This window comes from Ahaetulla prasina, chromosome 1, assembly GCF_028640845.1.
Source record: "Ahaetulla prasina isolate Xishuangbanna chromosome 1, ASM2864084v1, whole genome shotgun sequence".
Taxonomy (NCBI): domain Eukaryota; kingdom Metazoa; phylum Chordata; class Lepidosauria; order Squamata; family Colubridae; genus Ahaetulla; species Ahaetulla prasina.
The window spans coordinates 153,633,048-153,777,226 of record NC_080539.1 but is presented as its reverse complement, the minus strand read 5'-3'; the positions used below and the strand labels follow the sequence as shown (position 1 = coordinate 153,777,226).

General features: G+C 38.4%; 1 protein-coding gene and 1 long non-coding RNA gene across 7 annotated transcripts; one reads left to right on the top strand and one right to left on the bottom strand.

Annotated features, from left to right (window-relative positions):
- Nucleotides 1-23,444: 23,444 nt before the first annotated feature.
- Nucleotides 23,445-126,950, bottom strand: HPCAL1 (hippocalcin like 1). 4 transcript variants are annotated; one of them, XM_058178505.1, is made up of 5 exons: nt 126,220-126,349; nt 125,635-125,847; nt 29,949-30,352; nt 27,899-28,004; nt 23,445-24,678 (listed from the first exon to the last, which is right to left on the bottom strand). In XM_058178505.1, exons 3-5 carry the CDS (start codon nt 30,324-30,326, stop codon nt 24,581-24,583), a joined length of 582 nt encoding a protein of 193 aa, XP_058034488.1. In that variant the 5' UTR covers nt 30,327-30,352; nt 125,635-125,847; nt 126,220-126,349; the 3' UTR covers nt 23,445-24,580. The 4 variants fall into 4 exon arrangements, with proteins under 4 accessions (XP_058034488.1, XP_058034501.1, XP_058034495.1 ...); XM_058178518.1 differs by lacking the exons at nt 125,635-125,847; nt 126,220-126,349 and adding an exon at nt 126,726-126,950; XM_058178512.1 differs by lacking the exon at nt 125,635-125,847 and having other exon boundaries at nt 126,220-126,329.
- Nucleotides 126,469-137,313, top strand: LOC131196104 (uncharacterized). Of its 3 annotated transcripts, none has more exons than XR_009154630.1 (3): nt 126,469-126,729; nt 131,038-131,102; nt 132,365-137,313. It is a non-coding gene; the product is annotated as an uncharacterized LOC131196104 (long non-coding RNA). The 3 variants fall into 3 exon arrangements; XR_009154633.1 differs by having other exon boundaries at nt 131,038-131,214; XR_009154631.1 differs by having other exon boundaries at nt 131,033-131,214.
- The last annotated feature ends 6,866 nt before the right edge of the window (nt 137,314-144,179 follow it).

The window sequence follows — 144,179 nt, the reverse complement described above, 5'->3', positions numbered from 1 at the left end:
GTGTGGTCCGTACTCGACTCGGACAGAGGTGGTCCCTCGAACAGGGATGCGATTCCCTTGGTAGTCGTGGACCCGTAGCCGTTGTGCTTGCAGGTGGCGTTTTGCGACTGATGGCAAAGCTTTCGCAAGAGTGTCCCAGGACATGATTGTGATCGCTGACCCGGTGTCCACTTCTAGTCGGCACGGCACTCCTTCTATTTTGGGTTTGGTGAAGATTTTCTTCTCCACCCGGGTTGTGGCGCGGCCTATTATCACGGTCGTTTGATTTGAGTTCGCCTTTGGTGTGAGTGGCTTTTGCAGGGTCTCCGCCGCTTGGGTGGACATTTCATGCGCTCTGGCCGTCCAGGCGTTTGCCAGCGTTAGATTGCTTTTGATAGCAGCCGCCCGCAAACGCATGTCTCTGACCCCACGGATGAGTTGCTCCAGCAGCGCCTCGTCCAGGTCTCGGTACCCACAGTCTTTGGAGGCTTTCCGCAGGGCGGCCATGTAGTCGCCGATGGATTCGCCTCAGCTGTCTCGCTCTCCAAATTCAAAGCGCCGCGTATTTGGGCGGCGTTGGCGCGAAATGGTTTTTAGCAGGGTTTGCAGAGTTTGCCACGATACCGATTGTACGGCGTTGGCTCTGCCAGGGCTTCCGCGATGTCGATGACCTCGGACCGCAGTGGCTCAAGAAGTATGCCCTTTGCGGTTGTCTGGAACTCCTTGCAGTTCGTTTGCTTCTAGGAAGCTTTGAAGCGGGTCATGTCGTTCCCATTTCTCTCTGGCTGGGTCAAGCGGCGGGCGGAGTGTAACTGGCCATCTCCGCATTTCTGCCCTGGGTTTGCTGGGTTCGGTTCTTCCGTGCTTCAGCTCGGTTCTGGTGCTCCTTAGCCTCGAGATCCCACCTTCGTCGCCAGTGTTAAGTTCGGGAAGTAACGAGGCTGGAGACCAGGGTAGTGACAACAGCTCTTTAATATAGGGTGAACCCAGCAACCTGGCTGGGGAAAAACCTCTCCTTATATACTGTCTAACCGGCGGCTTCAACCAATCAGCAACGTGCTTGTTTCCCGCCAAAACATTTAAAGATACATAACATAACTGCTGTGTGAACATCCAGTGCTCATGGATGCAAAACCTCAGATAATAACTAATACATTTATTAACATTGAATGAGTAATATTAATGAATCTAGTGCTCTCTAGAACTATTGGGTTTGCCATACAAAAATTTAAATGACCACTGGGTGGCAGTGGAAAAGCACTTTGTGTGTCTAGTGGTTATTGGGAGGTTGGCAGCCCAGATCCATGGACATTCCATCCACTTCATCAGTTTCTAAAAAAAGAGGGATGGAGTTCCAATCCAATAATTATGCACAGATGACTAATTGACATCTCAACATTATTTCAGTGGTTGCTCCTGGCAAGCATCACTAACGACCCTATATTTCTTAAGCACAACTTGCTTTGACCACAGGGACAGGCCTTAAGTTCTAATTTATAGGTGCTCCAATTCAGAGGGTGCGTCTCTAAATTGTTGCTGTTACAAAATGCTGTTGCCAATTCTTTAGTTGGCATGTATTTTAAAAGCCACAGTGTGCATCAATTGCATTGAATTTAACTTTTTCCTGGGCCTAAACTAAAGTGCTAAGGTCCTCATGAGAAATATATGATGCTGGAAATGGTAGAAGGAGATGAGGACAACTAGCTGTAAGGAAGGTGGGCTCAGTTGCAGTGTTGATGGGTGCACCAGTGGAAGCTCTTGAAGGACCAGACTGGGGAACAGATCCTCCTGGGGAATATGTATGTGGTTGCTAAGAGTCCACAACAACTTCATGACACATAATGTCAATCTAATCAAAGCCCTTAAGATTTAGAGCTGGCCTAGCCTCAGACAGCTCAAGAGGAATCAAGAAAATTAAAGATGAAAGCCAAGCTCAGGTAAAGAGATCTGATATATAAGAAGAGATCAGGAGAAAAGAGGATTCAAAAGAGATAACATGAAGCAAAAGAAAAGAAAAACGGAGATAGCTGGAAGCAGAATGTTAAAATGTGCCATGAATATCATCATAAAGTGTTTCTTCACAAAATGGCTGCCATGGTATGTATGGCCAGTCAAAATTACTACAGGCCAAACTGGCCAATGCTCCTGCATGAAGATAATTTATACCGAAGGGACATAATAATAATAGAACAGGTAGAATTAGGGGGACATAATATTAGAGTCAGTAAAATTGGTTTGACTTGCTGTTTTGCTTCTGTAAGAATTGCTTTGCTAAGAATTAGAACTGCCTCTGCCATTTGTTTCTACCAGTGATCTCTACCAGTCTCTACCAAATCTCTGCCATTTGTTTCTACCAGTGACTTCTGTGTTACGTTTTTCTGTATCACTCCATACCTGATTGATATCTCAAGAAGCGGGGTTGCTAAGCACCCCCTCCCCTCCTTGCTCCACTGCCAAAGGAAGGGATGAGTCATGGGGCCAGAATTGGGTACTAAGCTGATGTCTCTGAGGGTATAAAAAGGACATCATATCTTCCTCAAGGTGTGGCTATCTCCTCACATGCATTGTATCCGGTGATGGGATTCAGCCAGTTCGCACCATTTCAGGAGAACTGGTTGTTAACTTTCTGAGCAGTTTAGCAAACTGGTTGTTGGAAGGAATCATTAGGGCAGAGAACCAGTTGTTAAATTACTTGAATCCCACCACTGATTGTATGTTCTGGATATAGTCCCACCCAGTATTTTGTTTTTGGCCATAAATAAAATCTGCTTCTTTTTGCAAGCCTTGTCTTGAGTCTCTCTTTTTGGCATTCTGGTGACTCAAGTACATTTTGGGACCTTACAATATTTTTGACACAGCAATTTTCTGATTCATCCTATGTCCCTTTTTCAGCAAAATGCCCTGACTGTGCCAAGGCCTAGGTATATCTTGGCATCAAGAAAGAGATAGATTCTAAAACTCTCTATATAAACTCTCTTCTTTGACCTTTAGTTTTGGTTTCATGCAGAATCATCTTTTCTTTTCCAAACCATCCTTATGCAAGATCCACCCACTCCAATTATTCCTCACCAGCTTACAAAATTATATCCAACTGAAAATGTCATATAAAAACAAGAACCACACTGCTGGCAATTGTTTTGTCTTCCCCTTATACTACTCCCTTCTCTCTCTCTCTCTGGCTGTCATAAAGCGTCCTTAGTTTGACCCAATGTTGTTTGTACTTCTGTTAAATCCAGTTTCCCAAATTGTTATTTTTCCTATTGGATGTTCCCTAGCCCTGACATTCTCATGGTTCCTTTCACTTTATGAACAGTTTTCTCATTCAAATAGCTCATTAAATGGCTACATAAACTGAACATACCTTAGCATAACATTGTACAAACGCCATCCATTTACTCATTTATTGTTTGTTTATCCTGTGACACCAGTAGTGGGATTCAAATCCCGGCGCTACCAGTTCGCTATCGGTAGCGCATGGACACGCTTGCTTGCTTCGTGAGCACGTGGTGCTTCTGTGCATGCACAGAGTGTTTTTGATAATGTCTGAGTGGGTGGGGGAAGCCTACCACCGCTGCCACTAACGGGTTGCCCGAACCTGGGGCGAACCGGGAGCAACCCACCATTGTGTGACACCCATTGGCTTAATTAAGAAATGGTTAATATGATTAAAATAAGTGATCCACTATTCTGATTCCACCTTGGGATAAACTTTTCCTGGAGGAATTGGAAATAAGCAAGGTAATAGGAGGATCAGCTATTTGGGATGAATGTCTCAGTAACCTTAAAGAACTCTAGGAGGCTGTCACTTCATCTTGCCTTTTTAAAAAAATCATTTGAAAACAATAACAATAAACTGTAGTAGCCCAATTGAAGTTGTTAGCCTGTTTCATCCCACAATATACCAACAGGGATGAGTGAGAAATGAAAGAAAGGAGACACTCTATTTTTGGAAAGCCAGTCTAGGAATTCATCTTTGTATGACTGTAAGGTAAAGGTAAAGGTAAAGGTTCCCCTCACACATACGTGCTAGTCATTGCCGACTCTGGGGGGGGGGCGATGCTCATCTCCGTTTCAAAGCCGAAGAGCCAGCGCTGTCCGAAAATGTCTCCGTGGTCATGTGGCCGGCATGACTCAATGCCAAAGGCGCACGGAACGCTGTTCCCTTCCCACCAAAGGTGGTCCCTATTTTTTCTACTTGCATTTTTTACGTGCTTTCAAAACTGCTAGGTTGGCAGAAGGTGGGACAAGTAATGGGAGCTCACCCGGTTACACGGCAGCACTAGGGATTCGAACTGCTGAGCTGCCGACCTTTCGATTGACAAGCTCAACGTCCTAGCCCCTGAGCCAGGAGGAGACAATTGTAGCACCCACCCCCATTTCCCCATTGCCAGAAGACCCCTCCTACTAGGCATTGTTAGCAGAGTGTCTTTTGTTCTCCATTTTGAGGGTGCCCAAGAAGATTACATAGAGGAGAGCTGACCTCCAGCTGTCTACCTTTCTTACTTCCAAAGGAGGTATCCAGATCCAAATGACAGGAAGCACTTTCATATTTGAAAAACAAATCACAGGGCAATGAATAACTCGGCAGAACATTTCATAGGGATGGAGAGAAAGAAGCCTCTAAAACAGGGCTGTCAAACTTGCAGCCCACAGGCCGGATGCATCACACGCTGGCCACACACCCCCCCCGGTTTAGCGAAGGGGGAGGAAAGTCCCAATAGTCACGTGATGCCGTCATGACATCCCTGTTCTAAAAGAAGATGATGAAGGGAAGGAAAAGTAGGACAAGTTACCTGGCCATAGCAAAGTCTGAGTGACTGCTCTGTTTACTCTAGCCTTTGTTTCAAGAATTCTGAATGCTGAATTATTTAAAAGCTCAGTAGGCCGGAGGTAGCTTTGTTCTGCAACTGTTATGTCTGAGTAATGATAGAAGGGACCCAGGTTGCTCGGAAACTGGTGAGTTTCCAAGGGCATTTAAATACCCCATTCACTTAAAATTTGCCTGTATAATATAAAAAGCAGCTTACAAAGAAGAAATGCCACAAAATGCATGTGTGTGTGTGTGTGTGTGTGTGTGCGCGAGCACGCGCGCATGTGCATCTATATCTATCTATATGTGTGTGTATATACGTAATATACTTATATGCATAGACATAAGTGGTGGGTTTCAAATTTTTTTACTACTGGTTCTGTGGATGTGGTTTGGTGGGTGTGGTATGGCTTGGTGGGCATGGCTTGGTGGGCGTGGAAGGGGCAGGATACTGTAAAATCTCCACCCCACCCCGCAATCCAGGGGAAGGATACTGCAAAATCCCCATTTCCTCCCGATCAGCTGTGACTCAGGAGACAGAGAATAGATGGGAGTGGGGCCAGTCAGAATTTTTACTACCGGTTCTCCGAACTGCTCAAAATTTCTGCTTACCAGTTCTCCAGAACTGGTCAGAACCTGCTGAGTTTATATATATATCAAGAGAGTAAAAGAATGGAAATGGAAAAGGGCTGGTCACATAACAAGAAGAACTGATGGCAGGTGGACCAAGGCAGTCATAGAATGAATTCCAGTTAATAAAAAGCAACCACGAAAGAGACCTAAAATAAGATGGATCGACATCATCAGCAAGTATTGGGGGCCCAACTGGCAAAAAAAAAAGCTCAGGACTGTATTGGTTGGATACATGCTGATTAGGCCTTCATTTTGCACTGGATAGACAATGGTTAGGATGATGATGATGATGATGATGATGATGATATGGTAATATACACAGAATACACATATAGATACACGTAGACAGATTTAAAATATATGCATGAGACTTAAAATTATCATTTCATCCAGCACTGAAAAGAAGGGAATAAATACTGTAAAACTGCAAAGTCATAGCACAGCAGCCACTTTTTTTTCCTTCTAGAAGAAAAAAATGGTTGTTGAACTATGCCTTTGCAGTTAGTTGTACAGTATTCATTCTAGAGGGAAAAAAATCTTTTCTAAGATCTCAAAAGGTATAACGGGAAGACCAAAACTGTTTATTGAAGAAGGGGAAGGGATACTGAAAAGGGAATGCTATTCCAGGGAAGGCATGTTTTCCACGACTGCCCAGACCACAGTTTTCAGTTCAACTTAGAATCGCCTCGGAACTGAGCATCTTAAAGCAGAAATCTCCAACCTTGGCAACTTTAAGGACTTCAACTCCCAAAGTTCCTCAGCCAGCAAAGCTGGGAGTTGAAGTCCCCAAGTCTTAAAGCTGCCAAGGTTGGAGACCCCTGTCTTAAAGAACATGGACCAATTTTTACAGAGCAGCCATTTCTGGGATATCTTAGTCTTGAAACTGTATAAGGTTGGAAAAAGAAACATGGCCCAGTCCCTCAGATTGTCTTTGGAAATACAAGGGAAACCAATGCTGCTAAAATGTATCCCTCCCTCTTTCTCTTCGTGTATAAACTTCCCTCGGAATTTCAATTTGGAAAATATTGGAAAGTACGGTTCTATTTTTTCAGAAAATAATAACAGTATTAGGTTCAGGTTAGTCCTTAATTTTATCAGAGGCTCAACATTAACCACTCCTTATATGTTACACTTCTCAGGGTCTGTGAAGAAAACTTGTTAAGTCAACTTAATATGATTTTAGAACAGAAAAAAAAAATATGTAAAAGGAAAAAACCCCAGAAAGGTAGCTACGCTGTGTTTAGTTTATCTGTCACTAGATGGTAGTATTTCCTTGTGATATTATTTTGTGACTGTTAGTAATGAGTACTGTAAGAGTTTTGGTATCGAAGTGTAGTATGATTGTTTTCGGTTTCTTGTATGGTAAATTAAAACGGTCTTCTCTAAACAGATTCTTTCCAGATTGAATAATTATTCTTATAATTCTTACCAACATGGCTAAAGGTGGGGAAATAGTTGAGTTCATCAAAACTTTAATAAAGGATGGGAAGACAAAAGGTTCCCAGTATATGCTCAAACAAAACAAAAGTAATAGTTAAAGGAAAGGACAAATGCAAATATAGATGATCCTCAAGTTATTACTGTAATCAACCTATCAATTACGGTCATCATTTGGGATGGTTATAAAGTAGGTCACTACATCATTAAGCGAAGGAATGCAGCGGTTGTTAAGTATATGCCACAGACATTAAGCAAATACTTCGCTTACAACAGAATTTTTAGCTAGAAATTAGAAGTAAACAGTGGTCTCTGGCAAAACAGTTGTAAATCCTGGTCACTTGACCATGGGGCACCACAAATAGCCATAAATGCAGGCTGGTTCCCAAGTACCCAAAATGCGGTCATGTGACCATTGGGGTGTGTGTGTGTGTGTATGAACATCAGAACTTCAAAACAGGATTGTAGGTAGTTTTTTGTTGGCCCATTGTAACTTTGATTGGTCACCAAGCCACCAGTCATAAATGGAGAACTACCTGTGCACAAAACAATTACAAAGACTAGCAATCTAGGAACTTTCTTACAACGCAGCAGCTCTCTAACTAAACTAGCTCACTATTATACTATTCAATCAAGCCTCCTAGAGACTTGACTTTCAGGAGTACAAACATACCACCTGTCTGTAGTTCCTTGTTGGCAACCACATCTGTTTTTCCATCTCTTTCCCAGTTAACAGGGAAGCATAAACTATACGGGTGTAATTCATGCCCTGTGCCAATTCAGGAAGCTCACTGATTGCAAGGGGATGTGTTTCCGCCTTACCCTCTCACGCTGGACTCTTTAACGCCATCTGGAGCAGAGGTCTCCTACCTTGGCAACTTTAAGCAACGCTGGCTGGGGGATTCTGGGAGTTGAAGTCCGCCAGGCTTAAAGTTGCCAAGGTTGGAAATCTCTGGTCTGGAGCCTTGCTCAATGCTGAATTGTGGGACATCATGGAGCAGCCGCCATTGCTAGTTTCCAGCAACCTAGACTGCGAAACCAGATATTAGCAACCGAAGGAGTATTGGGATTACTGTAATATTTACTTCACTCCTGACTAGGCTGCCCTTAAGGGCTGTTTGTGAAGCCCTTAGCGCTCTCTGAGCTTGGCTGGTTGTTTGACGTTGTTTTATTACTCAGTTAGGCAAAATTACTTGTTTCAACAGGGATGCAAATTTGTGAGGTGAAAGTAGGACGTCTTGGCAGGAAGAGATGAAGCCTGGTCTCTGTGGATGATGATGATCACCACATTAACATCAGGATCAACAACACATTCTGCTCAGCCAGAGTCTTCTTCTGCTTCAGTAAACAGATTATTTAGAAGATCTCTGATCCCCCCACAAAGCAGATGCTGCCTTATGGGGCTCTGGAAAGGTACAGCAACAGAAGATAGGCTCAGAAGCTCACTTGAAAACGAAAGATTGCAAGGAGCAAAGAGAAGGCCAATCATGTGGTCTCACTGATCCTGTGACAATCATGCCAGATTATCTGGATCCTGAAACAATATTTGAGAGAATAAACTTAGAAGCAACTTAGAGCTAAGGAGAAATTTCCTGAGAGTCAGAACAATTAATCAGTGGAAAAACTTACCTGCAGAAGTTGTGAATGCTCCAACACTGGAAATTTTTAAGAAAATGTTGGATAACCATTTGTCTGAAATGGTGCAGGGTTTCCTGCCTGGGCAGGGGGTTGGACTAGAAGACCTCCAAGGTCCCTTCCAACTCTGTTGTTGTTGTTGTTGTTATTTATTATTATTTTTATCCTGCCTTTATTACTTTATAAGTAACTTTAGATGGCAAACATACATGATACTCCTTCCTGTTCCTATTTTCTCTGCAACATCAACAACTAACCCTGTGAGGTGAGTTAGGATGAGAGAGAGGGAGAGAGAGAGAGAGCATGTGTGTATAAGGAATAGGACATCCATAGATTCCCATTAGCATAGGTGAATTCTGATGTTAAACGGCATTCCTTTTCAGCCATAGGTTTCCAATATTCTTACCACTGGTTCACATGCGCCTTCCGCGCATGCGCCCAGCCTTTCGCCCGTGCGCTTTGCTCGCTCGCACGCCTTTTGCGCATGCAGCCGGCCTCGAAAACATGCCTAAATAGGATGGCATAGAGATGGGGAAGGTGGGCGGCCACCCATGATCTCCGCTACCGATTCGCCTGAACCGGTACAAACTGGCTGAGGACCACCTCTGTTCCTTTTCTTTCACACAAGCAATGTACTTCCTCCTGAAACTCATAGGGACCTAATGACTGAAACTCAATGTTCAGTTCATTGTATGTGATGCGGTAAATAGTAGCAGAACACTTGTACATAAAAGGCAAATGTGAGTTTCTAGATCTCAGTCTAGACCCAGGCCTACTCCATAGTGAGGGCCATAGAAATATTTTAAAAGTACTGAGAAACAAATCTAAACATTTTATCTGAATGATAATGCTGTTTGCCTACTGCCCACTTAAGAGTGGTTTTAATCATCTATAAAAATTAATTCTGTAGGATTTTTTTTTTAATAGCGTGGTTTTTTTTTTCTTGGTTCAATCTTGTCTGATTCTGGGAGACTGCCTGGACAAGTCCCTGCAGTTTCCTTGGCAAGGTTTTTCAGAAGTGGTTTGCCATTGCTTCCTTCCTAGGGCTGAAACAAGAAGGATCGGCCCAAGGTCATCCAGTCAGTTTTGGACCCCAGGCAGGACTAGAACTCATGGTCTCCCAGTTTATAGCCTGTTGCCTTAACTACCACACCAAACCGGCTGTTGGTGAAGAAATTACATTCTTGCAAAAAGACAGTTGATGTAATACGCTTGTGCAGAAATCCAGTAGATAAACAACATACCATCCTATATTTGGTGAAAGATAAAAGCTGTCTGCTTGAGTTCTTAATGTTAAAAATGCAAACAAAACCAACAACGAAAAAAAAATAAAAAATAAAAATAAAAACTGTCAACTTCTTCCAGAAATGCCCCTAGCCTCACGAGACGGCTCGTGAGAGCATTGAGAAAACATTGAGGAGAGCATATTTTGTTTTGTCTACATCACATTCAATGGATCATTCTCAGAGATGTATATTTAGCTTGTTATTATTATTACAGCTTTTAAAGATGTACATCAATCACTCTGCAAGATGGATAAACCAGCCCAAGTTATTGACTTGTTCCTATTTTTATTTGGAGAATGGAAGTCAAGTAGTTCAAATATAACCAAAACATTTGAGGAAGTGGGCCTGAAATAGATAAAGAGGAAGATGGGCTATCAGGTTATGGCTGAAAAATCCAGATGGCAGCAAAGAGATACGGAATTTTTTAAAAGATTATTTGTCCACCTTTATTATTTTTATAACTAACTCAAGATAATAAACGTACCTAATCCTCCTTCCTTCCTGCTATTTTCCTCACCACAACCACCTTGTGAGGTGGGTTGGACTGAGAGATAGTGACTGACTTAAGGTGACCCAACCAGCTTTCATGTCTATGGTGGGAGTAGAATTCACACCCTCCTGGTTTCTACCCGGTGCCTTAAGCTCTTCTAAAACATTATTCACATCTACTTTATTGACTTTCTTTCTGCAGCCCACAGCTAGGATAACATAGCATCATACATACAGACAGGGATAGGATTTCCTTTCCCCTTACCCAGTATTTTATCTGAGGGGAATGTGCTTGCTTCTTTCTAACTATGTAAATCCGGTGTAGTATTTACCTTACAGTTCCACTCAACATGGTGGAAAACCATACTGTTGGTTTTCAGTCATCCGGGTTGCAAGTCACCTGCCAGCATTCCTTCCCTCCCATCCCAGGAAAGAAGGAGTCACTGTTTCGGGTCCCTTTCTGCATTTTGGGAAGGGCTAAAGGACAAAAAGAATATCTTATACCTTGCAGTGTTTACCAAACATAAACCTGATATGGCCTTCAGGATGATGGGAATTATGTACCCTCTAAGGAGGGGTGGGGAGCCATGGCCCTTGCTGGCTTAGGAATTCTGTGAGTTGAAGTCCACAAGTCATAAAAGGGCCATGGTTTCCCATCCCTGTTCTAGGGCATCGTTTCTCAGCATCAGCAATTTTAAGATCTGTGGGTTTCAACTCCCAGAATTCCCTTGGGTGTTGGTCCACATAGCTTAAAGTTGCTAATGCTGAGAAATGCTGCTCTAATGAATTCATTTCTTTCTTCTGATTTCCTCTGTGTCTCCTGTCAGCCCCTTTCTGAAACATGGTCTCTGCAGCTTCAGTGATATTGTCAAGAACCGATTAAAGCTAAAAAAAACATTTGCTAGACCAATTCTAGAATACAGCTCACCTGTTTGGAACCCTCACCACATCTCTGACATCAATACAATTGAACGTGTCCAGAAATATTTTACAAGAAGAGTTCTCCATTCCTCTGAAAACAACAAAATACCTTATCCCACCAGACTTGAAATCCTAGGCTTAGAAAACTTGGAACTCCGTCGCCTTCGACAAGACCTAAGTTTAGCTCACAGAATCATCTATTGTAATGTCCTTCCTGTCAAAGACTACTTCAGCTTTAATTGCAATAATACAAGGGCAACCAATAGATTTAAACTTAATGTAAACCGCTTTAATCTAGATTGCAGAAAATACGACTTCTGCAACAGAATCATCAGTGCTTGGAATACTTTACCTGACTCTGTGGTCTCTTCCCATAATCCTAACAGCTTTAACCAAAAACTTTCTACTATTGACCTCACCCCATTCCTAAGAGGACCATAAGGGGCGTGCATAAGCGCACAAACGTGCCTACCGTTCCTGTCCTATTGTTTTTCTTTTCTTCTTCCTATATATGTTTATATGTGTATATACTATATAATCTTTTTGTATGATGTTGTGACAAAATAAATAAATAAAAATAAAAAAAATATCACAAATGAGACTTGCTCAATAACTGCTTTCAAAGCTGGAATTGTTGGTCCAGAATGAGCGCTAGACGAAGGCATCCACTTTTAGCAATGGAACTGTGGAAGTATGCAAGCATAGGCTGGATATTGGGAAACTCAAATTACGTCATTGATGATATGATATCACTTCATAAGACACCCAGAAGATAAACCCATGTCTCTTATAGATAGATGATGGATAGCAATAGCACTTAGACTTATATACCACTTCACAGTCCTTTACAGCCCTCTCTAAGCAGTTTACAGAGTCAGCCTATTGCCCCCAACAATCTGGGTCCTCATTTTACCAACCTCAGAAGGATGGAAGACTGAGGCAACCTTGAATTGGACAGGACTGAATTGCTGATAGTGAGCAGAATCAGCCTGCAATACTGCATTCTAACCACTGCACCACCACGGCTTTAGATGATGTGTGATCCGCGTGATTTATCTATTACTTATCTCACTCTATCTCATCCATCCATCCATCCATCCATCCATCCATCCATCCATCCATCCATCCATCTCATGTTCTGATTATGCTGTATATTTATCCAACAGTAGTTATGCTTGCACCTGTGATTAACGTAAGCATAATTCCGAATTTCCTGGTATTTTATGACATGGTATTTCCAGACTACAAATCTCTGGTAGATCACCAAATTTCAGCTAGTAGGTGTAGAAAAGTCTATTACTATTTATTAATATTGGGATGTTTACATTCCTGATTATGATATGTGTAGGAGATGACCAGGCTGAGCCTAAGGGAGGGGACAAAAACCTCATCAGTCATGAGCCCCAAGATTCACAAGATCTAAGTCCAGCTGACTGTGAATTCCTTATTTACCCTCAAATTGCTTTAACCATTAGTAGTTAAGATTCTTGTAGAGAGTTTAAGTTTGCATTAGATCTTTTTACTCATTTGAACTGCCTGAATCTCCTGATTTCCCTGATGCTTGACATTGCATAATTATACACAACTCAAATTGTGTATATAAATGAGCCACAGAATCTGAGTTTACACAAGGCAATACACTAACTTGTGATTGACTAACTGTGGCTCAGTCTGTCCTGCCAACATTGCAACTGGCTTAGAAAACATACTGTATGGTTTAACTGGGGCCTGCTTCATCACTACTGAAACAAAAGCTGGGTCCTCTACTTACCTTTGTTACAATCTGAGCAAATTTCAGCATCTGCATTTCTAATGAAGGCAGCATGTTTTCTCTCTTGTTAGATTCAACCTCATAAATATTAACTTAGAAGAGCTGCTGTAGCATAATCAGCCAAAAGAGTTGAATAAGCTTCTGACTGGAGGAACACTGAAAAAAATAATATAAATGATACACTAGATACTTTAAAGAGAGGTAATAAAATTTACAATCCATGTTCTCCAGCCATAAAAGAGATTGAAGGAAGGAGGGGCAGGGAGGATAAGAAATTATCATTGACATACTCATTTTGCCAATCCCAAATATCTTTAAAGATTCCTTTCTGCAGATGCAGCAAGAGACTACAGAGCTCTTTTTATATCAACCAGGTCCATTACATTATTACTGCATCATCTAACAGATTAACGGAGTTGGAAGGGACCTTGGAGGTCTTCTAGTCCAGGAGTCTGCAACCTTAAACACTCAGAGCCATTTGGACCCGTTTCCCACAGAAAAGAAAACACCACAAAACCTTTCCTGTGCCTGACTATTTCTTGAGCAGCCACAAAACTAGCACGTGTAGTTGCATTAAATGGTCTGTTTTCTTCTGAAACTTTTCTTTTCTTGGATTTATCCATGGTTGGCCGACCAGGGGTTGAAATGCTCAATAAATCGCGTGCCAGTGGGTGTCACACATTGGTGGTTGGTGATGCATATTTTGAGTGACAGGGAGCCACTTCAGAGGGGTGAAAGAGCCACATGCGGCTCCAGAGCTGCAGGTTGCTGACCCCTGTTCTAGTCCAATCCCCTGTTCAAGCAGGAGACCTTATACCAGGGGTCTCCAACTGGGCCTTGAGCTTTTCAGAACCAGGCCGTGGAAATGGCAGGCAAGCATGGGCATATGCATGCACATCCCCACTCATCCTCTGGAACGAACTCCCCCCAGGACTTCGTCAACTTCCGGACCTCCGAACTTCCGGACCTCCGAACCTTCCGCCGCAAGCTTAAAACACATCTATTCGTCTGCGCAGGGCTGGACTAGGTTTTTTAAATTTAGATTTTAAATGGGTTTTATTATATATATTGTTTTAATTATCGGGCTATATTTAATAAGTTTTTTAACGGACATTTTATCTTGTATTTATATGTATTTTATTTGCGTGTGAACCGCCCTGAGTCCCTAGGGAGATAGGGCGGTATATAAATCTGAATAAACATAAACATAAACAAACATAAACATGTGAGCAGTGGGGGCGTGTGTGCACACTCCATCTAGAGGCAAGTTGTTCCACTGATTAATCGTTTTAACTGTTAGGAAATTTCTCCATAGTTTTAGGTTGCTTCTCTCCTTGATTAGTTTCCACCCATGGCTCCTTGTCCTTCTTGTCAGGTGCTTTGGAAAATAGGTTGAGCCTGCATCTGTATACAATAAAATATGTCTGTTTAGTAGCTTATGAGAATGGCTTTTTTTTTTTTTTGCTTTGTTTGAATGGGAGCTGGCTGCTGCGATGTGTCAGCTTCTAGTTTTGCTATGATTTCCAAGAATGCCTCTTTGGCCTCTAAGTAAAACAAGGCCTGGATATGATTGATCCTAGTCATGAGACCTTTGTGCCTAGACTTGGCAATAAGTTTGGTGAAACAGGCGCATTTCTCTTATTTGGCAACTACTTGGAATCACAGTGATTCTGCTTGGGAGAAGCATTAAAGTCATGGGAGGCTGTGACACTTTTGTTACCTTTGTCCTGAGTTTTATTTTGTCAAGTTTATACTTGCCACCATTGTCAGGTTCTAGCTATCTACTGAAGGTGGGGATCAGAAGGATCCTATTATGGAATTTGCAATAGGTGGTGGAATCTGCACCTAGTGTGTGACTGGCTAGTTTGAAATCCATGCAGGGGAGGAAACAGCAGAGACCTGACCACTCCTTAAGTCCCTGGCGCCCCTTATCTGGTTGCTCCTAAGATAATGCAGTCAGTCTGACGAGATTCTTGTAAATAGGCGAGTAGCAACAAAGAAACTGATCAGCTCACTGTGTTGTTCTGGTTCCTTGCACCTGGACAGCTCCTACCTTGTTGGGCAATTCCAGTTGATGGGGATGCAAGAAACAGTGGAGCTGGTATGTGTTCTAGCATGTGATGTCTTGAGGCTTGGCTCTCTTAATTCTTTTTAACATCAATATGAACTCACTGTCAGGATTCCAAGTAACATATCCACAGCAAAGAAAACTCTGAGGCAGGCAGTTTCCTCAAAGAATAGGTTTAATGGACAGGTCATATTGGCACAGGCTGGTGAAAACTGGCTCTGAATATTCCTGTGGTTTTCACCTAACAAAAAGTGAAAGTTTATCACTTTCTCAAAACAATCAGTCACATGGTCCAATCAGGATACTGCCCAGTTGCTAGGTGACTCCAGTCCCCTCCTTCTGAGCACTTGCAGGAATGTCCTTGGTTCCCAAGAGAAAGTATTTTGTTTTGACTACAACATCCCAACTACCTCTATTCCCTCCCCTTATCCTTCTTCTCCAGTGTGTCAGCACTGAAGTCTCAAAATGGCCTCAGTCAGGCCAGCTTCAATGTTGACACTCACCACAAGAAGGGTTCAGGTGTTCATTTGACGTGAGATATCATTAGTAAGCTGATGGTATTCAATTGTATATCATACAGGCCTAGCTGGATGTCTGGAGGCGCTGAAGTTCTGGAACATTCCAGAGGCCCCTGGGTTCCATGACAGTTCCATTGCGTCAAACTTGGGAGGTAAACCAGGTGAAGAACACCACCGGGATGTTACTTTATTGTGTAGGGCCGGGATGGCGAACCTATGGCACGTGTGTCAGAGGTGGCATGCAGTGCCTTTTCTGTGAGCACACAAACTGTCACTCCAGTTCAGTTTCACTGTGCATGCATGCGCGTCCCCTGCCGGCCAGCTGGTCTCCAGGTCTCTGGTGTGCATGCGCGGGGGGCAGGGTGCGTGGAGGAGGCACCGCGCACATGTGTGTGGGGTGGGGCACATGCATGGGGCATGTGCGCATGCGCAGGGGATGGGGCACATGTGGGGGCTGCATGTGGGACACATTCAGGAGCCCGTGCATGCATTGCATTTTGGGGGTTCGGGCATGCGCTCTGGGCACCTGGTCCAGAAAAGGTTAGCAATCACTGGTGTAGGGTATATTAACGGAATCTTGAAAGCTTAAAAAGTTCCCTTTTAATTGGCAAGAAAGGAAAGGTAGAGCTTTTCTTTTTCATGCTTACATATTTCCCAAGTGTGAGTCACAATTTTACTTTTCCTGCTTCCTTCTCAAGGTAAGAGCTAAATTTCTCTGCATATTGTGGGTTCTGGATGGGTTCTTCTTTCCATAAAGAATTTGGTGGCTCTCCTGAATTTGTATCCTTTCTAGACAAGGAAGCCTTGGCATCAGTGCCTCATGCCCTTATCACTACATGCCAGCATTATAGTAACTCTCTTTAAAAGGAATTTGAAAATGATTCAGAATTTTCAGTGGGTGTAAAATGGGTATTTTGTGAAATTATCTATGACATCTTCTCCCAATCTGAAAGGCATCTGTTAGCTTAAAGAGAGTGGCTTCCTCTATTTTAAAGAGTTTCCCAGGCAGTAAAAATCCCTAATTCCAAGAAACATACATTCTAAAATAGTGGGAAATTCTTAAAAAAAAAAAAAAGAAAGGAAGAAGGGAGGGGGAGAAGACTATGAAGGGAAGGATATGACCAGAGGTGAAATGCTACCGGTTTGCACTGGTTCAGGTGAACTGGTAGTGATAAAAGCTACCAGTTCACATGAACCAATAGTAAAAAAAAGCTAAAATCCCCCCCCCCTGTATTTCCGACAATCAGCTGTGCCATGCAATTTATATTCCTAGAAAGCAGGAAATCTTGCTTTCTAGTGAATCTAAATCACACGGCACAGCTGTTCCCCACCTCACTGTTCTACTTACCTTGTTGGGCCTCCTTTTTCTGCGAAAAGCATGCATTTGGTGCACACTTTGCATGAGTGAGTGCGCGCAGCGTGCATTTGGTGTGCACTGTACACGGACGTGCAGCAAATCGGTGGCAATCCACAAAGGATTTCACCACTGGATATGACCAAATGTAAATAAAGCTGAAAAGCTCAGTTACAATTATTATGAGTTGAAAGGAATAAACCCAAACTATCAAAATATTAATATTTGAAGAGACAAATTGAAAGAGACAAAACCATGCACGTACACTATTCAGAGAAGTGGTTTCAACTATGGTGTTTCACGTAACTCTCTTGTAAAGCTGAGGGTTGTGAGTTTTTTAATTTTAAATCCATCTGGATTTAAGATATGCAGTCAGTAATTTTACACTCCGGTCAGTGATTTTATTCACTATGTACCTAGCTCCCACTTTGGATGGCCATCAGGTTCCCACTTAAGATCAGCCAACCATAATGTCTTAATGATTCTTCTAGAGTTTTTCATGACTGAGATTGGGTGTCTGTCTTAGCCACAGAGTACATCTTATTATGGCCAACAAACTGCCCTGAATGAATTAATGTTGGTGTGAACACATTAAGTAAAGGAGAACAAGTTTGTGGCCTTGAGTTACTACATGGAAACACTATTTCGAAGGATGTTTGGTCAATTTCAACAATACTGCCCTTTTTATTGGAACCAATTATTAAATCATATCATTTGCTGCGCTAACGTATGTGTATGGTTTTAGTGTTTTAAATAATCTCATCGTTTTATCAAAATATTACTATTGATTTAGAAATATAATGTGTTAAAATTGTACATTTATAAGAAGCCCTCTCTTTGTACAAACAATTCAAATTACATTAGAAGTTTGGTTGTTTCCAAATACACTGGGCCTTCCGGATTAGTCTGTGTCAGGATGACCTTTCTAGCTACGACTGTAGGCTGTCTCACCCTTGATGATTTGCAACTGAATGTGTGATTTACCTCAATTGCAAGGCAGAGGTTTTTTCCTGGTGTGTTTTTTAGGATGGCTCATACATAATGCAAGTTCCTCATATCATAATCACGGATTATGAGTATGCAAGAGTGCATTAGTCTATAGCGGTTTGTTTGGCTGTAGTGTATGCACTGACGTCTTTCATTACTGAAGTATTTTGCAAACATAGTGCCTACATAGTTTGAAAGCTGGGAAAAATGCAAGGCATGAAGAAAAGGATTCCAATCCACTGACTTTCTGTCTTCAATTTTTTTTCCACCAAATACGTTCTTAACAGATAAGAATTTAATAATCCACAATGTCCAGGGAATTAAATAGAAAAGAGCAGTGATGAAATCCAATTTTTTTTTACTACCGGTTCTGTAGGTGTGGCTTGGTGGGCGTGGTAGGGAAAGGATACTGCAAAATCTCCATTCCCTCCCGACTCCTGGGGGAAGGATATTGCAAAATCTCCATTCCCACCCCACTCTGGGGCCAGCCAGAGGTGGTATTAGCCCGTTCTTGAACTACTCAAAATTTCTGCTACTGATTCTCCAGAACCTGTCAGATACCTACTGGATTTCACCCCTGGAAAAGAGGTGGATGAGGGAAAGGGTGGTTACAAAGTCTTAAAGGTCTATTGAGACACTAGTGGTAGTGGCTTTGATGTGAGATCTTAAAGCTGAGCAGTTTAATTTTCCATGCACTTATTAGCTTTCCATGAAAAGATACTCGGCTGTTTCTTGGCTAAGCCATCACTATCAGTACATAGTTGGGAGAATTATTTTACCAGTCAAACTTTGAGCTTAGTTCCAGTCTCAAAACAGTTAACAGGCAGATTAACTGTTTTTAAACATCCAGGGTGGCAAAATACCAGGTACGTGCCATTCCAGCTGGCTCGATACCCAATGAGTGCATAGACAAAGGCACACAATCTTGACCTGTGATAACAGAGGGTATGATAGCATATGATTTCAAATATATGAACACCTTTAGAAGGGTATCAGATGCAAGGTGCAAGAATCCAGGTGACCATTAGATGGCAGGAAATAGTTTGTCTTCTACTTCTACCTCTCTTGATAAATGTATTTTTATGTACACTGAGAGCTTATGCACCGAAGACAAATTCCTTGTATGTGCAATCACACTTGGCCAAAAAAGAATTCTGTTCTGTTCTGTTCTGTTCTGCCATCTAATGATCATCTAGATTTTCTGCATTCCAGACCTGGAGACTCCATCTTTGGGATCTGAACTGATGTGAAATTTCACAGCAGAAACTTTTTCATTTTCCAGGTGACAAAAGAGATAAATTCACAACTGAAAATGTTTGGGTTGCTATAATCCTGGTGGATCAAAGGGAGATTAGTGTGCATCAGATTTCCTCCTCTGAAGGTATAAACCAGGCTTCAGCCTCAGGAGAGATCAAATTCTATTTTTTAACTCCCAATGCTTCTTTTCTGAGTTCAGATACCTATTATATTAGAAAAGCCCAAATCAAGGCCATACATCCAACAGGTCTGAAGAAGTTTGCATCCAAACTCTCCAAAGAGTTTTCTCTTTGAGTTTTCTCTTTTTTCTCAATCTTTATATCAGATTCAGAAATATCTCCATCTAAACTTCCAGCTTATCATTCATTTTGGCAAAGTATTAAAGTATATCATAAAACTTAGTTTGCAGGATAGATATATTACAACTTGCTTCAGACCGAGTTTGGGTTCAGCTTTGGCTATTCTAATTTAATCCTGAATTATTATTGGTGTGACAAGGAGGAAACAGCCTTGCTACATGATCTGGATCTCTTAGCATTTTTTAATGTGATGACCCATAATCTCTGAATTACATTGCCACCGTGAGGGTTGTGGTGGTATCATTTTGAGGTGGTACTTGCTGAAGGCTGCTAGTTCTCTGAAAATGTTATTGGGAGGCTATTGCTTCAATTTGTGATCTTCATATTATGTGGTATTTTGTGTATGAGAGAGAGCAAGAGTGGGAGAGCAGTAGAGGGATGGGGAGGGGGAGGGAGAGAAAGAGTGAGAGAGATTATGCTTTCAACATCTATATAAGCATACAGTATTGAGTGAAATCAGAGGCAGGTTTTAAGCTGATTTAATGCCCAAATTCTCTTTGTTCCATCAAAGACAGTGGATTAAAATCTAAAAATCAGATAAGCAGATTCTTAATCTGGATAATATAAATGTTTGGGAATATGTTTGTTTCTAGAATAGTTACATGGGCTGTTGTGGTAGCACTGTAGTCTTCTCGTTGGTGCTCAGGTGGCACTTAAGGGCTTTTTATCAGCTACTTTTCCCATATCCCAGAGAAAAGCATTGTGTTCTGGGTAGCATTGTCTGTATTAAAGTACTCCAATGGTGCTCTAATTGAAGATGCCTTTGAAATATGTGGAGAATCTAAGATTGGTTCCCATAGTATCACCAGAACATTTACTACTATTGATTGTAAACAACATAAAATACCGTTTTTTCCATTTTAAATGGCTTTCTGGATCCAGTTCAAAATGATAGCGGTATCAGTACATTATTAAAGCTTTAGCTGATTTTTCTTGTTCATTCAATTTTACTGATGGCTGTGTTGTACCTTATGAAATTTTTGTTAGCTATTTGCTTGATCTGTGGATTGAAAAAAGAACACTGCTATAATGGAGATATTTGTCTGCTTTACACTTCATCATCATCATCATCATCATCTTCTCATTTATTCTCTATTCTCCAGACTAGCATCACCAGTCAGAATTGCAATGAATCCAGCTCTAGTTCCATTTATCTGGAACACATACCATGGTTGAGTTTTACTGTCTGTAAACAATAAATAATGAAGAAACTGTGTATACTTTGCAAACATGGGTCCTTTAATTCTTCCATAGGTATTTTTTATGTGTTGCAAAGCACCTTTCTTATGCTTTGTAGATCCTTGTATCTTTTACATTTTGAGACATTATATACTTAGGTTGTTTTTCTCCCTCAGGGACTAGAATTGGGCAGGGCTTTTATTGCTTAGAGCCCTCGGGAGGGGTTTCCAAAATCCAGGTCTGCTAGAATGAAAATCCATTGTTCACAGAACAACAGGATGAGGTTGCTCTTTGCCACGTGCATAGTTAACTATCATTACATACCTCATCAAATTTCTTAATTAACTGGATTTCAGGCAATGTTTTGCACTTTTACAAATATGCCATATTTTTTTCTAGGAATCAAACATATTTGCTATTGGCAATTGCCTTCTGAGCATGATTTTGTCCTAAAGATCTGAACATCAACAGAAGGCCCGTGCAAAATAAGGATGTGCCAGAAACAGACAGTGCAAATATTCCAGGAATGATACTTTATTGTTCTCGGGTATAATAGAAACTTGAAAGCCTGCCATGACTTCCCTCTGCCCCATTCCCCCCTTATACCAGACAAGATCAAGGTGGTGTTATTTTGAGTCTCTCATTCCTCCTCCTTTTCCCAGGACTGATTTTTATTTTAGTTTCCTGTATCTTTTCCAGCATTCTCTTCAGACTTATCTTTGCTGTACAGTGGGCTCCACATTATAGAATATATTACCCCCAGAGCTGGGTTTGATAATTTGTCTTAATTATAAATGAAGAAATACAATATTTACTTCATTCAAAAGCCAAAGGAGGGGTACGTTCTAAGGAGGCCTATTCGAAGAATATATTAAGTTTTAAACAAGTATTCAGAATATTGCATGCTATAAAATAAATCGTCAGTTTTGTATATGCTGTGCAGGTACTCCTTCCTTTTTTCCCTATATATTCTCATATTAGACAATACTGTGATATTTATGGCTCTGAGTCTCCTATTAACAGAAGTTCGTTCTGTTAAATTGTGGGCTCTAGATGTCAGCTATTGATCAGTAGTGGCCACTATGCTAGTTTCATCCTTATGGGAATTTTCCAGGTGTAGGTTTTTTCCACATAAATGCTCTATGTTCAACCCTTTAACAAGATTTGATTCCACAAGCCCAGCATCTAATATGTACGACAGTGTCTCCTACAGGTCAGTGGCCAAAATAACATGTAAATTACACGTTTCATAAACTCACAGCTGACCTCAAAGATAATGCTTCCAAGTCTGGTTGCAAAACACAAGGACTTACATAAGTGCGCCTGTATAAGCACACACACACACACTTCTGTGATTCTAAGTGCTAATTCTTCAGAAAATACTGCTTTCGGCAGACAGCAGAAAGATGTCTCTTTATGGGAAGGGGGAGCGCCAGTTTTCTTCCCTTTCCAGCCTCTCAGGCTTTCCAGAACAGATTTTGGAACTGTAGAATTGAATGCATGACTGAAGGAATGAAGGGTTCAACACATGAAAAAGTTTACTCACTCTAAATCTTCCGCAGATGAATGAAGCCTCTTTCATCTATGCAGGCCGAGTTCCATTCAACTACTGTAGATTAGCCCGATGGAATTTCAGCATGCTGTATACTCTACACAAAACTCAAGGTTTGAATTTGCTGATAGAAAGGGTACCTCAAAGAGGCATGGAAATGACATCAACAGTCAATAATGACCTGTTTCAGCTAATTCAGGCACAAGTTTAGACAGGTTTATCTGGAAGAAAGCTGATGTATTTTTACATCACTCTTGGCTGACCTTGATCTCATGGCACATCCATTTTGTTTTCTTGGCAATGCTATGGAAACTGTTCTTGCTCTTCTATCATTGTTTTAGGCTGCATTGAAAATTTGATCTTTTTTTTAAAAAAAATCACCTTTATTATTTTTAAAACTAACAATGCAATGAACATATGTCATTCTCCTCCTATCTTCCCCACAACAACTCTTGTGAAGCTGAGACAGGGGAACTGGCCCAAAGTCACCCTGCTGGTTTTCATGTCTCAGGAAAAATCAGGCTGGAAGAAGGCAATGGCAAATCACTTCCATATTATACTGCAAAAGAAAATACATCAGTGTGTCCATTTAGTCACCAGCATCTCCAATTCCACCCAATGAAACCTTTATCTTTATTTTTAAGTGAAGTACTGTGACCCTTGGACCACAGCCATAACACTTTTCAGGCTGAATGAACAAATGGCATTTTTAGGGATGAGATCTGAATTCTCAGAAGTTGGCTTTGTGCTGTTCATTCTTATGTGGTAGGACACTCAAGAGTCCAGAGCTCCATTCCCAGTACTATCTTTTGCCTTATTCCAATTCCTATAAAGTATCTATGTCAGGATATGTAATGTTGTTTTATATAAAAAAATCTGTTTCAAAAGTGAAAAAGAAGAGAACTTCTAGCTACATTTCTGAATAAAAATATTATTGTTGAGCTAGGCTGATATTTATTTAAAATTCTTTTTGATCACAAAACCAAGATACTCCTGTGGTTTATATATGCACGGCAGTTGTGGCCAGTCGGGGAACAATGTTTCTGTTTGAAAAATCTGCGAAAGAATGGAGTAATATCCACTGATGTGCAACTTGTGTGAACACTTCGTTTTAAACTGACTCGTGAAATATCCTTTCAGTGTTTTCTAGAAAGAAATCATGCTGAGTGCAAATTCAAACCATCCAATAATTAAAATATAACACAGACCAACAAGAAAATTCACTTTTATTTCAATCAGCATTTCTTGGCATTAGGCAGATATTAAATAACACTGGAATGCACAAGACTATTAACAGAGATGGGCAGCCATAAATTGGAAGGAGGATCATAGTAAATGCTTGTCAAATTACCTCACCTCACTCAAAAGCCTGTTAAAATGTTGTAGCCATTGTGAGTGGCGCTTCACTGTGAAATACAGAAGCAGAATGATTCCTCTTTAGTCTTCATTAAACACAGTAAATGCTGGAATAATCCACAGTAAAAATGGACAAAGTGTTGCAACCAGTAATTAAAACAGTGATATACCCACAAACAGCTAATCATGCAGTGCCTTAATGGCAACTTGACTATGTATAAATATCATAATCCTTTTCTTAAAAAAATAATAATCATGGACAACTAGAAGAAATGAAGGATGAAGTCTATTTCATATATTAAATATGACCTAAATATTTATGTAAAATATGTGTGCGTATACACACATACACACACACACAAACATACACACACACGACTATGTATATGTATGTGTGTGTTTTATATGTGCATATCTATTTTGTTTCTTAAAAACCGCATGACTCCAGTTTTCTTCCCAATGAGAATTGCTTGCACTGCTATGCAAGCGGCAAGCAATTTTCCTCATTGAGAAAGAAACTGGAAACATGCCATTTTTAAAAAAAAAAACAAAACCTGCTTAATTTATTCCACATTTCATAATGATTTTCTGGGATATAAACTGCCTGTCATTCACTGCTGTCATAGCAGACAAATATTTACGTATGGTATCTTTTCGGCATTACTAAAGTCCTCCATTTAGATAAACCGAGAGGAATACCATTCCCCGTCTTTTAACTTGCATGTAAACATACCCTTCGGTTACACTCAGTGTGTACAGGGAGTCCTAACAATAATGTGCAGTGAAAAAGAGAATTGGGATATTGGAAAGAAAAGTCGTATCACAGCTGATGAGAAAAGAGTGAGGCTCTTTTTTTCCCCACTTGGATACAGAGACAATCCAGCCACGGAGTTTCATCCACTAACCAATGAGGAATGGTTGAAGGCATCCATTACGAGCAAAGCTTGAACAAGCCAGTAATTTTCTTCTGCAAACTGTCCAGAGTTTCATTAAAACTGACTTGCGCTGCTTGGATCACACTGTAACAACCGCACAATGGAGGGATCACTCTTGGCACCTTTTATAAACTCTTCGAGAGATAGTTTACCTTGAAGGGAACAGAGATAGACAAAATTGTACATCTGATCTGCTGCACAGGAAATATAAAGAGCAGCCTGTTCATTTCCAGCTGGTGTAAAAAGAACTGTGGATGAGATTTGATAGACTGCCAAAAAGATACCCACCCTTGTTCCAAAGAATCAAAAATGCTGTTCGGTGTGTGTGGGTTAGCTGAGGAAACTCTGATATAATGTAGACTTCCGAAATACAATCAGAATAAGAACCAGACAAAATTATCACATCCTGTTACAATTCCAAAGCTCTCAAGAAAAACGTAAAACCTTGAATGAAAATGACATGAAAACAAGCATAGCCTCAGGGCTGATCTGTTGCTTCCTTTAGCTCAGGTCTTGCTGAAGGGCGGACTTGAAAAATGGCAGGCGACTGAATTTCAGGCAGACACATTTTTGAACTCAATACGATTTCCTCCCTGAGCTACATTAAAACATTACAAATCTTTGATGCCAAATATTTGAAATTAAGTGAACATTACAGTCTAAGCTAAGTGAGTTGGTTTATGGACTTGTCTATTTCAAGATATTGTTCCTCATAAAAAAACTAGATATGGGTGGGACAAATGGCTTCCATTGCTATTAAGTCAGGTCAGAATTCTGTATTATGAAAAACATGAGAATGCCACTGTTGGAAAAACATTTTTCAATCTTCACTCATTCTCAGGCAACATGCAGAATGCATTTTCTTTGAAATGTTGTGAGTTTATTGATCAAGATTCTGAATTACTGCTTCAAAGTCTTTGGCTCCCATTGGAAAGGCAGACAATGGCGAAAGGTAACAAGCCCCTACCTTCTCTTTGAAATATTCTGCCCTAAAGTATTGTTCTTTCTCATTTCCTAATTTCTTAGATGAGCAAAGAGAAAGAAGCAGAGAAATGCGATATATTTCTAGGATAATTTGGACAAGCACAATAAGCTTTTATAAACATAGTTCTTTTGAGGAGACCATCTCTGCTTGAACAAATTCTCTAGGCCGGAAATAGTAACAATGCACGGATGCATGACTGGAGGTGGGTGACCATCGGAACTTCAAATCTGGATCCTAACTACCCCTTAGGTAGGCCGATCAGAATTTCAAATGGTAGCTAAGCAACTGGTTGCAACTTAAGGACTACCTGTACTACGTTCTGGGTTCCTATTTTTTTCTATCATATTACGAGAAAACAATGATTTTCAGTGATCACATTGACTTTAATGGTTTGTGCATATTTTTCCTTTTATTTAAGTTCTCTCACAAATGAGTTAATTAGAAACAGGCAAGCTATTTGATGCTTTTCCCAGATGCATTTATGCAGCATATTTGTCTCGAAAGAGATTGTAGTTGTAAAATATGCATGCTCACAAAGCCCTCCAAAGAACACAAATATCAATCATCAACTAGTTAAGATTTCTGCTTCCTGGGCAATCATCTCTCACTTTTAGGAGGGAGCAACAGCCAGCAGAAGTTTTCAATGAGAACCATATTTGAACCATGACATTTCTATCATTGTTTCCTGACAGGGAATCAAAAGTCAGTCTACATCGTTGCTGTGATATAGATAGACCAGTCTGAACTAAAATCCCCCACTAGTGCTAAGGTATTCTTCTCCCCAAAATGACTATATCTAGTCTTGGCAGGAAAGTAAGAAACCTATGGTTTGTGTGTGTGTGGGGGATTGTCTCTTTGAATGGGCTGCATCTTCCTTGATACAGCTCAGATTAATCTCAGCAAAACTTAACAATGGCTGATCAAGTTATCAATGCTCTAAATAGTATTATGAATATATATTAAATCCTTCTAGAATTAGGGTATCTGATAGACTTCTCTTGTGAAGAATACAAATGCCTTTCCTATTTTACTGTTATTTTTGTTGCACTATTAGTAGTGTACATATTTTCTCATATCTTTAGATCTTCTGACATATTTTTAGAGATCAAGTGTTTCAACAAAGAAAAAAACACCAAGGTACTATTCTGTTGTTGATGTAACAACAACTACTTTCCCATTTGGACATCTCAGTGCATGTTTTAGCCCCTCTACCCATCTTGCTGCAGGTACCTAATACTTATTTAACTGTAGTAGTGATGTGCTCATGTCAAGAGTCGCAGGGCAGATAAGCTGATTGCACACTAAGGCAGGAAATCTGTTGCCCTGCCAACAACTCCCAACATTTTTCATCATTTGTTAGTTGAACTAAGATTAGTTGGATGAAGTATTGAAGTTGAGACTTGAAAGTGACAAAACCTCACCTTTGTTTCAGAGGGCATTGGACAACAATGGCAATAGGTTGCTTCAAAGAACTCATTTCTTGTTATACTTTGAGATATTAGTATCTTTTGAATCATTGGCTGAGGAAATAGTGCCCAAAAAACCCCCCACCATACCAGCTCATAGTAGGGTACTTCTTTTTAATACATTTACATGGAAATAGACACATGTACTGCTAGCAGGCAATACTGAGGAAACATTTCTACTTTGACCCACTATTGAAAAACTGCAGGAACCTATTTCAACACCAGTGATTCCATTAAGTAGCCTCCACACTACAAAGAACATTAGCTTTCCTTTTTCTTCTCTCCTCCTCCTACCTTTAATGGATCAAAGGTTCTGAAGCAAGATACTGCTTCCAAAGGCAACCTCTACAGTATTTTTCTGTTGCAAAATACAGTAGATAAAAGGAGAAATGCTATCTTTGCTTTTAGTGATCCTGGAGGAACAGAGATAAGGGTTGCCAATCTGAAGTAACATGGTGATCTACAATTTTAATTGCTCTTTGAAATTCTAATGGACTTCCGTTCAAAATTCCTGCAAATCAACTTATCTTTCCTATTTGTTGAGTTAAAAAACCTGCAGCTAGAATGAGCTGTACAAATTAGAATAAATGTAGTACTTTTCAATAATTTATTTCTGTTGCAAAAACATTTATCTGCAAAATTTTATATGGCTTGGCAGAGACTGTCAGTGGAAGAGAAAAGCAGAATGCAAAAGAAAAAGGTTAATCTCCGGAAAATAAGTGTGCACAGAGATGAGTTTATAAAGAAGGGAAGTCTTTAGTGGTCAGGTTTTAGGACCAGAGACTTTATAATTTTATAAATGCAACAATTTCTCCCTGTGAAGATTTCTTCACTCTAGATTAAACAGTTTTAAACAGACGTCCACTACCATTATCCCTATCTTTGGTAAGCACATCGCAAAAGTTTATTGCAGAAACCTACCATCATTATTGGTATCCATCTGTCTGAAGATTTTATCTGTTCGTTTCTCTGGAGTTGATTCATCCTCTGGCATTTTCATGACTGAAGACACCATTTTATAGATTGCCTTTATAGGGATAGCAATATATATATATATATATGAAAACAGGTTAAAATATTGTTTGGAAATCCAAACATAAAAAACAAAACAAAATAAAACTGACAGGCCATTACAGTGAAATATACTAAAACATACAAAACAAGTACTGAAAGAACCCTCAAAAAGTTCTGCATTAAAAAAATAATCCTATGCTGTGATTTGCATCTAATATATTCCCATATTTCGTTGTATGGGTATACTGTACAATGTCAATAAACTATTAAATTGAATTAAATATTCTGCATGTATTGATTTATATATGAAGTATTTACTTATTAAGGAGAACAGATGCACACTCTTCATTGGCATTCTGTAAACAAATTCATTTCTGTTTTTCAAACAGCTTCTATGTCCTTTCTTCTGTAGCTGAGTTGCCATTCCATTCTGTTGGGAGATTAACTAGCAATATTTCCTTTCCCTACAGTTATTCTACCTGCACTGTAGGGCTTTTCACATCCTTTCACATCCCATTTTTCCCATTCTCATTCATTTTTGGTTTGCTAAATGTCTCTATCACTTTTTCTGCCTTCATGCCAGCTAAAATAATGTTTGCCCTCTGGACTGTATTCATTCAAAATATTACACTGTTTTCTCCAAAGTTCATCCTTTCTTTTTCTATTATTAACATTCACTGATGTATGACATGACCTAAAGTATGAATTCTTCTTTCATGCACACTTACAATAGTCTAGAAGACATCAATTCATACTTCAGTCCTTTTGTTCACAATTGAATCTACAACCTCACTCCAGGTTTTCATCAACATCATTCTATAAAATCAGGTCACTTAGTTCAATTCTATTACATTCTTCTCTTTCCTTTCCTTTCCAACAAATAATATATCTGTTTTTCCTTCACTTTATTTGTAAATTCATGCTCTTTATCATTTCTTATCATTCCAAGTCTCAATGTTCCATATGCCATGAATTTGACAAGATGAACCCAATGGGATTAAACTCTGCCACAAATCATGGCTTTGTTCAATCAACATTTTCATTTAAAATTTTCAATAAATAAATGAAGGAATATGCTAAATTATCAGCCTTCATCGTACATGTGTTACATGCAGTATTTCCAGATAAAGCTAAGAACAGAACCAATAAGTGTTGGTACATAAATACCAGAATACTGTACATCTAAAGTCAATGTTAACCAAGTACACTCATATCTCTGTATGCAAAATAGGATCTGTAATCTGATGACTACTTTACAAGTCAACATACTGTTGCCTGCATCTCACTTACTTCGAGATACAGATAGTCCTTGACTTATGACCACTTGTTTAGTGATCAAAGTTACAACGGGATTGAAAAAAATGACAATTTTTCACATTAAAAATTGTTGCAATATCCCGTGATTAAAATTCAGATGCTTGGCAGTCGGCATGTATTTAGGACCCTTGCAGCGTCCCAGGGTTATGTGATCACTTTTTGCAATTTTCTAACAAGCAAAGTCAATGGGGAAGCCGGATTCACTTAATCATCATATTATTAGCTTAACAGCTGCAGTGATTCACTTAACAACTGTGGCAGGAAAGGTCATAAAACGGGGGCAAAATTTACTCCATGACTGTCTTGTTTAGCAACAGAAATTTTGGGCTCAATTGTGGCCATAAGTTGAGGACTATCTGTATATGCATGTACGACACATGTAGAATGCCAAAAGGAACTTCATCTGAAATATACTCCAAGGTCAAGATTATGGATAGCAGTCTTCCCAAAATTGGTGCTTTTTAGATCTACTGGGGATAGTTTACAGTCAGCATGGCCCATATATCCCAAGTGCACCAGGCTGAAAATGGCTGCTATACTTGCCTTCAGGTTAAATAGCTGAAAAAATTGGATTGCACTAGATCATCTTAACATTTAATTAAATGCTTTAACTTTTTTGTTTTTGTTTTTTGTTGCTTACCTGCACTATTTCAAGCATTTCAGCACGGCTAATGTAACCATTGCCATCAAGATCATACATGCTAAATGCCCATTTCAGCTTCTGTTCGAGCTTTCCTCGAGATGTAACACTTAGCGCAATTATAAATTCCCGAAAGTCTATCGTCCCATCACTATTGGTGTCAAAAGTGCGGAACACGTGTTCTGCAAATTTTGAGGCATCCCCATATGGGAAGAAATTAGCATATATCTTTTTGAATTCATCAACAGTCAAATGGCCAGTCGGGCAATCTTTTAGGAAGCCTTTGTACCACTCTTGGAGCTCATGGTCTGTGAATTCAGTGTTCTCTCGGAGATCCTGCAGCACCTCAGGTCTCAATTTACTGTTCTGTTTTCCCATTTCTGTTCCTGGTTATTATCTAAGAGCTGAAAACAAGACAAAAAAAATTAGTTGATTCTTCTCACAGCTGAAATTCAAAATGCAGCTCTATTAAGCAATGTACACAGGAGAAGGGATGAAATAGGTTCTTTATAATATTCTGCATTTTCAATGATGCTTATTTGAAATAAATTGGATGGATAAATGGTTTCTTCAGAAGGAATACTGTACATTTCTTTCCCCGTTTTCCTTGAAATGCATTGTTGTACGGAAGGTTATTACAGCATACGAGGGGGGAAAAGGAAGGTAATACAGAAGACCATACAACTACATTCTTGTTTTATTAGTATACAATATGTAGTTTGTTTTCATAATTGGCCTTCCACCAAATAATAAATACAATCGAGAGAGTCCAGAGATAATTCACAAGAAGAGTCCTCCACTCCTCTGCTCGCAATAAAATTCCTTATGTCACCAGACTCCAAATTTTGGGCTTAGACAACTTAGAACTATGTCAACTTCAGTCTGACCTAAGCGTAGTACATAAAATTATCTATCACAATGTCCTACCTGTCAATGACTACTTCAGCTTCAACCACAACAATACACGAGCAAATAATAGACAAAAACTCAAGGTAAACTGCCAAACTCGACTGCAGAATATATGACTTCAGTAATAGAGTGGTCAATGCCTGGAATGCACTATCTGACTCTGTAGTTTCTTCCCCAAATCCCCAAAACTTTAACCTTAAACTGTCTACTGTTGACCTCACCCCATTCCTAAGAGGTCTGTAAGGGGTGTGCATAAGAGCACCTGCAAGCCTACCGTCCCTGTCCTAATATTCCTTTTTATTTACTCTTTTCATGTATTCAAATTATGTTTATATTTTTTACCTATTATCTTATATATGATTGACAAATAAATAAATAAAATAAATAATAGCACCCACCGCAAAGGGATTCTTGATCTAGTAAAGTTTTAAGCAATGAAGAGAAGAGGCAATTTTTACAAATGCAGTGCAGCCTCTTTGGCATTGCCATTACCATTACCATTGTTAACAGAAATCTCCCTTCATAAAGCAACAAAGCAATATCAGAAAACCTTCTGCAAACACAAATTGCAAATTCCATTCCAACCTTTTAGTGAAACAGCTAGAAAGGCCATTTTGTTGCCTCTCCATTGCCAAACCCTCTGCACACATTATCCTCATGATTACAACCCTTTTGAACAGTAATTCCTCATTTCTTTTCCTAAATGCAGCCTTCATCCGTGCCAAAAGAAAAAAGAAAAAAAGAAAAGAAAAAGAGAGGCTAAATGGAATTTGTACATGCTTGCTTTAATTAATTCTCATATTTCTCTCTACATAATATATTTAGAGAGGTTTATTGCAGCTCTGTGGCCAAATATTTTCTTCATTTACCACTGTTTTATAGAAGCATAATATTCTAGAAGCTTTATTTCATTAGAATGTTTTTCTTGGACACAAGGCCCGAGACTGACAGTATACAGTGTTCCCCGGCTATTTCCAAGACCAAAATGCATACAGTGGCCTATCTCCTCCATTTTATCCAACAACTACTTCCATAGTGTTCCAGTTCATCATATTAAGATATTTATCAAATATCAGATTTTTCCATTGTTCTCTATTCTACTTTGGGTAATATATCCACTCTTTTAGCCAAATACTTTAGAAATGTTTGGAAAGTTGTTTTAAGAATTCCAAAACAAGTAAGCGAGCTGCAAGAAAAACAGGAAATAAAAGGAAACCTGAAAAAGCTACCAAAAGGCCACCCCACCCCCATTTTTTAATACAGCAACTCCCGGTCCTCACTATTTCAAGCAGTTTTTCTTGGAAGATGCATTCATGAGCCTAAAAAGTGATTTGGATAGCTAAATATAGATTTTAAAACATCACAATATTCCTGCTATTAGGAAAATATAATAAAACAGCTTGAATAGGGAGCCGATGAACCTAGACTGTTAGAACGTATTAAAGATTCCTACAGTATTTGTGGTCTTGACATAACCATTTGCAGAAAAAAAAAACATATATATTGAAGCCTGAGAGTTGGTTCAGTTTGGTGCACGGTTACTTTATGTTCTTTTTAATATAGGTGGTCTTGACCTGCCCATCAGAATCGTAACTTGTGATAATTGTAAATTGGGCCACTCATGTGACCAATCTGATTGCAACCATTTTTGTGAGGCTATTAAGCAAACCAACAGCTCACCATGGCTCAGTTTGCCAAAATCCAGAAGTAAATGCCAGTTTTTGGCAAAACTGTCATAAACAACAGCTGTATCACCGTGGGATAGTACAAACAGCTCTACATGTGGCCTGGTTGACAAGTGTTCAAAGTGCACTTGTGTGACCTTGGAGAGTGGAATTTTGAACCCAGGTGATAAGTAACTGCAGGGAGATCTTTCATAACTTCACGTGGTCTCTAAGCTTCTGGTCATAAGTTGAGGACTATCTGTAGTTTGGTTTTAGCCATGTGGCAATTCCCCCAAAGTCTGACCAAACCATCTGCTATAGCTTCCGTTGCTGAAGCAAGACATTCTGACATGATGTGTTTGAAGATGGGAGGGAAACAGGCCGACTGGAAACCAGTTGCCTTCCCAGAGCTCCTCCTGCCACATGGCTGAAATAAGTCCAGCAAAGGGGAAGTGGCTTCCTTCTGCTGCTGCAGGGGGAGTAAGGAGCAGAGAAGGGGAAGGAAGGTTTTTCTCTGCTACTTGCCTCTCTGCCCCATCCTGGCCAAGCACAGATTCTCTACCTCTTGGCCAGCGATGTCGTCCAGGGAAGACGAAAAGAACGGGAAAGGTGGAATATCTGCGCTTGACCAGCATGGTGGGAGAGAGGCGGGTAGGTAGGAGAAGAATGAGGCAGAGAAGACAAGCAAGGTAAGCAGTGGTAAAATCATCAGGATGAAAAGAAGAGCAGGCTGTGCAGGATAACCTTGTGGAAGGTATTTTCGAAAGTCAAGATTCCCGATCCTGACTTGCTAGAGAAGTTCTGGTCCGACAGCCAAAAAAGAAAACGCCACTGAAAGCTCATGGCAATTAGGTCTAGGACAACTCCCCACGGCCAACTTGCCACGGGACAATTCGCAGCGGCCAACTCATCACAGAACAATTTATTACGGGACAAAAGTTACATAATATCGAAGAAATGGTGGAATATAATCATTAAAGAAAGAATGCAAAAGGAGGGACAAAATGAAATGAGAATGACACAAATTAAAATAATTTAAAAAGTAATTTTAAATAATTAAATTAAATTGTTGAACTGCCTCACAGCGAGTTGGTTATAGCAAGTTTGATGAACGTATCTTTTCTTTTATGAACGTACCTTGATGAACGTATCTTTTCTTTTATGTACACTGAGAGCATATGCACCAAGACAAATTCCTTGTGTGTCCAATCACACTTGGCCAATAAAAATTCTATTCTATTCTATTCTATTCTATTCTATTCTATTCTATTCTATTCTATTCTATTCTATTCTATTCTGTGGAGAGTTGGCCTTGACGAACTGGCAATGGTAACTTGGCTGCAGAAAGTTGGCCATGGCGAGTTGTCCCATTCTGTGTTATAGGAGAGGGACAATTGGGAGCCCTGCAGGTCCCCAAATTACTTCAGATCCCTTCTCTGTATGACATAGAGCCTATTCCTTGTTCTAATGGAAAATATCATTTTCCAGTTGGATTACTTTGATTCAGTTTGGCTATGTGTAATGGTATATGGAAATGGCCTTGGGAGTGGAGGAAGAGCCCCAGACTAGTCAATGTTCAGATGAGGGGCAATTAACTCTGCAGCAGCAGTGTGGGTGTGGCAAAGTCTCAGAAGGGACCCTCTCTAGTTTCTTGGATTGTAAAAGCCATGGGGGAAGAGATGCACTTTTAGACTTGCAAGATTCTATTAATGCAATCTTACAACAAACAGAGCTAGCACTCCTGGATGTACTTCTTATCTGGACTATCTGACAATGCTGACATCATGTCTCAGTGGCAGATTGGCACCAAGATGGAGGCTCTGTTGTGAGGATACGTCCTCAACAAACAATAAGCAGGTCACGTCAATATCACAGCAATTGGCAGATGCCCTCACGCATAAATATTATGCTCATATCAACCCACATATCCTGTAGAGATGGTGACAAAAATCATACAATTAGACATGTGCATACATGCTTTTCCATTCTGGATGCCAACCAAGGGATTACTAATTGACTCCTCTTGCAACAAGTTTTGCAAATGCATAGTATGGGCCTGCAAGCCACAATTATGACACAACTGGATCTTCCCAGTGATTCAGTGATGCAAAGGGAGAGGTAGCCTTTGCAGAAGGATAACCAGCCATGGCATGCCACTGTTCTGGCACCCGAACCCAGTGATCAGAAGTAGAAAAATTACACCATTCCTTAAATACAAATCAGTCTTAATTTTTCTAAACCTTGCTGAGAAGGGATTACATGTTGCCAATATGTGCTATCCAGTCTGACACTGAAATCAGTGGAGAAGGCGGCCTTGGAGTGGGGGTGGGAGATTTGCTAGTCCTTCTACAATGTCAGACAACTCATCAACTAGAGGCAGCAACACATTCTATCCTGTTTGTAAGGGTTTCATTATTTTTCAGTATCATGCCAAATCTAATATCCTAGAAAAGTAAAAGGAGTAAGAGCGTACTTATTCAGCAGGTTTTCATTTATTTTTATTTTTTAAGTTGGAGCAGATACCTGCTGAATAGGTTTAGCAAATTAAAAGATTTTGCTGGACAGTTTGGAGGCCCCAGGGCTATCTTCTTCTCATCTCTGCTATATCTGCTTTAAAAGAAATAAGATGGAATATTTGTTTTTAAAAAAAATATTGTAGTGAATCCTTGAAACCATCCAGCTGAAACTTGGCAGAGTTAATGTCCCCTAAAGGTTCAATTCCCCTGCTGTTTCTGACCGTTCATATATTTAGCTGTGACTTCTGTTTTTATGTTTTCTCATTACAACTTATCAGTGAATCTTTTTTTTCTCTCTTCAAATTGAGTCTCAGCTTGAATTAATTCAGGTTGACATTTCTGAATCTCAAATCTTTAATTCAAACTGAATTGGAGTGGATTCCATTCAATACTGTTCTAAAAAGTTCCTGGAGAAAAAAACCCAAAAGTTTCTGATTTCAAACGCAGAGGACAATCTCTGCATGATCCATCCAATCAAGCAGACAGTAAGAAAGCAAATGCATGTCTGTTATTTAATTGTGATAATTCCATTCCTTTCCGCATTAATTTCATCCCTTTCAAGATTCTGAACAAGACTTTGTTGTTGGGTGATTATAGATGGATCCAACATGATGACGACGACGATATCCATTCAGTTGTGTATGACTCTTGGAGATTCTATGGGCTAGGTCTCTCCACATCTTCTGATCTTGCATTACTTGAGTTTTTCTATGCTCTGGCTGGTGTCAGCTTTGATGGCCTAGTTTCTTTTTACCACTAACTCTTCCAAACATAATTGCTTTCTTCAGTGAATTCCCCTGGATGACATGGCCAAAATAAGTGAGATGCAGTAGACATGTATACATGAGATATACAACAGTAAACATAAGATAAAGTCACAAATCAACAAGACAAAGTAATGCACAGAGCACTGTAATGCAAGTTCTGCCCTTCTGGACATGTATACACAAAGCCAAAGGGGTGGGAACAGTGGTGGGTTTCAATTTTTTTTACTATCGGTTCTGTGGGCGTGGCTTGGTGGGTGTGGATTGGTGGGCATGGCAGAGGAAGGATACTGTAAAATCTCCATTCCCTCCCCAATCCAGGGGAAGGTTACTGCAAAATCCCCATTTCCTCCTGATCAGCTGGGACTCGGGAGGCAGAGAATAGATGATGGCGGGGCCAGTCAGAATTTTTACTACCAGTTCTCTGAACTACTCAAAATTTCCGCTACCGGTTTTCCAGAACTGGTCAGGACCTGCTGAAACCCACCTCTGGGTGGGAACTTGAACTATGATCCTTTCCCCATTTTCACGGCTTCCTACCAATGCCAATGGTTGGATCTTGTGCCCATACTTCTGGGTTCTACTGCCAAACCTCAATCCAAAAGATTAAAAGCCACTTCAGATGCTGCACTGTGAATTTCTTTTGGAAAGAAAAATCCAAAGAGCGTTAGCAATCCCAATTCCATCCAATATGATGAAATTCCCCAGTATTTATAGTTTAATCGTATCAGTATCTATAGACTATCCAGTGTAAACTAAGCTTACATAATGATTACCAGCCAATGTAATATGCGGAGAAGCAAAGAAAGATGAAAGAAGCTTATAGCCCTCTAAACTGTAAAAAGGGGGAGAAGCGCTAATACGAGATAATGACATAACTGGAGAGGACTATCAGAAATTGCACCCTCTGTACACAATCTGTACTCTACTAACGATTTTTCTCAGAGACTGAAAGAGAAAAAGCAACCAGCTGCTCATTAATAAAACACATCAGGTTTAAACAGAAACCTGTGTTTATCTCATTAGCTACTTCTGTGTTGGAGGGAAGCATAAATACTACAGTCTTCTTCCTTTATTTCTGATCATTGTTTGCTCTAGTAGAATTTTTCTTGCTTCCAAAATGTTGAAATGTTTAAACTAGGCTCCCAGCTGGTAGAGCTGTAAGCCACGTAAAGAGCACCGAGGCGCTTTCCAGCTAATTGCACATACTGACAGCTAGGCAAATGCTTGCTCCCTATCTTTATTTTACAGTACTGCACCATATACGTTGTTTTTGCAGTGGGACAATGTAGGAAAGAAGCCAACCCAGTCAATTCTCAAAGCTTTTGAAGGGTAGCTAGATGAATGAGAAAAATAATAAGGTAAACCAATGAAAACAGTGCACAAATGGTTTTGAAACAGATCAGTTTTTAAAGAGAGGGAAATGACGGGCATTTACTGTTTCTTGGAGAACTACTTTGGTGAAGTCAGTGGTGGGTTCTAACCAGTGTTACCACCGGTTCGCTTCGTGCATGCACTTTGCGCACAATCGCGCGCGCAAACTTTGCTTTGCTTGCATGTGCGCCAAACTCGCGCTTTGTGCAAGCGCACTGAATTGCTGAACAGCTGAGGCATGGCAATCCACTCTGCCGCGCCTTTCAGCTGGGCTAAAAACAAAGGAATAAAGGTAGGTATAGCACAGGGGCAGGCGGGAGGGCCCAGTTGATGGTCAGACCGAACCGGTTCGCTCTCACATCAACATTTTCGCTACTGGTTCTCCCGAACCGGGAAGAACCGGTAGCAACCCACCACTGGGTGAAGTGGTTAGAGATTAAAAGCCACTTCAGATGCTGCACTGTGAATTTCTTTTGGAAAGAAAAATCCAAAGAGCGTTAGCAATCCCAATTCCATCCAATATGATGAAATTCCCCAGTATTTATAGTTTAATCGTATCAGTATCTATAGACTATCCAGTGTAAACTAAGCTTACATAATGATTACCAGCCAATGTAATATGCGGAGAAGCAAAGAAAGATGAAAGAAGCTTATAGCCCTCTAAACTGTAAGAAGGGGGAGAAGCGCTAATACGAGATAATGACATAACTGGAGAGGACTATCAGAAATTGCACCCTCTGTACACAATCTGTACTCTACTAACGATTTTTCTCAGAGACTGAAAGAGAAAAAGCAACCAGCTGCTCATTAATAAAACACATCAGGTTTAAACAGAAACCTGTGTTTATCTCATTAGCTACTTCTGTGTTGGAGGGAAGCATAAATACTACAGTCTTCTTCCTTTATTTCTGATCATTGTTTGCTCTAGTAGAATTTTTCTTGCTTCCAAAATGTTGAAATGTTTAAACTAGGCTCCCAGCTGGTAGAGCTGTAAGCCACGTAAAGAGCACCGAGGCGCTTTCCAGCTAATTGCACATACTGACAGCTAGGCAAATGCTTGCTCCCTATCTTTATTTTACAGTACTGCACCATATACGTTGTTTTTGCAGTGGGACAATGTAGGAAAGAAGCTAACCCAGTCAATTCTCAAAGCTTTTGAAGGGTAGCTAGATGAATGAGAAAAATAATAAGGTAAACCAATGAAAACAGTGCACAAATGGTTTTGAAACAGATCAGTTTTTAAAGAGAGGGAAATGACGGGCATTTACTGTTTCTTGGAGAACTACTTTGGTGAAGTCAGTGGTGGGTTCTAACCAGTGTTACCACCGGTTCGCTCTCACATCAACATTTCCGCTACTGGTTCTCCCGAACCGGGAAGAACCGGTAGCAACCCACCACTGGGTGAAGTGGTTAGAGATTAAAAACCAGGAGACCCTAATTCTTCTGGCTTGGGCACTAAAGCAGTTGGGTGACTGTGGGCCAATCACTCTCTCTCAACCCTGGGAAGAAGGCAAGGGCAGAGCACTTCTGAAAAAAAACTTTGAACCTTCTATATGTGTCCCGCTAGAAACCTCATGATCCCAGCAGATAGCATACAACTAAACTTGGCTTAAAACTAATTGGGGAACTGTGTTATATTTTCATTCATGTTGATAAAAATCAGCCAGAGGGAAAAATGGGAGGGGTAAAATATTTACATATTTTAGTGAACTACAATGGAAGGTCAAGATTGACAGTTACCCAAGGGAAGAATGTGGTTGTTTCTAACGCAAATATCCTCTGTTTTGTTCTAATTTTGGTTCACCACGAAACACACATTGGTAGCTTCTCTTTTTTTATGCTGTTCTAAATCCATTTATATACATTAAATGATCAGCTGTGGCTTTTACGTCTTATATATTTATTAAACTTCTCTGAGAACAGGGGAAGGGGAAGGAAAAAACCCCGATCAGGGTATAAACAGTTTAATGGAGTTGGAAGGACCTTGGAGGTCTTCTAGTCCAGGAGTCTGCAACCTTAAACACTCAGAGCCATTTGGACCGTTTCCCACAGAAAAGAAAAGTTCTGTCCAGTTGAGAATTATCTTCTGTTTTTCAAATTTGTTGTACATGGCGATTTGCCCTTCAAGTTGGCTGAAGCTCAGTTAATTAACTTTATTTATCTAGTTAGAGGATTTAGGAGCTTCCTCACTCCAGAGGTTCTAGATAAGATATTCTTATTGCATCTACAGTTAAATTCCTCCTTGCCAATGTAGGCCCAAAGAAAATTTAACCTTATCTATTTTTTTCAACATATACTTGTTTTTCACATTCCTGTGGTACTATCATTCATTATTGTTACAGTTTGCTACAGTAGTTTTAATAGGGCTAATACATCGTGTTCCTAGGCAGGTCCAAACCACACTTACCCTGTGACCTCTGAGTGTGCAGCATGTGCCCCACTCACCGGTAGTTCTTTGAATCACAGTATTTTAGTGGAAGGAAGCATAACTCCAAGGGGGGCAAACCCAGTTCTTGTGCTAACTATGGTGAAAAATGACATCATTTATACTGGGGAATATGTCTGTGAAATATCATTTTAATACAAGCACCAGATTAAATAGCTTAAACTACAATTCTCTGAGCTGTGGTCCTGGGCTGGGATCTTTTGACTAGCCCAAAGTTATTCATGGACCTCCTATGACAGAAGCTTGATTCTCAAGATATTTGGAGTTGTTTTGATGCTGTTTTTGTGCTCAGTTTATCATTCTGAGGGGGCCAAGAGACTGTTGCTATCGCTTCCTTTTACACACAGGATCTATCACGGTGCAGCCTTTCTAGAAAACAAAACTTTCTGATCTGGAAAAAAGTGGGGTGGGGTGGCGGAGAGAATTCCCTCATGAGTTTTCCCATGGGACAAAAGTGGAAACGGAAGCATGGGAAGGCAGCATTTTTGCAAACTACAAAAGTGACATTTTAGAATTGAAGAACAGGGAAGGGAAGGAAAAAACCCCGATCAGGGTATAAACAGTTTAAATCCATTCATTCATCCACTGAAGTAGATACCAGGTCTCAGTCACCTGCCATCATGGGCTGGTTTATACTGTCTGGCAGATATACATAGGTACAACAGGAAAAAGCTCTTGATCGGCTGAGAAGCTGTTCTGTACTTCCAGTGTAATTTTGGGGTTAATGGGAACTATATTTTTATAGGAGAAGCACAGAAAAGAAAAGTTCTGTCCAGTTGAGAATTATCTTCTGTTTTTCAAATTTGTTGTACATGGCGATTTGCCCTTCAAGTTGGCTGAAGCTCAGTTAATTAACTTTATTTATCTAGTTAGAGGATTTAGGAGCTTCCTCACTCCAGAGGTTCTAGATAAGATATTCTTATTGCATCTACAGTTAAATTCCTCCTTGCCAATGTAGGCCCAAAGAAAATTTAACCTTATCTATTTTTTTCAACATATACTTGTTTTTCACATTCCTGTGGTACTATCATTCATTATTGTTACAGTTTGCTACAGTAGTTTTAATAGGGCTAATACATCGTGTTCCTAGGCAGGTCCAAACCACACTTACCCTGTGACCTCTGAGTGTGCAGCATGTGCCCCACTCACCGGTAGTTCTTTGAATCACAGTATTTTAGTGGAAGGAAGCATAAATACTACAGTCTTCTTCCTTTATTTCTGATCATTGTTTGCTCTAGTAGAATTTTTCTTGCTTCCAAAATGTTGAAATGTTTAAACTAGGCTCCCAGCTGGTAGAGCTGTAAGCCACGTAAAGAGCACCGAGGCGCTTTCCAGCTAATTGCACATACTGACAGCTAGGCAAATGCTTGCTCCCTATCTTTATTTTACAGTACTGCACCATATACGTTGTTTTTGCAGTGGGACAATGTAGGAAAGAAGCTAACCCAGTCAATTCTCAAAGCTTTTGAAGGGTAGCTAGATGAATGAGAAAAATAATAAGGTAAACCAATGAAAACAGTGCACAAATGGTTTTGAAACAGATCAGTTTTTAAAGAGAGGGAAATGACGGGCATTTACTGTTTCTTGGAGAACTACTTTGGTGAAGTCAGTGGTGGGTTCTAACCAGTGTTACCACCGGTTCGCTTCGTGCATGCACTTTGCGCACAATCGCGCGCGCAAACTTTGCTTTGCTTGCATGTGCGCCAAACTCGCGCTTTGTGCAAGCGCACTGAATTGCTGAACAGCTGAGGCATGGCAATCCGCTCTGCCGTGCCTTTCAGCTGGGCTAAAAACGAAGGAATAAAGGTAGGTATAGCACAGGGGCAGGCGGGAGGGCCCAGTTGATGGTCAGACCGAACCGGTTCGCTCTCACATCAACATTTCCGCTACTGGTTCTCCCGAACCGGGAAGAACCGGTAGCAACCCACCACTGGGTGAAGTGGTTAGAGACTAAAAACCAGGAGACCCTAATTCTTCTGGCTTGGGCACTAAAGCAGTTGGGTGACTGTGGGCCAGTCACTCTCTCTCAACCCTGGGAAGAAGGCAAGGGCAGAGCACTTCTGAAAAAAAACTTTGAACCTTCTATATGTGTCCCGCTAGAAACCTCATGATCCCAGCAGATAGCATACAACTAAACTTGGCTTAAAACTAATTGGGGAACTGTGTTATATTTTCATTCATGTTGATAAAAATCAGCCAGAGGGAAAAATGGGAGGGGTAAAATATTTACATATTTTAGTGAACTACAATGGAAGGTCAAGATTGACAGTTACCCAAGGGAAGAATGTGGTTGTTTCTAACGCAAATATCCTCTGTTTTGTTCTAATTTTGGTTCACCACGAAACACACATTGGTAGCTTCTCTTTTTTTATGCTGTTCTAAATCCATTTATATACATTAAATGATCAGCTGTGGCTTTTACGTCTTATATATTTATTAAACTTCTCTGAGAACAGGGGAAGGGGAAGGAAAAAACCCCGATCAGGGTATAAACAGTTTAAATCCATTCATTCATCCACTGAAGTAGATACCAGGTCTCAGTCACCTGCCATCATGGGCTGGTTTATACTGTCTGGCAGATATACATAGGTACAACAGGAAAAAGCTCTTGATCGGCTGAGAAGCTGTTCTGTACTTCCAGTGTAATTTTGGGGTTAATGGGAACTATATTTTTATAGGAGAAGCACAGAAAAGAAAAGTTCTGTCCAGTTGAGAATTATCTTCTGTTTTTCAAATTTGTTGTACATGGCGATTTGCCCTTCAAGTTGGCTGAAGCTCAGTTAATTAACTTTATTTATCTAGTTAGAGGATTTAGGAGCTTCCTCACTCCAGAGGTTCTAGATAAGATATTCTTATTGCATCTACAGTTAAATTCCTCCTTGCCAATGTAGGCCCAAAGAAAATTTAACCTTATCTATTTTTTTCAACATATACTTGTTTTTCACATTCCTGTGGTAATTACTATCATTCATTATTGTTACAGTTTGCTACAGTAGTTTTAATAGGGCTAATACATCGTGTTCCTAGGCAGGTCCAAACCACACTTACCCTGTGACCTCTGAGTGTGCAGCATGTGCCCCACTCACCGGTAGTTCTTTGAATCACAGTATTTTAGTGGAAGGAAGCATAACTCCAAGGGGGGCAGACCCAGTTCTTGTGCTAACTATGGTGAAAAATGACATCATTTATACTGGGGAATATGTCTGTGAAATATCATTTTAATACAAGCACCAGATTAAATAGCTTAAACTACAATTCTCTGAGCTGTGGTCCTGGGCTGGGATCTTTTGACTAGCCCAAAGTTATTCATGGACCTCCTATGACAGAAGCTTGATTCTCAAGATATTTGGAGTTGTTTTGATGCTGTTTTTGTGCTCAGTTTATCATTCTGAGGGGGCCAAGAGACTGTTGCTATCGCTTCCTTTTACACACAGGATCTATCACGGTGCAGCCTTTCTAGAAAACAAAACTTTCTGATCTGGAAAAAAGTGGGGTGGGGTGGCGGAGAGAATTCCCTCATGAGTTTTCCCATGGGACAAAAGTGGAAACGGAAGCATGGGAAGGCAGCATTTTTGCAAACTACAAAAGTGACATTTTTAGAATTGAAGACAGGATGCTCATACATATCCTCAGCTACCTTGATACCATCAAGAACTATATACTCATGAAGATTCTGGAATTATTTTCATTTAAAATGAATTTCAAAACCAAATTATTTCATATAACTTGAAGAATGATTGCAAACTGGAAAAGACAGTCTGGGCATTAATTATAAATTAATTTCTGTAATGAGAGCATTTTTTTTTTTTTACAAAAACTGTAAAATTATGTTTTGCATTTTTAGACAAAGTTTAAGCAATCTAAGGTTCTTATTAAATAGTAATTTAAAACTCTTTAAATACTGGTGGTAAATATTTCATTTCTCTTTCAAGGAAGTCGATTTCTTTCTGCATTAAGACAGCATAAATCTTCTGTTGTGTAATTAATGTATTAGGCAAAATTAAACAAGTGACATCCATTAATTTATTAAGGCACATTTTAATGTGCTAGCTCATAGACATGGCTTCAGACAGTTTCTACAAAATTAAATGGCCAAATGTCTCATTAATCATGAGAAAGAGAAAAACCTGGCTGCTGGCATCCAAGGAACATTTCGGTCAATGGCTCTAAATGGCATCCATCAAATCAGTTCCCACAGGCTCATTCTCTGATTTTGCCATGGCAACTCCTGGAAGCACTTGTTCACCTATCTATGGCCCAAAGCATTATTTGAGCAGAATATGTGCAGGCCAATATTGGTGTACTGCATTTACTTAACAAAAACTTATTTTCTACCTTTCAAAAATTACAGAAAGTCAAAATATTTTATTACAATCATAGATCAGAAAAATAGAATTTGAAATATAAATTATGGAACAAAATTAAAATTAGTTGAGGGTGTCTGCTGATGTGATATCTTCAACAATGTCCAGCAACAGGAGGCAATTCTCCTTGTGATATCTTGATTATTACCTGATAACAATAGTTTAGAATTAAACTCATCTCTTTTGCCTGGAAAACTGCTGCTATGTGGTATTTCAGGCATTGTCTATAGCAGGAGTCCCCAAACTTGGCAACTTTAAGCCTGGTGGACTTCAACTCCAACTCCCTTTGCTGGCTGGGGTATTCTGGGAGTTGAAGTCCTCCAGGCTTAAAGTTGCCAAGATTGGAGACCTCTGGTCTATAGTACTTGCAACAAAGGAGGACACACTCAACCGTTTCTATTTCTCCAGAATCAAATACACATAATCCTTCATGTATAAATGTTCTATTATATTTGTCATAAAGAAGGGCAGAGGGTAAATTTTTGTCTCTATTTTTGAACTGTGTTGAAAAGGCATTATTGGGGAATAAACATTGTAGGATGAGGTGAATTGAATTTTGTCTCAATTTGAGACACTCAAATTATCTGCATCATCTCTGCAGGTATACCATTTTTATGTTGTCCAATGTATATAAATTCTAGGGCAGATAAATTCCGAAGAGACACTTGTAGGGAAGGCGAAGACATATAGTTACATCACATTTAAAAGTCAGATTTATTCTATTTTCAAAATCCTCAATCCAAAAAGCATAACATATCCATCTAATTTTTTTTTATCTCCCATTTCTGGAAAATTACATTTGATTTCAAAGGGGATGCGAAGAGGTGTGTAAGCACACATTCCTCACTACTGCTATAAAACATCTAAAATAAAATTTATAATTGTGGCTTTTGAGGAGGGCAGCAGATAGAAATCCTGACCAAAAGTTAATTGTACACAAAAGTGGTCACACCAAGTTAAAACATGATGTAGTTTGGCTGCAAATAAGCAAGAAAGTGCTTCATTACTCCAAATGTCCACTTTAAAGGTTGCAAATCAAACTGAGGATTTGATTTGTACTTTTCCAGAACAAACCATGGCTTTCTTTCCATTGCAAACCACAAGCGGAGCTGTTTGTCATATAGTAATGATACTTGGATATGAAATCAGACTACAAATACATGCTGCTTTTACATCATGGTTTAGCTTAACAGAGAAACATAAATGAATTCACCTGCATATATACTTAAGCCTTTATAATAAGATACACACTATAGGTAAAGGTTCCCCTCGCACATACGTGCTAGTCGTTGCCGACTCTAGGGGGCGGTGCTCATCTCCATTTCAAAGCCGAAGAGCCAGCGCTGTCCGAAGACGTCTCTGTGGTCATGTGGCCGGCATGACTAGACACCAAAGGCGCAGAGAACGCTGTTACCTTCCCACCAGAGGTGGTCCCTATTTTTTCTACGTGCTTTCGAAACTGCTAGGTTGGCAGAAGCTGGGACAAGTAACAGGAGCTCACCCCATTACACGGCAGCACTAGGGATTCGAATCGCTGAGCTGCCGACCTTTCGATCAACAAGCTCAACGTCCTAACCCCTGAGCCACCGTGTCCCTTATGTACACACTATACTAAATGTGATTTTATGCTGGTAGCCATCAGAACCACTTTTCTGGATGATACCTTCAGCGATCTGCTAATGAGAATCTTTAATTTAACAAGAACATTACTTTTAATTTGTCAAATTAAGACTAATTTAGTTGCATTCTAACCCCCAGAAATTAGAAGGGCAAGTCAATCATGATTTAAATTCCATTTAGATCACTAGGGGCTTATCCTCACCTAAAACTTAAAGACACTCTTGAGTTGAATTTTGATTCCTAGGAGATTAATGGACATAAGATCATGCAGCTTTGTTGACAGCCATACACTTGTGCATCACTGCCTTCTTCATGGATTTTTTATTTCCTAGTCTAGCCTGCAGTCCAAGTATTCCATGCACTAACCAGATACAATCCTACTTAGCTTCTAATCTCATATAAATTAAGTTGCATCTACAATTTCGATCCAGCACAAAAAAAAAAAGGATGCAGAAAATTAACAAGGAGCAAATTCCTATGCATTCTACCACGGATCATGGGAGCTGGGCAGTCAAAACCAGGAAGATTTACTTGAGTGAATGGAATACTAAGCTTCACTTTTCTTAGCAAAAAGCTTTTATTTTTACTGCAAGTTAACGCTTTATGATGATTGGGGATTACTGAAATTGTAGTCTAATATATCTGAAAGGCACCACTTAGAAGAAGGCAGCTTTGGAAAGGATTTGCTTTAAAAAGATGAGAAGAAAAGGTAGCAGAACAGCAAGCACTTTTACTGCTGAATCACAAAGTGCAAAAAGCCTGTCTAAAAAAAAAAATCACTAAGTTTTTCAAAATGGAACAATACGATTTTGAGATACTGGATATTGAAGGAAAATGGGGAATGGGTCTTTATCTCAGACACCAGTAATAAAGAAAAAGCTTTTTCCTTTCCTGTTGAAGCACTTGACTTCTTTTGCTAATGTCTTTTTTTTTTAAAGGGGGAGTAAATGGATTATTATGGGGCTATGAAAGAACTTGACTTATATCTTCAAAAAAAGATCATGCGGAACAATAATCAACACACAACCTTTTTGCTTCTCAGGTGGAAGACTTTTGTCTTTATAACCAGGAAAATTCACATTTTGGATTGAGTCAGACTTCTATTGGTCTAGTTCTACTTTGAACATTTATCGTTTTCATCCAATAACATGAAAGTGTAAAGGCTCACTTACCACATAAGTTATATAAATATTTCCAGGGTGTGCAACTAGAATTACCTCCAGGTAAATGGTACAGAATTATCTTCTTAGTGCCATGTAGAAATGCAATGATGACTCATCTACAGACTGCTTAATTTGCCAGTCAAGTGTACTGGAATATGTAAAGCCTAAAGTCAATGTTTGACCACCTTCATAGGTGCATTTTTTAAAGTCCCTGATGCAGAACATCAATAGGAGACCAAAACCACAAACTTGGTAGAAGTGTATTAAATGCCAGAATCACCGAGTGATAAATATAATATGGTTTTATAGACAGTGATCACTTTATTTTTCCATAAACAGCTTTTCAGCAATCTGCAAACTGTCAGCTCCTGTTTATAACAAAGAAGCCACACAATGTATTTACTGTAGACACCAGCCATCTCAGAAATAACAACATCAAACTGTTCTCACGACTACTGCATATGCATTGACTGAAAGTCTGGGAATCTGAGAGGTTAGGTTAGTCTTGATCCTACTGGCCTGGAAGGCTCTGAAGTCACGGTTTGGTCATTGTGCCTGGGCTCCCGTGATGGGCAGGAGATTGCTAGTTGGCTGCCTTGCAAGTAATTTATTGTTCTCTCCTACAAATTAGTTGTACTGTTTTAATTAACAGATTAAATGCCTCTCATTTTGCTTCTATTTTCACATTGTTTTAAGGAAGTAAGCAGCCCAGAATCATGCAGGTAATATAAATTGAATACATGAATAACTATCCCAATAGAAATACTCCAATAATGGGACTAGAGACAGCAAATGCTCCCAGGAAATGCTTGGCCCATAAAAAATAGCTTCTGACAGCAACCAAGTCAGTTTGGTTTAGTGGTGAAGGCACCAGCTTAGAAACCAGGACACTGTGAGTTCAAGTCCCGCCTTAGGCATGAAAGCCAACTGGGTGACTTTGGGCCAGTCATCCTGTCTCAGCCCAACTCACTTCACTGGGTTGTTGTGGAGAAAATAGGAAGTTATTTGTAAAAATAATAACAGTGGGATATAAATAAAAAGTAGAGGAAGGATCTGATCCCTCCAATTAATGCTTTTTATCTAAAGAGTTTTCATTGTGAGACATCATTCAAGAATAGAAAAAAAACACTGTAAGAAAAATATCAACAAGATGACAAATCATAAACAAGGCAACAACTGAACCTACTAGTTTCTGTTAACATTAAAACGAAGGCATGAAAAGGAACAGCACTATAGTGAACAGAATAAAAATACAATACAAAAAAAACTTGAGTCCAAATCTAGTTATTTTTTGTTTGCTTTTCGAGGAAATTCAAAAAGAGTTATTACATAATTCATGACATTGTTCATATCCTTCCCATGCCAGATGTCCCTTAACTGTCTGCATCAAAGCCTCTTTACAGCTTAGCATTCTTGACTACTGGGTCACAGAAAACTATTGTGTATGCCGTATCTAGGAGTTGTCAGCAAAACACATCCCAATACATCGTGTATTAGTCAGAGATTTTCTGTACTGGGCTATGTTATTGAGTACCAGACGGTATGAAGACAAATAAAATATTATTGGCACATTATTCATCCCTCCCTCTCCTCACTTCTTACTTCAATGCAATCTTATTGTCAGTCTTCTGAAATAAACTCCCCCCCCCCTTAGCTTTTAAAATTCTTTCCCTCTTAGAGAACCTTCCAGCTAGGGAGGTAGAATGACACTGTTTTCTTTTGAGAATTATTGAGGAATATTTGATGATTGCTTACACAATTTGCCTCGAGTAAAGGAAAGTGAGAAGCAAGTGAGAAGTGGACCAGATCAGAATATCCATCATGTCTGTAAAATGCCAAGGATAATGCTGTAGTTAATCACCATGAAATTGCATTAATTATGGTAACGTATGATTACTGAAAGAGGGATGCGGTGGCTTAGTGGGTAAGACGCTGAGCTTATTGATCGAAAGGTCAGCAGTTCAGCTGTTTGAATCCCTAGTGCCGCATAACGGCGTGAGCTCCCGTTACTTGTCCCAGCTTCTGCCAACCTAGCAGTTCGAAAGCATATAAAAAATGCAAGGAGGAAAATAGGGACCACCTTTGGTAGGAAGATAACAGCGTTCCGTGCGCCTTTGGCCACATGATCACAGAGACATCTTCTGACAGCGCTGGCTCTTCGGCTTTGAAACAGAGATGAGCACCGCCCCCTAGAGTCGGGAACGACTAGCACGTATGTGTGAGGGGAACCTTTACATTTACCTTATGATTACTGATAGTGGGCTGAGGGCCTTTCTTGTAGCTATATCTGTCTTCTGGAGCAGCATTCCCCCAAAGTCCCTACAGATACAAATCTATTGTGTTTTTGTAATGCGTTTTTGAAAAAGTCCTGGGTTTTTTCAGCAGGCCTCCTAAAGACTAGCCTTGTAACTATTGGTAGTGTTCTGTCTAGAATTGGTATTTCGTAATTCTACTGTCCTTTCTTATTACTTTTTTTTCCTTCTTGAATGCTGTTTTAAACCTACTTATTATACTCAGTGAGCCATCTAAAGTTGCAATCGAGATTGAAGTAGATTAGAAGTTTGATGAGATAAATAAATTACCAGTATATGATCAGATACTTCAGCCCCAAATAGCAAGTCCTAGAAATGTATTCTGAAGTCTCTAGATCAGTGATGGCTAACATTTTTGCCATCATGTGTCAGGAAGGGCAGGGGGTCGCACGCGTGCGTGCCCATACCCCTAATTCTATGCACCTGCACATGCGCACGTGACCCCCCTGTTCCCCCCGCTCCTGGCACACGATGATCCAGTAGGCCCGTTTTTCTCTCTCACCAGGCTCCAGAGCCTCTCTATGAGTTTGTGGAGGGTGAAAACGGCCTTCCTCCGGGGGCCAGAAATGGCCCATTTGGTAACTTCAGGAGTTGAAGGACTGTTTCCGGCCTCCGGAGGGCCTCCAAAGGGGGTGGGGAAGGCCGCTTTCACCCGCCCCAGACTCCTAGAGAGGTTCCAGAGCCTGGGGACAGCAAAAAACGGGCCTTCCGGTCCCACCAGAAGTTGGCAAATGGACTTTTCCAGACTCCGGAGGGCCTCCCGGGGGAGGGGAAAGGCCATTTTCACCCTCCCCAGACTCCTAGAAAGGCTCTGAAGCCTGGTGAGAGAGAAAAACAGGCCTTCCCCCCTGAGGCCTTCCAGAGGCAGGAAACAGCCTGTTTCCCTACTTCTGGTGGGCCCAGAAGGCCCAAAAATGCATGCACGCTGGAGCTGAGCTCACATGCTCACCAATATGGTTGCATGCCATAGGTTCACCATCATGGCTCTAGATTGTCCAAAGAGCACCATAGGTAACAAAATATTCCATCTTGTAGAAGCAGAGAGAGGAAAAATATAAATAAGGTAGTGACCACATGCTTCTCCACTGAATTATAGCTTCTCCAACACTCAATGCCACATTGGCCAGCTACAATGGGAATACAATTCTGTTATCTGAAAGGAATTTGCTTTGGCAAGACTCCTGCAGCTATTTCAAGCAAGAAGTCTGCAGCGTTTTCAGTCTGTTTTCGTCTTCTAGAAGACAGTCTACAAGAACTCAGACTGTAATAATTTAGGGTTTTAAAAATTAATGCTAAACTGAGCATGGAAATAAAATGGAATTACTGGAACTCAATTGCGTATGTAGGCATTATTATTTTTTTCTACACCAGAATGGATTTTCCATCTTCAGCATTCCACAATTTTGAACTGCTGAAAGAGGAGACAACTCTTTTAGACCTAAACGTTATGCTTCTGAGTGTTGTGAAGAGGTCAACCACATTTTGTTCTAACCTCAGAAGTTGGATAGTCAAATGTTCGAAAAAAATATTTAAGCTGTCCCTTGAAACTTTTTCTCCATTTTTTAAATGGTGTCCTGCCTTGCTTCATATGCTATGGAAATATTAACATAGCATGTTTGCTTGTTATTTTAATTAAACTGAAGCCTCTCCGTATCAAAGAGAAAATCAGATGAGTAATTTGTCAAGTGAGAAGTTAGAAAATGTGGTGCGTTCTTGCACCAATGTCCTCCAGAACATTCTAGAGTCAAAAATGATTACTGATACTACATTTATATCCAGAATAAAAGCATAAAGTATCATTGCATATTAGTTTAAAACTGACATTGATATGATGGTGATGTGATAAAGTGCCATAAACAATCAATCTTTCAACGCTATGCGTTACCTTTTAGGAATGCATACAAAGTAATGTTGTAGAGACTTCATAATTTGGAAAGGAGAGAAGAGAAATGATGAGGAAAATTTGACCTTGTGTTTAAAATAGTTCAGCTCATATCTCTAAGCTGCTGCAACTATAGAAAATAGCCATGTCAACCAAGCAGGATATTAAAGAAATATTATTCTGAGCAAAAAATCTGTTGGAAGGAAATGGCCCTTGAATTACTTGAATGAAAATGTTTAATAAATGTATATGTCATGGCTGATGAAAGGTACACTGTTTTAACTGAACAGAGTTATAATTCCACTGTTGTTGTGTTATTTAATGTACAATTTATTTTGCATTCAGAAAAAAAGCTTTCTAGTACCTCTGCTTTATAGAATAGAGAACAGAAATGCTTTATTTATACACCAAAGACAAATTCCTTGTGTGTTCAATCACGCTTGGCCAATAAAGAATTCTATTCTATTCTATTCTATTCTATTCTATTCTATTCTATTCTATTCTATTCTAGTCTAGTCTAGTCTAGTCTAGTCTAGTCTAGTCTAGTCCAGTCCAGTCCAGTCCATTCCATTCCATTCCATTCCATTCCATTCCATTCCATTCATCAAGGTTTTTAGATTTTCTCTTTCCTGTTATCAAACTTGAGCATTTTTTAATCACAAATTTAAATCTCAGAGATTTTTAAACTGAGAATGTCATGAATATCCAATAGCTGAAGAAAGAAACACTTATGGTAAATTAGAACCTACTTTAAACAGCACCTATTTATTTTGTTTCATTTTTATATCGTCAGTTCAGCTTTCTTTACTTGGTAGACATACATGAAATAATGAAACATTTGTTTTGTTCATATTTCAAAATCTTGCATACTAGTGATAAATGAAAAAATATGACTGACAGATTCAATTCAAATTCATTGAAATCTTATACATTTCTGACCCAAGAATCAAGATGCATGTTGTTTTTCGTAAATGGAAAACAATTTGACAGAGGTATAGAGAAGTAACAGAAACTTCCAACCTTTTGCATCTCTGGGCAGAATTCCTAACCTGAATAAAAGAGTAGCTTTTAAGCATGTTATCTACATAAAATAGACTGGATGTTTTGGGGAAAAGGTAGATGTGTTCTGCATTGTTATTTGCTTATCTTTTCTATTAAGTTCAGTTTTTGTTCAAGCCTGAAAGATGTACGGAGAGAACATGAAATATAGCATGAAAATACAATTTATTTAGGCCATGTATTTTAACAAAGTAGTTGAGCTTTTTCTGTCTCAACTTTGTTTATGCACAAAATAGATAAGATACATAAGTTTATTGCAGGAGATTCAATCGTACTTAGTTTGTTTTTAATTATATTAGTGTCAGATAGAAAAGTGGAATATGAATTTAATAAACAAACACATACACATCTAACTCAGTTTATCTTTAGATTACTTTTCTTGATGCTTCCATGAATAGTTTTATTGTGAGGCTATGATTCATAGAGTGGATTTATAACCTTGAGATAAGCCTGACATATTTATTTGTACTTGAAACCAGATAAGCACAGCTCTGTGTGTGGTCCAGAGGTATCATCCTTTATTAAACTGAATAAGAAAAATGAAGACAGAAGACTTTTCTATCGTAAAACAAAACCTCTACCATTTAACTGTTGTTGCTCCAAACTGGAAAATGATTTCAAAACATTTCTTCCTTTGATATCTTTTTTTGATGTCAGAGAAAATTTCAAAGCCATACTGAATATGACATCATATAAATTCTAGCTTCCACTCCTCAAATTCACTCTTTAGCATGTGAATTTGATGAAAAGTTGTGTGTTTATAAGATAAGTAGCAGTGAACCACAAGAGCTAAATTCTCTGAAAGAAAAACCAGATAACAATGCTGTCCTGCTTTTTCCAGATACAGTATGTCCTTGCTAAAGGAGGACAAAGATATAAGGTGCTGAGCCTTCTAAATTGTCTCTCACATGAGGAAATCAGGGTCAACAGGAACCATTTTCATTCTCCTCTTTTATCAGTTGATAACTGATCATTCTTCCGTAAAAGAACATCTATGGCAGGAGTGTCAAACTCTCATCGTCACGTTTTGTATCGTGACTTTTTTCCTCTTTGCTAAACCGGATGTGGGCGTGGCCAGTGTGTAACACTTCTGGCCCATGGACCATGAGTTTGACAGCCTTGATCTTTGGGGAAGTTCCCTAATTTTTGTCTAACAACAAGCCAGCACAGTTGGATAAATGACTGGTCTGGTGACTATGGTTGGTTTTTGTTTTGTTTTTTGGTTCAAATCTCTATGATTCAGATCTTGAATCCTAAACATTCATACAACTCTCAAATCCATGCAGAATAGACAACTCTTATGTGTGTTTGGACCAAGTGTCTCCTAAAGAGTTAACCCGCTCCCAAAGATCTACTGAGAGCTCCACCCATGTTTAGATGGTTTTCATTAGCTAAAAGCTTCTGCTCAAGAAAACTCAGGCTGACTTTGCACTTAAGAATGCTGATCTTGTGCTGCCCACACTGCTTCTGAACCTTTCCTTTGAGTCTTCTCACCAGCTGATTCCCAATTCCTGTTATTGTACGAGCTATGTCTAAACAGGGGCTGGCTGAGGAACTCTGGGAGTTGAAGTCCACAAGTCTTAAAGTTGGAAAGGCTGGAGACCCCTGGTCTAAACCATGGCCCAGACTTTCTATCGCTTTTTGCCTTGCTTGTAGGTGAAATATGTGCATCCCATCTTGACTCTGCCGTAATTTTGGAGGGCTGGTAGTCTGATTCATAAACTGTTTTATTCTCACCTGGATGAGTTCAGTCTATTTGTATTGAATTTTTCCTTTTATCTTTTGTTCTAAGACATTATTTCCTGTGTCATTCCTTCTATGCTTTTATGAAACTATGTTCATCTGTATGCAGCCCAACCTTCAACAGTTCTTATCTTGTAGGTAAGATTTATATATACTATAGTTTTATGATATTGTTCCCATCTTTATTCATATATATATATATTTCAATTCTGCTCTGGTAAAGCAAGTCCTTCATTTCTATCCTATTTACATTGCATTTTTGTTACTCTTTAAAAAACATGTAATTGCTATTCACTCATGAATACTCCCAAGTATTGATAGAAAAACTAGGTTGGGGAAGCTTTCAGTTTTCTGATTTTTGCCAGGTATTTTCTTATAAAGTTATCCCAGAAGATTCAGCTAATATCAAATTCCCAAAGGAGTTATAACAACCCATCTCAAATTATGTGTAAGTCTTCCTCCAAGTACCTTTTTAGATCTTTGAACTTCTTACAAATCTTAGCTTGAAAAAAATCCCTGGGAATTTGTATTTACCTACCAATACCCAAGTACCCAGAGTAATTCTGGGGAAAATAAACATCTTTGAAAAAGCATTCCCAGTGAAATGACTATACATACATACACAAGAAAGAAAGAAAAAAGCATGAAGCCTGGCAAAAGAACAGGGAGGGATGCTTTCAAAGAGAAGTTCTACTTATTTTGATTAAATTTATATGTCACCTATCTCATTGACTTTGGGCAGCTTTATTATATTAGTTCCCAATGATTAGAAAAGATCTCTTTTGAAGGATTGGCACAGTCCTAATGATCAATAGGGTTTTGAGCTACAGAATGAGTTTCTTAAAAGTTATTTAAATAGGAGTAGCCCTCAACTTACAACCATAATTGTGCCCAAAATTTCCATTGCTAAGCAGGACAATTAAGTGAATTTTGCCCCATTTTATGACCTTTCTTGCCACATTTGTTAAGTGAACACTGCAGTGGTTAAGGTAGTAACACGATTGTAAAGTGAATATGGCTTCCCCATTGATTTTGCTTGACAGAAAGTCATGAAAGATGAGCACATGACCCAGAAACACTGTGATGGTTATAAATGCATGCCAGTTACCAAGTGTCTCCATTTTGATCACGTGGCCACACGGATGTTGCAAGGGTCACAAACGTGAAAAACCGTCATAGCTCACTTTTTTCACTGCCGTTGTAACTTCAAATGATCACTAAGCAAACGGTTATAAGTCAAGGAACCATCTGTATATGGTACTCTCCTTTAAGCTGATGAGTGTTGTATCAATCTCTGGTCTCATTCAAATGTTTGGCCTTTTAACTTCTGTAATTTCCAGGCAATATTGAGGGATGATAGAAGTTTTGGGAAATAGGGAAAGATAGGTCATGAGGATAAAGTGTATCATGAGGACAATCATTGTGAAAATTAAGATCCATGACAAAGAGAAAATGTAGCTATATAATGGTAATAGATTCAATTTTCAAATTTTAAAAAAAATCATCTTCCAGGTAGATCTTAATCTAAATTCCCACAATTTGCTACACAAAAAAAACCCCAGGCTTAAGAATGCCTGAAAAAAAAAAGCAACAGAACACTTAAGAAGTAAAATATGCATTACGGAAAACATAGTTCAATCCTGTTTCAGTATAACGAACACTGTGCCTTGTCTGACAGTAGATTTGGTGCTATGAAAGGGAAAAATACTTGGATGTAGGTTGGGTCTCTTAATTTTTTCAGGACAGTTATTTGTGATACTGGAAGATCTACACGATCTACTACAAGCACCTCTGCATCCGTTCATACTGATTTTTTCTTAACCAACTTTCCCAGGTTACCCTGACCTGGAATTAGAACAGAGGGAGAAATACATCTAATATGTTGGAATGAATCTTACAAACAGGTTCAAAACATTTCAGGGTTAGCAACTCTCTTGCATAAGAACTGCGATTTTATCTCTGAAACCTTAGTGTGGAGTTATATTTCTGCTCAGCAAAAGTTTGTTTACAGAGATGATCTGAGAATTCCGTAGAATAGACTCAGTGAGCAGAGGAGTCTTCAACCAACTTTTCCTCCACTACAAATCAAATTCTCTTTTCAAAATGAACTTGCCTCATTGCAGCTGTTTTCCCTCCTCCATGACATGTGTCTTGGAGCAAAGAGAGTGAGGTAAAATATTTATCATGAGCAGAACAACTATTTTCAAGAGAAAATCAATGAAGGGCACAAGCTATGCAATCAATGTTTCATTTATTAATTTCCCCGGGCATATTTTTATTGCTACTGCAAATTTCCCTGCAATGCATCAGAACAATTTAATACCCAGATTTACTTGGATTCTGTTTAGGCAACTCTTGTAACCCCATAACATGTATACAAAGTCAGTAATTTTCAAGGATAATGAATAAACATATTAGGCAATAAAAATGTGTTCAAAAGAAATTTATGCAGACTTTCTGTAAACTAAGCTAGGACCACATAGAAACACATAGTCCATATAAAAACAGATTTTTAAAATATAAACTATCCCTGATATTTGTTGGTTTGTTTTAACAAAGAACAGAGTGAGGAGAATAATACTACTTAATACCATTTTCAGATCTGAAGAAGCTTCTTGGACGAGAAGTGAAACGTCTTCAAAGAAAAACCAGAAAGTCCAGTTGCCTCTTGAAAGCACCTTTGGGACAATACTATCACATAATTTCCCACACAGTGTTATTACAACCAAATACATATACTAGGACCATGATGGCGAGCCTGTGGCATGCGTAGCCATATTGGTGAGCATGCAAACTCAGCTCTGTGTGCATGCACATGCCAGCCAGTTGGTTTTCAGGCCTTCTGGGCCCACCAGAAGTAGGGAAACAGGCTGTTTCCTGCCTCCAGAAGACCTCGAGATGGTGGTGCGGAAGGCTGTTTTTCTTTCTCACCAGGCTCCTGAGCCTTTCTAGGAGTTGGGGAAGGCAAAAATGACCTCCCCCCCCGGAGGGCCTCTGGGGGCTGGAAACAGCCCATTTGCCAACTTCTGGTGGGACCAGAAGGCCCGTTTTTTGTTGTCCCCAGGCTCCAGAGCCTCTCTAGGAGTCTGGGGAGGGTTAAAACGGCCTTCCCCACCCATCCGGAGGCTGAAAACGGCCCGTTTGCCAAAGTTGGCAAATGGGCTGTTTCCGGCCTCTGGAGGGCCTCCGGATGGGTAGGGAAGGCCGTTTTGTTGTCCCAGGCCCCAGAGCCCCTCTAGGAGTCTGGGGAGGGCTAAAACGGCCTTCCCCACCCATCCGGAGGCTGAAAACGGCCCGTTTGCCAAAGTTGGCAAATGGGCTGTTTCCGGCCTCTGGAGGGCCTCCGGATGGGTAGGGAAGGCCGTTTTCACCCTCCCCAGATTCCTAGAGAGGCTCTGGAGCCTGGTGAGAGAGAGAGATGGGCGTACTGGGCCATTGCATGCCAGGAGCGGGGGGCGGGTCACGCGCGCATGTGCGGGGCGCATAGAATTATGGGTGTGGGCATAATATTCATTAGCCTTCAATATAAATAGAACCTATGTACAAGTTGGAATAATAACTTACTTTGAGATTTTGCCCATTTTAATGGATATTTTTTCTACATTGGAAACAGAATTTTGTTAATTGTGTACCTTATACAATTATGTATGCTTACTTGAAATAAGAATATAATTCTATATATTCCTCACTCATCACAGGATACATTACAATAGGATGCCTTATTATTTTCAGAGGCAAAATATCTGGCTTTTAGATATATTTTTATTGAACTTTTGAATTACTATATGTGATAAATAGTACAAATTATAACAATTAAAAACAAGGGTGATAAATCTAATTTCATTTAAACCATTGTTGAAAAAGCTATAGACTTAATTAAATACCCTCCAAGAATACAAAATCATCCTTCTTGCAAGAATCCAGCTTTTATAATATCCAAAGCTCTTCATAAGGCACACATTCAAATGTAGGAACCTCAACATCCAGAATTCTTAGCTATAGGAAATTGGTGAGTTAGTCTACCCACCCGGAGATCTGGGGAAGATTATTCCAGATTTGATGAACTAGAGCACTTATCAGCTCTAGCCACCACAGATGGCTGTTGATGAAAGTTACAGAGTGAAAGTTCAAACCAGATAAGAGGGATTACTTTTTCTCTCAAACCAAGTTAGATAAATAGAATTACTCCAGAGAATTAGGAAGCCATATGTACAGCACATTACCAACCTAATAAAACTCAAAAATACTCTGTCATTTTATATAAGTCAGCTCCAAGAATCCTGAGTTTTCCCTTGCTCTTCCAGGTCAATGACTGTATGGTAGTTTCTCAGCTAGCCTTGAAGATTTCTGCCATCTGTTCTTGTTTATAAATTGGCGTTCTCTGGTGTGAGAATTATTGATTCCACCTCGTTAGCTTCAGTTTTTTTTAAAATGTTATCTCAAACTTATTTACACAAGGTATATTTATTTCTGGGAGACATGTTGACATGATACACACACAGTTATTCGAAGAGCCTTTTTTTTCCATATGCAAAATCACCAACATAAACTAAAGTAATAGTGATTTCACTATTTTAATACAATTGTGTATTAAATGTACTTCTTTACAAGGTATGTTACATTTTCTAATCACACAGAATCACATCTTTGTAAGATTCCACTACTGGAAACAAGAAAGTATGTAATTAAGTTTATTATCATAAACTCTTAATCCCAATTCAAAGACATACTATATATTGACTACTAAGGAAAAGATCTTTAAATGTATTATATATATTTCATTCTCTGCAAAATTTGGGCATTAATATCTCATGCAAGATTATTAGTTTTTCTTGGCATAGTTCAAGTAAGGAAACTGCACTGATGAAAGATCACAAAAAATGAGCAACTTCCCAGATCTCCACATTTCTACATCTAACAAAGAGATCTGGGGATAAAGATTTGCATATTTTTGCAAATTTCAAATTGGCCTAATAAAAGTATTGCCCCCCCTCATTTAAGGGAGGAAAATTGTTCAACAATATCAGAATTTTGTTGTTACATTTAGCTAAAATAATTACTTTTTATCACTCTGTTATAACCAATAAATATAGCAGCAAGATATAATAATTGATGGCTAGATTTCACAATCAAGTAGAGAAAAATTCCTTCTGCTAGTTGTGCAACCATATATAACTGAGACTGCTGCATATTAACTTTATTCATATCTAAACTCATGAATTTCTGCAATGTATTTTTGTAAAGGTCACTGCCTGTTTTAAGAAATAAAAACACAAATTAAAAATATCTAGGAAGCCCTTTGGAGAAAAAAAATGTGAAAGAAAAATAAAATAACTAACTTCTAACAATCAAACGATTCCACATTTTTAAGCAGATTGCCTGAAATAATGTTTCATTCTGACATAATCATTACTGGGAATAAAAAAATAGAATTATATTTCTCAGATCTTTTTGTCTGGAAAATTATGGGAATTCCTCAACACATCAAAAGGGCATCAGGTTGATGGAGGCACTGATGTATTACAATTACAACTTGTAGTCGCTGGCCATGTAACCTTTGCATCTTTTAAAATGGAACTGACTCAACTATAAATAATACTAGAAGTGTCATAAAATAAACTTTTAAATTATTAACACATGATAACCCCTCTATGAATTGCAATGTTAGAAGCATATGTAAACAATAGATCATGGCATACTGCTGGGGTTTATGGTTCATGCTTATACAGAATATTTATTTGAAATTCAGCAGTGCAATTTAAGACTGGATTAAAATACAGAAAACAAAAAATGCAGAGAGTCAAAAAGGGAGGAAAAAAGGAATAACAACATGTAAAAGAAAAAAGAGAAAATATATATAAAGAAATGATATTTCCCCTTATCAAGTCAAGTTCAGACAATTTCAATAACTTATCACCTTCTCTAACATTTCAACCTAAAATCTCTTCATCCCATATCTCATGTTTTACTATTAGCAAATAATAAAGCCTCATCATTCAATAGTCCATTAAAAGCTACCCTGATTTTATGGGTTTTAAATTTTTATAAATTTTACAGGGTTGGTATTGTATTTTAAATGGGGCCAACTGAATAAGTTTTTTAATGGTTGTTTTTAGCATTGTATGTGTTGTTTTTGTATTTTATTGTGGCTGTAAACCGCCCTGAGTCCTTCGGGAGAAGGGCGGTATACAAATTAAAATATTATTATTATTATTATTATTATTATTATTATTATTATTATTATTATTATTATTATTATTATTATTATTATTATTATTATTATTATTATTATTACCCTGTTTCCCTGAAAATAAGACATCCCCTGATAATAAGCCCAATCGGGCTTTTGAGTGCATGCGCTAAAATAAGCCTCCCCTTGAAAATAAGGCCGCCCCGAAAATATTTAAATGCAGAGCTGGAAATCAGGTAAGATGGCAAGAGGAGCCCCATCTTGCTCCACATGCCCCAAAATAATAAGACCTCCCCAAAAATAAGGCCAAGTGCTTATTTCAGGGTTCAGAAATATATAAGACAGGGTCTTATTTTTGCGGAAATACGGTACCAGTTATGATCAATTTCATATTCTTTTTATTTACTTTATCTAGTAATTTATCATTTTCTCTAAAAATGCAGAACCCCCTCTCAAACAATAAGTTAATAAGATTTTTTTGTAAGTTTATTCCCTCCTCTTTCAATAAATCTATTTTAAAAAATACTTCTGGAACTAGCTTGCTTTCTGTGGCAGCGGGGAAGCCAAGAATCTGATCTGTGGTGTGGTTCCATCTTCCCAGTCCCCTCCAAGGAGAAAGAGATAATTTTTAGGTGGGTTTAAGAATCAGCCATATTAGAAGATGGTCACTCAACCTGGAATCAGTAACGGCTGGAAATTAACTGTATCTGGTTTCATGCAGCATTTAAATGAAACTCATGAAAGGTTGGGCACACTTTTACAGCTGCCAAATCATTAAAACCTATAGATTGGCTTGCTAAAGAAAATGGAAATACATTTGTAGAATTATTCTGGAGGAAAGTAGCAAATAAATATGCAGGCATCCAACTCTTGGGTTGTTAATAACAGGGTTAACAATAACGCTTCACTCCTACACTAACTCTGAGTCTAGAGAAATCTTTATCAAATCTGTAACTTATTTCTCTACCAGCTTTAACAAACATATAAAGTTATATATCACCTTTAAAACTTCCATGTATCTGAACTGGTACTCAGCCTATTAATCCCCAACGCACAAGAACACTCTCTTTTTCTGTGTGTGTGTGCCTCTCTCTTTCGCAACAAGTTATTAATGTAGGAAAAGCTAATGGGCTGTGAGAATAACCTTCAGGAACAAGAGGAATAGCTGCAGCCAAGGCAATGGTCAGATAAGAGAAATCTGAGTCCAGAGCAGGAATTATTGTCTCTACGTCAGACACTGTTCATTCTTTGCTCTTGAGAAAGCTTTGTTATTATTGTATGTCATAAATCTGACTTTTAACTACTGAGCAGATTTATAGTACATTAACTTTTACTAGTTTGTCATATTTAGTTTTTTATGGAATGTAAAAAGCAGAAATTTAATGACTAAGTAATATACTCTTATGCTAACAGACAGATAAGGACAGCTTATTATACTCTATCCATTAAAATGCCAACAGTTTAGATAATTGGAATAAAGAGTACATCAATACAAAGTATGCAACCTTGCTGCCAGATTCCCGTCCCCCTCCTAAATTTCTTGAAGTTAGATATTGTGAAGGCTGCTGACATACAGCCTAAACACTTCTTATGTAGTGGAACGTCAATGGTGTAGACATTAAACTTTCAATTAAAATTTAGGATAAAAAAGGCAAAAGATACTGGCTAATTACTAGAAAACCAGAACCTCTGATGGAAACAGTCTTTATTTCTCACCAAACTAATTATCTTCACAATCTTCTCTATGGTAGTTTGCAGACCTGATTGCAATTCTTTCTGAGCCTGTGGCCCTGCAGATATGACTGCAAATCCTAATCAGAGTTGTAAAACACACCTGGAAGGTACCATGGGAAGACTAAACCTAAAGGTTGCCTATTCTATTGTGTTGCGATATTCATTTCTCTGTTTTGCAATTAGTTAGTGAAGTTTAAATAGGTCACACAAAAAATGTCCATTCAAGTTTGGTCCTACCAAGATTTTGAAATAAAATTCTGCTTAAAGAAAAGAAGAGCAGAACACCAGCTTTCTTTTAGTCACAGTTTAGCTTGTTACTGAGAGCTAGTTCGGATTGTTTGTTTATTAAATTTATATAGCTGCCCCTCTTACCAAAGTCAACTTTGGCTGGCCAACAATGATCAGATAAAGACAATAAATAAAAATGAAGATATACAATATAAACATCCCAAGCATAAAAGCAAAAAATACCACAGAAGAGGGAAAATAAAAATGGCCACCTCAACAAGAGTGCTATTAGAGCAAATCTTTACTTGTCTGCGAGCCCCAGGCCTAGTGCTTAAACTACGGGATGAGATGGGGGAAGACTGAATTCTAGTCTGCCTGAGGCACAAAAGCCAAATGGGACAGTCATTTCATCTCAGCTTTAGAAAGAAACCACTTCTAAAAGCATTGCTGGAAAACTGCATAGAATTGCCTATTTGTTGTCAAGAATAAAAAATGACTTGGGGGTGAGTTGGGAGTACCAAGATGAAAACAGAATCCATTGCATTAGTAATAACTGAACTATTTTTATCAAGGGAGTTTATTATTTATTACAGAAGCGTTTATGCTGTTTCAATCAAAATATGAATCTAAGCTGCTAGCAAAAGCTTAAATTCATATCACATTTTCAAAGAAATCAATAAATAGATTAACATAAAAAACAATAGCCGTACTGTAATTATAAAAACCTAATAAACAGAACTCATACCTTTTCTCAATACCTGCTTAAATAGCTAGCTAGGTTTCACATTCTTTTGTACAAAAGACAGTCTACTTGTGAATCCCCTCTTACCACATCTTGCAGGGGTTGGGGAACACTATTTACTAGCATGCTTAGGATGAACAGATTCCATTTGTAACAAGGTATGTCAGAAATATCCAGGTTTTGAGCTATGTAGGACTTCCTAGAACATTATTACCATCTTGAATTCCACCGAGAAACACCAATAACAAATTCACCTGCCACTGTCACTAGAAAATGATCTCAATTCTCAACTGCTCTGAGGTGTAGACTAATTATAGTCTTGCTTTTGCATTGGAATTGCGATGAATCTGTAATAGAAGGAATTTGCTCTAGAAATTTCCCATGTTTGGGTACACAAAGGTATGATCATGTATGACATACAGACTGTTGTACTGTTGACTTACTAGTAAAGACTGTTCTTTACTAGTAGGTCTTGATTCTTATTTGAACAATGACTCCTACAAGGCATGGAAGTTATTATTCTTTACTTGGATGAAGACAGCCAAAAGTTAAGGAACCTCAAAAAATAGGACTAAAGTTTCTTGCAGACTTTACTATGCTAACTTCATTTTCCTTCCATATTTAGATGGTCTGTAGAGCCTGATTGCAATCTGCTTTGTCTCTAGTCAGCAGATGATAAAGGGTTAATTGAGATTCTGACTCCTTTCTTGGATTAATACCTTTTATGTACATCTTTTATTTGCAGTTATTTACTTGGGTTTTGTCTGCTTCAGTCCCAAGACTAAGTGGCACTTATGCCGATTAGGTTAAAAACAAAATGTATCATATAGGAAACTGCTATTTCTGCCAAAGGAAGTGTTAGATAACTTATTGAAAGGGTGCCCAAATGTCTGCACCTCTCATATTCACTATTTCCTTATTCTGAATACAGGAATAACTGCACATAAATAGTAAGCATGCATTCACGTTTTCAGGAAGATGTTTAATATCTAGTCAAAGAACTTAATGAAAGAATATCGTATCACTGAACATTGTAGCCATAGAGGTGATTGCAACTTCTATTCACATAGGGAGTCGCAGAAACATACCATTTAATCAGATGTACTAAACTTCTGCCTACAACTCTATATCCCTGCTTACAGTAGGTAGGTATGGAAAAATCTTTCATGCCTCTAACGCTGTTCACTTCATGCCAAATTACAGTCCTTTAGTGACTAGATGTCTATATATACTGAAGACTATTTTCAAGAAGCAATAAAAAGTAACTTAGTCATAACTATTAACTATAAGCTACAAATTTTAAACACTTGGGAGCCCAATCACCCAGAAGAAAAATCTTGTTAACAGAAGACTGTTTAGAGTTAGAAATGAACAGACCGATCCCAATAAAAGCAAGTTTAATTAGTTCCCTATCCAGTGCCACATGACTCATCTTTCATTTCTGGACTTTCATTTCTGGACTGGCAAAATCTGTTTGCAAACTGCATAACTGCTGAAGACCACTATAGAGTTTTCCTACTTGAAATCAATAGAGTCATTAAACTATATGTACCACAAATACTACCATGATCAGGAAAAGCAAACTACCCATATCAATAAAAAAGCTTCAATCAAAAAAAAAATCCCTCTGGAAAAGAAACAAAAAAGGCTATGTAGCTACAGAAATATATGCAACCAAATAAAAACTGAATGCACAAATTACCATACCAAACAAGAAGAGGACCTTCTGCACACAAATTCCAATCGTGCCTTTTATAATTTTGTTAACAATAAAGACACAAGATCCATCCCACCACTAAAAGATTCTAACAACAAAGAATGCAATGATGAAACAGTTAAAGCCAACCTCTTCAACATATTCTTTGGCTCAGTTTTTGTTAACAGCAATGACACATATCCGACATTCCACAAACGTACCAGCAATGAATATGATGACTTAACTCATATAGATTTCACAGAAGAAAATATTGGAAAAGCTCTTCATAACATGAAACCATCGCTATCTATTGGACCCGATGGACTATGTGCATACTTCTTAAAAAAACTTTCCACTAATATAACAGAACCCTAAGCATAATCTTTGATAAAGCTTTCACTACCAGTTCCCTTCCCAAACTTTGGTCACTGGCCACAGTCATCCCTATCTTCAAAAAAGGAGACCCCAGCTTAGTTGAAAATTACAGACCAATCTCTATGCTGCGTCACCTGCAAAATCATGGAATCAATCATCAACCAATCCATTACCTCACACTTAGAAGCAAACAACCTACTCTCCAATAAACAATTTGATTTCAGGAAAAAATTATCATGCAACTTACAACTTCTCCACTGTAAAAACATATGGACTACAAATCTTGATCAAGGCAAAACAATAGATGCAATCTACATAGACTTCTGCAAAGCTTTTGACTCAGTAGTAAACGATAAACTTCTCCTAAAACTAAAATCCTATGGCATTTCAGGACCCCTTCACAAATGGATATCTGCTTTTCTGTCTAACAGACAACAAGTGGTCAAAATTGGCAATGCTCTATCAAATCCTGTTCCTGTCAAGAGTGGCGTTCCTCAAGGCAGCGTCCTTGGACCAACACTCTTCATACTATACATCAGAGGTTCCCAATCTTTTTCGGTTTGCGGCTCCCATAACACTTCGGATTTTTTCCACGGCTCCCTTAATAGGTACATCCGATTTTTTTTTAATTTTAAGGATTTGGAAATCTACTTTTTAGATCGTTAAGGTTAGGTTAATTGAAAAATAAATTAAATACGAGCTTTAAATTCACAATTTATTGAACATCGTTTAATGATTTAAAATTATTAATGGGATGGATGGGCTTGTTGTTCACTGCACAACTTCTCAAATCTTGGAGTAAAATTGGAAATAGCGACTCTCATTTCTTGCTCGAGGTTAATTTTTGAGCGATATTTACTTTTTATTACCGCGACTGCCGAAAACCCAGTCAAGACAAATAGGACGTTGCAAAAGGAATTAATATTCTTAGGGCTTTGCAACTATTATTCAAGTTTAATAAGAATTTGTCCATTTTAGGGTGATCAGAAAATAGCTTTTGAAAAGTAACTTAACCACCATTAAGCAATGCCCTACTGGGGAATGACCGCCCAAAACTTTTCAAGCCGCTACCATGAGTAAGCTGCCGTCTGCATGACAGTAAACGCAGGCAATAACAGAGGAGGGTCTGCCCGTCTGGATTTGCTGATGGACGCGCCGTCTCCTTTGATGGGAGCGGCCTCTGCGGAACTTTCCCAGGCATGGGGGTCCCTGCTTCGGTCTCGGAGTTTGGCCTCTCGCGATCCCCTTGTTCCCTCGGGTCTCCGCCTTGTGGAGGAGGTGGCTGTTCTCGCCTCCAGCCTGGCTCACCTGGGAGGAACCAACGGGGTGGTTTTGCTATTTTCTGCGCAGCCCCTCTTTCCCGATGCTGTCGAGCGTGGTGGCCGCGGCCGTGTTGGGCAGCGTGTCGGGTGGTCTGGGAGGCCAGTGGCGTCGCGGGCAGACTGGAGGGGAGGTGCGCCGTTGCTTCGTCAGGCGGCGGGTCTGGGCGGGCGCTGTGGTTCAGGCGGGCGGGCGGGGCCGGAGCTCGTGCTTTGGTCCGTCGTCGGCGTCTGCCATCTTCCTGCCTGCTGTGGCCTGCCCCGCGGGGGGTGTGGGTGCGGCTGCGCGGGGGTCCCTTGGCTTTTGGAGTTGTCCCGAGTTGCGGTGTGCGAGTCCCGGGCGCTGCGGCCGTGTTCGGCTTTGGGCGGCTGGGGTCTCGCGGCATCACAGGTGGAGCGGACGCTGCTTCTTCGCGGCGCCCTTGTGGCGGGGGCGCGGCTCCCTGGGGAGCCGCGGCTCACACTTTGGGAATCACTGCTATACATTAATGATCTTTGTGACCATATCTCAAGTAATTGTGTTCTCTTTGCTGACGATGTCAAACTATTTAACACCACTGATAATACATCTATCATTCAAAAAGACCTTGATCTTGGTCTAAACCGCTTGGTCTAAAACTTGGCAACTCCAAATCTCAACCAGCAAATGCTCAGTCTTACATATAGGAAAAAAGAACCCAAACACTAAGTACATACTTGATGGACATTACCTTACAGATGACCCCCATCCTGTTAAAGACCTTGGAGTTTTCATGTCAAATGATCTAAGTGCCAAAGCCCACTGCAATTACATAGCAAAAAAGGCTCTAAGAGTTGTAAACCTAATCTTGCGTAGCTTCTTTTCCAAAAACACTACACTACTAACCAGAGCATATAAAACATTTGCTAGACCAATTCTAGAATACAGCTCACCTGTTTGGAACCCTCACCATATCTCTGACATCAATACAATTGAACGTGTCCAGAAATATTTTACAAGAAGAGTTCTCCATTCCTCTGTAAACAACAAAATACCTTATCCCACTAGACTTGAAATCCTAGGCTTAGAAAACTTGGAACTCCGTCGCCTTCGACAAGACCTAAGTTTAACTCATAGAATCATCTATTGTAATGTCCTTCCTGTTAAAGACTACTTCAGCTTTAATTGCAATAATACAAGAGCAACCAATAGATTTAAACTTAATGTCAACCGCTTTAATCTAGATTGCAGAAAATATGACTTCTGTAACAGAATCATCAGTGTTTGGAATACTTTACCTGACTCTGTGGTCTCTTCCCATAATCCTAAAAGCTTTATCCTAAAACTTTCTACTATTGACCTCACCCCATTCCTAAGAGGACCATAAGGGGCGTGCATAAGCGCACAAACGTGCCTACCGTTCCTGTCCTATTGTTTTTCTTTTCTTCTTCCTATATATATATGCTTATACCTCCTAATATTTACTCATATATATGTTTATATACTATATAACCTTTCTGTATGATACTTACATATATTGTTGTGACAAAATAAATAAATAAAAATAAAATAAAATAAATCATCATCTGCGGTTGTTTAAAATCAATTTTAAACAGAGTAATTTAATTTGATGGTGGGAATCAGTGAATTTCTAGATATTATGGAACTACAATTCCCAGGCAATGGAAATAATTGATGACAGCTCTACAAGTCTTACCTTGGCAACCTATGAAAGATCAATACATTCTAAATGTTCAGTTTTCATAAACATAATTACTATGATAGCCTACATTCTTGATAAAATCAGGTTCATATAGAATTTTATTATAGTAGAGCTAGGGCTATCTGCAGCATTTAGAAGTCTTTAAAATGTAATCAGAGAATGCGCGTCATGATTTGTACAAAACTGATTGGCTCTATTTGGGATTTTGCAGAGGAAAAAGAAGGGGAATTTGAGAGAGAAGGCTGAACATATTTGGTCCCACTCACTTTAGTAATGTTCTGTCAGCAGCCACTCCTTTGTTAGATAAGAAGCTAAAATAATAGACAAAATATATAAGAAATTAACAAAATGTCTTGGGCAGCAATCAAGGTGTCCAGATCTGCACTAAAGAGACACAGATTTTTAAGTGAGTATGTGCAAAGTTATAATTCCTACTGGTACTAGACATGTGAAAATCTATATAAGTGACTTATTTAATAACCCCACAAGAGCACAAAGTCTGTTTACTAGACTTTAATTAGGAAACAAGTTTTTGGGGGAAAAAGCAGTGCGATCCAGATCAAGCTTTTTCCCTTTCAGTCTGTGTTTCTCTTCAAAAATCTTGAAGATAAGTAAAAGCCTCCATTATTTTATAAATTTTATTTTATGTCTGTTTCAAAAGTGACCAATGAAAGCTATCCAAATTTTTATAAGCAGGTATGAGCAAAGGAAAACAAAAACTTGCATGAGGAATCACAGCAAACCAATGGCTGACCAATTTATAGTGTTTTTCAGATTTTTTTACAGGCTAGCAAAGAATATATGAACTATGATAAAGTATCCAGAGCTTACTTCAACAATGAGCACAGTCAATTGCTTTGAAATTCATTCCGGAAAAGCTGAAATACCAGAGGAAGAAATTCTTATATCTCCATTGCTTAAGCAAGCAGCTAGTTTATTAATTCACTAGAAGTAAAGCAAAGATATAGGTTTCTCTGTCCAGTCGTGTCCAACTCTTGGGGGTATGGTGCTCATCTCTGTCTCTTGGCTGAGGGAACCAGTGTCGTCTGAAGACAATTTCTGCGGTCATGTGGCCAGCATGGGTATACACCAAAGGCGCATGGAACACTGTTACTTTCCCACTGAAATGGTAGCTATTTATGTACTCGCATTTGCATGTTTTGGAACTGCTAGATGAGCAGGAACTGGGGCAAGTAATGAGAGTTTACCCTGTTGTGCGGAGCTCAGGTCTCAAACCTGGGTTGACAAACTCAGGGTCTTTAACCGCTGAACTATTGGACCCCTAACTAATCCATTCAAGCATTATTTTTGTAAACTGATCTTTGATTCTGGATTATGACTTGACATATCTAACCAAAAACCTAGGAGCCCATACAGGAAGAAGAAAACTGGATTACTCAGCAGATTTTGGAAAAGTAGTCATAAAACGATGATTATTATGAGTCTGTTCTCTTGGAATAAAGAAGCATGATTAGAATGGAAACAATATTCGAGTTGTTTTGGGATTATCACAATAATAATTCCATTCTGCTAAATATAAAAGCAAATTATTATTTATAGAATTATTCACAAGCCTAACTTGTGAATAAATAAGACCCTTATTTATTCACATAATAATTTACAAGAATCCTTCTTTTTTCTCTATGCTACTGTCCTAACAGTGAAGTTTTAAGGAAGAAAATAATTGTTGCAATAGATGGTAATATATTGTTAACTTTAAAAAAAGACAATGACTTTCAAAATTCAGACTGGAAAGCAGGAAGTGGACTTGTTATCTACACACTACAGAATCTAAGGAAGCAGGAAGTTTATACATAACTTTCTTCGCCTGTTGCATCTTGGGGAAGATTTTTTTTAAAAAATATTGCCAGAATATTCTCTTTTTAGCTTGTAATCTTTTGGGATACAGCAATGTTCTATATTTAAATTATAATCACAACTGTTATTATATGTGAAGCAGATAAGTCACCAATGACTTCATTTTGATGCTTTGATTTGCTGCATTTGCAGTATCAGCAAAAAAAAAAAGGATATGAAATATTGTTTAGATTGACATTCAGTTCTACCTGGGAACCATTTGTTCCATTTTTGTGAAATACACCAGCAACATAAATTTAAAAAGTTTCCAGTTTATGGCATATTGGACACTTCCAGCAACAAAGAGAACTAAACTACTTACAGGGCAACAAGAGGCAAAGGATTAATCCAAGAATGTGGCATACAAAAAGCAGCTCTCATGAAAGCTGAGGACAGGAGTAAGTAGCTTAGTAGTACATATACAGTAAAGATAGGGTATTACCTAGTTGGTTTGTTCCAATTCTTGTGCTTCAGCTATTACATCTGTTCACTTCCTGAGAAGCAACAGAGGCTCACCTGAAATGGAGAGCTCATTATTTCCATTAGTAGGCCTAGTCTGTTCATATTCATGCCACTGCTGCCCACACACCTATGACTGCGTGACTGCTTTATTATAACCATAGTCTCCGTAGGACAGGGGTGAAGAACTATGGCCCTTTTATGACTTGTGGACTTCAACTCCCAGAATTCCTGAACCAGCCATGCTGTGGGGCATGTATGCACAATGTTGCATTTTTGGGATGAGCCCAATCCATTCCTGCTTTTGGTATTATCCAGCAATGGGTGGCCAACCTGGAGATCAAGGGGCTGAGCCATAATTTTTCAGAACCTGTCATTAATTGCTTTAGAGCTGGGGTGTCAAACTCACGTCGTCACAGTGGTGTCACGTGATGTAACAGGACTTTCCCCGCCCTTTGCTAAACCAGGTATTAGTATGGCCGCAAGTTTAACAGCCCTGCTTTAGAGAATATCCCCAAGTAAGAATGCCATAATATATTAACAACAGGGACTTAGAGCAACCTTGAGTTTGAATAGCTAAAACTTGTAGATCTATAGGGATGCAACCTAGCTGGCTGTAGCTGCTTGTGAAGAAAGCTGCCTTCCCCAACTCATATCACATAGAAAGGCACAATGCTGTATGCAATGCCACTAGTATCCAAACAGAATGAATAAAACTGGCAAAATTGATATGATGTGGTTAAAGTATTAGACTAGGGAGATGCTGTTCAGCTCCTCTTTAAACAATACAATCAATCTGAGTAAGTTTGGGCTACCCACTGTATCAGCCCCCTTAGGTCAAAGGACTATCACTGTTGTAAAACAAATTAAGAGTGTGCCTTGTACACCATCTTGAATTCTTGGAGTAATATAAATCTGAGAAATACAACGAAAACTGGTTTCCTCCTACACTTCCCTCGTTTTCGAGGTGGGACTATAACAAAAGGCGTCTCCTATGTAACTTGTTTTTCTTTTGTAAGTAATTTTAGAAAACTATTCCTAGAACTAAGGGTTGTATATTTTAGTAAATTTTATAGCCTCTTTTACTGTGCAAGTACAAATTTTCTATTGGGAGGAAAGGAGGCTTAACGTTATTACTTTAAAAGGAATTTGCTTGGTCTGATGCATACAGAAGGGAAAAGTGTTGGAAATTAATCTTAATTGAAACTTCAAATGTTAAAGTGCATCTGGGGAAAGCAATGTTTTATGCTATTCGCATTCTCTCCTTCCCTTTAAATTATACAATAATTCTTATTTTTTAATACAGGTAGAAGGGTTTTTTTTTATATTTCATATTCTCTGTTCAGTATTCAAGCAGCACAGTTAGCAAGTTCAAAGTAAGTACAATTTCTTTCTCTTTGATGGTCTAGCAACACTTTAGACCTCGTTACTGTTTGAATTTTTTTTAACATTTCAAATATCAGACTCAGGATATCTTGTAAGAATTCTGGCCTCATAGAGAGGCTATGTCTTTCCCTGTAAAAAATGAGTATTATGGGAATTTATTTTCTAGAAAACAAATGGTATAGTAAAAACCAGTTTAAAAGAACTAAACCAAGGATATTATTTATCTCATGTAGCAATTTAGTGTATTTCTATCCCCAGCAAGTCATGGTTATCAAGAGCTCTAGTTCATTGTTGTGTTATCCTCAACCATTATTTTAGCTAGCCTAAAATTAAATAAGACAGAAGCAGCATTTCCATAGTGCAGTTAGCTGAGATTGCTTAAGGACTTTAGAAAGATTGTGGCAGAAGCAAAAGCTAAATTTGCAAGTACACTGTTCCTTTTAGGTGTTTTTTGTAACAATATTTTGATATAACAATTTTCTTTTTGTAGTAACGGAAGGAAACTAACTTAAGATCCTCTTTCCTGATATCAGCCATCGCCAGAGATTCTATTGAAAAGTGAGAGTTAAAACACTCCAGAACTAGATGGAAGCCCGCAAGCACCTTTGTGTTTCCATCTGCAACCAGACCAGAATCATCTGCAGAAGAAGCATGTTTCTGCAAACCCTTTTTGTAAGAAACAGTTGCTTCCAGAATCTGAGATTAGCAGTGGGCCAGGAACCAATCAGCAATTAGAATAATGACAGACCTGATGAACAGTTTGTGTGGTGATATTGCTCCCTAAAAAAGAAAAAAAAACATATCTAGTTTTATTTGATTGCATCTTGTTCGTTTTTAGAACTTCTGTCAGCAGGCAAGGTTTAAACACATTCAGAAAACAAAGCAAAAATGCTAAGATAAAATCAAGCTGGCTAACAGATCAGTTTTTAAAAAAATCTTGGAATATTTTGCTCATTAATTTAAATAATGTTCAGTACTTCCAAGAGCCAATTAAACTGTCATAATATCTCTGTTGTTTCTAAGCTGGAATTCTATTGCATGGAGAGCTTCCATTTTAGTCCAGTCAACTAAGATTAACATGAGCCTTTCATATTACAGCTCTGAGATAGTACATGAAAACTTGCCATTCTACCTGCAAGAGCTACAAGAAAAGTGATATGATCCAGAATGTGAGAACATTATTATTTTACATATAATAAAGAGTTACTTTACCTTCCAAGCGTGTTATGATTATAGCTATGTATCCTCTTGTATTATTTTATAAATAACTCAAGGCAGCAAATATACATCTAATACTCCTTCCTCATATTCCCCACAGCAAAAACCCTGTGAAATGGGTGGGGCTGAGAGAGACTGATTGACCCAACTGGCTTTCTATCCATCTGTCAATTTTGCAGGACTGGAACATCATTTCTGTCCACAATCCATAATAAATGAAGAAAATTAAAGTCTAAATTCTTTAACCAATGTCCAACGTGCACTCTCCCTCTTTTTCTACACACACATAGAATTACTGAATGTACTGGAAACATATTTCAGGAAATTTCTTAAGTCAGTTTGTTAGGTTAACAAATCTATAAACAAGGCAACAGACTTAGGAAAGTGCATTACATAATTTCAACTTTTTGTTTCTTTAAATATTAAACCACATTCTGTTTCAGTGAAATGATATTTCTGGATGGGCCATTTCTGAGGTTTTAGAAAAAAGCAAAAATTACAAATGCCATCAACAGTCACGTTAATCCTATGAAATCCCCCAGGCTACTCTAAAGTGATCCTTATAAACACTGAATTTGCTGCTGTTAATATGATCCCTTTTGACTGGGTAAAAGGATTTACCTATCTGTTGCTTCCACTGAATGCTGCAGCATCACCTTAATTCTATTTAAATTAGAACAATTATTCAAAGGATGTGACTTATAAGAATGGGAAGACTTAATAATTGCCTGTAGCCTCTGCTTAGTAGATAACGATGGAAATTCAAAGTATAGGGAGCTGCAATTTGGGAAGGCCTGGAAAAAAGCCAGCCATAGTGATGATGGAAGGATTTTTTTTCTAGAAAAAATTTAAGAGTGTGGAACATTATAATCAGATTACAATCTCAGTTATTAATGCTACTCCATATGAAACAAGTTTGCATGGCTCATAAAATGACAGGAGAATCTGGCCTTCAAACTCCACCAGTAGCTTTGCTCATTTGACTATATGTAGTCCTCAATTTATGACTGGTTGCATAGCAACGATTAAAAATTACAGCAGACCCCTCAAAAGGTACTCATGACCAAAATTAAAAATTTGGATGGCTACTCCCCTCATTTTCATGTGATCACATTTTGGACACTTGGCAACTTGGTTGCATTTATAGCCATTGGCAGCATTCCATAGTCATGTGACCACAATTGATGACATCTTTTTTTGATAGAAAGTGATGTTTAGTTGTGGTTTCCAGCAAAAAATGCCCATGGCGAACAATGCGTTCACTCAACGAAATGTGATACTCATTTTATAACTATTGCGTTTTCTTAACCGCTAGAAAAACTGTCATACAATCAGGTCAGTCACATGGGTGCCTCAACTTAAAACCTTCATGACATACGATGAAAATTCATTACGAAAAAAATTCATAATCAATATTCATAAAAAATATTCTTGTCACTGCAACAAACTGCAATTGCGTTCCTAAATAAAATACCCATTGCAAATGTTTATTCCTATATTAGTCCCAATTTATCAACAAATATTGTAGCATCAATGTTTATCTTGTTTCCAAGATTTTTCTAGAAACACAATTCTAGAATATTAACTTTTTTTCAGGAGAATATTTTCTCATGTTCTCCATTGTAAACGTTTCACATGTTGTCTAGATTTCTCTGTCTAATTTTAATTTCATTTTATAACTCACACTGTAAATTTTCCATACCTTTTAATTAGATGAAATTTAGGTGAAATGTATTAGGTCAATATTTTAATTAAAAAAAAACCTGTGTTGTGAAAAACTTCACAATGAGGATTTAATAATACAATGAGCATATTCTCATTAACCAATCTGAAGTGGAGTATTTCTCTCTGTGTGAATTCATGTATTAAATGCCTCTTCCTTTTAATGAAAAATAGTCCCGGTGTACATGCATCTCTATAATCTAATTTCTAATGAACATTTCATCAGCCAACAGCCACTGCATTTCATATTAATTTTGATTTGTTTAAGTCTTTTAGATTGACAGGAAAAAGGAAAATAGGTTAGTTTACTCCCTCTGAATTCAACTGTAATGTCCCAGTGTGTCAGATGATATGTTGCAATACAATATCTAACCCTCCCTACAATGACCATAGTATATTCTGTGATATTACATTGCTACAGCAGCAGTTGCTGCCCTCTCCTTCCCAGTCCTTTGCATTTGATTATACAACAAGTTTATAGCTTTCAGAGGATTAGGATACTTGTTATAACTTGCTGCCATAAATGCAAGGTATAAGGAGAACCCAATGCCGAGATGCAAAAAGAGCCGTTCAAGAGTCATGTGCAGTTTGCTGGCATCACTTCTGAGTCTGCAAAGTGGAGACCCAGCCATCTATTTCTCCCCCTTATTTATTTATTTATTTATTTTTATTTATTTATTTTTCAAACATAACAGTATATATAAGTATACACATGAAATAACCATACGAATTGGATACAATCAAAGGGAACATTAGGACAGGAACGGTAGGCACGCTGGTGCTCTTATGCACACCCCTTACAGACCTCTTAGGAATGGGGTGAAGTCAACAGTAGATAGTCTTTGGTTAACGCTTTGGGGATTTTGGGAAGAGACCACAGAGTCAGGTAGTGCATTCCAGGCATTAACAACTCTGTTACTGAAGTCATATTTTCTACAATCAAGATTGGAGTGGTTCACTTTAAGTTTAAATCTATTGTGTGCTCGTGTATTGTTGCGATTGAACCTGAAGTAGTCTTCGACAGGAAGGACATTGTAGCAGATGATTTTATGAGTTATACTCAGGTCATGCCGAAGGCGGCAGAGTTCTAAATTTTCTAATCCCAGGATTTCAAGTCTGGTGGCATAAGGTATTTTGTTGTGATCAGAGGAGTGGAGAACTCTTCTTGTAAAATATTTCTGGACACACTCAATTGTATTAATGTCCGAAATGAGGTGTGGGTTCTAGACAGGCGAGCTGTATTCGAGAACTGGTCTAGCAAATGTTTTGTATGCTCTGGTTAGTAGTGTAATCTTTCTGGAGAAGAAGCTCAACTCTCTAAAAATGAGTCTTGCCATTTTTCAGAGCATTCCTAGACTTCAAAAATTACTCTAAAAACATCCTTATAACCTGTTATGTAAAGGGGATTAAGGCACTGGGCTAGAAAGCAGGAAACTTTGAGTTCTAGTCCCGCTTTAGGCATGAAAGCCAGATGAGTGACTTTGGGCCAGTCCTTCTCTCTCGGTTGGTCAATTCTTGCTGAAGCCAATGGATCAACACTTGGTTGATCTGAAAAGAAGTGGGCACTGTACTTGTGGGAAAATGCTAGGAAGAAAAAGAAAACAAGAAAATAAAATCCTTGCCTGTTGTGTAATGCCTGGTATAACCCTGGAGCCAGCAGTAACTGCATTTCTAATTACCGTAAATCTGTTGCCAAGATAGAGATCTTTCCCCATTAACTAAGCATCTCCAGGCTTGGTGAAAACAGCATCCCTGTGGACCATGCAAAATTCCGTCGCAAGGAACACTTTAGCACCCACCAATTCCTGGATCCTTCCTGGGTATATCCAGGTAGTTTTCTTGGCCACACTGTAGAAACCATTTATCCTTGCCTTCTCCCAGAAGGTTTTTTTCTATTCCCAAGACTCTTTTTTTTTAATATAACTATTTTAGACAAATAAAATTATTCTCCATTTTGATTCACTATGCGTAAGTATCCTTCAAAAATATACATTTAGAAACTGGGGGTGTAGAGGTTTTTTTAAATGCAACTTCTGTTGATTTTCCAGGTGCAGACTGGAGATTTAATAATTTACAGTCAGTTATTGTTGATAAAGTGATGGCTGAGTAAGTTGGCAAACTTAACATAATGAAGGCAGCTACTGAATGGTTATGTATTAACTTTTGGGTTTTGGCTGAAAAACAAAACAAATAAATTAGTATTTTTTGCTGCATTAAACTGCATATTAAGAACGAGTATGACATATTCAGAATTTACTTTTAATGCATTAGGAGCATTTAAGAATACAATTAAAGCATTAGAACTGTATTGTTGTGGCTGAAAACTCCACTCAATGTGTAAGTTAACTTGAGAAGCTCCTGGGGGAACTAAAAACTGATGTGTCCATTCAAAATATGGACTTGATCAGGGGTGAAATGCTCCCGGTTCGGATCAGATCACCCGATCCGGTAGCAATGGTGGCAGGTGGTTCGGAGAACCAGTAGCAAAAATCCCTGCCCCCTACGCATGCCCAGCTGAGCCGCGCGATCATCAGAGGTCGTTTTTTTTACTTTTAAAAGCATTTTTTCTTTGGCCGAAAAGTTAAAAGTTAAAAAAAAGCCTCTGATGATCACATGGCTCAGCTGGGATCATCTGAACCTTTTAAAAGCATTTTTTCTCAACCTTTTCAGCCAAAGAGGTTGTAGAAAAAATGCTTCTAAAAGTAAAAAAAAAAAAAAAGTTGGCCATGCCCACCCAATCACATTATCCCACCACCACCACCAAGCCACGCCCACAAAACCAGTAGTAACAAATTTTACATTTCACCCCTGGACTTGATGTTACAATACCTCATGTAGTAACATAGCAAGTAACTAAATGCCTAAAGGGAATGCATGTATTTTTTGGGACACATGTATTGATCTATGTCAATCTTCACCAACCTGAGACTCCACACAACTGCAACTCCCATAAGCACACGCTAGCTAGCAAGTGTGGGAGATAGGCAAACACTTACAACTATTTATAACAACAGTGGACACAGATTTGCTTCTACAAATACTTATATGGAACAGCGGTGGGTTTCAAAAATTTTTACTATTGGTTCTGTGGGTCTGACTTGGTGGGTGTGGCATGGTTTGGTGGGCGTGGCTTGGTGGACATGGCAGAGGAAGGATACTGTAAAATCTCCATTCCCTCCCCAATCCAGGGGAAGGATACTGTAAAATCTCCATTCCCACCCCACTCTAGGGGGAGGTTACTGCAAAATCCTGATTTCCTCCTAATCAGCTGGGACTCAGGAGGAAGAGAATACATGGGGGCGGGGCCAGTCAGAATTTTTACTACCGGTTCTCCGAACTACTCAAAATTTCCGCTACCGGTTCTCCAGAACTGGTCAGAACCTGCTGAAACCCACTTCTGATATGGAAAGTAAAGTCTGCTTTTGTAGTCTTTCCTTCCTTCCTTCCTTCCTTCCTTCCTCCCACCCTCCCTCCCTTCCCTTCCCTCCCTCAAAAAAGAGGTAAATTTTAATGCAAGTGACACTCAAGTGGTCCAAGAAGAATGAGTTTGCTACTTTCCTGCATGCTGCTCTTACTTATTTGCAAACAGGCTGGCAGATAGATAGATCTGACGTGTGTAGCAAGGGAATAATTGTGCAATTCACAGGAAAATGGAAATTGCTGTGAGGAAAAGTATTCATAAACATTTTTGCTTTTAGATGAGTCAGTAATCAGAATTTTTTGGGCAAAGTACTGGTAAATTTTTTTAAAAGCAATAAACAGTGATTAAAACATGTATACTAACACCATGTAAATGCCTGCAGCAAAGAATAAAAACTAAAATAAAAACAGCAGCAAAATGTAAATACGAAAAGATATAAATTATCTTTTATTGCTAATAGTTGCCAATACCCTGAGGAAAACAGAAAGACATTCCCTATTGCTGGAAGCATCATAAACAGAATTGCCAGCTGGAAAGAGGATTTTACCGATAGGGTAACATCAACGAAAAGCCTGCTCTTTCATTTCATGGAAGCCTCTGCACAAGTATCTTGCACAATGGTTTGGAAGTCAAGTAAGTCACTACAGAAAAGAGAGGTCATTCTAGTAACTTAGTGGAAGAAGAAAGACTAAAACCACAATTTTGGTCTGAGCTCAGAAATAATTGGGGCGGGGGGGAGAGACTTATATCCTAAGAAATGGGGCCTGAAATTTTACAGCGATAAAAAATCACATTCATCTAAAAACATCTGGAACTGATCAATTTACAAAGCATTTTGAACATAAAAGGGATGTTGGCAGCTTTCTTTAGTTACTGTATTTTCATCTTTTTGATCTAGATTAGGTCATCAATCAAGCTGGTCAGTGTTAGTTTGTCTCCTTTCTCAGGGAGGAATTTAGATCCTCTTGGCTTCAGCCAGACATTTACTTCTGATTAAATCCAATCAGTCTGAAAAGTCAAGTATAGAAATAATAAACTGTATATATAATCCAAATCCCTTGATTGCATCCTCAGGCCATTCCTGGAAACATTCACAATGTGTTGTCACAATGGTGACAACAACGTGAGGCAATTCTCTATGTTACAACTGTTGTTCCCGTAAGTATAGACTGTATTTTGATATGATTTACATAGAGAGGTTTTGGATCTCTCAGGAGGCAGAAACACCCGGAAAACTTTAGGCTTGGAAGCTAAGCGGAACTGGGCCTCATTATTACTCGGATGTGAGACCTCCAAGGAATGCTAGATCTGAAAGTTGAAAATACTTCCAGAAGAAGGCAAAAAGTTCACTTGTATTGTTGCAAAAAAACCAAAACAACCAATGTTAATGTTACCAAATATCAAATTCAACCAAACAAGACTTGCTTGTACAGTACTTAAAACAAGCTTTTGCCCCATGTTACATATTAAAATGTATTCTACAACTAAAGCAGCAGAAATCTAATTGTATAGTCCTAGATTTTAATATTATTGTATATCTGTATTGTCAGAATGCTGAATAAAATACAAGACATTTTTATTAACAGGTGTTTGAGAAAGCCAGTATGGATACATATTTTTCAGGCCAGAACTAGAAGGTAAATAGGTCACTTAAAATTAAGATCCCGAAATAGCAGATTAGAAGACACTGAAGTGTAACCTTTTTTTCAGACTATGCCATAACCGTTCTCCAAGATTCTTAAATTAAATGTAAGTTCCACATCTTAAGATGAACCATCTGTTGAAATATTCCTGCCAGTTTGGTTGTGCAATAAACAAACAGCAATTCTTCAGTTGTAGGGAGGATCCAAGCAACCTTAGATAAAAGTTATTCTTTCTATTCTGAGAGAGCCGCAATTTTCAGAAGTCCAGTCACAGTATTTGGTGAATAAGAAAATTACTTTCATTATAAGCGCTATTTATAATGAGACTGGAAAGGACCGTATGTATATTCCACAGTTTGCCTAAAGCATAATTGGTTACATTGGCTTCCAATTTTTTCTGCTTGTGAAGGGTGGAGAGGAAAAATACTTTATTTAGCAGCTGAACATTCAATAATCATACTCAATAATAATTCACTATTAATGGCAATTACAAGGCTTTTGGCATTCTGCAGGTTATTTAGTGAATTAAATAGGGCCGGGATAGCTCAGGCAGTAGAGAAGCCTGTTATTAGAACACAGAGCCTGCAATTACTGCAGGTTCGAGCCCGGCCCAAGGTTGACTCAGCCTTTCACCCTTTATAAGGTAGGTAAAATGAGGACCTAGATTGTTGGGGGGGCAATAAGTTGACTTTGTAAAAAAATATACAAATAGAATGAGACTATTGCCTTATACATTGTAAGCCGCCCTGAGTCTTCGGAGAAGGGCGGGGTATAAATGTAAACAAAAAAAAAATTTAAAATTTTTTAAAAATAGGTAAATATATTAAAATTCACTAAATAACCTAAATTGCAGGCTATTGTTTATAAACAATTTTATACAAGAACCATTTTTTCTTGTCACAGAAGAGTAATTGTAACAATCTCCCCAACACACCTTTTTTCTTTTAAAAATACTTTGTGATATAAAACTACTTACCTGAACCTTTCCAAAAGGGAAGTTAATTTTCTGAAACCAAAGACTCTACTTTTGGGACTAATAGGCAACTAAAATTGAAGTCAAGGAATTTGTTTCTTTTTATTCTTTTTCATTGCACTTTCGTTTTTTTCCTCTTTCTTTCTTTGTTCTTCCTATTTCATATTAGTTTGTATATGTTTTTATGTTATCTTTAAAATGTTTAATTTTTTTTTTAAAAAGGGAAGTTAATTTTGAGCATGTTCTTCAGTGAACCCAGGGAAATAGTGAATTCTGAAAGCAATATATACACGACCACCTGGAATGTTGTGTAACCTCTTGATATCCAGGAGGTTCACAGAATAACCAAAAGTTATCAATTATTAATGTTTCATGAATGTGCTAGCTTCAAAAGCTTTGAACCACATAATTAAGGTCTCAGACCATACAACTTCAAACACTTCAAAGCAAATTCCCAAAAGATTGTCTCTGTAACTCCAACTTTAGTAAAGATACTAAAACCATATTTAAATATTTCAAAGGCACTTTTTATCAGCAGGTTACAAATATTATCCCAGAAGGTTTGTATAAGGAACATTACCTTTATTGAAATCAAATTATGAAACCTCTATTAGTAACAAGGACAACCAGATAAGATAAGCCAGATCAAGAAACAGACATGGCTGAGATTCCAGGAAAGCTACTTTTATACCTTCAAAATCAGCTCTAAATTCCTTTACAAATAAACTAAAAGAAAGTGAATGGCCCAATGTCACCCAGTGGATCACCATGATTGTCAATAGACTTGAACCTGGATTTCCCCAATGCTGGTCCAATATTTTAAGCACCATAGCTAGTCCTCAATTTACAACCATTTCTTTAGTGACCATTCAAAGTTACAACAGCACTGAGAAAAAAGTGACTAATGATTATTTTTTTCATACTTATGACTACTGTAGCATCCCTGTGGTCAAGTGATCAAAGTTCGGATGCTTGGCAATTGATTCATAGTTATGACTGTTGCAGTGTCCCAGGGACATGTGATCAATTATTGTAGCCTTCTGACAAACAAAGTCAGTGGGGAAGCCAGTTAACAACTATGTTACTAACTTAACAACTGCAGTGATTCACTTAACATGAAAGTTGTAAAATGGAGCAAAACTCAATTGTGTTAGCAATGGAATGTTTGGACCCAATTGTCGTTATAAGTCAAGGTCTACCTGTACACCTCAGGAACTTTCATTAGCATATTGCATTAAATTATACATCAGTATTAACTTCTCCAGAAATATTGTTTGTAACCGTACCCTTTAATTTCAAAATAATTATTTTGTGCCAGGATTAACTCCTCTGGAGTCATATTCATGTGTGGACATGAAAAAATAAAATCTAGGTCATCATTTACTTTAATGAAATACAAAAAACTACTTTCAGTGAAACAGAGCAGTGGTCAAATTATCTAACACTGTCTTTTCGAACAGATAATTGCTCTTTGCAGTTCCAAACAGCTTTTCCCAGGCCAAAATTCTTTTAACCAGGAAATGAAACTGGGCCTTTTTATTAGTAACATATGCCTTTCTTCCATCACTATTATGACACATTCTTTAATCTTATTTCTATCGTCTGTGTAGCAAAATGAATCCTGAAATGCAGTAACATCATTATTTATTTATTAGAGGAGTTTTTATGCTGGTTCAATCAAAAAGATTCTCAGTTGCTTACAAAAGCAAAATTCTCAATATATCAAATTAACTACAAAAACCTGAAAAAATATCTATCATCCATCCATCCATCCATCCATCTACCTACCTACCTATCTACACACACAAAAAAATATAATAAACAGTACTCAAATCCCACTAGGTACATCTTTAAAAGCCTCCTTAAAACAGCCAGGTTTTCACAAGTTTTGTAGATCTTTATGAGCGAAGCACCACTACGAAAAGCTGAGTCCCTTCCTGTTATACCTTGCTGGGAGAAGGATCCACAGAACGCAATCTCCACTGGTGTACCTTGGGTGGGCAGATTCTGTTTGGAGCAAGCAGTCTCCTAGATTCCCAGATCTCAGAAACACAATTGAACGTTTGGCATGGTTAAACACACACACACACACACACACACACACACACACACACAGCAATTTATTTACTGCTACACAAATTAAGCCTCTTACCCTGGGGCATCCTTGAGAAAAATACAGGCAGGAACTCATTTTGAATTCCTGTACATTTGTAACTGAGAGCCAGTTTGGCATGGTGAGTAAGGTAACAGGCTAGAAACTGGGAGACTCTTGAGTTCTAGTCCCGCCTGAGGCACAAAGTGAACTGGGTAACCTTGGAACAGTCACTCTCACCCCCAGAAGAAGGCAATGTCAAACCATTTCTGAAATATTACCAAGAAAACTGCAGGGAGTTTTCGAAGCAGTTGCTAGGAGTCAATGCTGGATTGAAGTTCCCCCCTCTCCAAACTTCTATATATTTCCTCTATTAAAATTCTACTAATGGAATCTGAGCACACAGAAAGTCACTATATGAAAGTGCCCTAATTACTTCACTTCTGAATACTATATCCATCAACAGTATCATCGTTCTTGCTACCTGCCACCAAGCTTGAAATAAACCATGCAATGTAGTAGTTGTTTTACAAAGAAGTTAAACAGGATTTTTCAGGAACAAATATGTTAACAAAATACAGAGTTTGGTTCTTTTGTCTCAGAACTAAAATTAAAATTTAATTTTAATGGGGTTTTATCATTTTAATTGTAATTTTAAATTTTGGCCTATTTAAATAAGTTTTTTAATTAGTTTTTATTTTGTATTATATTTGTATTTTTATCGGGCTGTAAACTGCCCTGAGTCCTTCAGGAGATAGGGCGGTATAAAAATTCAATTAATTAAATAAATAAATAATAAATAAATAAATAAATAAATAAATCATTCCGTCAAATGCACACAATTTTTTTTTAGTTTTAAACTGGTGTTTCATGCCTATTGTTATTTTAAGTTAAAATTGAATTGAGTGCAGAACTAGACTATTTTATATTGGGATATACAGCAACAATTGTGCCTGTATATTTGAAATCACATTACCCTCTGAAAATCCACTTCTCTGCAAAACATTTTAAACAACTACAATAATTTTAAGAGGTCATTTGTTCCTTAATGAGTACTGTTTCTCATTTCCCAAACATCATATATTATAACTGCCATCATGCAGATCTGAAATCAAAACCATACTTTCACTCAGAGGTCAACAGCTTTAGTTTTATTTTCACTACAAGCTGAAGAGCTCTTATGGATATTAAGTTATTGTTTTATGGTTTTCCGGGTGAGACAGCAAATGTAAACATTTCCCTTTGGGTGATCTTGTATGTGAAAGACAAGACCAAAGCAGTACCACAACCAATCAGGATACAAATTAGCTATTTCTTACAAGTCTAAAGCATGCCATATTGGTTGCTGAAAAAGTCTAATCATTCTAGCATTAAATCACATAGGTTTGCATCAGGGAATAACAATCTTCTTGTATCAAATACAGCAAAATCCCTGTCATAGAATTGAATGAAGTGAGAGAAGAGTGGCTTAAGTACTGTAAATTTGCCAATCTTCATCAGACTAGCTTTGTATCTAATGCTGAGCTCTTTGAAGAGGAGAGAATTTTGCTCTACTCATTAGAAATTCCTAACTAAACTATTAGAAGTGACTTAGATTTGACATTGAGATCGTCTCTCTTCAGGGTATTCAGCTTCCATGCTGAAGTGTTCTCGTATTGGTACAGAATTAAGACTTCATATTGATTATGACAGCTGTAAAATTGTGCTATTCTGAAACTATGGTTGCTATATATCATGTATATGATAGTATAACTGAATTCATTTCTTACACTGCCTAAGGGGACCAATATATTCATGAACAATAGGATTTCTGCAGCTTCGGTTCTCTGTAGGAAGTAACAAGCTGAAGTGAAGATAATCTTACTCCCTGATAACACAATCCTGTAAATTGAGGTCCGATGCCTCTACGAGAACTGCAGTAATGAAGGAAAGAGGATGGTGGTGATTGCTAGAATGAATTAAAGGCTCCAATTCAGAACAGATTATAGCTGTGATGAAAATGAAACTGTCCCTTGTTGGAAGAAATGTCCATCTGGGTTCAGTTCCAAGTGGGGAAAAAGACACTGGAGACTGCTTGGAAAGATGGTTTAATGGTGGACAGGATCACATGGCTTGAGTTCCTGAACAGAAAAGAACTGAGATGCTGAGTGTGCCCTGGCTTTATGCTCGCTCTAAGCTTTGAACTTCCCAGGGCACAGGAAGAGCATCCTGATTGGTTGTCAGACTCCCAAGGGGTGGAGGTCTTAGCTAGCCTTGCTGGCTGTTGTAATCTTCCCAGGTGCTATGTGGTAAGTTTCTGTTGCTAGATGGGTCCTATTGTGTTGCAGACGATGGTCCATTGACAAAGGTGGGGGGAATGAGTTTCTGCCTCTGGCCCATTGACAAAGGTGGGGGGAGGCAGGAAGCTGCTTTGTCCTTAAAACATGTTTCTCCATTTCCCATCCAGGGAAATATAATATTCTGCCCTTTTTAATATTTTCTAAAATATTTCATTCTTCTAGGAGAGAGGTGGGTGCTAACTTCCTACACCCTGTTGTACCAATTGCCTTTCTCTAACATCTTTTGCTTCCTCAGACAATTCAAGGATATTGAGTCTATTACCTGCTTAGGCGTTTGCAAATACTAGGATAAAATTGCTCTGAAAAAACTATGTTCAGTTCAGAAGCAGGAGTGCCCATGATTTCATCTTATTGCAGTTGCTTGAGCTTTGAGTTGCTGCAACCCAATATGTCCAAGTTTGTCTATTTTAAAATCTGTGTTTTATGTTCCGCCACATGATTTTCATTCTTAGATGCCATGCAAAGGTTTGGGTTAAAGCTTTGGGAAAAGAGGTGAACCCAGAGACAATGACAGAAGCTGATACAAAACCTATTTTGAAGGACTCTTCTTTGGATCTGCATATTTAAGAATGTATACGCCAATCTCAGACATTTTATTTATAAGTAAGAGAAAAATTACCAGATCCTTTGGAAGGAATGGATAATTTATAATTTTCTACATTAAAATAATGTTCATGATAAACATTGCTTTAATATCAAATATCCTTATACACTAAGTTTGTGCTTACCCTATATATATTTTTTAATGTATTAAGTAATGTAAGTATTAAGCTTAAGTAACATTGCTCAAAAGATCAGTTAAAGTCACCATCTTAAAAGGACATACAGCAATCATTTTCTTCATAATACAAATAAACTGGAAAATTGCCACCAGTATTGGAACTTTACTGTGTAAAGATTATGTGCTTATACAGGCCCCTTCATATTTGACATTTGTGCTCATCCAACATCAGGGTCAGGCTGCTGTGTTCCCATGATCCATTCCTCTTTGGTAGCTGAGACAATTTTCTTCTGATCTGGTTGTGATTCAGATTAAATTGCAAAATTTCCATTTTGCAAAGTGTGACACTGGAGTTCTGTGAAACTTGGATTATTGTTGGATTATTTCTCCATTCATGGAAACTTGGAGTTGGGTTATTTCTTCATTCTGTCTGCCTGAATTGTGAGTTCTTTCTATAGTTAGCAGTTTTTAGAAGAAACCTTAACAGAAAACCTGATTTTTATTCTTCTAATCAGTTTCACAATCACTAGATGTATATGCAGGAAAAATGGCATTTTGACGGCCAAATAGTGTAATCAACTCAGGTTTTTCAGGATAATGGGAAGATGTACACAACATATACTGAAAACACTGAAGAGTGCTACCTTTTCCTCCTTTTCTATCCTCTGGGGTTTTTGTTGTTGTTGTTACTTAAGGAATAGCTGTTGTTCAGGGACAGAACACTTGTAATGTCCAGTTGTTTAGCTAGAACTGTCTCACGCTGTTCTCAATATACTCTTGCGGTTCTAACATTAGTGAAGATGAACATATTAAAAAACCTATAGGGAAAATTTGTGACTAAAAATAGTATACTGAAGATATCAGGAAATATCCATTTTATCACCAGTTGAGTGTTTTAATTTAAGTATTTGATTAATTAAAGTTGGTGATATTTCTAAAGACATCCTTTTGAATTTTTCTTCTGTCACCAAGGAAATAATAATCCCCCTCAGGCTCGCCAAGAGAAATTTAAATTTGGCTGATGCTTCCCAGAAACCTGACATGACATGACTATGACTAAATATTTATTATAACCCCAGAACAGTAACTGATACAAACAACTGACAGCCTTGGGCAGTCATGATTGATTCCTAAAACCATATCTTCTTGATTTCAAATCTAGCATCTTTTATTTCCATGTTTTCCAGCTTTTCTTTTCCCAACTGCTCCGGGAAAATTTAGTTTCTAACAAAACTTTGAAAAGCTATTTCCAGAATACCAGATGTTGAGTTCCACTAAATTCAGCCATTTTTAACAGCACAAAAACTTTTAAGATAAACTTTCTTTGTAATTTATTCTGAAATAGCTGAGCCACAATGTTAAAAAATGCATTTGGGGCTTTTTAAAAATATTTATTTTAATTCAAATAATCCATTACATTTTTAAAATTTTCAATCTCAGTATTTTTTCCTGAATCCAGTTTCAACTAAAAGTTAAAATATGTAATTTTTTATTTTTAATTTAATTCAAATAATTCATTATATTTTTAATATCGGTATCAAAGTACTGACATTTTCAATATGAATACTTTTTCTTAAATCCAAAGTTTAGAACACGCAGGATTTTTTACTTTTAATTCTTAATGTAATTCAAGTAATTTCTTACATTTTAAAAATGTCAGTACTTTTTCCTGAATGCAGTGTCAAGTAAGGTTAGAAAATGTAGGTCCTATTCAATGACTGTAGTTAATTAGTTATTAAATGTCAATCTATTTGCAAATCATATTCTCTTTAGTCTGGTACTTTTAAAAAAAAGTAACAAAAAAAGAAACCTTGAAGTTGGTCCATAGTACTGGACAGTATAAATTACAGCACTGAACTGGCCATGTAGAAAACAGGATAGTGCAAAATGGAAGGTCCTTCATTTCTGGAATCTTCTCTAGCATGCCCATGAAGAGGAAGTTGGGAGATTCACTTTACTTCTTCAAAGCATGGAACCATATTACTCATCGTAACAACTGTCTAAAAGATTTTCCACTGTTCATCAAATAATTCAGATTTGTAGTTGGACTGTGAGTATATGTACTCAGTAAGATGCACTGTGGAGTAATATAGGCATATATGTATATATATGAAGAAAAGTTTTAGAATTTCATGATAATTCAGAGTCCCACTGAACTAATTATTTAACTTTTAAGATTAGAATTTAAATTTTACAGGGATTATCTAGATTCTAGAATACCATATCAGTTCTCAGATTTTCCTTTGCTAATAACATTTATCTTCCCTGGAAGTAATACTGCAGTTTTCCCAACTCTCTTTTTTTCAAGACTTTTGTGTACAATGATATCCAATATGTTTGGCACAGCATGTTTAATAGAATATCCCATTCTAATGCTATTTTATCCATGTTTAATAGTAAACAAAACACCCACAAAAACTCAGTTGCTACTAAGAAGAACAAATGGAAAAACTGGAGTTCATGAGTAATCTTTTCAGTTCTTCCTAGTGATGGGATTTATTCAGCCAAGCTGATTTCATTTTTTTATACACACATGCCCAGAGCAAATCGCATTATCATGACACTGCAAGACCAAAGATGCACAATGATACCTTAATACAGATTAGATAAAAATAGTGCATCTAAATCAATCAGAGGATGATAATGTTGTGTAATCCTGTGTTATCAAAGGATGAACCACAGAATACTGGTGAAACAATGGCAGAGGTTTGTAAAAGGACAGATTTCTTCCTTTTCTTCATTCTCATATACTGAGATTCAAAATCTAGTTTCTAAACAAATATAATGTATAACACAGGTATTCACTGTGTACCAAAACAAGATATAGTATATTTGTTTAATTCAGGTGATTTATAATATAAATCAACAATTAGTTATTCTTTGGGTACTCCTCTTTCTTTCTAAAATATGTTGTATCAAGAATTTTTTAAAAAAGTTTCCATATAAACAAACTAATATGTATGCACAAGTCTGTGATTTCTAAAAATTATACATAAATTTAACTAATAGCTATCTCTGATGTGCTGCATCAGCTGCAGATGCAAAAAAATCAGCTGCAGACGCAAAAAAAATTACAACATATTCAATCTCTTTCAAAACTTCTTTCTCCCCCTTTAAAAAGAAAATAGCAGAGGTGATGGAGGAAACTGAACAAAATATATACAAGCACATAGAATAGAATAGAATAGAATAGAATAGAATAGAATAGAATAGAATAGAATAGAATAGAATAGAATTTTTTTTTTTAATGGCCAAGTGTGTGACTGGACACACAAGGAATTTGTCTTGGTGCATATGCTCTCAGTGTACATAAAAGAAAAGATACATTCATCAAGAATGCAAACATCATACAATAATGGTTTTACTATGCTTATAAACAAGCATAGTATAGCCTTGCCTTCAAGAGGGTTTGGGTTTGGGCTTATAGGTCTCTACCCACCTCACTGTCATAAGTAAACTGATTTTAAGTTAATAGATTTACCAAAACGGTTTGTGACAGGCCAGGACTATGGCTTGTTCAACCATATATTTGTTATTCTTTGAGGCCTGACAAGGCTGTTTTTGTAGTAACCAACATTACTTTTTTAGAATCACTGCAGGAAAGACTGCAAACTTTTGGGTATGAGTAACTTTAAACAGCATGGATAAGTTTCTCAGCTATCACATATTCACATTTTAAATCAAGGAATGAACACATATGGCTTATTTTATTTGATGCACAACGTGATGCACAACTTTGATCTTACCTAAGGCCTGCCATTATATCAAACAGTATTCTTTCAGGGAAAAAGTCAAATATTACAGAATTTACTGGTACCAAAGGTATTTTTTATATGCAACATTTGAAGTTCTCTTCCAGTAATCAGGCCCCAAGAGCATAACTTTAGCAAAACAATCATTATTCCTTTTAATTATTTATGTAAGAAATGTGTGGGATTTTGAATTGACTACCGCATTAACATATTTTAATACAATGTAATTGACCTTGTAAATACATTTTAAAAGATAATTGTTTCTATTTCCCTCAAGACTGTATTTTTTAGGGTTTTTGCAACTGCTAAAGAAAGGGTGTTTCACTTTGCATTTTCTGTCTTTTTAAGCTCTTATTTAAAAACATCCAGAGCCACTTTTCTTAAAATTTTCAGATATAAGTTTTTATATTCTTATTTTAAAATCAGCAATCTAGCAAAAAAAGACGAGAAACAAAAAAAATGTAAGCAAAATTACATTGCTTAATAAAAAAAGAAGAAAGTGGAAAAGTCAAATCAGGTATAATAAAGTAAATGCAGCAAGCTGGATAAGTACAAAATTGGCTCTTTAAAGAGGCAGCTATTTTAAAAAGTCATATTATTTTGTACTATTCTTTGAACAAATAAAAATAAGCAGTATCTCTTTAGAACCAAGTTTGACAATGGATTAGATTAGTAGTGGGTTTCAATTTTGGCCGCTACTGGTTCGCTCGTGGGCATGCGACGTGTGTGCGATGTTCTGCGCATGCGCAGAGACGTCCGGGTGGGTGAGTGAACCACCGCTACCGGTTTTCCCAATCCGGGGCGAGCCAGTAGCAACCCACTACTGGATTAGAACACCTTCTGTAAATAGCATGCCCTCCAGCACAGAACAAATCTGAATTTTGTTAGTTAATGCCACCAAATCAGCCACCGCAAATTTGATATCCCAGGATGCAATAGTTTAAATTCCAGAATTCACAGCCAATATGGTCAACAGCAACCTGGACAAGGCCAACTTTTAAAGGAGATATTTAAAAAAATGTTGAGAGAAAAAGTGCATGTCCTGATCATCTTCAAATCCCGCAAAACAAAATAAATCAACATTTGAGACATCTCCCATTCTAGGAGGCTGCCAAAAGGATGGTTCCAAACCATATTTCTGTACTCCTTTCCTTTGCCATCTTAAATGTCATCCCTTCTTTAAGTAAATTACATGTGGTAATTTTTGAGTTGGAATGGTTATATTACATTAGGAGAGATGAGCAAGGTATTGTTTTGAATACCATCTGAAATTAATCTTATTAAGGATCCTTATCTCAACAAAAAGTAGAAAAAATGGATTTTCCCGTATTTTTTTTTATTTCTTTTTGTCACAACAGTATACACAAACAATTGTCATAGATAAAACAACATGTCTTGAAGAAAATATAGATATATATGAGTAAAAAATATGCATCAACTATATTAATTTGATATAATGAAGGGAACAATAGGACAGGAACGGTAGGCATTATTGTGCTCTTATGCATGCCCCTTATAGTCCTCTTAGGAATGGGGTGAGGTCAATAGTAGACAGTTTTTGGTTGAAGATTTTGGGATTTTGAGTAGAGACTATGGAGTCAGGTAATGAGTTCCAAGCTTCAAGTTCCAAGTTTCTATTTAAATGATATATAGTTCCTTTTAAATAGCTGCATTTATAAAAAAGAAACATGTTAAAACAGGTGTGTCCAACCTACGGTCCAGGGGTTGCACGCCGCCCTACAAAATTGTAAACATGATCTGATTTTGTATTATAAAGCTATATTATATATTTCACATGCAGCTGAAGATAATTCCTCTTCACTCAATGCAGCCCAGGCAAGCCCAAAGGTTGCACACCAAGTATTGAAAGAAAAGTGCAGAACCCTTATTAAGCATTCAGACTTGTTAAGATGCACCTGTTTTCTTCAAGATCAAAATAAGATACATACATTACATTATTATGGGATTATCTATGGATTTATTTCTATTTAGAAAAATACAATTGTTCTAATTTACAAAAGTCAGTATCATTGCACAACATTGGAAGCTTCTTGTCAAATCTCTTTTGCAGTACACACAACTACTGTTGCTTTGACTGAAAGCTTTATTACTGGTAGATCTTGGTAACACATAATAATTTGGGATGGTTCAACAATGATAGGCAACCTGGTGCCTCTCAATTTGTTTTTAGATTACATTTCAAAGCAATTACGGCCAGCATGGGTAATGTTCAGGGACACTGGGAGCTGTTGTCCAAAATATGGGGAGGGCATCAGGTTGCCTACCTCTTAAACAAACAACCCCAAAAGCTCATTCCCCACAACCCAGAAATTAGGCTTCTGAAATAAAGTTAGATAAGATCAAGAGTAGATTTTTCAGTGAAAGGACCTGAAAACAATTGGGATTGACATATGTTCCTCCCTCCCCCAAAATCTCTGGCCCTGCAAAAAATCACTGGTATTTTCGAGGAACTAGCAGAAAGGAGGAAAATTCAGTACAGGTAATCCTCGACTTACAACAGTTCATTTAGTGACCATTCAAACTTATCCTGTTTTCCCCAAAATAAGACAGCCCCTGATAATAAGCCCACTCAGGCTTTTGAGCGCATGACAATAAGGCCAAGCGCTTATTTCAGGGTTCAAAAAAATATAAGACAGGGTCTTATTTTCGGGGAAACAACGGCACTGAAAAAAATGACTTACGACTGTTTTTCACAATTACCACCTTTTCAGCATCCCCTTTGTCATGTGACCAAAATTCAGATGCTTGGCAACTGGTTCATACTTCTGACGGTTTCAGCGTCCCAGAGTCATGTGATCACCATTTGCGACATTCTGACAAGCAAAGTAAATGGGGAAGCCAAATTCACTTAACAACCAAGTTACTAACTTATCAACTGCAGTGATTCACTTAACAACTGTATGCAAGAGAAGTCCTAAAATGCGTCAAAACTCTCTTCATAAATGTCTCACTTAACAATAGAAATTTTGGGCTCAATTGTGGTCGTAAGTCGAGGACTACCTGTAGTTATGTATTGTATTTCTTTTTTCGGAATCTTTTTGCTAAGTTCATTTTGTCTTTTGTATTTCAAATGAATTCATTTATATTGTCTTTGTGATAGCCAACCTATTCTCAAACTAAACTCATTTACAACTCCAGTTTGACATTCCGTTTTAATCAGAAAGACAACTGAAAATACATAACACATTACCAGGTTTCATTATCACTATGTGTTGGGAATAGGAAGAGTTTAAGTTCCCTTAATTTACTTTCTTTTTAAAAATACAGTCCTGCGATCTGCTAAAAAGAGGCAGTTACAACATCATGATTCAGAAAGGCAGGCACAATTAACATTCAGAAACATATCATAACTTGTTCATCTTTATCTCAATGATTGATTCTCAGTATAAGGCTGAAACTCATAGTCTTCCACACAAAGTCCATTTCTGGCTCTCCCATTGGTATCTCCATTTTTTTTTTTAACAAGCTGGTTTAAGAGTACAAGTAAGTCCTCGACTTACAGCAGTTCATTTAGTGACCGTTCAAAGTTACAAGATTACTGAAAAAAGTGACTTATGACCATTTTTCACACTTATGACCATTGCTGCACCCCTGTGGTTACGTGATCAAAATTCAGACAAGTTGATAACTGACTCACATTTATGATGATTGCAATGTCCTGGGACCATGTGACCATCTTTCACTAACCAGAGTCACTTAACAAATGCAATGATTCAGTTAACAACTGTAGCAAGAAAGGTCGTAAAATGGGGCAAAACTCACATACCACATGTCTCGCTTGCAACATAAATGTTGGGCTCGAAATTTGAGTGGTCGAAAACTACCTGCAACTCTTTTTGTTACTACTATTAATAAAAACCTTGCAATCAGAAAATCTTAGGTATCTATTACAAGTCATTCAGAGGTCTACCAAAATATTCCAAATTACTTTCTTCTCATCTGTGCCTTTTATTGCTCATCATAATTCTGTTGACCCCACCCCCCTCACCACAATCCATTCACATTTCACATTATTTGCTTGTTGCTATGACTGCATATGTGCTGCGGCCTATAAAAGAGGAACTACCAAGTGCAGCCCTGAAAAAAATTATAAAAACCCAAAGAGCATACTCCAATTACACTTCTCGTTTACAGCCACCTACACAACAGCACATTCATTCCCAAGAAAACTCTGAATCGAAAAGGGGATTTGGAGAAGAAAACTTTAAAATAGAAACATACTACACAAAATTCTTCTCCCAATATTTAATGCACCATTGAAGAGATACACTGATGCAAAATATTGTACAATTATAGAATTAAGGATGCAGCCAGAACTTCCCAAATCAACCATACTGCAATTTACTAAATAGGAAGCCTTGATAAGAAGTCTTTTATCAAATTCATACAAATGATTGATGGGTTTTATATCTTCATGAAGAATATAATCTTGCTAAAATTCCATGAAGTTGTATCCTGTCATCTAGCTGAAGTAAAATGGATGTCAATTACAGCTGTATAGCTGTCAGTCCCATTAATCACAGCATTCCTTTCCCCCATCCACAAATGACACTCCTAAAAGGATGCTTAATTAGCACATTGTGTTGCCTTGGGTTAAATAAATACTGATGGGTTGTTGTTTTTTACCAAGCTACATAAATATGAATTAATTGACTATAATCCCAAAAGGATTCAATTCAATTTGCCACTTGTATACAGGTAGCCCTCAATTTACAATCACTTGTTTCAAGACTAAAGTTAGAACGGTGCTGAAAAAAGTGATTTACAAGGGGTCCTTCCACTTATGACCGTTATAACATCCCCATTAGTTACATGATTTGAGCACTTGGCAACCGTCACATATTTACAATATTTAGCTGGCTTCTGGCAAGTAAAATCAATAGGGAATTTGTCAGGAAAGTTGTCACATGGTCATGATCATGTCTCCCTTAACAACTGGGCTACGTAATGACAAATTTTTCAGTCCCTATTGTAGTTATAAATCGAAGACTACCAGTATTCGTTTTCAGGAGTTGATAAAGAGACACCTATAGTCAAGAAATACTTTCCAGACTCACCAAGAGCAATGTCACCTGGTATTTGTTCAATCTTGTTCTTTCAAAGCAAGTCCTACAGACAAGCAAAATTTCCTTGAAAAGAATGTATGGCTATAATTTCTCAGTTAACCCCCCCCCCCTTAAAACTAGGCCCAAACCCAAAACAAAAATAGCTCCAAATTATTCTACAATTGCTTAATAAGGTTTATATGGCCACCCATTTTATCTACCAAAATTCTCCCAGCAACAATAAAAACATACAGAAAAACATTACAAAACATGATCCAAATAAAACACAAATGCTGGCTCCCTAAACAACACTCCCTAATAAATAAGCCATTATAGTCACTAGGCTTCAACTTTACTGTGTCCCAGCGCTTAGGGAAAGCCAGTTTTTTAAGGCCTTTCAGAATGCTAGTGGGTGTCCCACAGGACTAGGGGCTGCTATGAGAAGGCACACCTCTTAAATCTTGCTAGATGACAACAATTAAGAGAAAAGACTTTGAGCTCCCTGATCTGGTGGAATGGACATACCCTCAAAAAGAGGTGGTTCTGCAAATAAACTGGGCCCATGCCATGCAGGTCTTTTGCAATCAGCTGTGAGAATAACCTTAAGGAACAGGAGGATAAGCAGCAGCCAAAGCAATGATCAGATAAGAGAAATTCCTGTCAGCCCTTCCAGGCAGACCAAGTTTGAAAACCAGGTCATGAATACTAATACTATTTTTATTTTAAGGTTACACTAAAAGAACCTTGAAAGTCTTGTGCCTCTCCCCTCCTTGCCTTTATCCTAAAGAAAAATACACCTCAGAGTAAAAGCTGATATGCTTTCTCAAACTACATGCATGTTCTGAACTCAAATCTCTCTTACCTGATCACTGCCTTGGTTGTGGTTATTCCTTTTGTTCCTCAAGGTTATCTCATATCTCATTATATCTTTAAATGTGATCAACAGTATAACTGTGCCCAACAGTTTCATGTAAAGAGGAGTGATCAGACATTCGAAAGACTGTCTACTTCAGCAACTGAAGGTCCTCTCAAAATATCAATGGACCGGGTTCAAAGAAGCAGGAGGAGAACCAGTGCAAAAACAATGCCTCCATCTAAACCTCTGAAGCTGGTTCAGAAGGCTACCATGGTGAAAGACATCAAAAGCCACTGAGAGATCCAGGAGGGCCAGAATGGTTGCACCGTCACCATCTTCCCATTTAGGGGAATATTATCATGGTACTTTTAAAAAAGGGAGGGAGAAATTATCAAAAGGTAGGTGTAATACAGATTTGTGTCTTTTACAGAAACTTGGTTGACCCCAGTGGCATTCCTAATAACTGGTTAAAGATAGGTTGTCTTTAATCAAATTTGTTGCACTTCATTTGGGTTCATTAGGCAGCCATTAGATAGCAGCTGAATTAGCTTTTAACATGACCGTAGGGTATACTTTGCCTCCACTTTTGAAGAATGGCCTATATTTCATGAATTTATCATTACTAATTATATCAAACTTCTAATATTATTTTAAAACCTGTGATAATCAATTTAACTTCTAAAGGAACTTTAAAATACAACACCACATGGTTCTTCCCCATTCAATCTTTACTAACTAACAAATCGGGGTGGAGTAGCACAGGCTGTCAATCGCAATTTCTGCTTACCCAAGAAACAGGGTGGATTTAAATCGACTTGATTTAAATCACAATTCATATCATGATTTAAATCACTAGTAAAAATGCTTGATTTAAATCAACTCGATTTAAATCATAGTTTTTAAAGACCAACTGTCATCTCTGTCCCGCAGCAGCTCCTCCTCTGACCCACAGTTGACTCACCAACAGTCCCATTCACTTTAATGGGACAGCTGGTGATGCGGCAGTGACACAATAAGGTGAAGGACATGGCAGGCAGTAGGTGAGTGGATGCCCTCTAACAGAAGCTGCCATGATGGATCTGAAATGACAGGTGTCTTTAATATTATATTTATAAGCTGCTTAGAAGATTTCACTTTCATTTTTACAGCTTGCCCTTCCTCCTCACACTTAAAGCCTGGCGGTACAGATGCATTTCTCTTCAAACAATCATACAGTTTGTAGTATACATAGATTTGCAAAGCAATGGGATACAGGAATATTCCTGAACTTTGTTTTATGATTTATCTCATGGTTACTGCGAAATCATGTGAATGCATCGCTGCAGTGCATGTTATCTCAGCTTGCAGAGCTGGGATTCACTGAATGAGTTTACCAAAAATGTAAATACTGCAGAATATACAGCCTCATGCTACATAATTAAACTCCATTTCATGCTGAATAAACTAAATTATTAATGTATCTTAAATAGAAAACTATCTTTGGATAGATTTTTACTCCAAAAATATTTTATTAAAATCAATTTTATTTAAAAAAATCTGATTTAAATAAAACAATCCGATTTAAATAAAAAAATCCAATTTTTATCCACCCTGCCCAGAAAGCTCAGACAAAAATTGTAAAGTTGTACTATTGCTCCTTGAAACAGTCAATTTTTGCTCTATGAACTATACAAATGTCTGTGATTAAAATAAACAAATAAATCATTTATATGTGTCTTTTTTCCCTGTCTGACAACTCATTAAAAAATAAATAAAAACCATCTAGCATAACAGCAAACGTACCATCAAAAAGGCAGAAACTGTTGTAGCAGTTGACAGCAAAGAAAAATAAATTTAAAAACACATTGACTTTAACTTGTTTATTTTAACAAGACAGATGGGGGCGTTGTGGTAATTTATTGAAGGAGGAGCATTCGAAATGAGGGTGTCATTATTTGCTTCATAAAGTTAATGACCTTATTTAGGAGACGTAAAATAAACCAAGCAGAAGTCATTAGATGAACCAAACATTTAACACGTAGGAAAAAAAGAGATTCTCATTATTGTAAAAAATGTTCCTGATATCATTAAACAAGTATCTTTTATAATACAATACTGTAGAACACAGATGATCGAAACGTCTCTGGCCGGATAAAATCAACTATTATTTACCCAGACGCTAGAGGAAAGTCTGTCTGTAGTCCATTTCATGTACCAGGTTTAATAAAGTTAGCTTGCATGACTCGTAAGTTTATATTCCAGTAAGTAGCCAACTCAACCGTCTGTGATGACAAGGGAAAAAACAAGAATCCAGCTCTACATATTTGTGAATTGTTTATTCTGTAACAAATCATAATGTGCCTTTTATCCTGAAAAAGTAATCTAAGCCTCCTCTTTCTTATTAATAACCTGCTTTTATAAAAATACCCAAGTATCTGAGGTGCTGATGGAGCAGAAATCTTGATAAGCCAACTGTAGCCTGCAAGCATTATATTGCCTGTACTTAAATCAAGTGGAAAGGTAAACACTATCCGTCCCTAACCATTTCTAAAGGCACAGAAGTGTTGAAAATTCTAAATTGCATCAGCTGCACAAACATGCTTCCCAATTAATCCCTTTTACTCATTCTCAAACTTTTTAATTTTAATTTTAATTCACTGGGTGGCCAGAATATATTAACAATCATAGCACAATAAACATGGTCAGTGATTCTTTTCATTAATAGTTGTACAAGTAATTCTTGTGTTATGATCATTCATTAAGTGACCATTATATAGGGTCTCCTGCTTGAGCAGGGGGGTTGGGCTAGAAGACCTCTAAGGTCCCTTCTCTATTCTGATTGACCACTTAAAGTTACAATGGCACTGAACAAATGGTAATTATAGTAGATCCTCATAGTTCTGGCCATAGCTTCCCCATTGTTGTGTAATTGTAATCTAGGTGCTTGGCAGCCAGCTTGTGATTATGACATTGCAGCAAGCCACAGTCCCGTGATATGATGTTCCTGCTGGCTTCCCATAAGGAAAGTCAATGGTGAAGCCAGCAGACAGTTGGAGCTCACAGTCACATGAAGTCCTTATTTAACAACCTATGTGGTCCTCATTTAATGACGGCAACTACGAGACTGCCAGAATTGCCATCACTAAGTGACATGGTCACATAATGTTGCACTTTATTGTTGTTTAGCGATGGCACCACCAACCCCAATTACTGTTGTAACCCAAGGATTACCTGTACTTGGCCAGTTTGGATAATACATTTGTGGCAAACCGTTCCAGTTTGAAACCACTAGTTCATTTCCAAAGCTATGGCCATGGTTGCTAGACACTTTATGACTCTTTGGGAACAAGCCAGAAGAATAAGTGAAGACCAAAGTGGGATTTCTATCTCTGCTTGTTTCAAAGGAAAACAAATCACAATTGATAATTTTGTTTGGCTAATACCACAAACTAAACTATGCATAATCTTACATGTAATCCTGTGAATCCAACCAGCAGGCACAATCAAAGCAGCATGCCCAGTACTGTTATGGTCTACTGAGTTGTGAATATGTTTTGCTTTCAATGGTGCCTTACCCCATAAGACATACTGGGTGTTTGACAGAAGTTATTAAGATTGCGAAAGGAACGAGACAGGGATGTCCCTTATCACCACTATTGTTTGTTTTGACTCTGGAACCATTATTAGATAAAATACGAGAATTAACGAAAATAGAGGGAATTAAGATTAGACAATATGAGTACAAAGTTAGAGCTTTTGCAGATGATGTAGTGGTTACTTTAACAAATCCTATAAATTCAAGTAGATTTTTGTTGGAAGTAATTGATAAATATGGAAAGGTATCAGGATTTAAAATAAATCAGAATAAAACAAAAGTGATAATTAAAAATATGTCTATACAACAGAAACAAAAACTAGAGGAAATGACAGGATTTGAGGTGGTAAAAAAGGTTAAATACTTAGGGGTTTATATTAGCTCATCGAACAAGAAACTTTATAAGAATAATTATGACTTGCTATGGCAAAAAGTTCAGAATGATATGAGTGTCTGGAAAAAATTGCAGTTATCGCTATTGGGAAGGATTGCGGCTATTAAAATGAATGTGTTACCTAGATTTTTGTTTCTGTTCCAGATGATACCAATAATTAAGAAAGATAAAAATTTGGAGGAGTGGCAGATTGGGATCAATAAATTTATATGGCAGGGTAAAAAGGCGAGGGTTAAAATGAAAATAATACAGGACTCATGGGAAAGAGGTGGCTTAAAAATGCCTAATTTTAAACTATATTATGAAGCAGTAGCCCTTTCAGTAATAAGTGACTGGTTTAATTTAACGGAGGAAAGAATTTTGAATATAGAAGGTTATGACTTGTTATATGGATGGCATGCATATTTATTTTATGAAAAAAAAGTGGATAGGGCTTTTAAGAATCATGTGTTGAGAAGTGCTCTTTATGGTCTGGAAGAAATATTCTTATAAATTAGATTACAAGATTCCTATATGGGTGAGCCCCAGACATGCAATAGAGAATATAAATATAGAACAGAAACAAGAAATGATTACTTATAAAGAACTTTTGTATGCTGAAGGAGGTAGATTGCAATTAAAATCATTACAGGTATTAAATGAAGAAGGGAGGAATTATACTTGGTTTCAATATGGGCAAATAAGTGCTAGATGGAAAGAAGATCAAAAATTGGTATAATGCAAAGGAGGAAAATTTAATAAAGCAAATTAGAAATCAGACCCAGGAGCATATAAAGAGATTGTATAATGTGTTGCTTGAAATAGATTCGGAAAAGGATTTGGTAAAGGATTGTATGATAAAATGGGCACAGAATATTCAGGAACCAATAATGTTGGAAACATGGGAGAAAATCTGGGTTAGAAATGTTAAGTTTACACAAGCACAGAATTTAAGGAAAATTTTTATAAGATGTTTTATAGATGGCACTTAGATCCCAAAAAATTATCATGTATGTATCCTAATATCCAAGCGAAATGTTGGAGGTGTGATTGTGATGATGCTACATATTTTCATATTTGGTGGACTTGCAAGAAAATTAAGGTCTTTTGGATAAGAATTTGGTGGATTATTCAAAATGTACTGAAGAAGAAGATAAAGTTCCTGCCACAATTTTTCCTTTTGGGAATTATAACGGATTGTACAGGGATTGAGACTAAATTGATTCTGAATTTAATAACAGCAGCAAGACTGTTGATTGGACAATACTGGAAGAAGAAGAGGTACCTACAATAGAAGAATGGATATTGAAAGTTATTAATTTGGCTGAGATGGCTAAAATCTCAGCTTTTTAAAAGACAATACGCAGGAAAGATATTTAATTGAATGGAAAAATGGATTGATTATCTACAAAACAGATATCAGATTAAGAAATATCAGATTGCCTTTGAATAATTAGGAAGTTATTTTATGTAATGGAGAGGGGGTTGGGAGATGAAAAGCTTTGAATGAGGTTAATTGGATTGGAAGGGAAAATTTTATTCTATGTTTGGTTTAGGTATAACAATACCTTGTGATTGACCCGGGAAGCCGGGGGGGGGGGGAAGGGAGGGGGGGAAAAAGGGGGGGGAAATGTTTTTGTTTTTTTAAAACTTTTTCAATAAAAAAAAAAAAAGACATACTGGGTGTTTGAAACCGGGATTCTAGGAATCTCAACTGTCACTTTCAAAGTTGCCACAAACGGCTGACACCAATAATCAGATTCCAATGGCATTTTACTATTTTTCTTTTTCTGAAAAGAAAAAAACAACAACACCCACCCCATTTGCACCAGTATCTACCAGAACAGCTTGCAACAATTATTTTCATGGGTAACTACAGTCTATGCAGCAATACATTTTTCTGTGCTCCACCCATTTTATTGTAAAAACATATTTTTCTACTTTGAAAGAATTATTTTCCATTCATTTTCCCCACTGCTCACAACCTTCCAAATCCCTATAGCTTTTACACCAATCCCTTTAAAACCAAGGGGGAAAAACTTTAAAACTCATTTCGTAAGTAAATTCTTCTTCAACTACTTTCTTCTGTTCTATTCTTGTATACAGAAGTGAAATGGAGTACAATAAAATGGATAAATTATTTTCCTGTTCTTTGCCTGTTACTGCTTTATCATCACTTTTATTTACATTGTTTATTTTTTTACTATATTTCCAGATCAGTGGCTATGTACCCTGATTAAAAGATATGGAACTTAGCTTTTCAAAGTCCAGTATTCAGATTAGAACTCCATAAGTAAAAAATCAATCCAGTTATCAATATTACAACTGTGTCCTTGCTTTCCTCCAAGATAAAGTAAATTATTCAGTAGGTTTGGGATTTTTAACAAGAATGTAATTACTAAAACAAGACATCGTAGAAACATAGAAACTTCTTTATTAGTTACTGGTGTTTTTTTCCCAAGTGTTGACTTTATTTATTACTTAGTTAGTTAGTTAGTTATTTACTTACTTCAATAATATGTTGTTTGAAGGGGAGGAAGGGGAGGAAGAAATAAATTAAAAACAACTCAGTAATCCATTGCAGCATGTGTTGGGAATAGTATAATCTTCATTTCAAAAAAAACTTTTACTTTTTTTTACAGCTTCTCAAAGTTGTAACAAAGGGGAATGCTCTGGATATCCATCCGTGTGTAATGTAAGCTATGAGAGGAAAGGAGCCATCACTGAGAATGCTCAAGTATACAGATGACATTCCACAGCTGAGGGGAACCTCAGCCTTCTCTCCCTGGGCACACCTACAGAGTCATCTCAGGGCAGGTCATAGAGATATCCCATTCCTGAGCGAATTAAGAGCTTTTACAGGTGTCACCCAACACCTAGAATTGTGCCTGGAAGCCAACTGGCAACTAATATGGTATTATGCCAGTGAATCTAGGGCAAATTTTATTTATTTATTTATTTTAGGAAATTTATATTGCCGCCTACTCACACATGGCGACTCAAGGTGGCTTACACAGATATAAAAACCATATAAAATAAATAAAATAGTAAAAATAAAAATAATAGAATAGAATAGAATAGAATAGAATAGAATAGAATAGAATTTTATTGACCAGGTGTGATTGGACACACAAGGAATTTGTCTTGGTGCATATGCTCTCAGTATAGGTAAAATATTAGTGTAGGTAAAATATTAGTAAAATAATCACACCCCCACCTCAGCAACAATACACTTTCATACAAACCATTTAATGGGTTCCATCCTGTTCTGGATTCCCCAGGCCCGCTGACAGAACCATGTCTTCAGCACCTTCCGAAAAAGAGTGGGGGCCAGTCTAATGTCTGGAGGAATGATGTTCCAGAGAATAGGGAGTCATCACTAAGAAGACCCTTCTTCTACGTCCTGCCAGATATATCTCCCTAGGGGATGGGACCCGCAACATTCCTTGCCTCCCCACTCTAGTGGGTGGGGTAGATGTGACTGACAAGAGACGGTTCCACAGATAATCTGGTCCCAAGCCATAAAGGGCTCTCTAGGAATGCTTACAGCTAACTAGGCTGCTGCATATTGAAGCTGATTCTTCCAGATGGTCCTCAAAGGAGCTCACTGCAACAGTTCAGATGTGCAGTGACAAAGGTAAAGCTTCCTGTTCAAGAAATAGTCACAATTGGTACACAAGATGTGACTGCCTAAAAATCCTTCCGGCCATAGCCATTACTAGCTGTTCCAGCAGGAACTGTGAGTCTGGAAAAATTCTCCCAGATTATGAAGCAGTTCTGGTGGTAAGCAATACTATCCATAACTAAAGATGGATTACTTAGTTTTGAATCCGCAGCTACTGCTCCTTGATGGGATTTAGTCTGAGCCTATTTCTCCTCATCCTGTCAAGCGTGAAAGACCAGGTCCACACGTGAAGGTCCAATTAAATTGATTTATTACTACTTATGCCTATGCACAGGTATATACTCAACTAACAGTTAGCACTTGCATGGAGTTAGATAAGGGTCAACGGAATTTGGGGGAGGGGGTTATGGGTAAGGATTCTAGGCTGACCCTCTTTAAACTCCACCACCAAGTCCTGCCACTCCTTCTCCTACACATCCAGACCTGAACTATTTCCAGATACTTTGTCAGATCTCCCTTCATACACCTTCTGTCCAACGGAGATGAGGATGTACAACTGAATATTATCTACGTATTTATAACATCTCATCTCATGCCAGAAGATGTAATTTCCTAGTTGCTTCATGGACATGTTAAAGAGAAAGAACAAAAAGCCCTTCCCACCCACCATCAGAGACTGGAACCAACTTTTCAGGAAAGAGAACTATTGCGAAACAATGCCACCTCCTCACAACCTTCACAATGTCCTGTGATTGACCTGCAATTTTTAATTAAGTCCCAGAAGAGAGTCTGTTTAGATAATCTAAACTTCATATTACTCTTGCAAGTTCTGAGATAACAAACTTTCTGCTTTAACCCCATTAGATAATTATCTCCCTCTTTGGTTGTGGCAGGCACTCTGTACCTGCTAGGTGCTTAATCTTCTTCAATATGTGATCTTTTCTTGCTGTTGCCTAAAACTGTGGGTGGAGAGGGAGAGAGAGGTTGCACAACTACAAAACTTGCAGAATTATAAAACTCTTTCCAGGACCATCAATCAATAAACAAACAGACAAATAAACACTTAGCTGTTTAAATAAACAAAACAGCTTTTTAAATTTGTATTCCAGAGACTGTTCCTGCCCCTTAAGCTCACCAAGGAAATTTGATTATACATGTAATAACAGCTCCGAGGATTTTTTTTGCACAAAATTGGAAAGCAGAGAAAATACCTTTAGAAGAAGAAGTAATTAAAAAAAAATTAGAATATGCAGAAATGAATAGATTAACTCTGATAATTAAAGAAAGACAGGATTCAGAATATTTTAAGATATGGGATCAATTTTACCATTGGCTGGAAAAGAGATATAGATAAACTAATTAATAGTTATGTAAGAGAATGGTATAGTTAGAATAGTATATGTTTGGAGAAATGTTGTAATAGTAGATTAAGCATGGATGAAGACAGAAGAAACAACAAAAAGATGAAGATATGGAAAAAACACCGAGATGTCAAATGGAAGGAATGACTAATGTATTATGTGTTTGCTTGTGTATAAAATAAAATTAAAAATTAAAAAAAAAAGCTCACTAAGGAACAACCCCTGATTATGTAAACAATTAATGGGGAAAATTTTAATAAACACAATCCAGTTTATTCCATAGTGTCTTCTTTAATATCCTCTGGCTTCAGGAGCCACTACAAATTCTAAATTAGCAGATTTTCAGACAAAAAGCCAACCAGCCCAGAAAAATATCATGGTTGATGGTACTGAAGGCAGCCAAAAGACCAGGTAGGATCAGAAGAATTACATTCCCTCATCCAAAGCCCAAAGATTATCAATAAGAGTGATCCACACATAGTCCCAAATTCTGACTAAAAAGGCTTCTAGCAACCAATTTCTTCCAGTGTGCTTTGCAATTATAGTTCCACCTCCTTCTCAACAATCCTGTCTAAAAAGGAAAGTTGGAGACAAGTTGATAATATCCAAACTAGCAGGATCAAGCCATAGCTTTTTGAGGGGACATAATGTTACCTTTTTCAAGACTCTTTCCTTCAATCAAAGATGCCTTAACATGTAAGTTATTCTCATAAGTATGTTTGTTTCTGGATATGGTCAGAGGAACATAGCATCATATTATAGCACTGTGTTCCTAAATCTAGTTTTCTCAGTGACATTCTTCCTTTCTTTAACTTTGTTCATAATCTAGATAAGCTCACAGCTGCCAAATATTGATTATAAAACCTAAGGATAAATAGACTACTGATTTTTAACTAAAAAGAAATTACAAAATTGCCCAGATTTTTACATTGAAAAAATCTAGCCTGTATATACAGTACCTAAATCAGTGGTGGAGAACCTATGGCACACATGCCAGAGGTGACACTCAGAGCCCTCTCTGTGAGCATATGCGCCATCCCCCCCAGCCCAGCTCCATCGCATTTCTCCGTCACATTTCTCGCCATTGTTTGCAGGGAAACAAACGTTTGTGGGACTAAAAAAAAAAAAAAAAGTTCACTCAATCAATTCCAACTTCTCGTGAAAGAAAAAGATCTCACAAACTTTTGTTTTTAGTCCCACAAACTTTTGCTTCCCTGCACGCGATGGCAAGAAACGCGACAGAGAAATGCGACGGAGCTGGAAATCAGGTAGGCAAAGAAATGCTTGCGGAGGGTGTTGGCAACCAGTGGCTCCAGAGCCACATGCAGCTCTTCCACCCCTCTGCTACGGCTCCCTGTCACGGCAGAGGGATGAAAGAGCTGTCGACCTGTCGTGCTGGTGGCAATGGCCAGAGCCTTAGTGCAGGAGTGAATCGCCCCTGCACTTGCCTTTGCACGAAACAGCATTTTGCCTTCATTGCGGTACATTTGCTGATGCTGCCTCCATGGCCCGCCCGTTGCTCTTGCAGCCCCTGCACAGTACAGTGAAATTTAGCATGCTTCACAATGGGGGAGACGGGGTCCCCTCCTCCTGAAGCCCATTATGACAGGGAGCCACAATGCGACTCTCCATCGTCATTGGCTTACTCTTGCCTCCCGGATGTCAGTTGCTTTTCCTGCAGAGTGGCTGGTTTTGTGATGCCCCGCCTCCCCACTGGCCAGCTGGTGTTCAGCTCTTTGCCGACCAGCTGATTGTCGGTGCACTGCTCCTGGGTGTCAGATTCCCACCACCCAGCACCAGTTTGGGGTTCCTCCCCCCCCCCACTGGGGGAGAGGGCGGGAGGGAAAGAGAGGGAGGGAGGGAGAGAAAGAGAAAGAGGGAAGGATATAGAGAGAGAAACAGAGAGACAGAGAGAGGGAAAGAGGGAAAGAGAGAGATGGGGGAAGAGAGAAAGAGGGAGGAAAAGAGAAATGATATTATAATTTTTTTTTATTTTTTATTGTTGCTAAACATAATATTTCAAAAGCAGAAAAAAAAGGAAGGGGCATAAAAGTGTATTTATCACATTTTTCTTAGAACAATTAGCTGAACTCTGCCTTGTTTATCATTATTTCAGATAGTAAAACCTCAGTATTCAGGTTAAATTGCCATGTTGGCACTTTGCGATAAATAAGTGGGCTTTGGGTTGCAGTTTGGGTACTCGGTCTCTAAAAGGTTCACCATCACTGACGTAGGTTATTACCTGAATGCTCATTTTTCTCAAAGAATAGCTATGTAATAAAACAAACTATCAAATTTAAGTCATACAAATGCCTCTATCTACTATGATACCACTACTTAAATTTGCTAATGGAACACCAAAGGGGCCAATGTATACATTTGGAGTTTGTAAACTTATCGTAGGAATCCTCCCGATCCCAATGCCACCTTGGCAAACCCATTCACACACACATTTCCCAGAAGGGACACTGGTAAGGTAAGTTTCCACCAGCTTATTCCAGCTTATTTTTGAGCAGGTAGACATATTCCATACAGGGCACTAGAGTGCATCATCTCCCCCCACCTTTTTCCCCCCTATGAATGCTGTGTAAGTCTGACTGCTTGAAAGCATCAAGGCGATATAGCAAATTCTTTCTGATTCATATCATAACGAGTAGCTGAAAGTTTCCTATTTGTTCTCTTTTGAGATTATTTTGATTTTTTTAAAAAAAAAATAGAATGTTTAATCAAATATTTTACTAGCGTAACGAGTAAAAACATTTCCTATCTGGGAATAGAACTTCTTAAAGAGAATCATGACATACATCATTCCTCCAAGAGAATTAATCTTACAGGTAGGAAAAATAAACACTATGTGGAAGGTAAAAAGCAAAGCTTTTCATTTCAAGATTTAAAACCACAACTTCCCATTCACAATGATTTCTGATTTGATGCTGTGGCCTAATTGGTTAAAACTAGTTACATGTTCATTTCATGCACTTAATTAAATGTTGTAACTTGGCATATAGAATATTTCAGCATCACAGTGGAGACATGAAAATGGGAAGGAGTAGAATAGTCTAATCCATAAACTGAATTATATTTCATCCTCCAGTAACTATAGGATATGAATTGTCCAGCCACCCGTACCCAGTAGATAAACCAGTAGAAGGAGTGGCCAGCTGATATTCGTAGTAATCATGTTTGCAAGTTGATTTGCACTTATCTGAGGTTTTAATATAGCCTGAAAAAAAAGACACATGAAAAAGAGAGACAATGCAATTTTGAGTACCCACTCTCCCTTTCACAAGTGTCAATTAACATTTACGCTGTTACATTTAATAAAAGTTGTGATAGCATCTTATGCAATAGGTAAAGGTAAAGGTTTCCCTCACACATACATGCTAGTCATTGCCAACTCTAGGGGGCGGTGCTCATCTCCGTTTCAAAGCCAAAGAGCCAGCACTGTCCGAAGATGTCTCCGTGATCATGTGGCCGGCATGACTCAACGCCAAAGGCGCATGGAACGCTGTTCCCTTCCCACCAAAGGTGGTCCCTATTTTTTCTACTTGCATTTTTACATGCTTTCGAAACTGCTAGGTTGGCAGAAGCTGGGACAAGTAATGGGAGCTCACCCCGTTACATGGCAGCACTAGGGATTCGAACTGCTGAGCTGCCAACTTTTCGATCGACAAGCTCAATGTCCTAGCCCCTGAGCCACCGCGTCCCTTATCTTATGCATTACCAAGTCTTAATTGTTGCAGTGAGGGGGAGGTTGTAAAAAAATAAAAAACCATGAAAGAACTCTCTGATTTTAAAGAATCTGAAGTATATTACACTAAAGCAGAGAAAGACTCAAAATTATCCGCATAGCAAAATATTTCTTTAGGGTAATGCAACATTACAAATGGCTGTTGTTTATGTATCTATACTATTTGTTTCAACCCAATGCATTATTGTGAGCAAAGGTTTGCTGCACTGGGCAAGATCCAAATCTAATCTGAATATGATGCAACAGGAAGGATATCAATCAATAAAAAATTATTATATTTCTTCCATTGACAGGATTATTACCTGATAAATGTATAAATAGGACAGGGGTCCCCAACCCCTGGGCCGTGGATCAGCACCAGTCTGAAGGCCATCAGGAACCAGGCCCCGCAAGTGAGTGAAGCCCTAACCATGCATGCGCGAGATCCAAGAAGCACATGAAACCACGCCCCTTTGGTAAGCAGAAAAAAACCCGCTCTCTATGCAACCAGTTCCCTGTGCCCAAGAATTTGTTTTGCAGAAGTAGGAAGTGATAACAAATGGTTTTATAGCTTCAAAAATCTAGAAATCAGAGAACTAAAGGCAACCTGAAAAATGTCAATTTTATGAAAAATTCTAACCAGAAGTATGTTTAGGAAAATGCTTATTATTTGTTTACTGCAATACAAATACTGAACACATTCTTGCAAGCACATATATATTTAATAGAACAGTGTATGCTTCAAGTATTATGCAGAGGTGCTTCAGATCTTGCACAAACACAGCACATTTCTATTTTTCCCCCTCCCCACCTCCCATAAAAACCTGGAAAAAAGAGGGGGTGCTTCAGTGAAGAACGCAGGGGTATCGAAAGTGCTTCTTCCAAATTATTTTCAAATAATATACAACTCTTAACATTTACCTAATATCTTTATAATGGCTGCTTTCTTAACAGCTATGTACTCTTTAGGATAGAGTTCAACGAGCCCCGGAAAGACCAAAATAAGAATCTCGATAATTCTAGTTAGGAATGAATATGCAAATCTCCAATTGTAAAAGGTAATCGAGAGTTGTCTGTCCCTGGAGTGGCGTGAACACTGCATTCATCACAATTTAAATGTCTTGGATATTATTTTGGCAACGATGACTTCGCCAGAAAGAAAAGCAGATTGGATTAGCTAGGAAAAATCCATTATTTCCTCTAGCTAAATCTTATACTCCACTTGGCAAGCCTGGTGTATATCAATACCTTTTTAACTCAACTAACATAATACAGGCTGATGATTTCTTATAGGTTGCGTTTGCTCCCAATCGATTCATATGGTTTGGGGTTTTCTTCTTGGCTATGGCTCCTTAAGGTAATCTTCATGGGGCACATAGCCCCACTTAATTGTCCCTTCAGCGCTCTACTTATTCCCTTTCCCAAAAGGCAGAGAACAAGGCATCTGCCATGTGCTTGCAGCTCACTTTCATCATTCTGCGCCAAGCATCTGACAGAGAAAGAAAACAGGAGGGGGCTGAACCACTGAACTGCAGCAAAATGGAAAGGCGTGGGGACTTTTATGGGGGAAAAAAATATCAAGGAAAGTTGATATCGGGCTTACAACGGAAGAGTGGAACAGGGCCAGCATTTAATGTTACGAATCTCTCCTTTGGGCTCGTTCAAAAGGGAAGTGGGTGAAATAGCTTACATACTTCAGTGGACTGATCCACATCTAGCACTGACCCTGTGTTTGAACTATAGGCGATTATGATTTCTTTCAGGATTTTTGAGAAATATGGGACAGAAATCTAGCAAGACTGGAGGCTAAAACATACAATGAACGGTTGCAGGAACTGGGCATGGCTAGTCTAATAAAGAGAAGGACCGGGAGACATGATAGCAGTGTTCCAATATTTGAGGGGCTGCCACAGAGAGGAGTGGATCAAGCTATTTTCCAAAGCACCTGAAGGCCAGGCAAGGAATAATGGATGGAAACTGAATAAGGAGAGGCTCAACCTGGAAATAAAGAGAAATTTTCTGACAGTGAGAGCAATCAACCAATGGAACAGCTTGCCTTTAGAAGTTGTGAGAAGCTTTCAAGAAGAGACTGGACTGCCATCTGTCAAAAATGGTGTAGGGTCTGCTTGGGCAGGGGGTTGGACTAGATGACCTATAAGGTCCCTTCCAACTCTGTTAATCTGTAATCTGTAGACATTAGCTTAATACAAGATTGAACATCCAATTTAAGATACCTTCTTATCTACTCGCATCTGTCAACCACAAGAATATTGTCCAACATATTCTCCATTATACAAATAAAATCCGCCCAGATGGAGTATTTCTAGAAGAAAAGCAAGTGAACCTCCTTTTGCTTCATATTCTTGATATTCAAACCCTCATTATTTGTAGTTTTCAAGAAGAAAAGGATGCTGCTTGAGATAACATTTCCATGCTTCCCTTGCTCTGATATGGGGAAAAATAAATTGAGCACAGTGCTTGTAAAGTAAAACAGCCACCTCAGCTGCTTTTACATATTGTGGAGAGTCAACCACTACAAGTGGTCCCCGAGTTACAACCACAATTGAGCCCAAAATTCGTGTTGCTAAATGAAACCTTTGTGAGCTTGTCCCATTTTATGAATTTCCTTGCCACAGTTTTTAAGTGAATCATTGCATTTGTTAAGTTAGTAACATGGTTGTTAAGTGAATCTGGTTTCCCCGCTGATTTTGCTCATCATAAGGTCTCAAATGGTGGATCGCATAATTCCAGGACCCTGCAACTGTCATAAATATGAACCACTTGCCAAGCATATGGGTTTTGATCCTGTGACCATGGGGATGCTGCAATGGTTGTAAGTGTGAAAAACGGTCGTAAGCCAGTTTTTTCAGGGCCATTGTAACTTTGAATGGTCACTAAATGAAATCGAAGACTACCAATAGTTGTCAACTGTTAATAGGAAGTGGGAATGATTTTGCGAAACACAAGAAAGAACTGCAGCCTAGATAATGGTTTGGTAAGTGAAAAATGAGTCTGAAGAAAGGTGAGGATGGGAGACAATGCAGGGGTGGGTTCTATTTACCTTTACTAATTGTTCGCATCGTGACCGCGTGTGCTCTTCTGCGCATGCGCAGATCACTTTTGATGACGTTTGGGTCAGTGGGCGGAGCCTGCCGTTGGTTTTACTACCAGTTTTATAGAGCCAGTCCGAACCGGGGGCAACCCACCACGGAGACAAACCCACCGAAGGAACCTTCTCTAGTTTTCAGGAAAGTAAAAGGGAAGGCAGAGGTATTTTCAGATTTGCAAGATTCTGTTACAGTAAATGTAATGTTACAACTCATAATAGTTGTTGCTTCTTGTCTGGACTATTTATGGAATATTCTGATTCAGTTGCACAATAACACAGCATGTTTTAGATACAATGTAATTTACTTTGGAGGGAGGGTGACCTCTCTGTCCCCTTTCTCAATACAAACTATCACAGGACAACCCAGAGGACTAACAAAAAATAAAAAACTTGGTTTACAAAAGGCAGAGAGTGTGGAAACTAGGTAGAGTTGGTAAAAGAAGAGAGAATCAAATGCCTGATACGCCTGTCCAAGCCAATAATTAGTGCTATGTCTGTCCAAACCTTAATTAGTCACACTAATTAAGAGGGCATCTTCAGAAATTGAATCCCCTCTTTTCTATATGAAGCTGAATCCAAACAAGGCAGCAAAAAGGGTGAAAATAAGATTCCGCAGCTTCAAACTTTTTTGTAGTATTTTTATCCAACATTCCTATCTCATGTTGCAACGCCCTTTTGGTTTAGCTTGAAAAGCCATAATCTTCTCTACTATGTGCTCTAGGCCACCTTATTTGGCTGACCAATGCTGTGATGGCTTCATGAAAGACAACCACATCCAAACAATGAGCAGTTTGTTGAGACAAGTCATCGTGCACAATCTTTTAGGCACAGTCTCAAAATATCTGTCTCTCTTCTTGATCATTCAAGGGTATCATATGTAATTTTTAAAAAATTGCTCTCTTTTTAAATGAGCAGTTGCGCAAATTAAGGTTATTTTAGATTACCTTATAAGGTGCTTCCAACAAATAATATGATCAACATTCAAAAGTATCCGTAACTACTATAAAGTAATGCTAGAATAGCATGTCTATAAAAGTAGAACTGTTAACATGCCATCCAGAAAGATAAGAGTTAAAATGGTTTAAAACTGTTTGTATATTAAAACCTTACCCGCTGAAAGATTTAAGAAGATTATGAAGCATCGCAGTTAAAGAAATTAAAACGGTGAATAAAATATAGAGTAATATATGTAACTGCGAACATTGCAACCAATTATACAGTACTTCTTACATTTATAAAATGCTGAAATAATGTTCAATAAGGAATATGCCTGGATTGTTACATGTCTCTCTGTACAGTAAGTGTATCATTATATTTCAACCACAAAAACTGCTTGACGTTATTAAACTTCAAACACATTTACAAATTTAAACATCTTACCATTCTACCCAGCATATAAATTATGTGAAAAGACTAGCAAAAGTAGACAAATGTCTCATTATGTACTGTGAGATAGAAGCAGATCCTTAAAATCAGAAACTTCCAAGCTAAGTGTGAGCATAGCCTAAATTCCCAGGACCTTTTGAGCAAAGCTTTTGCTTGGTTCTAACATTAGTCCTGCTCATCACTGTGCATTTGCTATAACATTATTTTCTGAGTCTAAGGCTTGAAGGTTATCTACAATTTGAACTTTGAAAAGCAATTCTAAAAGCATAATAAAGTGTAAAATTAAGAATATGAGAACAATTCAGAGGTGGGTTTCAGCAGGTTCTGACGAGTTCTGGAGAACCGACAGCAGAAATTTTGAGTAGTTCGGAGAACCGGTAGTAAAAATGGCCCCACCCCCAACTATTCTCTGCCTCCCAAGTCCCAGCTGATCGGGAGTCAATGGGGACTTTGCAGTAACCTTCTCCTGGATTGGGGAGGGAATGGAGATTTTACAGTATCTTTCCTCTGCCATGCCCACCAAGCCACGCCCACCAAGCCACGCCCACAAAACCAGTAGTAAAAAAATTTGAAACCCACCACTGGAGCAATAGTCTAAGAAATAAAAAATGGTACAAATATAGTGCATCTTAAATCTCTAGAAAGTCAACGGAAAAAAATAACCATCTAACTGAAGCAAAGAAGAATTCAAATCTACCTTTCTTCGCAAAAGTTTCTATCATTGGAATGCTACCACAGAGAACACCCTGTCTCAAATTTGTAATAACCTAGCTTATCTTGGTGAGGGAAAACAGAAGGACAAATGTATCAGGAATAAAAAAAAAACCCAGATTTTTGGATTATGCTGGTACTAAACAAGTTAGGGCTTTTTACTAAAGATCAGTAACAGGTCTTTTGCCAAAAATAAATAACACGGCAAAGCGCTTGATACAATATTTTATAATATGGCAAGGAGTGCATCTGAAAGCAATTCGGTGCTGTATTCTGGCCAGTTGAAGTTTCCAAGCATTCCTAGAAGACATATCTAGATTGAATTGCTGGTACCTAAATGGAAGGTAAATAAAAAGATGATCACAGCATTTATCTAGTTATAGACCCATTTTTCATTTCCATAGATCTCTCAAAAATGACCCAAACTCTCAAATTAATCCTGAGTGTATCTGGCAAAGAAAATTTAGTGCCTTACTTACAAACTTTAAGAGCCATGCTAAGTGAAGCTTATGGGAAGCACAAAACAAAACACTAGAAAGATTCCAGATTGCATATCTGCTTTAGTGGCCTATCACAACAAAATCAGAGACTCCATAATTTCTGGGAAATGTCTGAAGAGCTCTTATACTTCCCTAACCACATGGGAATTTTGCCCCAGCAAGTCCGGTTTATGACCATATCACTACGAGAGTTAAAGAAGGACAGAAGTGATGGACCATCTTCAAAAGCTCAAGATGCTCCAATTTGTTACCTCAATTGAGAATGATAATAAGGCCTGATGCTCTGTGTGAGCTCTGAAATGCTGGCTCCTTTAATTAAAATCTGTTTTGTTCAAATACAGCATGGCTCAGGAAATCTATAACTAGAGGAGGAAATAACTTCCACATGAAGGGACAATGAGAATATCTATTTAGGAAAACTCAGGTGAACCGTAAACACACGCAGAAGTGTTTTAATGAAAATTCACTAGCCAGACACAGTATCAATGAGGATCCGCAATTCTGAACATCTACATGATAGCATTCAATACACTCTTCATTAAAGATATATTTTTCTTTCAGATAGGAAGACTGTAGGAAAGAGAATGGATAACATATGAACTCAAGAAGCATAATATTTAGGACGGTCACATAAAAAATGCATATAGGCCAGTGATGGCAAACCTTTTCGGCACCGAATGCCCAAACCAGAACGCATGTGCATGTGTGTGCGTGGATGCACCGGAGCACCAGAAGCCCGAAGACCAGCTGGCTGGTGCATGCATGCCTATTTTTGGGGCATTTTGGGCCATTTTCAGGGCCATTTTCAGGCTATATTTCGGGTTGTTTTCAGACTATTTTTTGGCGCTCCAGTGCCCACAAAGACCAGCTGGCAACTCTGGCACCCGTGAAGAAAAATGGCCCCCAAACAGCCTGAAAAGGCCCGAAAAATGGCCTCAAAACGCCCCATCTTTTGGCCATTTTAGGGGCTGTTTTCAGGCTGTTTTCTGGCACTCCAGCACCCGTGAAGACCAGCTGAGACCAGAAGAGCAGTTGGTGATGGCACTTGGGCCCACAGAGAGGGGTCTGCAAGCCACCTCTGTCACGCATGCCATAGGTTCGCCATCACAGATATAGGCCTTGCTGGCTTTCACTTTCTCCCTGGGCCAGAGCGCTGCATGAGCCAATCTAGAAATGATAAGCAGTCAAAATATCAAATACCAACTTCTGGCTTAATTTACTTCATATTTACAATACTTACAATTTTCAAAACACTGAAAGAAAAATAATAAATGAATTTTTGCCACTAGTGGAAAAATGTATTTTGTCTTTTGGATTCCGTCTTTTCAGATGCACTTCGCCACCGATGTTTCTCTTTTGTAGTATCTGGGTTAAAAGCTGTAATCCCAAACATGCATTCTTAGATTAAACAAATCTCAGTAGATGACGATTTTTCTGAAGGACATACAGATCAGACAGCGAGTCTCTGCTAGCTTTACATTTTTTCCCAAAACAGCCATGAACTGGGTCAAATAGTCTTCCAACTTTTCTCATACTGGAATATTTATCTATGTCATTTAACTCTCTGAGTTAAATTGTAAGATGTTCCAGGCCACTGGGACCGTTGCTGCTTAAGGATGCTAAATAGCATAAGAAGTTATTCTGATTTTAAACATTGTAATTAACCCTTAAATGACCATTATGTTTTAACATGTATGTAAGAAATATTATATCATATTTTCAAAATTAGCCAATAATCTGCTATTACAGTATCCAATTTTCAGCTATCTCCCAATATTCCATTGGCTTCAAAAATTCAAAATTCAAAAATTAGGTCTACAAATGTTTTTAATGTTTATCTGAAATTTCTGAATCTTTCCACAAATAAGGAGAAATGTTTAAAATGATACTTCTAAGAACAACTTGGAGATGGCAAATTTAATACATTTGAAATTTAATAATTTAGAAGAAAGGGGCTGCATTTTCACTATACACAATCCAACAACAACTTGGACTTTGAAAGTTGTTTCAGACCATCAGCTTCCAATGCTGCTGAGGGGGTGAAATTCCATCTGTTTCCATTGGTCCATCAGCTCAACATCATCAGGCATGGCCAGGATCATCCAGGAAGAAAGGGCGAATATGGGCAGCCCACAGCCAGCCTGCTGCTCCCTAGCTCCATTATGCAGCCATCATTCATGCTGCTCAAAGTTGAAGATTAAAAGAACACCAGTTGGTCATTCTGTGATTTTTCACCTTGCTTTGCTTCCCAGAGGTGCAAAATTTGTGAAACTTAATACAATGCTCCCCGCATTCAAGAGAAAACAAAGAAAGAAAAGGAATTAACAATGTTGGCCCTTTTGATTATGACAGCATCTGATGCATTTCGCTCAGCCCTTGGAGGATAAAAATCAATTTAAAAATCATGAACAGAAGAACGGACACCTACCCCATGCTTTTAACCATGGTTTGTTGGATAAACCATTACTGGCTGAGTTAATAAACCATGTGTACAAGCCACAAAACTTGGCATTCTGTATCATGACAATTTAATATGAAACATATGACACGTTTGCTTGGTGTGGTATGTAAATCTTGCCTTATGTTTCAGACAACTTTCTCAAGGCTTACTGGAGATGCAATGGCTATGCCCTGAATTTGGGCCATGGTTGTTTACAAATGTGTATTACCACTGCCCTTCCCAAAGAGATAATACCATGCATGCATAGTAGACATCACATTCACATGCAGAAGATACATTTCAGTAGATTCTCCTTACATACCTGCATGCAAATGTCTCTTTCAAGTGTTAAAATAAAACTGATGGTTATGCAATGGGATCTACAGATTATTCCTTTTTTGCAGTGCGTGCAGACATTTAGAGAAAAGATCAATAGAATAGGGATGGAGAGAGATGAAACAAGCTAAGGAAGTCTACTATCCATGCAAGACAGGCAAAATGACAGTTAGAAAGCATGAGGGGGAGGATATTCGGGTTTTTCCTTTTAAAAAATTAGGACAATTTGCTGTACAAGAAAAAAAAGGACATGCAAAACAAGTGAGTAGGGCTGGCCTGAATTCCTACCTGACCTGATCTTCCCTCTCACCCTGGCAGACTGTGGTAATAGAGAAATCATAAAACATTATTGCCAAAAATAATTATATATACCCTAAATAGCAAACAAATTTAGTGCCCTTGTGTTACACAATTGGAAGGCAGCCAATCAGTGAACACTGGACCATGTTCTGCTACTCCAACAATCTGGTTTAGAGATGAATAAGATTTTGCATGCTTATCCATTTGAGAGACAGGCTAAAGAAAGCTCATGATTGTTTGACTCAGTGGAGGGAAAGGGTAAAGGTTACCCTGTGAAAATGTACTATATGAAGCTTTTGATTCACTTTATTTTCAGTAAAATTTTGTGATCTTCCCATTATTCAATATTTTTCTTTCTCCAGAGAGATGGGAAAGAGTCAGAGAAAAACGCTATTATGTTGAAAGCATCTGTATTTCCCAAATAAGTACATAGAAGTTTTGGGTTTTTTATTTCACAAATATATGCACTGACGTCTCCTTTTTAAAACACATACCAAAACTAATTTAACTTGCAACAAATAGAAAAAACAAGACAACTCTAAACAGATTTTGAAATAGCTGACAAGCATTACTACATTGATTTTCTGTTTTGTCAGCCTTTACATCAGTGTTTTTCAAACTTGGCATCTCCTAGCTAGTAAATAGCAATAGCACTCAGACTTATATACCGCTTCACAATGCTTTACAGCCCTCTCTAAGCAGTTTACAGACTCGAACTGCCGACAGCCAGCAGTTCGCAGAAGTAGCCTGCAGTACTGCATTCTAACTACTGTGCCACCATGGCTCAAATGATGCTGGCAATTCAGCACATATAATACCACTAGTCCCTGAGCCACATTGTGTTGTCAGTGTGCTTCTGAGTACAATTCAAGGTGCTTATATTGATACTATATCAATTTTCACAATTCAAATCATTCTGTATCTGACATTACATTTTATATGTGTATCCTAGGAAAGCATGGAAAATGTTGGGGATTTGTCTTAGTAGGCTTGGTTCATATTGGTCAAATCTGGCTGTAAATAAAAGAATGGGAAAAGTGGCCGCAGTCCAGTTACTTAGTGCAGAATAAACTACTCTAGATGTGACATTATTTAATTTCCCACCCCCCAAATCCCCATTCACAAATGATCTAATGGGCGGGTCCTTCACACATTCTCCATATATAAAGCAAGGATTATTAATAAATCAGTTCTAAGTAACAGTGTTAATTATTGAGAAGTTGTTTAAAGAAACTGAATTATGAATTGCTGAGCAGAATTAAGACTGACTGTAGAGATTAAGAAATTAGAAAGCACCAGAATTGTGTTCTCTCTAAAAGAATGGGGAATTTCTATGTAGCCCATTTTTACAAAATTGAAAAAGTACCTATATCACAAATGCAATGTAAATAGAGTGCCATTATTCGGTATCCAAGCAAACTTTTAAAAAATGATGTGAATACCAACTGACTTTACACCCACACATATATCTGATTTTTGGCTCATATAAACATTCTCCTTTCCCTCCCTATCTCACTGCTAACAGTTCTAAAATCAACTTTACACAACAGACATGCCAAAAATCTAAGGCATGGACAAAATGTATTTCTTTTATCCCAACTACTTCATCAATCTTATTTAGAAAGGAAAACCGGTATTTGTCTTTAGACAGAACTCTTAACAGTCTGTATGAGAATTTATATGAGCCAAGATCACTTACCATAAAGGAAGGTGTTTTGTTAATGGTAGCAAGTATTGCTTATCTGCACAGAGACTTTAGCAGGATGTACAAATCTGATGCAATTCACACACAAAGATGTCTATGGAGCAGCTGGTAGAATCTTAAGACAGTTTTGCTGATAGTTCTGATGGAAGAATACTACACTGTGCTATCTCCTTTCCACACATTTCCCATAGCTGAAATCTTAATACTGAAGCCAAAATGCAAGAAACTCCTGTAGTTATGTGCCTTTTCTTGTGTGGGTTTGAGAAACAAGAGAATTCAGTTAAGATGCTGAACCATTACTAATAAGATAAAAACTAAACAAACATATCGAAGTACTGCTTAGTACTTTGATATGTTTGTTCTTTAATCTTATATTCTCTCTTGCTACAAACGAGTTACCTGCAGCTGCTTTATAAATATTTATTTCAATTTAATTCCATCTTATATAAGTTTCATTAATACAAAATACATACAAACGGTACAAATGCATGTGGGCAAACAATACAGGTAGTCCTCAGACTGTTCAAAGTTATGACAGACCTTCCCAGAGCTAATTACAACCCAGTTTCAAAGACCCAATGGCTCTCCCTCCCAAGTCATGTGACTGAATTTTAGGGACTTGGCAACTGGCCCACATTTACAGCCCCTTGCAGTGCCTTGCAGTCAGTTGACTGCACATAATGACTTATTTTTTCCCTCCAGGAACTGGTGTTTACTTCCCACTGGCTAAAATAGGTTCACTTGATGACTGAAGCATTCACTTAATGGCCATTACAACAAGGTTATAAAATTGGGCATCATCATCTCATAGTCTGCTTAAGACTGACATGACCATAATTCAATTACAGTCATATGTTGAGGACTACCTGTATTGACTGCAGTGCAATTTTGAAAGCAAGTTATCAAATATTTTTATATCTTTCATACACTCCACAATATGAATGGACTCAACAGGACTCTCATGTAAGTCTTTCTCTTTCCCCTCTAGTCAGGTTACTCCCCTTGTACCTGCAGAATGATGTGTAAGGTTATTGTCAATATATCTTACAATCCATATATGCATATATGCATTCTGGATAAGTAAAAATCCATTTCCATACCATTTTCTTCCTCTTTGAAAGGGGCCTCAGTTCTGTCATAAAAATATGACAGAAATAAAATATGTATATCAACTTGTAACTCTGATATCACTGGTAGACCAAGGATCATGTGAACAGACAATATTAGTCTTGATCTGCTTCTCAGTTACTTAGGGATTTTTTAATTTCATATTAAACTGACTAATGGCATGCAGTTTCTTTCCTTTGCCACATTAGCCTCCTTCAGATGTCCATCCAGAGTTTGGAGTTTGAATTGTTCTCATAGTTAATAGCCACAGGAAGCAAAATATGGGAAGCATGGTGATCATTTCTCTCTGATTCTGTAGGCACCTTTTTTATTAAAGAGAATGAAAACAGGTATGTTCTTACCTGATTCTTATGAAAACTGAGTCTAGTACAAGTATATGTAGCAGGGAATTCTTAAGATTGCACTCTGATTCTCATATGGTTTGATTTCCCTTTATTTAACTGGATACCTTTACCAGAGAGTCTGTCATTCCATTTTGATCATTTGACACAAAAATGCCTCAATTTCAATTATTCTAACATACCATTGTATGTTTCCATGTGGATTGAGTGTAGTTAAAACATTATTTGCCCATCAACCCGTCTCAATTGTTCATACATAAAAATTCCTCTGATAGAAACCTACTTCACCGAAGGGTTCTCTCTAGGATTCGTAGCCCATTGGGAAGACTGATAATTTTCACTGACATCATCATGAAGAACTAGCAATTGATCCCAAATCCCAAACAGATGAATTCACCTTAAAACATAAACCCATTATTTAAATCTACTGTTCTCTTTTTTTGTTTAAGATTACCACACACCTCTACTGCATCAATACAGGATTCCTTAGAGTCATCATTTTTCCCTTTCAAGATCACCTCCCAAGCCATATACAAACTAAATTGGGCCCAAATGGCTATTCTCACAAACATGTGACAGAGGAATTGAAGAACAATTTTGCTGAATTTCTCAAGGGCAGGATTTGTGCCTATAAAAGATGTCTCTACTTTTAAATCTGTTCCATCTTAGTCCATCAAAATCATATGCCATGTCCCTCATAGCTCCTCCACCTTGACATTTTAAAAGTGCTTGGAAAGAAGCTATAAACCAAAATGTCTTTGGCCATGAAAAGGGGGCAGGGGGAACAAGTTATTTTTGCTGCCAGGTATTAGTTAAATCTACCATTCAATTACAGGGGTTTTCAAACTGTGGGTTGTGAGCACCAGGTGGGGGAAGAGACAGGAGTGATGATGAAGAAATTTGAAGGGAATTACAAAATTGGTAGGGAGTGTAAACGTGCACAGCAGAATAGAACAAGCATTTACAAAGCCTGGATAAGCGCATCATTGGATAGTCTAGCAGGGTTCTGGCAGGAATCCAAATGTAAATATCTGTAATGTGTATGCCAGGGGTTAATTATTGTCCAACTGGGGACACAGGGTCCGAAAGCTGTAGTGCAAGGCTCTTGCCCTCAACGTGAGGTGTGCAATCTAGGGCTAGATAACTGTTGAAGTTTACTCCCAGCTGTTGGAGTTCACTCTGGCTTGTTAAACCAGGAGGGTTGAAGTTTTCTGCAGCTGCTTCTATGGAGAACACATGCCAATCAAGATAAAATGGGACAGGGGGAGGCAACAAGGGTGGCTTTCTCAAAACTAGAGTGCAGATTTCCAGGACTATATGTGGCTCAGCAGGCTCATCTTTTTCATTGAAGGAAATGGCTTTGAAGTTAGATGTTTGTTTGCACTGGGAAAAAATATAAAATTTGGGAGTGAAGTCGAGGTTCCACTCCTGTATTATTTTGTTTGCTCCATAGATTGAAATGTGATGACTGAGATTAAATGGTATGTTGATTCTTGCTCAACCTTAGTCCCAATCAAACCAGTGGTGGGATTCAGCCAGTTCGCACCACTTTGGGAGAACCGGTTGTTAACTTTCTGAGCAGTTTGGCAAACTGGTTGTTAGAAGAAATCATTAGGGCAGAGAACCGGTTGTTAAATTACTTGAATCCCACCACTGAATCAAACCATTGGTTTAGATCAGGGGAGGGATCCTCGAAGTTTGTCATTTGGAGGAATTGCTGTGCTACAAACTTCACAAAGTCTTGTATAACTATATAAGTCCCAAACAACTAATCAGCTTAGCTTGCTTAGTATACGCTACCATGGTATACACTACCATGAATGCCACTTCTGTCTTTAATTTGCTATCCCAACAATTGCTGCTGTTTCTCCTTCCTCTCAAGTTAACCCTCCTGGGTTCCTTCACCACTTTCCATTGTTCACAATCCTATTTTAATTTTCCCACTCCAGCCTCTTAATTCATTCATACCTAGTTCTATATCTTCAATGTGCGCACTTTCCCTCTACACCCTATAGAATTGTACTGCTTTCTGCTTTATTCTATATGAGCCACCATCCCCTCTAGCCTCCTAAGAAAATAGCTATGGGATCAATCTCTTCCTCATTTTTTTTAAATCACAGGATTTTGATTTAATTTTGTTTTGTCAAAACAAAATAAGGGTGTCTTTACTTCGTATGAAAGTAACTGGGTTCTAAGAAGCGCAGAGGTTTTCTATGGAATAAAAATGGCAGGCTGCTCCTAAAAAACATTTCCCTCACTTTTGAATAAAAATAAAATAATTCATTGGTGTTTTGTAAGCACTGAAAAGATGCCTGTAAGTCTGCCTGCCCTATGCCACTTACACATTACTACAGGACACATAAATAAGAGGGGCTATTATATGTACTTTTTACTATAGCAACTAATTACTCTTTCAAGTGGCTTTTAATTATATTCAGCTATGTCTCCTTACTTTCCTCAATACACACCTGTTTATAAGCTTACATAAGTCATGATTTGCCTAGCACAAAAGAAATTAACTCAAATTTGGAACTCCTCTGATTATTATATAGAACAAATCAATGGTCCCCAGATGTTTTCATTTGCATCTATAAATTTGCATTCATCACCTTTCGAATTATAAGCTACACAGAGTCTTTTTAATAGAAATGACATGCCTTTGAGTATTCTTGGGAACAAATTTATTTCTTAGATTAAAAAACTCTTTAGTTCCAAATTCCACAAATTTATACTACCAAATAATTCAGAAATCATGAAGAACAATGTTCAGCCAAATGAGTAATTTCTAAATCTACAATCGTATATTTGGGATATAAATATAGTGCTTCAAATGACGTAATTTGCCAAAGAATGATTTTTAGCATTACGTAACTTTTTTTCCAGGGAATGGAGGAGAAAAGCATATCTTTCCTTTGGTTGTATAGAACACCTCAAGAGCAAGGTATAGAGAAATTGGAAAGTTAATTTCTATATGTCTTGTTAAAAAGAAAAATGTGAACTAAGCTAATGAGGCAAATTGTTATCTTAGACATGTGCTTCTTTACAAAATTAAAATTGAATTCCCTAAACTTTACATAAAGTCTATAACGGCCATTACTATTTGGTGGGTTTCTGCTTGCAGTAATTTTTTTTATAATTGAAAAACTGAAAAACAGTTCAAACACCAGAAGTGGTCTAATTAATAGTCAACCTGAGCAAGTAATAAATGACTACTTGCTACTCTATGTATAATCATATCTATATCAGCCTTTCTCACTATATATCATAGGATATATATTTCTGATATGTTTTATACGATGCAATAGATCTGACACTAAATGACTTATTTTGTATTAGAAACTATAGAAACAAGAATTGCGTTTCAGACTCATTCCCAATGCAGTTATGATACACAGTCCAGTACATAATACAAAACGAGCCACATGTAAGAACATTTTTAAAGGTACATCAATTCTGCAAATTGGATTTTAAGTGGTATTTTGTGTTCACTTACATTCACTAAAACCTATAGACTTCAGCAGGAAGAATTGCGCAGAGTTGGATGCAGAATTAAACATGTATAACCTTTACAAAAACAACAGTATATATAAGACTATAAAATCACTTCAAGAATAAAATCTTACACAGGATAGTTTATAGGATTTGTTGAATTCAATGGTGATAATAAATTTCATCACATGAATAAGCCTATAGTACCCAAATAATAATTTCTGCTTTAATCTAGTGAAAAAAATATAGTTTAAGCTTTTCTTTTCTAGAATACTCCATGTATCAACTAAATAATTTATCTCTCAGTGGAAAAGATCTAATCATTCTAACATGTGCCTAAATCACAGCAAATAAGCACTTCTACCAAAGAACATGAAAGCAATTCATTAAAAAATGAGTCTGAAATCAGAAATATTTTTTCTTCAGGCTTTATAAAGAACAATTAAACAATACAGAATGTATAGGTAACAAAGTTCCTTCCTGAAGGTATATATTACAGTATTCCATCTTGACTGGGACTAATTGTACAGTATATATTACAGTATTCCATCTTGACTGGGACTAATTGTACAGAATTTATGAGGAAAAAAGTAGGGGTCAACAATGCTGTATAGTAACTGAGCAACAACTAAGTTTCAGTTCAAGATGTATACATTTATACTGTAAAAGAATGGAGGAATTTCCTTACTTGTAATCTGAAAATTTTCTGAACGGCATATGTCCAAGCCATCTAGAATATTCAGAAAAAATGTAAGGACAATATGCACAGACTGGAGAAAGGAGATGAGGAAGCAGGGTGCTTCAAAGTCAAAGCAGATATAACTATTATCACAGGTTTGTTTGTTTTTCCTTTTCTGTGGCAATGGAAACCACTGAACACTGGGAAGAACTTATGTAAAGCACCAACAATTTATCAACGATTCCTAAATTTAAAAGCACGCTTCAACTCAGAATGGTCCTAAGGGAAGCATGCTGAAAACCTTTTGAAAAGTTTATTATTGTCATCCCTGAAGAAGCTATAATTGCCAGAAATTGCCCAGGAAATTTAAAACCACTGTCTTAATAACCTACCTACCCAATTGCGGTAAGAAATATTTTCCCTAAAAGGATGCTTTAAAATCTCCATGATGAAATAGGTGCTTTCTTTTAAACAATACCAATCTAGATCAGGGGTCTCCAACCTTGGTCCCTTTAAGACTTGTGGACTTCAACTCCCAGAGTACCTCAGCCAGCTTTGCTTTGCTGGCTGAGGGACTCTGTGAGTTGAAGCCCACAAGTCTTAAAGGGACCAAGGTTGGAGACCCCTGATCTAGATCCTCAGATTTCCTCTCAGAAAAGAAAATTAGGACTGACAAGCAAAGAAACCAGATTTTGACAGAGTAATATGGAGAAAGTGAGACACTTTCGGTTAAAGTTGGCAATGGTTTCATATTGATGCATTTGTTTATACAGCAAGTCAAATATTAACTGCTCCTGTGGGCTACCAATAACGTTAATATTCTTTTACTGCATAGACCCTGTTTACTCATCAAGAAGCTAACTGTCTGAAGAAAGATCTTGCTATTTTTGACAGTGTAAATAAAGTAAGAGGCTGTTTTACATGTATTTAACATGGGGGGCGGCGAATATTTTGAGAAGGCGTAATTAAAATAGACATCTGTCTCCAGCAGGATAAGTTCTCCGGCACCAAAGGAAGTTGTACCTAGCTTAAACCAACGAATCACAACACAGCACTCCCCACCGAAACCCAAACAACAGTCCACAATACTTTTGCGAAATGAATCAATACGGTAAATCGTGGCGATTTAACGCGGTGGGCTGGAACCCACCGCCCAAAAACCATCTGTAGGATCGCCCAACTCGCCACATTTCTATAGGCGAGGCCAGCCTGCGAGCACACCACACATATCTCGCCACACCTTGGGCAGATCCGACGCCGGCCTAACCCATGTTGGGAAATGTTATTATATTTGTTAAGAGGCGAAAGAATGAAAGAAGAACGGGGCATCCGCAAAAAGTCAGGGCTTGAGAAAGCCTGGCTTGTTGTCCAGAACCCCCCAACCCTGGCTTGTTCCTCTTAAGCAGCTGTTTACACAGTACTCCAATTCAACGAGTCCGTCCAAGAAAGTCTCTTAAAAGATACACTAGCCTGTTAAAGAGGTGCCAAGAGGGAGGAAGCGAAGAAGAAAATAATTGATGTAAAAGAGCGAGAAACCGGCGTGCAGGGAATGCCGGAATGTCCCCCCGAGGCCACCCGCACCAGCTGCGCCTTCCACCCAGTTCCCTCTTACCAGGCTCCTTTGGGCTGCGCGTTCCTCCTTTCTCTCGTTCGCACCACCGGACCCCCTGCGTGGGATCGCCGGCGACGGACGACTCTTGTTCGTGGGGGTGGGGGTGGGGGGATGCTGCTCTCTGGCAGGAGCGGCCGCTCCGCTTCGGCGAGGCAGCAAAACGAAGGGACAGCGGGAAGGGCGAGAGAAGCAGCAGCCCGAGAGGAAGGAAAGCTGCGGAGTCACACAGCAGGAGGAGGAGGAGGAGAAGGAGGAGGGGAGGGAGGAAGCCGAGAGAAAAAGAGGGAGAGAGAGAGAGAAGTTTTCAAGGCAGCGGCCAAAGCGCCTCCGGTGCCTCTGAAGGGTCGCGCTCAGTGCCCCATCGGCGCGCGCGCGCGCTCACCGCCCCGGGGCCCCTCGGGAACCGCTCCTAAGCGGCACAACCTCCACTCAGGTTTACGGTCGCCGCAGAAAGAAGCTGCGCTCAAACCCGCTGCCAGGGCAGAATGGATTAGAGGCGGGAACCAAGGCCGGCCGGGAAAGGGGTGGCCGCTCAGAGACAGGACTCCAAACTTCTGGCCTGCCCACGCTTCCCCCGTTTCTCACCTGGCCGCCGGTCTCTTCTGCCTGAGCGGCCGTCTCCCCGCCTGCAGGAAAAGGAAACCTTCCTCACTCAAAAGCAAGCGGGCTCGGCCGGGAAGGGCTTAGCGCCTCCCGCAGCAGCGTCGCATTTGGTATATCCCGCTATAGACACACACACCCCACCCCACCCCACCCCGCACACACACACACACACACAACACACACACACGCTGCACGCTGCTTTGCCTAAAAGCAGCCAGGAAGTTACCAGGAAGTCCTGAACTAACAAAAGTGCGCTTTGTCGCTTAGCTGGCTGAGGGAGCAGAGTTTGCCTCTCTCATCTGCGGAAAATCAAATCGCGGGAGGGAAAAGCGGCCGGGAGGAACAGGGGCGAGGATCGCCCCCCACACACGCCTCGGAATATAATGCACTCCTGGCACTTTTCCTCGCTGATCGCGCGAACGGAAACGCTGCCCCGAGCGCAACGAACGGTGGCGATTCTGGGGAGGCTCGTCTATAGTTCCACCTACCCGCGTAAGATGATTTTTCACCCGATCGCGTTGGTCTCCGGTCTTTTTCTTTCGTGCGCCTTTCCGGGGCTTCGCGTTTTGTTTCCCGAGAACTACTTTTTCCTCGCTGCTTAAACGGTCGCCGGAGAGCCTTGCAAAGCAGAAATCCCCCTCTCATTCCCCAGGGCGCTGAGGTTTGTCTCTAGTTCAGAAGGGAAGGGAAGCAACCTTCACGCCGATCTTTCGCTTGCCCGAAAAGAGCGAAAGGTCCTTTCACGAGACACAGGGCTAAGCTTTTGGAAATGTGACCTGAGGCTTAGCCATCCTAAGTCGCTGATGAGACTCTGACCTGAAAATACTGGCCGTTCAAGGCAAGACAAGTCCCTCTGAATACAGGGTGGAGATAGAAAATCCAGACCAGGGTTTTTTTAAAAGTGGGTGCTGGAAGAACTGGGTGGGGTTCCATAAGGTGTGGGGGGGGGGGGAGTCCTGCAAAGGCAACCAATTTTCTGGCACTAAAACTTTGACTTTTGATCAGAGGTGCTGGGAATTTAAAAAAAAAATCAATAGGTTCTGTAGCATGAACATTTTGAACCGGATCCAAACCACCCGATTTGTCCCTGCATTTTTTTTTCCTACCACCACTGCCATTACAGGTAGTCGAGTTACAACAGTTCATTTAGTGATCGTTCGAAGTTACAACATCACTGAAAAAAGTGACCAATGGCCATTTTTTCACACTTACAACCATTACAGCATCCCTCCCCCGATCATGTGATCAAAATTCAGATGCTTGGCAACTGACTCATATTTATGACTGTTGCAGGGACCTGGGGTCATGGGATCACCATTTGTAACCTTCTGACAAGCATAGTAAACGGGGGAAGCCAGATTCACTTAACAACCATGTTACTAATATCCCAAGTGCAGTGATTCACTTAACAATTGTGGCAAGGAAGGTCGTAAAATGGAGCAAAACTCACTTAACAAATGTCTCACTTAGCAACAGAAATGTTGGGCTCAATTATGGTCATAAGTCGAGGGCTGCCTGTATTTGGTGATGTGTTAAACCACACACATAAGGAAAGGCCTGCTGTCTAATGGAGCAATCTTTAATTCATTTTATAGGCCTATCATATTTGGGTTGCAAAAATCGAGGCAACTTCAGCATGGCAGAGGTTTTTTTAGTACAGTCTATGCACATGCATTTGAAGGTTATCACTGAATTCAGTGCTTCTAGGAAGATGCATATGGCAGTTTTCCTTAACCCAGACATCCTCCAATATAACTACTGGAGCAGATGTGCTATTGATCATGATGCTATCCGTTCAGTGGTGTCCAATTCTCTGCAATTTTATGGGCCAGCTTTCTTCACATTTTCTGATCTTGTATGGTGTCTTTCAGTTGTTTTATGCTGTGGCTTTGATGCAACAAAGAGATACAAAAACCACAACTGCTTCCAACTAGTGATTGTCCAGATCAATGTACCACTCTCATGAGAGAAAGCATCATTTTTTATATCTCTGCTTATCGGCCTATTAGTTGGCAGAAATTGTTTTTCAGTAGAGTAAACATGAAAGGGGTTTTGCTAAAAAGTATTTGCTGGATAGAGGAAAAGTGAGATGAAAACGCAAACTGTGAAAAAACTCTGAACAAAAATAATCCTCACAATAAATCTTACATTATTTTGGTTAATCTAGTCAATCTACAAAATGCTTTGGGAAGTTCTGTAAGGTTTGGTTTTGCAGTCAGCTTGTAAAATAAAATACTATCAAAGCAAAAATACATTTGTCTAATCTGAAGTCTATGAGACGTAAATCCATGTATGAAATACTAACTTTGCTCACTTGTAATGGCCAATGGCTCACTTTTGAGTAGTGAGGTCTAACAGTAGGTTTGCTGGTCACTCTCTAGATATTTCAGTTCAATTCCTAGAATTCTCAGTATTGGTCCTCAGAGAAGACTACAGTTTCTCAGCTGCAAAAATCTAGACAATTACCCAGTGGCAGAGCAGAGATTAATATGTTCCTTTATGCCAGGGCTGTCAAACTCAATTTCATTGAGGGTTGCATCAGGGTTGTGTTTGACCTGGGGGGGGGGAGGTGGCCAGCTGGATGTCACTCATGTTGGGGTGCCTATGGTAGCCTGAGTGTTCTGCCAACAAAAAGGGGCTCCCAAGCTCTGTTTTTGGCTGCAACAGCTACCTGCAACCCTCTGCTAGAGAAAACGGAGCTCGTGACGGCTGCCTGCAGCCCTCACGAGCTCCATTTTTGCTGGCAGAGGCACTGTGGGCCAGTCCTTCGCTGTTTCCAGGATGGCACTGTGGGCCAGATCTAATCACCCTGTGGGTCAGATCCGGCCCCCGGTCCTCGAAGTTGATACCCCTGCTTTATGCCATCTAGTAATCATCCAGTTTTTGCAGTCCTTTTGGAAACTGGCTAATTTGGGAAAGGCTGCCATGCCTACATTCTAGGAGAAAGTCCCACTGAACTTTTCCTAAGTCACTCCTGAACAGATATGTGTAGAATTGTGCTATAAATCACACATATTACAGATAAAAAGATACATAGGGAATCCTTTGCAGAAAAGTATCTTTAACCTTGGCTTCACAACTCCCAAGATGAAGCTCTTCTACTTCCTCTGATCCTGTCTCTAATCTGATGCCATTAATGTTTACTCACAAGGACATAGTCACCCCCCTCAAGTTTAACAGGACTTTAATCCAGGTAACTGAGCATACAACAACAATGTATGTTTCAAATGCATCTCTTAGGCCTTTTTCTAATATATCTCTCAAACCACTGAGCACCCTTTTCTATAATAGCTTAAAGAATAAACACTTCAGGATTGACATAACTAATATCCTAATCAATTTTTGGACTCTGGGCAGGAGTTGAGTGGGAGAGAAATATTCTTTGGGCTTCACTTAATAGAAGGATTACCATTTTCCATGTAATCCTCATAAAAAGAAGGGAATGCCTGCAAATCAATGGGTTTTTTGGGGGAGTGGGATCAGAAATTAGAATAGAGAAATCATCATCATCATTTATTAAAATTATGCCACTCGATTTCCAGTGACTCCCAAAATGTGAATCAGATTTTGAGGGGCATTAGTTTGGAGATGGCATTGAGATTAACAAATCTGAGAATACCCTGTTTCCCCCAAAATAAGACATCCCCTGATAATAAGCCCAATCGGGCTTTTGAGCGCATGGCACTAAGGCCAAGCGCTTATTTCAGGGTTCAAAAAAAATATAAGACAGAGTCCTATTTTCGCGGAAAGACGATAACAAGCAGTCTGCTGGCTCTTAAGTAAATGCAGTACCACTGCTTATATTTATTGTTGCCAATAGATTTTGATATGGATCTTATTTCTTGTCAAATGTTCTTCTTTCAACTAGCACAATATTATCTCTATCTTGCAGAACTCTCTTCTGATATTAATAAATGCAACAAACAATTGCAAACTGTCAGATGTTTGATTATGGCATATACACTTTGTGGATGATGTTAGCATGACTCTTCGCTTTTGAAATATTTTTATGACTTTGAGAAAGAAACACATAAGACGTGCATTTGTGAAAGAGATAGAGAGAAGAGCGAGCTTCCAGGGAAATGTTGTAACTTCAGTAGGATGCTATCTGTACATATAGGGGTATGTTTACTCTGTAGGGGTATATCTATAAACCCATCTTCCCAGGAAGACAAAGAGAACATGAGAAGTAGAAGGCACCTGGAAAGCCATGTCAGAGTTTTCTTTCTGATGAATTGATGTTTTGGGATTGATTAAGCATAACCACTGTCAGTTTTTGAATTGGTAAAGGTAAAAGGTAAAGGTTCCCCTCGCACATACGTGCTAGTCGTTGCCAACTCTAGGGGGTGGTGCTCATCTCCGTTTCAAAGCCAAAGAGCCAGCACTGTCCGAAGAAGTCTCCGTGGTCATGTGGCTGGCATGACTCAACGTCAGCGCATGGAATGCTGTTACCTTCCCATCAAAGGTGGTCCCTATTTTTTCTACTTGCATTTTTACGTGCTTTCGAAACTGCTAGGTTGGCAGAAGCTGGGACTAGTAACGGGAGCTCATCCCGTTACTTTTTACCCGTTTGAATTGGTAGCTCCTCCTTATTACAACCGTTGGGTGGAAGAGTTTTCAGGTGGGGGCTCATCCTCATATTTCTCTAACAGGCAAAAATATACTCTACAAACTCTTTTTAAATGCCGTGTCCTTACAATGTTTCCTTTGTCTTGTCCCCAGTCTATAGCAGAAGGAGCTTAAAATCATGTTTCTCTGTTCCACGTTTAATGCAATGCTTTCTCTTTCTTCCCAGCACAGCTTTGCTATGGACATGACTCTAGATGCTTTCTGGATGACCCGGTTCATTATACCTGGCAATATTGGTAATTCCTGGCACTGTGGCCAACTCTGTCTTCTCCAATCACTGTGCCTTATTTTCTTGAGCCATTATGCTTTGAACAGTGGGCCTGTCTGGTTCTTTAGTTGCACTTACAGGTAATTCAAGAGGCGGCAGAAATTGCCTTGTAAAACAGGGCACTGTCTGTCCTGTTTCACTGGGAAACTCTTCCCTCCCTCCCTCCCCCAGCGGATTAGACCTGGGCTTGCAGAAAGCCAAAGAATGTTATGCAACCTGCGTACTGCTTAAGGGAATCCCAGAGGCCTTTGAGTGCATTCTGGATTGGATTTGGCCTGATCCAGCATGGTCCATTTGCCTGAATCTTAAGGGCACGACTGTATCAAGAGAATTACTGGAAAGCGAAGACACTGAGAAATGAGTGTGTGTGTGTGTGTGTGTGTGTGTGTGTGTGTGTGTGTGTGTATGCTATGTTCATACACTTAACCTTTATTTTAATCTCTTAGTTTATTTACCAGGTGGTTTGTTCCAGCTAATCAAACCCTCCATCTTTCTTCTACACATACCCTTCTTTTCCCAAGAAACTGCAAAAGTCACAGAAGTCAAGGTGAAATAACGAGAGGTAGTCAATTTGAAAAATCTCTGCCACTGATGTGGTTCCCTTTCTTCACTGGCCACAGACCTTTGCTCCAAGCCTTTCTTGTCTTTCTTAGTAGAGTTTCCTAATTATTGGGAAACTGCTGCAGAGCCTCAATAATTGTGGCTCAGGCACTGTGGGCAGCTTGTTTTTTGTGTTTAGAAAAATGCATCTCATGATGGAGAGATGGCAGAGCAGATGATCCAGTGAAACAAGAGAGACTCTCCTGCTTCATTGATCCCTGGGCTGCCAGAGTGGAGAGCTGATCTGCCAATGCCTGCCAAACATTCTCCAAATGAGCAGACAGTGGGGGAGAGCGGATGGAGGGAGAGAGGTTTTAACTTCATTACATGTCTGTCAGCTGTTTGGGGGGCTATTTTCAAACATAGATTTAGTGCTCTTTTGAAAGAGTGCTGACTTTGCCTGCACAACCAGCTTTATTGACAAGTCACAGGCACCAAGAAAGGGCAAAAATGGAAGTGGGAGGATTCTCTTGCAATGCACCAGCGAAGATCCCCTCTGCTTCAACCAGCCCCTCTATGTTTGCAACAAAGGGAGCAAAAGCTGAGTAAAACTGTCTGATTGATTGGGCTTGAGCCCAATGAGGATCAGCAAGGGACATTGCGGGCTCTTTCTCTTCCTTCACCCTGCAGGTATGGAGAAGATGCATGGGCTGAAGTAGGAAGGAGCATCCCCAATGCTCCTTACGCTTTGCCTATGACCTATCAGTTGAGCAACTTGGAAGGTGGTTAAAAGCTCCAAGCCAGGTATTGATCTGCAATCAAGGTCAACAGTCTTATTTATTACCCATTCATTCAGGAGAGTGATTGGTGGCTGCTTGGAAGACGTTTGGAGGTAACCCACCAATTAGTTTCCTTAACTTGTTCCACAATGATATTGTAAAGATTGTATCGCTGCCACATATTCCAATAGCAGAATAGGGCAGAAAGTCCAGGCAGCAAAAATTATCTGACATGTCATTTTGCCAGCTCAAGGAGTGGGGTATAGCACACTACAGTGATCATGAGGAAGAGCCCTACTATATTTATTTCATTCTCTGCTGTTGTTCTTTTAGCCCACTCATGAGTTGTAGTGGATTAGAATATTGGTAATTCCAAATATTTTAACACTCTACTACAGAGGTGGAAACGATGGCCCCTTTATGACTAGTGGACTTCAACTCCCAGAATTCCTGAACCAGCCTGGCTGGCTCAGGAATTCTGAGGCTTAAAAGTCCATAAGTCATAAAAGGGCCATCGTTCCCCATTCCTGCTCTTCTATATAAAATTGCAATCTTCTTCTAATACAATGGTGTGGAAATACAGATTTCAGGCTTGGAGAGTCTGCTATCATCTTATCTTTGTGTAAGAACATTTTTTTTCCTGTCCAGGCTTGGTATTGGGCCTTCCACCCAAGGATTAGAATCTCTTGGCAGTGAAAGTACTGTATAGCCAAAAGTATCAGAAACATTTTATTTCCAGTGCTGCATTGTGTAGCTTTACTTTTGCTTACATGTTGTGTTCTTTGCTTCTTGTTTGTTTCTCTGCTTTGCACAATGAATAAATTATGGCCTTTGTATAATGACATCTGAAAGCTACCCTCAGTCATCCTAGAGCTAAAGTAGAGGGGTTGGAAGGGTGGAGACCCCAGGAAGATACCTGGCAGGTTAGGTTATTTTTTTATGAAAGAAATCTTATTAGAAACAGCTCTTATTGAATAGAAGTATATAGAAGAATAAGGTTGAAGTATATAGAAGAATAACATTGCACCAGTCTATAAGACAGAGTAAGAAAGTGAATGAATAAACTAAAGTTATGTTCAAAATTTTGTCTAATATAAATCAAATTTGCTCTAAAACCACCAAAATAATTGCTAGAGGCTTAGATATGGCAATAATAATGGTCCAAAAAAAATCATGTATGTTTCTTTTCTGGAAAGGAGCAGCCATATTTTCTTGGCAGAAAAATATGACATGAGAAAATTTCATCAGTTGAATTTCTGCCCACCACGGAGTTGTTACAAAGCACATAAGCCTCAGCATGAGGAAAAATTGGTAGCGTTAAGGTAATTTGGGGCTAATCTTGGATTGACAAAGATTCAGTTCAGCTAGAGGCCATTAAGTCTGGACAAGAATGATGTTTTTCAGATCAAAGAAATGGATGGAAAAAACCATGCTTCTAGGCCTTTAACAACACTAACTCAGCTAATGTGCATAGGCAATAACTCTTAACTTGTCACGGTAATCTTCCCTGGCTGATATTTCCAGATAAAGATGCTATTAACTGCAAAGGAGCAAGCCAGCCATTCTCCTTCCTCGTCTGTTGACCTTCATCTGAATTGGATGATACTTTGGCATTATCTCGGACCATATTTCCGGCCAGGCAGGCTAGTTTACATCGACTGTTTCTAAAGAAGGAGTTTCCTGTGCTTCTGGCTTCTGCTTTAGCGCATGCTAGGAAACACTTAAAAACAGATACAAGGCTGTATGGCTTTTCTGCACATATTGCTAGTTGTCCCTTACTGCTTAAAAATACAACAGAAAAGCAGATATTTGGCTAAGCTCAGTAACCTTATGGCATTCAGGACTTTGGGGGAATAGGAAAATATTTCTGCATGAAAGCACCTAGGAAACCTGTGCCATAAAGCATACCTTGTTCTACTTATGTGGAAGCTTGTGTAACAAAAATATTTATCAGGCACGTGCTTTCAGCAACAGCTGTGCCTCTTATTTGCACATACTTTGTGGCAAAGAATGATCTTTTGCTAAGTTGAAGAGATTCTTAGGAAATGTATTGTAAGAAAAGATTATGTTACAAGAGTATGTTGAGAGTGTAGTTGATGTGAGAGGATAATGCAGGAGGCATAATTACATATGCCACCTTGGGCTGTGCAAAATAAAGGCAGGATATAACTGTAGTGACTAAATGAACAAATGACTGAATGAATATACTGGAGAGAAAATCTCCAATAGCCAATACATGGGCACCAGCTCTCATTTTCTGAAAACAGACAGAACCCAGCTGAGGCTGGTCCTTACAAACAATATTAATCTTAACATATTTCAATATTAAAACTGATTCTTTAGAGCAAGCAACTACAATTCAAGTCTTACTGAAGAAAGTATAGGGCCCACCACTGACAAAAAATGGGCAGGTAGCTGCTATGGAAGATTGCCCGATTTGTTTCAGATATTTCAAATGTGTGTTTGGCAGAAGGAGAGACAGCAGGAGAGCAGAGATGCAACCTGATTCAATGCCAGCTTACTTGTGAGAAAACAAGATTAAATTTAGGGGCTTCTGCAGTTGATGTTCATTTGTACACATTAGAGGTTTCCAATTAAAAGTGGCCTTCAAAGGGATGGCTGATTTTAAGTCGGTTAATATATCCTGGTAAATTGCATTCAAGAAGTTAATTCCTGGGTTTCAAAATAGAACGTTCTACAATAATTGCTTAAGATAATCAATAAAATATATTCATTCTATAGGTAGTCTTCAATTTACAAGCACAATTGAGTCCAAAATTTCTGTTGCAAAGTGAGACATTTGTTAAGTGAATTTTGCCCCATTTTACTTTCTTGCCACAGTTATGTGAATCACTGCAGTTGTTAAGTTAGTAACATGGTTGTTAAGTGAATCTGGCTTCCCCATTGACTTTGCTTATCAGATGATCACATGACCATGGGATACTTTTTTGTTTGTTTGTTTACATTTATATCCCGCCCTTCTCCGAAGACTCAGGGCGGCTTACAGTGTGTAAGGCAATAGTCTCATTCTATTTGTATATTTTTACAAAGTCAACTTATTGCCCCCCCAACAATCTGGGTCCTCATTTTACCTACCTTATAAAGGATGGAAGGCTGAGTCAACCTTGGGCCGGGCTCGAACCTGCAGTAATTGCAGGCTACTGTGTTCTAATAACAGGCTCTAACAGCCTGAGCTATTACGGCCCTGCAACCATCATAAACGTGAATCAGTTGCCAAGTGTCTGAATTTTGATCCTATGACCATATGACTGCAACAGTCGTAGGTGTGAAAAACAATCATGTCACTTTTTTCAGTGCTGTTGTAACTTTGAACATTAAGCAAGCTGTTGTACCTTGAGGACTACCTGTATTCTTATATCATTATGTTAATCAAGTTTCTGGGTGTGCAGCTAACAAGTAGGCTAGCTTGGTTGCTCAACACTGCTCAACAGCAGTGCCTGCATTTTCTGTGTCACATGTGAAAAGTACATCTTCCTTCCCCTGTCCTTACCACTTTCTATAGAGGGAGGATCGAGAGCATCCTGTCATATTGCATTACTGTCTGGTTTGACAGGAAGGCGGGGCAGAAAGTGGTGAGGATGGCAGAAAGGTTTATTGGTAGTTCACTCTCTTCCATCCAGGACATAGCATATAAGCAATACTTGAGCAGGGTCTGCAGGATTGTCTGGGACACTACACATCCTCTTCAAAACCTGTTTTCCTTGTTACCTTCTGGGAGGAGGCTTCGTAGTATCCAAAGTAGGACATCCAGATTCAGCCACAATTTTGTTCCATATAGCATCAACCTTGTGAACTCTCAAGTTTCCTCTTTCTGCTATGTATTCAAAATAGATAGTGATTAATATTTATATTATATATGTATAGGCAGTGGTGGGTTGCTACCAGTTCACCCTGACTCGGGCAAACAAGTAGCAGCAATGGTGGTAGGCTCCGCCCACCCACCCGGATGTTTCTGCACATGCGCAGAAGCGCCCACGCACCCACGAGCAAACCGGTAACAACAGGATTTGAAACCCACTATTGTGTGTAGCGGTGTAGTTTTCCTAGTTGCAATGTATGAAAGTTGGACCATAAAGAAGGCTGAGTACCAAAGAATTGAGGCCTTTGAACTATGGCGCTGGAGAAGACTCCTGCGAGTCCCTTGGACTACAAGGCGATCAAACAGGTCAGTCCTAGAGGAGATCAACCCTGACAGTTCTTTAGAAGGCCAGATCCTGAAGATGAAATTGAAATACTTTGGCCACCTAATGAGAAGGAAGGACTCACCAAAGAAGAGGCTAATGCTGGGACAGATCGAGGGCAAAAGAAGAAAGTGATGACAGAGAATGAGGTGGCTGGATGGAGTCACTGAAGCAGTTGGTGTGAGCTTAAATGGACTCCAGAGGTTGGTAGAGGACAGGAAGGCCTGGAGGAACGTTGTCCATGGGGTCGCGAATGGGATCGGACAGGACTTTGCGACTAACAACAACATGGATGTAGATTTTGTGTGTGTGTGTCTATAGCATGTGTGTGTATGTGTGTGTAGATATATACTTTATTTTGAGACCAGGCAACAGAATTTCATTTTTAATGTGGATCAATGTGCTCACAGTAAAAAATGACAATAAAGTTTATCTTATCTAATCTTTTTAATTATGTGAATACTGTGAAATACTGCACTGAACTTCTCATTCACTCCCCTGTACATACTCTCAATTTAAAGCAAAAGGTCCTGGAAGTGAATCGCAGAGGGAGGATTGAGAGCTCATTGGAAGAGATGGAATCCATTTTGCCCACAAGCATCCTTGGTTATAGCCTGGTGTTTCTGTAATGGTTTATATCAAGATAAGGAGATTATATATATATTATATATTATATATATATATATATATATTATATTCAAGCCAATTATGACTCTATAAACAATGATCTTTCATTTCTAGACTGGCAAAATCTGTTCTCAACCTGTATAACTGCTGAAGACCACTATAGAGTTTTTCTACTCGAAATCAACAGAGTCATCGAACTATATGTACCACTAACTACCATCAAGATTAGGAAAAGCAAACTACCCATATCAATAAAAAAGCTTCAATCTAAAAAAAGATCCCTCTGGAAAAGAAACAAAAAGGGCTATGTAGCTAATTTTAAAAAACGCTACAGAACTATATGCAACCAAATAAAAACTGAATGCACAAATTACCACACCAAGCAAGAAGAGGATCTTCTGCACAAATTCAGTCGTGCCTTCTATAATTTTGTCAACAACAAGCTTAAATACTCTAGACGCATGCCACCTCTAAAAGATCCTGATGGCAATGAATACAATGATGAAGTATCTAGAGCAAACCTCTTTAATAAATTCTTTGCATCAGTTTTTGTCAACAGTGATGGCACTCATCCAACATTCCAAATTTGTACAATCAATGAGCATGACAACTTAACAATTGTTGATTTTACAGAAGAAAATGTTGGTAAAGCTCTAAGTAAATTGAAGCCATCTCTATCCATTGGACCTGATGGTCTTTGTGCTTACTTTTTAAAAACTCTCTAGTAATCTAGCAGAACCCTAAGTATAATCTTTAATATAGCCTTTAGAACCAGTTCCCTTCCCAGTCTCTGGTCGCTAGCCACAGTCATTCCAGTTTTCAAAAAACGCGACCCCAGCTTAGTTGATAATTATAGACCTATCTCCCTATGTTGCGTCGCATGCAAGGTTATGGAATCCATCATCAACCAATCCATTACCTTACACTTAGAAATGCACAACCTTCTCTCAAATAAACAATTTGGCTTCAGGAAAAATTATCATGCAATCTACAACTTCTCTACTGTAAAACCTATGGACTACTAATCTTGATCTAGGTAAATCAATAGATGCAATATACATAGACTTCTGCAAAGCTTTTGACTCAGTAGTACATGATAAACTTCTCCTAAAATTAAAATCCTATGGCATTTCAGGACCCTTACACCACTGGATATCTGCTTTTTTGTCAAACAGACAACAAATAGTTAAAATTGGTAATGCTCTTTCAAATCCTGTTCCTGTCAAGAGTGGTGTTCCTCAAGGCAGCGTTCTTGGACCTACTCTCTTTATAATATATATAAATGATCTTTGTATTGATATTTCAAGTAACTGTGTTCTCTTTGCTGATGATGTCAAACTTTTCAACACCACTGACAATGCATCCACAATTCAAAAGGACCTTGATCATCTATCTGCCTGGTCTAAAATTTGGCAACTACAAATTTCAACCAGTAAATGCTCAGTCTTGCACATTGGAAGAAAGAACCCAATCACAAAGTACATGCTTGATGGACATTGCCTCGCAGACGACCCCACCCTGTCAAAGACCTTGGAGTTTTTACATCTAACGATTTAAGTTCCAAAGCCCACTGCAACTACATAGCTAAGAAGGCTCTAAGAGTTGTCAACTTAATTTTACGTAGCTTCTTTTCAAAAAACACCATGCTACTGACCAGAGCATATAAAACATTTGTTAGGCCAATTCTTGATTACTGCTCTCCTGTCTGGAACCCTTACCATATATCTGACATCAACACAGTTGAGCGTGTCCAAAGGTATTTTACGAGAAGAATTCTCCATTCCTCTGAAACTAATAAAATACCTTATTCCACCAGACTTGATATCTTGGGTCTAGAAAACTTGGAACTTCGCCTTGACTGGATCTGGGTTTAGCATATAAAATCATCCGTTGTAATGTCCTTCCTGTCAATGACTTTTTTAGTTTCAATAACAATATCACAAGAGCTACAAACAGATTCAAACTCAATGTCAACCGTTCCAGTTTAGATTGCAGAAAACACGATTTCTGTAACAGAATTGTATATACTTGGAATGCATTACCTGACTCTGTGGTTTCTTCTCATAACCCCAAAGGTTTCACTCAAAAACTGTCCACGGTTGACCTCACCACTTTCCTAAGAGGACTCTAAAGGGGTGTGCATAAGAGCACAAACGTGCCTACCGTTCCTGTCCTACTGTTTCTTTCCCTATGTATATACACGTTTTTAGTACCTCATTTCTCCTCATATATACGTTCATATATTTATAACCTTTTATGTAACGCTTGTATATATTGTTATGACAAATAAATAAATAAATAAATAAATAAAAATAAATAAATATGAATATCCATTAATATTCCTATACTACCAGGACAGATCTGATTGGAAACTTATTCCTCAGGATGAAATTATTAATACATACAATTTCTCTAAAGAGTGTGAAAATACATTATAGCCTTAAAGTACAATGGCTTAAAAAGTCCACAGCTTTGTAAGAAAGCACTGGCTCTGTGTGCAAACAGCTTGGGATCCAATTTCTGGAAAATCTTATTGCAGGTTCTTTCCAGGAAAAGAAAAAGCTTTTCCCAGAAACCTCTAGTTTGCAGAGACATAATTCAGATGAGTAAATAAAATAATAATCTGACCATATGGTCAAGTTAACACATTCATTCATTTGCATCCTACTTTCAAACCATTTTTTTCTGATGTGCTCAAGGTAGCATCTATAACCTACTCTTCTCCAATTTTTTTCCTCCACAGCAACAACTCTGAATGTGACTAGTACCAAGTTATCCTAGGAATTTCCATGAATGAGGATAGATAAGAATAATATTTTTTTATGGCTGGCTGGGGAATCCTGGGAATTGAATTCAACATATTTGCTAACTGTCAAGGTTGAGAAACACTCAACGTCTCCATAATCTTAAATAATTTAACTATAATGTGGTTTGCTTGGTTCTGATGCTTGAGCCCAACCTCTGAGATTAGGATATCCTTGTTTATGGTAGAGATGGAAACCTGTGGCCCTTTAAATATTGCAGAATTATAATTCCCAAGATCCTTTATTATTGGCTATGCCAGCTGGGACTATTTTAAGGAAACTGTTGTTCAGCACCATCTAGAGGAGCTTTAGCATTATATGGGACTCCTGCCAATTATGGCTCATTCAATCTTTAAGTAAACATGATTAAATCTGTGATTAAATGTACCATCAAGAATAATTATTTGTATAATGGTATATTAACAAAATATAATATAGCGAGACAGAAATTGTTCCTTACTCAGAAAATATTCTAAGGAAATCATTGGAATGTGCACTTTCACTGAAACAGAGTACAAATTAGATTCATGCAAACCACTCCTTATATCCATTATGATTGATTAATTATAAATATCTCTATTATGGTCTCTGATTAAATGACTGCTATAGCAACTGCATGTAAGATTCTTGGAACATTCACGTGACGTAGGATTTATTTTACTGAACTTTTCAGTTGATAATTACAATTTTAAGCTTGTGTATCCTGCTGGGTTCTTCCTTCAACATGTAGGATATGCTGGATGGAAACATCTGTCTAAGCATGCGTGACACAGTTTGCTGACTTATAAGCCACAGTTGGATACCCCAAACCAAATAATCTGATGGGTGACCTAACCATTTTATGTGCTTTTAAGTATATTATAAGCTTTGAGGAGAGGGAAAATGGGGAGAACGTTGAAATTGCTAGCAATCAAGGACCTGATCGGAAACATTAATTAGCAGAGATCCCTCTTTGAATAGCTGCTTGCTTTGATACTTCCCAAAGCCAATAGTTTGTCCTTGTGTGAACAAAAGAATTAGTGTTTAGCATCCGAAGTCTCACACCATCAATAAAAAAGCTCTTGAATTGGCTGACAGTTCTCACAGTAATTGGGGATCTAAAAACACTTAATGTGACTCGATTCATTGTCCACATCCATTTCTGGAAATACTATTTTTATAGCAGCAAAGAATAACCAGAGATTCTCAATTCTACCACCACTGTGTCACTCGCAAGTGACAATCCACAGTCCTAAAAGTGGTATTGCACCAAAAATTTCAGGTATTTCAAATATGTATTATTTAACTTCATGTGAATGAAACTATTAATTTTAACATAATTAAGCCAAAACTAATTCATTTAGAAATTTATTAAAAATCTCTCTCTCAAAAAAAGAACAGCTTTCTTAAGACATTGTCTTTCAGAAATACATATAAATAAATAGAATAGTCATTGTAAATGAATATCCAAAGGGATGGCATTTGTTCTCACAGATGGAGGGATTTGAAACTTTGCCCATTTCAGTACAGTTGTTCCATATTTTTTTAATCGCTCAGAATTGCAAATGTGGAGAGAGAGGGTATAAATTGTTTTTCAAGATGTCAAGATAGTTAGTGTAATTTCTGATGAAATGCTGTTAGCTTAGCTTTACACTATACTGAAAGATACACTGACATCAAACTAGATAAATTAGATATCTGGATATATTTTTGCCTTGTATTTGATATGAAAGGGTAAGAAACAGCTTGAGGCCTTCAATTCTCTTTACCTCAGGTATGGAGAACCTGTATTCCCCCAAATGATGATAAACTACATATCCCACCATTCCACATTGCCTGGAAAATATTCAGAAGGTGCCAGAGGTCAAGTGATCCCTAGGTTTCTACCTGCAATAAAAACAAGATCTACTGGGAAGAAACTTCTACTGAAATGAATAAGTGGTGCAGACTGCTAAGACAGTCTATTATTAACAGCAGCTGCTTGCAATTACTGCAGGTTCAAGCCCCACCAGGCCCAAGGTTGACTCAGCCTTCCATCCTTTATAAGGTAGGTAAAATGAGGACCCAGATTGTTGGGGGCAATAAGTTGACTTTGTATATAATATACAAATGGATGAAGACTATTGCTTGACATAGTGTAAGCCGCCCTGAGTCTTCGGAGAAGGGCGGGATATAAATGCAAATAAAAAAAAACCTGAAAGAGAGAGAGAGAGAGAAAAAGAAAGAAAGAAGGAAGGAAGGAAGGAAGGAAGAAAAAAAGATAGATGATAGATAGATAGATAGATAGATAGATAGATAGATAGATAGATAGATAGATAGATAGATAGATAGATAATTGATCGATCTAGGGTTTTTATATATGTGCAGATGTGTTTTTGCTCCTTCTCTGCTTACTAACACCTGCTTTTTAGAGCAAATATGAGTGAAAATAAATCACTTAATTGTGATGCAATTTTCATTCTCATTGTGCCATTTCTGAGGAACTTCTCTTGAATCCTATGTATTAATTCAAATAAAGCATGTGTGGTCATTCCTTTACATTGCACCATTGCCTTCCAGGGAAAGTTTATTCACCTTTTCCATCCCCAAGTGTTTACAGTAACTACACTGGTGAGGGTTACCAGCATGAGGAATATGAGATGGAAATTTGCAGAGTTGGGCAAACTAAATTCATTGTATTTCAGTTATAACTTTTGTATGAGAATGCCCTATGAGGTTATTGCGATACAAAAACATGAATGTGCAAGCAAAAGCCATAAGGTTCCCCATAAAACTGATGCACAGTTTTCATAGCATTGGAAAGGGTTACAGTATGTCAGAACCTAAGAAGAATCTAAGTTTGTCTCTAAAAATTTTAACAGGATAATTCAATATACGTTTCTGATTTTTTAGTTGTTATTATTGTTTTTAATTTTAATTGGTTTTTTTGGGTTTTAAATGCATTTTAAATTTTTGGGCCAAATTTGAATAAGTTTTTATTTATTGTTTTATCTGTATTGTATTTACAATATTGTTTGTGAATTGTTTGTTTGATTGTTTGTTCGATTGTTTGTTTTTATTGTGGCTGTTCACCGCCCTGAGTCCTTCGGGAGAAGGGCGGTATACAAATTAAAATATTATTATTATTATTATTATTATTATTATTATTATTATTATTATTATTATTATTATTATTATTATTATTATTATTATTATTAAACCATTACTGTTGGTAAGTGCTGGTTTGATGCTGCTATTCCATTCATTCCAAATCTTTCCAAGGTTGTAAACAAATAGATATACCAAATCCTAGCACTAGTGTGAAATGTAGAAAATGACTACTCTAAATCCAACTCATTCTGCCATTAAGAGAGAGAGATTTTAGCCATTCTGGTTGGAGTTAAATTGCCATTTTGACAGCCTATTTGGTGCAGCCACAGAAATTATTAGAACTAAAAGGTACCCGGACATAATGCTTCCTTTTCTGCCAGATGCTCCCCCTGCCCTCATTGTTACTGATCTCACATCTGTTATCTTACTAGCAACAGTGACTTGTGTAGTGTTCCTTTAAAATGACATCAAAGTGCCAAATAAAGTATAAGGACATCAGCTACAAAATCATATGGGATGCTACCACCAACCTGATTAAATGATAGTGCCAATAAATGAACCAATGACCAGATCTAGTTGGCAAATATTTGGAAGAATGTATTTATTTCAGCATTATGAAAGATGATGAGATAGTTGATCAAAGTCAACTGGAGAAAACCAAACAGCTTTTTTAAGAACAGAGAAAGGTTGGTAAATACATAGGGGAAATGATAAACCTAATCCTAATAACTTCAGAAAGCCCAGGTAAACATTATACAACTGTATTATGCCATAAAAAAAATCTGATAAAATATTATCACATGGCTTCTCAAAAAAGTTTTGACTATTCAAGGAACAAGCAGCTTAATTCACAGATGATTTCCCTTGCAGTGTGCTAAGCCAATATTAAAAAACCTCAGCAAATTTAAAAACAACCCCTTTTTCATTGCGTCTCTGCAAACCTGGGGATTGATCCAGTGGTGAAATCCAAATTTTTTCACTACTGGTTCTGTGGAAGTGGCTTGGTGGGCATGGCAGGGGAAGG

Excerpts from the sequence above, each read along its gene's own strand:
- HPCAL1 (XM_058178518.1), bottom strand. The coding sequence starts at position 30,326 with ATGGGAAAACAGAACAGTAAATTGAGACCTGAGGTGCTGCAGGATCTC. Across the intron at positions 28,005-29,948 it reads AAATGCTTGAAATAGTGCAG|GCAATCTATAAAATGGTGTC; the intron begins GTAAGCAACAAA and ends ATCCCTATAAAG. Across the intron at positions 24,679-27,898 it reads GATGGATACCAATAATGATG|GTAAACTATCTCTCGAAGAG; the intron begins GTAGGTTTCTGC and ends GTTCCCTTCAAG.